General features: G+C 50.3%; 3 protein-coding genes across 7 annotated transcripts; 1 reads left to right on the forward strand and 2 right to left on the reverse strand.

Moving 5' to 3' along the window:
• Window positions 1-20,889: 20,889 nt before the first annotated feature.
• Window positions 20,890-22,353, reverse strand: ISCA2 (iron-sulfur cluster assembly 2). Its single transcript, XM_041399491.1, has 4 exons — window positions 22,223-22,353; window positions 21,893-22,061; window positions 21,638-21,753; window positions 20,890-21,445 (listed from the first exon to the last, which is right to left on the reverse strand). The coding sequence occupies exons 1-4, from the start codon at window positions 22,306-22,308 to the stop codon at window positions 21,271-21,273; spliced, it is 546 nt and encodes a 181-aa protein (XP_041255425.1). The 5' UTR covers window positions 22,309-22,353; the 3' UTR covers window positions 20,890-21,270.
• Window positions 22,354-26,562: 4,209 nt separating this feature from the next.
• On the forward strand, window positions 26,563-28,693 carry NPC2 (NPC intracellular cholesterol transporter 2). Its single transcript, XM_041396385.1, has 4 exons — window positions 26,563-26,709; window positions 26,796-26,903; window positions 27,094-27,266; window positions 27,890-28,693. Exons 1-4 carry the CDS (start codon window positions 26,625-26,627, stop codon window positions 27,974-27,976), a joined length of 453 nt encoding a protein of 150 aa, XP_041252319.1. The 5' UTR covers window positions 26,563-26,624; the 3' UTR covers window positions 27,977-28,693.
• A 608-nt stretch (window positions 28,694-29,301) lies between these two features.
• Window positions 29,302-101,032, reverse strand: LTBP2 (latent transforming growth factor beta binding protein 2). 5 transcript variants are annotated; one of them, XM_041397779.1, is made up of 35 exons: window positions 100,222-101,030; window positions 92,317-92,387; window positions 86,462-86,705; window positions 68,417-68,598; window positions 66,843-67,013; window positions 65,093-65,293; window positions 64,487-64,755; window positions 62,868-62,970; window positions 54,255-54,329; window positions 50,379-50,501; window positions 49,752-49,916; window positions 48,719-48,949; window positions 48,173-48,195; window positions 46,429-46,468; window positions 45,925-46,008; window positions 44,768-44,893; window positions 44,449-44,577; window positions 43,909-44,028; window positions 42,837-42,956; window positions 42,515-42,637; window positions 42,191-42,316; window positions 39,719-39,841; window positions 39,290-39,415; window positions 38,978-39,100; window positions 38,617-38,748; window positions 37,532-37,657; window positions 36,627-36,770; window positions 36,161-36,352; window positions 35,967-36,047; window positions 35,244-35,372; window positions 34,870-35,010; window positions 34,459-34,626; window positions 33,700-33,963; window positions 33,327-33,476; window positions 29,302-30,176 (listed from the first exon to the last, which is right to left on the reverse strand). In XM_041397779.1, the coding sequence occupies exons 1-35, from the start codon at window positions 100,674-100,676 to the stop codon at window positions 30,010-30,012; spliced, it is 5,247 nt and encodes a 1,748-aa protein (XP_041253713.1). In that variant the 5' UTR covers window positions 100,677-101,030; the 3' UTR covers window positions 29,302-30,009. The 5 variants fall into 5 exon arrangements, with proteins under 5 accessions (XP_041253713.1, XP_041253704.1, XP_041253723.1 ...); XM_041397770.1 differs by having other exon boundaries at window positions 45,925-46,011; XM_041397789.1 differs by lacking the exon at window positions 43,909-44,028 and having other exon boundaries at window positions 45,925-46,011.
• Between the last annotated feature and the right edge of the window lie 20,666 nt (window positions 101,033-121,698).

Genomic DNA, 121,698 nt, shown 5'->3' on the forward strand with positions numbered 1-121,698 from the left:
TCCATTTGCAATAATGAGTGAGAAATTTAATGTCTTCTGAAAAGGGCCAAGTCAAAAAAGCAGGTCAGTGCTGGTTCAACCACGTGATACAAAGCCATGCTAGCTTTACCTGATATTTGTAGGGAGAAATTAAAAAAAAATCACAGATTTTCTTTTGTGTATCAGGAATCCCTGTGGAAAAAAAAGAGTGTATCCAAACAACTTGCATTTCTGGAATAAAAGCAAACACTGGAGTTTGGAGGGTCAGTGGCTTCATTCACATATATCAAATTCTCTATAAAAAGTTGATAAATTGATACTTCTGCTTGTGAATCCAAAAGCTACAGCCCTTTTCACAGGGTCTGGATGAAGCCAGGCTCTCAGGACTCTTATTTAGTATCTGTCAGGCTCTAGCCATTTATTCTTGTCCAGCCTCTTAAAGCTTTAAACATCAAGCACAGACCCCTGCTGCTCACTCCATGGGGTCTTGTTTCTAGGCTTAGCACAGCTTTTGCCGCTGGAATCCTGGCCACTTGCACCAATACATAAAAAAGAGGTAATTCTCCTGAATGTATGGGTCCTTCCATTGTTCTTACGGCTCTGAGGCTATCTTGCATTGCAGGTCTTTTATTTGGTACAAGCATGTAGAGTGTATGAAGCTATAACCCAGCCTATTCTTTTTCTTCAAGGCTGCACACCCAAAGCTCTAAGTTTTTTGCCCCACTTCTCTCCCTAGGATGCTATATTTATTCCTTGCTGTCTGATGTGAACTCAGTCATGGACACCATGGGGCACAGGAAACAATTATAAGGAGCAGAAATAGCCTCTGCACACACTGGGAGCAGCTCTCTAATTCAGAGTCCTTATTATAGATCAGAGCCCATAAAATTCAAAGTCCGTATAGACCATAAGAGACTGTGTGGTTTCTGGATTTCCTCTGAAGCATGCTATGGCAAGTAGAAAAAGACATGCCTGTCACGTAAAAAAAAATCATTTAACCCTTGCCAGCCTGGGGTGGACCAGTGTAGTAGAAAGATGGGTGTCTGAAGCTGGGGCTAGGTTAAGGCAGGACACATTAGCCCAGATACTTTTACATCTGGTTCTGGAGCAGCAACAGATGACTTGATCATCTGTTGGTGCTGAATCTCCAGGGCTGGTTGGACTAATTGTCTCTCTTGCCCTGAAAATGCACTCTCATCTCCCAGAAAACTACTTTCTGTGTCCATAGGCATATTCTCACTCACTGATTTACCTTGTACTCTAGTGGAACTCGTAACAGGCAAAGGGGTCCAGCTAATAGGACACAACTTACTCTGAGAGATGTTTCTAATCAAAGTAATTTCCTCTCCAAAGCAGAATTACCCTGAATCCTTGGGAAGTCACCAGTTTTGTGAAAGTGTACATGACCAAGTTGCATTTTATGGGACTGTTTCCCCTGTGGCTCTGTGGTGCAGGTGGCAGAGCAGGGATTTCTTCACCTGCTTTCCTGTTTCTACCTCTGCCCCCAGAGCTGGACCAATCCTTTCCTGACACCACTTCCTTGGGGTGTGCAGAACCACTACCTGGATCTGCTTTACAAAGATGTTTGCACCATACTTGGTGCTTCCTGATCATCCATCATGGCCACTGAAGAAGCAGTCCCTCCTCGGTGCTCCCAACAGAGAACACTGGTATTTGTTGTTTCCCCTCTGCTTTCTGCTGTCAGAGATTCACACACCTCACTGCCCCAGCCCAACAGCTCATCAGTGCCACGGGATGTTTGTGAGGCTCATCAAAGCTGGGGATTAGGGCCTTCAAAAGACACCAGCTTTCGGCTGAATGCGCCCCCAACTCCACTGACAAATCTGCAGCAGCAATGACCCAATTTCATCTCTCTCCACCACTCAATCTTAGACAAGAGCATGGGATTTATTATGCTGGGATTTGTGTTCCTAAGCGTGAGGATGTTGCTATTATCAGCAGCTGACAGGCCATCAAGAAAACATTGCTGTCAAAGTGACAAGTCAGTGGTTAGCATTTCCCAAAATCCCCATTTGTTGGCAAACAGGAGGAGGAGTACAGCTCCTGCCCAAGAACACAGGTTCTTGGAGACCTGGGGGGGATCATCCCCTTGACCAGGATGGGATGTGGGTCTCAGGTCTCCAGCATCACTGCTGGAGGATGAACCATTTCTGATCTGGATGCTGTGCCCTGCTGCTGGCAGGAGGAAGCCCTGGAAGCCTTGCCAAAGACTTTTTTGGTTGGTGGGAGATAATGACAGTAAGTGTGCTGGGGTTGTCCACCATGTCAGCATCCTATTTTATGGAAGAATGTGTGTTAGGCTTGAATAGTGTCTAAGCACAGCAGAAGAGGCCTCAGCATGGAGCATTAGGCCCACAGGCTTCCTAATCTGAGAACTACCTAGGAATGACTACTAGCCAGAGGTAAATTTTTTTTTTTTTTTTTTTTTTTTTTTTTTTTTTTTTTTAATTAAAACAAATTCCTTCTTGTTAAGCCTCCTTTTCAAAATATAGGACCACAGTTTTCGGCATGCCATTTTCCCTGATGATGAAGACACTCTTATGCTGTGTCCTCAATTCTTTCAGAGGAGGATGCCCTGCCAGAAGTATCAAGGGGCCATCACCCACGCAGCACTGCCAGGCTGGCAAAGAGGAGGTCACCTGCACATGCATTATTTAAAACAGAGCCCAGACCGACTTCTCCCTTGAGTGATCTCGAGCTGGGCTGCTCTAAAATGCAATTGTTTGAAATGTCATGCCAGAAGGACCTTTACCAGCAACTGCTGAAAAAGAGACTTTTTGGAAGGATGCATGTGTTTTACATCTTTTCAGGGGTTGGTGTCGCAGGGGAATGGGCTGTTTCCATCACTTTGTGTCTGTTTTCTCTGGGTCAAGGCAGTTCATAGCTGTTTGATTACTTTTCATAACAAATATGGGGTTTCTGTCTGAAACAAAGCCAGTGCACAGGATGTAAAGTGCTCTTCCACAAGGGAAACTAGCCTAAGGTTTCAAGGTATTGAATTGCTCCCTTGTGTACATGGGTGTTTTTGCTTTAAAAATGTGTCACAAAGTAATGGGGACAAAAAAAAAAAAAAAAAAAAAAAAAAAAAAAAAAGGGAAAAAAAGTGATGAAGTCCATTTGTGATTCAAACAGCCACGTCCAGATATTAAAGACAGATTTTAGCACTTATATCCTCCTTTTAGAAAATCCTTCATCCCTGTGAGGTGCTTTAGTGAAGTGCCCAGAGGTATTAAAAGATTGGGGATGATGCACGACCCTGGCTCTGAATGAGTACTCTTGGCTGAAGTTTCATCACAGAAAATCAGGAGCCACCTATTCCCTAAAATTAGATTTTCTGCAGCCTGTTTTTTTCATCCAGGCAATGTCTGCAGCATTAGGTGGGACACAGAGTAAAAGCTCAGCTCTGCTGTTGGCAGGCAGGGGGTGAGCTGGAGCTGTCCTCTTTAATGGGAAAGGAAACCAAATTAATCCTGTTCAGACTCAAAGCCTACCATCAGAGGAAGGCTGAGAGGTCAGTGGAGAACTGCTCTACATAGCCACATTCTTGTTGTATTAATTCCCCTGCTGCTCAGTCGGTGGATTCAAGAGCAAATCCACTTTGCAACTAACATGTAAATAGAGAAAACATTTTAGAAAATGGTGGGAACCAGTATCACCATGGCGAAAGTCTGCATCACCTAGCTTTGCTTTTTTCAGGAACAAGACTACCTTTCCAGGGTGATCTCCTGGTGCTTGTTTTCGTGGTCCTTGAAAGCAACAGATACTAAATAGGGGTTTCACTGGTGGGGCTGACTCAAACTCAGTGTTGAGCACTACACTGGAGATACTTGTCTGGGGCAGAGTTCCTACCATCTTGCCTTATTTCAGAGGACAAGGATGGCAGGTTTTTCACCCCAAACCTTTCCCACAATCTCAGTTGGAAAGACTCCTTGTTTCACTCAAAGTCAGAAATTCAGAAGATTAGAGAAAAAAAATGGTCAATTGCTATTTTTATCAGTTAGATAGAGATCAATTTTCTCTGTCTTGAATGAGCTTCTCTTTCTGCTCTTGGTAATGCAGAAGCTTGCAGAACAGTTTCCCAATTAACTGGGGGTGGTATGCATGTTAACTGCTGAATTGCATTAAAATATTATTACTTTATATTGTCATTATTGGAAAGTTGGGGTAAAATTTAGCTCTCATCTCATGAAGCTGAGGCTTTATTTCTACTTCCCCAGTATTTTGGCTGCTCATCTTTGCAGGCAACTGCATGGACCTGGTGAAGCAGCACAGTCTGATGGCTTGGGAAGGGCAGCACGACAATCAGGAACTGTTTCCCTTATTCCATTTGAACATTCTCTTTCTGCTGCTGATGTGGAGGTCTGTCTGTAAAGGTGCCTGGCATAGGAACTACTGTTGTAGGGGATTTCCAGTGTTTCCAGCCCCCTGAAGCCTCCATCTTCACTCTGTTAGGAAATACAGAGCTCACCAGCAAAAGCTGAGGCTGGTGCCTGCTCCCCCTCCCCAAAGGAGGGACTTTGGTTACTGTTTGAATTATTTGGGTCCAGCAAGGTTCTGTGAGGGGTCCATGAGACTGCAGAAAGGACTAGCACCCTGATCCCATAAGGGCTAGAGGAGCTGGACCACAGCCCAGGACTGGCTTTGGCACAGCCGCTGCGACGGGGTAAGCACCGGTTGGGGAAGTGGGTGCAGCAATGCAGAGGACTTGGGGGAACTGAGAGGTTGCAGACAAATGTAACAGTGAGGTGCAAAATGAAGGGAAGCAAAACCTAACCGGAGCTGCTCTGAGCTCTTAAGGACCATCAAGGAGCACCCAAGTCCAGGCAGTGGCTGACTGTGCTGTCCCTGGCCCTGTCTTTAGCCTCACTGCTGCAGAGCCCAAGTTCTGGGTACCCCTCCTGTGGAGCTTGCTCAGCCGGCAGAGGAGTGCTAAGGAAAGGAGGCCTTACTCCTACCTGGCTGGTGCCTTGAGATTCAGAGACAGCTACAAGGGAAATGGCAGGAGGCTGCAGTCATTGCCACATTGAGTAAAGTAATGTTAGACCTGCCCCTCAGCATGACTGCAAGCAGGACAATGCAGGGAGGACTCTTCTGTGGTAATTCTATTTGTCATTTTTATCTCTCTTTTGCTACCTTGCCCAGTCTTCTCCTACAAGACCTCTGTCTCTGACTCATCTCCCTTTTCTTCTTACTGCAGGACTCCTGCATCCCTTCTCCTACCTTCTGGTTGGTCCCGTTTTTTTCCTCCTTTCCTGACACTTCCCTTTTCTCTGTGCCCCCATCCCTGTCTGGAATTTCTAGATGCCCACACAGCAGTGCTATGTGTGACAAGGTCAGATTTTCTGATCCTCCTTCACACCTAACCACACTATTGCTGACTTCCAAGAGGCAAGAAAGAAAAGGTAGATAGGTAGATCCTCCTGGGAATGAAGAAATGCTTCAGCTGGGTGACCCAGGCATTGAATGCTGTTGGAAAGGGTTCAGCTCTGATCCAGGATGGGAAAGCTGCCTCACTGCCATTGACTTTTGCTGTCTCTGTTGGGCTGGCCTCTGTGGTCTCAGCTGAGTGCTCACTAGAGGTGATCTCAGGCTCTTGGGATAAGCACAGGCATCCTCTTGGAGTTGGGTCTCCTCTGGGCAGGTCTTCAATGACAGTTTTGCTGGCCTTGAAGAAAGACTGATGTTTGACAGAGAACCTGTTATCTCTGCTTTACAAGTGCCAAGCAGAGTGCCCATAGCCTGCAGTGCCCACTCTGCAGGTCAAAGGGAGAGGTACCACGCTGTGGCCACGTGGTGGGGGATTCCTGGAAATCACCTTGGTGGGCAACAAGCTGCAAAGGACCTGCCTGCCAGCCTGCCCCCACAGCACCCCACCCCAGCCCTTCCTGGGTCACACAACCCAGGAGAACAAGTGTTTTGGGATGTTTTTAGCTGATCCTGTGTGGGCTGCTCTGGTTGAAGTGCCTGCCAAGGCAGGGCCCCTTCACTGCCAGCACACTGCTGACACTACAAGTTCCCACAGCAGCCCCCTAACTCACACTTATTGGAAAAAATAATTGGATGGATTGAAGTGCAGCACCGTTTTACTTAACAGATAAGAAATTTCATATCTGCCCTGATTAAGGGCTAGGAGATATGAGCTCGCACCAGAGCCAGCAACAGAGGCAATTTCATTTCACTTCTGCTGACAGAGGAAGAAGTTTGAGGGGCTGAGGACTGCTGCAGTTTGCTGCATTAATGTCACCACAGGAGGGACCTGCCTGCTCCCAGTGGGCATGGGCATACTGAGGAGTTCAGGGATGCTGAGGAGCTCAGCCAGGAAGGCATCATGCCAGCTGGCTGTCATCTGGCAGTGAACACAACATGAGGGCTTGGGGCAGTGTGAGATGCTCATCCTTCTGTTCAGCACCTGGAGGGCAGAGGGTTCCCAGGCCCTTGCTGCCTGTGCTGGTGGTACCTAGCACATCATCGCCTCTGCTTTTTCATCATCAGCGCAAAACACCCAGACTGGTAAAGAAAAGCAAAGTCAGGCTGAAGCCATCACAGCACATGGGTGTGTTTAAGCTTGGTGTCACCCTGTGTCAGATGTGTAACACTTTTGTGATGTCTTTCACACCTCAGCATGACAAAATATCTTTACTAGATGTATTGCCTAATTCTCTTGGAACTGAAGTTCCTAGTGCTTTCTGGCTGTCTTGCTGCCACATACTATGTGAAATGGACTGTGTCACAGCACAGTGAGCTCTGCACATGGGCCAGAACACAAATCACTTCACAGCAGGGACACAAGTGCTTGAGTATCTCTGTCCTCAGCAGTGGTCTGAGGTATGCAGCAAGTCTATGTACTCACCAAGGTAGGCTGGAGGTCCTTCATGACCCAGAAAGGCCAGCTGGCCAAGAACAATTGGTCTCAGTAGTCCTGGCATCCAACAGGGCAAAGCTCAAGTGGGGAAAATCTGGGCAGCTCTCCAACTCTGCAACCAAAGCTGGAGTAGGTGAGTATGCAGGTATGAGGAGGCACGAAGGAGGCACGAAGAGAAGGCCCTTTGCCTGTACTTAGAGTGAAACCAGCGAGGTTATTAACTGCCATCAGCATGATGAACCAGAGCAGGATGCTACACTGAGCTGGGGGAAATGGCATCTGAGATTGAGGCAGCAAAGTCAGGAGGAGATATAAATGACAAAAGGTGTGAAGTTGCTCCTCAAACAGAGGGTCCTCTGAGTGGGGACAGGGGAGGAGGAGACATGTGGAGCACTGAGGCCCAGGCCACTTGTTTCCTGAGAGCACAAACACTTGTCATGCAGACAGTGCTGTCAGTCTTCACAACATCATTCCGAAGGTCATGGAGTTTGACAGCCCTCCTTTGAGGCCAGGGTCTACAGGCATATTTCCGTTAGCTGTAAATAAAATTTTTTATAGATTTCAGTATTAATATATTCAAAATAAAAAAAAAATTCTAGCCTGCCACAGTGTAAGCTGGACTATGCAACTAGGAAACATGGGCAGTGTTGCATCCTGCATTAGGGGCAATCCTTATGAAGGAAATAAGAGTGGTTTGGCTAAGGTGGCATGTCCTTGGGATCCAGAAGCATCCAAAATGCTCCCAACACCACACAGCAAAGAGCAGCATGTTCACATGGTGCTGTTTTAAGACCCCAAAATACACCAGTCTCTAGCTGATCCGCAAGATGGAAGAGATCAAGCACCCTTCATATACTGAGAGGCTTTGGGGAGTTGAGTGCTCTGTCACAAACCCCTGCACAACGCATAGGGCAGAGACAAAACAGGGACAGAGAGCAGCGTGATAAACCTACTGCTGCTGTCAGCCAGGGCCAGGCACTGGTGTTCACAGGTGGAAACCAGAAAGGTTTCAACTCTTACAAAACTGATGTTGAGTTTTTAAATCAATAGCTTCACCTTCTAAAATGTTCCAGAAGAACCTGTAATGATTTTTAATCTATTTTAAATGTCAGAACAACTGAATTCTCTTCTGAAAAGCTTGCAGGCAGTGGTGCTGGGAGCCAGGCGGGCAGGGAGTGCAGCTCCATCTGTCTCCTCTGGACTACACAGCTGCCACGGGGGCCATCTTGTACATATCCATGGTCCTTGGCTGCTGCAAGGAGCCTTGGCCCCGGCTGCAGGCAGGAAACAGCTTTATTTCTTGAGCTATTTTGTATTAAAGCAGGAGTTTATGCAGAGAAGACCTGTGCCCTGAGACAAAACTTTATCACCATCTGATGCTGCTATGTATGGCCTAATTTGAAGGAATCAGTCTCCAGGGAATGTTTTCAGTCCCCCAGAGGGGAAGGATGTTAACCCTGAAACTGCTTTGGCTTAAGGTAAATGTCTCTGGCAGCTGTCAGGGCTGAGAGCTCCTCAGGGCTCTGGTCTGGGAGTGCTAGTGTCAAGCCTGTTGCAGTGACACAAGGCATTCTCAGGAGTGAGCTGCTTCAGTGGAGATGCTTTCAGCAGTCCTCTGGTCCCTCTAGGGATTTGCAGGCAGCTCAAGTCACAACTGCTGCTTGCTTTTTTCTCTCTTACCTTTGCAGATGTATTTTCCTCACACTTCCTCCAGCAAACCTCTCTTTCCCTCCTCCAGGCTGCAGGAGAAGAAGCAGTGAAGACAGGAAAATGCTGAATTCATGGAAATAGGTCAAAGACTCTCAGGTCTCACAGTGTGCCATAACAGGTTATAGTGACAGGCAAGCTTTAAGCTATGTAAGCCATGAAATGAGGCAGAGGGTTCTGCCTGGCACCAGCTTTTGTCACCCTCCCAATTCAAGGACATGTCTTGTAAAGGTCTGTGTTATTGAGCTCAAAACAAGCCCCAGACAGCCCAGTCCTGTCTGGCAAGGGCAATTGTGAAATCCCCTCCCAGGCCTGTGCCCTTATCCTCTCTAACCTGCTGAGACCTGGGGTGGAAATTGGTGAGAGGTGTGTAGGCGGTCAAAGCTGTACCGCAGCCAGTGCCCGGCCCAGAGGTGCTGTGTGAGACCAGAGGTCTCAGTGTGCAGTGGTACACTGTGTTGTAAATGGTAATCTCCTCTTGACATCTAATCTTGCTGCTGAAAAGCACATAAATCTCTCAATAGGCTACACAGGACACAGCATTTGGTGTCTGTACCTGCTGCCCTCTCTCCAATCTATAAATCTTGCATTCAAGCTCTCCAAGAGTCCCCTTGATTATGAACATGATTATGCCAGAAACCTCTGTGTTTCCTTCCCCATGCTGCATGAACAATTGAAGGATGGTTCTAGCTTATTTATAGTTTCTTTCCCCACTATCATATGCTAAAAATAACAGGGCCCCTGATTTCACCCCGACAGCAGAGCTGAGGCTTGAGCCAAAGGCAGGAACAGGCACATCACCCTGTGAGTACCTGTGCCATGCTTCTACTGCAGGCAGAGAAGTGCTGGTGGGATTTGGGTCAGGGGGAAACCACAAGGCAGCCACATGGAGCCGCCCTGGGCACAAAGGGACGTGCCCAGACTGTGTCAAGCAGCTCTGCTCCCTGCGCAGCTCTCTGGGGTTTGCCCAACACTGCTGTGCTTTAGATGCCTGGGTTGTGCCCAAGAACATGTGAAACATGCTCGCCTCAAAATGCAGTTTTCAGGATGCCAAATTTTTCAGACACATTTGTGGCAAGATTAATCTGAAAATGTGTGGAATAAATTTTTTCCTGAAAATGTCAAAACATTATGTTTGGACATTTAACAAATGAAGTAGCTTGGCTTTCTTTCAACATGACAGTTCTATTTCAAAACTAACCTATCTTTCAATTATTTTTTAAGCTAAATAATATGAAATATGTGGGGTTCAAACTGACATTTTAATTTTATTTTTTGCAAGAACCCCCTCAAGTTTTCCATTTGGTTTGGACAGGTCTGCCCCTACCTCCTATCTGTGTATGGAGGAATAGGGATGGGTTAGCAGATGATGAAATTTAGTCTCCCCATGGAGCCAAGAGTACAGGGAGCTTACCCAGGATGCTACTTCTTTTTGTGCTGGAGCACTGTCTTGAATACCTGTATTCCCCACCCTCTTCTCCCTCTCTGAGGTTTTACTCTACTGCCCTGTTGCTCCATCCTGGAAATAAAAATGCTGCTATTAAGGCTGCCTGTGCCTCTCTGCTCTCCATCCTCCTGTCTCCCTCCAGTGTGTTTTCCATTAAAGCTAAAGATTATTTTCTGACCTCACTGATTGATAATGTGCCAAGAGGGAAAAAATGGTGCAGGCTGAGGAGTGAAAGACATGGAGGCTATGGAAGAAGACAAAAAATCAGGGGTGGCATCAGTTCCATATCAGTAGCTTTCTAGCAGGGCAGGGTGTGTGTGGGGATGGCTCTGAGGTGCACGCTGTCCCCCAAAACCTGCCCTGCAGAGCCCTGGGACCTGCTCATTCCTGTCACATTCCTGTCCCTGGCCTGGCCAGGGGTGAACTGGGGCAGCCTGGGTGTTGCTACCTTCATCAGAAGCATCATGATGCTCCTGTTCTCCCAGCCTTCAGATGACCCAGGACAGGAAGAAACCCTCATTTCCCTCCATTGACTTCCCGGCACAGCTGCCACCACCGATTGCTATGGAAACCCGGGAGGATGGGAAGCAGGGGAAAGCTGCCTGGCTGGGAGGCTCCCGCAGTGGGAAGGGGTCCCGCAGGAGGAGGCTTGATGTGGCAAGGCTGGTGCTTCTGCTGGGGTGAGCCCAGGGCCAAGCCCCTACAAGAAGGCAGAGGATGGGCGCTGGCTCAGCCTCCCCATCCCACTGACACCCCGGGGGGTTGAGGTGCTAGTTATTGCCTACAGAGTAGTCTGTGTTTTTCCTTGCTCTGTCTCTGCATCAGTCATGACAGGAGCTTGCAGCAAAAAAGCACCTCCCTCACCAGCTGGGAACTATTGCCAGATTTCAGCTTCACCAGCCTTTCTTCACCTACCAATATACAGAGGTTTTCTCATGTGCAGCTCAAAGGCTCTCCTGTTTGACTTTCTTGTGAGGACTATCAAAGTGCTCACAGAATTTTTTTTCTTTCTCATGTTTTAATGTTAAGCAGCTTTTAAGAGGGGTTTCAGCACCGGTGAGAGGCTCTCATCAGGCATGGGTTGTGCCTTCCCCTTTGAGCAGCAGAAAGACAGCAGAGAGAGAATGCCTCTTAATTAGTGAGCCAGTGCCTCCCTTCCTTTCTCTCCTTGTCCAAGCCCCAGCAAAAGGCCATGAACATCCATCTGGGGCACCAAAATCAGCTTCTGATGACAGTGCCCTTGGTTAGACACAAATGTGTCCTGGCAGCCCTGTGAAACTCTGAGGAAAACATGTAACAACTTTCTTTGTCAAAGACACCAAGCCAGCTTTATCTACCCTAGGCATGTTCTCAGTTCTTTCCTTTTAGTATCTCTTAGCTGTTAATGCAGACTCCTGCTGATACTCTTATCTCAGCATTACAGGTCATGAGGTGACATGAGCAAAGGTCATGTTGGCAAAGTTAAGGCAAGCTATCTGTGTAGGTAGTCTCTGAATAGCATGGCCTGTACTGGGATCATCAGCCAAAACCGTATCAGAGAGGCACACGCATAGGAATTATTAGGTTTTTAAGGATGTCCAGGTTATATCTCCTCCCTCTCTTCCCCTGGGGTAAATTCATACAGAAAAAATCCTCTGCAGCGCTGCTGGCTCCGCCAGCAATGCACATGTGAAGATATTTGGGACCCAGCTACCCAGCTCTACAGTGACTCTGCTAATAAAATATACTCTTGGGAAACCTGCTGTCCCAAGGAACCAGCCTGCCTGCACAGAATTGAGCTGGAGAGAGAAAGCAGGTGTTTAGATCAGACCTGAGAGACTTTAGCAAGGTAGCAGCTGAATCACCACGCTGCCTGAAGCAGTGAAGAAGCGTGAGCAAGCCTAAGGGACAGACAAATGCTGTCTGCAGCCCTTGTTGAGGAATGGTGCAGTGCCCCTCACACCAGTTTGTGAGAAGAGGGAGCCAGAAAGAGAGCTGCTCCCTGGCACTCAGCATCCCTTTTTTATGTAAAAAGGTGGGTGTTGTTTTCAGTCGTTCCTGAATCCTGACTTTGATGTGACAACTTGTGCAGGAAAGTACAAAAGAAAGCAGGGAGATCTGGAAAATGCTTCTTGCCTGAGCTGAGGTTTAGTTAGACTCCTATAATTAACGACTGCGGCTCTCCTAAGAAAGATCCCAGCTGCTTTCCTCTGCAGCTTGCTCTATAAATTTTTCTCTCACGCAACTGACACGCACCAAAACTCATTCCTGTGAGGAAGGGAACGAGCATGTATAAATCAAATGTATCTGAAAAACATGAACAAGAGGAGAGGGGACAAAAGGAGCACGGACTCCAAAAGAAGTTACATAAATCAGCTTCCCTGGGAGGATGCAATCAGGTCCTTCTGAGCAAGAGGTAGCTTGCAGGCTCGTGTGTAGCAAGCCCTTCACATCTGATCAGTAAGTGAGGAGCTCAGGCAGTAAGTGAGACCTCTCTGTGCCCAGCATCGAACATGCTGTGCAAAGTGTGCCCTCCTTTTGTCTTGGGATAAACAACTCTTTCAATTAGCTGTTCTGCTGAACTACTTGGTGTTTGGAGCACCTCCAGGAGAGTTAGGACCTCCCTGTCCATCCCCAAGGCTCAAACTTCACAAAGTCCCCCAAACTGAGTAGTCTCATCTGCCCTGTAAAATTATCTCATTCAGCAGAGATCAAAAGGACATCAACCTGCAAAACCCAGAATACTGCAGAAGTAGGCACTCTCAAGCAGCAGTCCTCAAATCCTTACAACAGGAGCCTTTACTGCTTTTGAGAATTAGCCCTTGCTCCTAAGCATATAAAACAATCACCAAGGCTCTGTGCACCCTTGCTTTTCAGATCTGCTGCCTTTTCTCAAGCCAGTGGGGCCCAGTTCTTGAAAAGCAGGTAACCTTCCAGTCCTTTGGCAGGTTTTCACCTCTGGGACTTTGGCAGTTTCAGTTTGCTGATGGTCCTTCTGCACAGACTGTTGCCATTCAAAGTTCAGCCAAGGCAGAGAAGAGCAGGTAAGTGACTTCATGGATCTGGCACCCCCAACAGTTGCATCTTGGGGCGACAGGTGCCCAGCAGGCATGGGCACATGCACTCCTCAGGCCTTTCATTCCTTTGGTCCACCTGCCTATTCTTCGTTCCTCCACCCCCTTCATTTTTGTCTGCTTGAACTATACACCAACCCTTCACCAGTTCTTGTCTTCTCAGAGTCTCGTGGGTCTTACCAGGTTCTTTTGCCTCTTACAATACCTGGGCAGCTCTAAGTGTCCTCCCACTTTCTGAGAGGCTCATCCACCCACCAAACTGTGTTTCCATAGCAGAGCTGGGGGAGGCTCAGCACATACCTCCTGTTGCCTTCCACCCCTAAGCATCTCTCCGAGCTATTCCCCCTTCTCCCAAACCATCCTGTTTTGCCTTGCTCTCTCACAATCCTTTGAGTTCTATTTGATTTGCAGACACAATTTTCTTTCATGCAATTCAGCTCTGCCCTGTGAATCGGCTCTTCACTGATACATTTTTGCTTAGCTTGAAGAGGATTAAGTAAATTCTTTCACCATGGCAGTCCTATTTCTGCCTGTGCCTGTTATCAGGGAACATAGGACAGTGGAAGCAGGGGGAAGCATTTTATTAAGAGGCCAAGGTATCTGCCACACAGTCCAACTGCTTTCCTGCTCCCCACCAAGCTTTTGCAGACATTGGTAGATAAAGTTCTGCTAACAATAGCATTGCCCCATTACTTCTGCCTTTGTCACCAAAGGCAGCTACTGAATTTTCTTTCCCAAATGTTATTAGCTCTTCCCTCTAAAGTTTCTATATTTAATGTAAATCTTCCATGTCTAAAGTTTGTGGCAATCATGCATGGACAGGCAGGGAGGTGAAGGGAAGCCTGCCATGCAGCCTGCCCAACCTGCTCACCTGGACACAGCACAGGATGCCAAGGAGAAGCTGAATAGGGAGCCCTGTCACACTCTCAGTCAGTGCCTGCTCAGCTGCTATTGAGAGGAGGGGAAGCACCTAAAACCACCCTGGCTGTGTGGCCTTGAGCCACAGCTGCAGGGCTAGGACTGAGCCAGCACAGGAACCTCCTGTGGGTGCTAGCCCACAGCACAAACTTGCCAGCCCCCAGCAGGAAGAGACTATTTCCACTCTCAGGGTGTTAGCTCCCTACAGCAGACAGAGCATGTACAGCAAGACTTTCTCTGTACCCTCTACCTTGGCACCTCTTGGGGCCAAGCCAGCCTGGTCCAGCACCAGCAGCACATCCTCCAGCAAGCTTCTGACCATGCAAACCACACAGAGCTTGTCCCAGTGATCAGCACCTTAGGAGGTCCCCACAGCTTAGAGAACATTCTCAGTGCTTTCAAGAAACAGCTCCCAGCCAAACCCTGGCAATGTGTCCAGGCAGTAATCTTTCCAGGGTAAAATCCTGCAAGGTCAGCAATGTAGAGGACTCACTGGTCTTTGTTCTTCCCTTTATGAAACAACACAAACCCAGGCTGACCGAGACAGCTCTTTGTCATGTATGATCTGCTACAGCAAGGAAAACCGTGCTTGAGCAGCACCTGCCTTACCTGGCAGACATGTGAAGATCACCTCTGTCTCCATGCTGACTTCTGAATGGACAGAGCCTTATCATCCTCTGCTTCAGCATGTGGTAACGACTAGTGGAGCAGATGGAGAAGGAGAGCTCTACCACATCCTCTCCCCGGATAACTATTGCATCAGGCTAGAACTGTGCAAGACACGAGCTTTTTCCCTCAGTAACCAAGATTAGACCATGAATAAAAGGAATTAGCTAAAGGTCAAGCCAGCTAGAACAAGAATAATGAAAGCGGGCTTAAGGAACAGCTGTGTGGAACTGCTCAAAGTACAGCAGATTTTGTCCTTTTCCTGTCTCAGTGTCTGGGGGAGGCAGAAATTGTAGCAGTGGCCAAAAGCACTTCTGGGTGGTAGACTGTTAGATGCATCATAAGAATATACCTGTTTTCTCTGCCCTGTATGCCCTGATTCACACACAAAACAGATAAGCATTGCTTTTCATCCCTAACTCTCTGATGGGTGCTGCCTCCTGCAACAGTCAAAGCTGCCCTCCTTGCAAGAACATCCCTAACTCTCGAGGTTAATGGGATGTGCCCTGGTGCTTCCAGTCATAACAGACAAAAGCTTCTTCTCCTTGGAGTCTTAGACCCTGTAATTAACCCTTGGCCTTTTGGACCAAAAGAAGCTGGGACACTTTGACCTTTGGAACCTGTTGGAAAGTTCAATTAACTTCAAGGGCCTTTGCTAGGAACATTAGACGAGGAAACAAAGAATTCAGAGAAGTGCTGGAACATTGTCATCAAATTGTTCTGAATGTATCTATTTTTAGAGGTGAAGAAGAGAAGGAGCTGAAGAGAATACCTTGGAGCCTTGGTGCATGGCATGGTGGCCGTAGTTATGGGCCTCTCTCAGCCCCAAGCCTGAGCCAGAGGAGGAAAGGGGGTGGTGATGAGGGTGTTGGTAGCATCTTTCTTTATTTTTCTTATTTTTTTTAAGAGATGGAGTTCAATTTTCACCACCCCACCCCCATGGTCAGAAAATGAGACCCACAGATAGAGCTGAAGATAATGGCAGGTTGCCATGGAAATGTGCATTTAGTCTCACTGTTTCCATGGCAACTGAAAGACATACCATTCTGTTCCTCTGAAGGATGCCAAAGGTAAATGAGCACTGATTAAAACAGGGGCACAAACTTGGGTTCTAATCAACAACAAAGACTAGGACCATAAACTCTTATTGCTCAAGCAGGAGATATTAAGAGCCATACAAATTCTGGGAAGGCCAGTGGCAGGAAGCACTGCACACAAACTGCTCCCCACGGGCTGCAGAATCACAGCCTTGGTGTAATGGCCCATCTCACTGTCATGAACAGCTTCAGCTGACTCACACAGTATTTCTGTCCACAGCTGGATACTAAACCAACCCAAAGTTCAAGATCTACTGAGCTGCTTCCTGGGCAGGTATCTGCACAGATCAAAGCCAGTTGCAGCCTAATCCTGGAAACCATGCAGAGCAAACATATTCCTTAGAACCCAGCAGGATCTGAACTGCACCATTAATCCTCTACCTAGCCCCTAATGGCATTTGGATTGAGAATTCAAAAAGTAGAAAATTAGAAAAGTTAGAAAAACTAGAAAATTTGGAAAAAGTAGAAAACTAAAAGAAGAAAAAAAGGGGGGAAAATGAAAAAAAAAAAAGAAGAAAAAAAAAGCCAATAAAGAGCTTCCCAAATAGAAGTTTGATACAACACAGGTGGCTGCAGTTTATTCTTGCCAATGCTCTGTGTCCTTGAACTGTGGTTCTTTATCCAGGCTGGCTGACAGTTGTATCAAACACACCATTACACAAGGCTATCCCTTCCTCTATTGCCAGTCTCTCTGGCAGCTATGGCCCATTCCAGAGAAGCATGGTCAGAACTTTGGCTGGTGTGCATGAAAACAGGCAGAGAAAAGGGAGTATCAAAACACTGCACATACCATCATGCTCTCTGCTAATGAATTTGATGGTGGTGTTTGCTTGTGGAGACAATGTCTGGTTCAGTCCTTAAGCACGTGTTGTAGCAGCTCGTCATGAAATACAGCACACTTGCTCTGAATTTTTCTCTGAACTCCCAAGAGTAGCCCCACGGAAAGGGACCAGGGGTCCTGGCTGATGGCAAGCTGAATCTGAGCCAGCAGTGCCCTGGCAGCCAGGAGGGCCAACCCTGTCCTGGGGGGCATCAGGCACAGCATGGCCAGCCAGGCAAGGGAGGGGATTGTCCTGCTCTGCACTGGGTCAGCCTCACCTCGAGTGCTGGGGGCAGTTTTGGGTGCCACAATATAGGAAGGATACAAAGCTATTAGAGAGTGTCCAAAGGAGGGCAATGAAGATGTGAGGGCCTTGAGAAAAGCTGTATGAGGAGTGGCTGAGGTCACTTGGTCACTGTTCAGCCTGGAGCAGACTGAGGGGAGACCTCACTGCAGTTACAACTTTCTTGTGAGGAGGAGTGGTAGACACTGATTTTGTTTGTAGTGATCAGTGACAGGACCCAAGGAAATGGCATGAAGTTGTCAGGGGAGGTTCAGGTTAGATATTAGAAAGAGATTCTTCATCCAGAGGGTGAATGAGACTGGATTAGGCTTCATGGGGAAATGATTACAGGACCAAGCCTGCCAGAGTTCAAGAAGCATTTGTACAATGCTCTCAGGTACATGTGACTCTGTGTGGGGCCAGGAGTAGGACTCAATGATCCTTGTGGGTCCCTTCCAACTCAGGACAACCTATAATACAATAAACTCCACAGACCAGTCCCAACTTGAGTAAAAACTCAATTTTAAAAACTCCTGATTTTTACTTGCAGCTGCCACCAGATGTTTGAAATGTTTGTAAGGTTGAAGGCAGTCTTAGTACAAAGCATGTGCCTTCCCAGCGTGGGAAACAGACAAGAGAAGCCTTCTTTCATGCATATCTGCCTTTCTATTACTGCCTCCTCCACTGTTCAATGATTCCTCCCCCAGGTGCTGGATTCAGACAAGCCCTTAAAGTGGCAAGAAATTATACTACCGTGTGGGAGAAGCAGAAGTCCCAGTGGGTGTCACCCAGAGGGTACTGGATCCACAACCTTAGCTGTCTTCCTGACTCACCCAACAGCTCTATACAGATGTATAATGACACAAGAGGAAGGTCTGAGAATAGTGAAATTTTGCAGATGAAAATTTGTGGGTGAGACGGACTGCTATTCCCCTAACATTGACCTTAGGTTGGCCATTGGTCCTATTGTAGCTACTCACCTCAAAATGCTTTTTGTAGTAAATGATACCACATGGGCCCACCAACACAAGCAAACCACTTGTGCATATCCCTAAACCACAAAAACCAGGGATAACGAAGATCTCCTATTTCCCTACCACTGCCTGGCTTGAGGCCTTGAAGTGGGACCTTCAGTTAAGACAGACAGATACTGAATCTGAAGAACAGAGCCAGTCACAGGCTGAGGATGTGCTGGTCATCTACCAAGAAGTCTCTACAGAGTTCCCAGAAGCTCTCACCAAAGGGAGAATTTTTATTCCATCTTCTTCTACCTTCTTGTCACTGACACTGATGATTGTGCCCTTTTCCCTTGAAGTTTCATCTTAAAGTTTCCATAAATATCTTTCTTGATCATTCATTCCTTGTCAGGTGGGTGAACTGAGAGAATCCTCCTTCTTTTTATGTGGGAGCAGAGAAAGATTTTCCACTGCAGTTTCTCATTTGGCATGAAGTGAAGGCAGCACCTCCAGCTCCTTCTCAGTGGCTCAGTACAAGGGCTCCCAACTACTCCCACACTGCAGACCTCCTGCAGACACACCTTGGCACTCCCTCATGGTCTAGGCAGCATCAAATTCCTTGTCTCATCTTCTGTGTCCTTCTCTTGGCACCACAAGTCTTGCCCCACAGGCTACAGTGTGGTGCCATCTTTGTCACCTATTCAGTGCACAAAACTTGACAGGTTAGGCTTTTTCAGTAGGAACCAAGACCTAGCCTTTCTGCCTACACAGCCAAAAATAAACCAAGATCACCTTTGTACCACTCTGTCAACAAGAGCCCCTCTGCTGACTTCCTAACATTGACAGAAATTCTGATGTACTGACAGACTTCTAAAGAGCCAGGACAACTCTGGAGGAGACAGACAGCCCTTTGCATCCATTCCCTAATGGGAACTGGAAAAGCTTTCACCAATAAGTTCACCTTCTCCCAAGAAGCAGGTCTAGGAAGCCAAGAGCAACACAGTGTACGGGCTGGAATCTCTCCAGCTCCTAGCAGTTTCTCTGATCTAAAAACCACGCTGCAGCAATACCAGCCTGCCTCCAAAACAGACAGCTGCAAAGAAACTTTTGCTCTTGCTTAGGTCCTGCACGGAGCAAATCCAACCTCAGCCCAGAATGCCTGTGTATGTCCAGGGCAGTGAGTCCCAAGGAGAAAGGGGTCCACCTAGTGCAGTCAGAGCAGTACTGCCAGAACCGCGGGCAGAGCACAGCACACATGCGAGCTGCACAGCAACGCTGCAAGTGACACTGGTGGGCACCAAAGCCTTGTGCTCAGCACAGTCCCTCGGAGCGAGAGGCAAACCCTCTGCAAGGGGCAGCACCCCTCGTGGACACCACCTGCTCCATCTACTGCATCGGCACAGCGCAAGTGTAGGCAAGTGGAACCTGGCAAGCTGAACAGACAGCACATTTACATTCAGCAAGAACACTAATCCAAGATGAAGCCTGCATGTTTACAGGGGCTGAAGGCTGACTTTAGTCCAGGGAAGAAAAACCTTGGTATCTGCTGGCTTGCTACCTCTCCAGCACTACTGCTACACTTTTATTTCCCATAAAAGATCTCAAAAGAGACTTGACCTAGGTCAGTCTGTGTGAAATGGATCAAGAATAGATCTTCCTGGTTCAGACAGTAACTCCTCTGGCCTACTTTTAGCTATCCCAGCTGAAAGAAATTGATTTTATCTAACGTATTCTACCTAGACAAGCTTTAAGGTCTTACACTTTTCAAAGGCAATTCTGGCTAACACCACCTTCAAGATTTGGAAGCATAAAGCCCTGAAGGGGCTTAGACGAGTCTTTTAACCACATCCTTTTAGTTCCTTTACAAAATGTGACAGCTCTTTCTGGTACCAACATTACTAGGCAGAGGTTGTTGGCTACAGGAAATGGAAAGGGCTAAACTAAAAGAGCCACTGCTCCACATCTTATCCGCATGCATCCCCACGTGACAAAGTCAGAACAGATCATATATGAGCTCCTGTAACATCTGCTGATGCAACTGCAACTAGCTGGCTATCAGCTTGGAGCACTAGAAATAAATAGACAAAACAGAGCTGAACACTACTAAATAGTTTAAAAAGGCTTTTAGGAAGCTTAACAAAAAATGCCTGTGGCATGGTCTTGAAGAGCTCATAGTTTGCCATAGGCGGTTCCCTTGAGACCAAAGTCATGCAGTGCTCCCACACTCACGTGAAAGATAAAAGTCTTAAACAATTTGGTTATGATCAGATAAAACACAAAAGAGGGAACAAAAATAGCTTCCCCTTCTCTCCTTTCATCCAGAAGCAGGTGAATCACTGACTTAAAAGACATCTAGTGGCAGATAAAAAACTGTAGAAAATTACTAATTGAAAGGTGTTATTCTGGAAACTTCTAGACTTCCCATTCCATGGGAGTCATAGAAAGGAGTGGAGCAATTCCAGTCTTTCATCAAACCATGTACGTTAGACAGAGACCAAATGGTAAACCAAGTTATGGAAAAGCTTCCCAGACAACTGTAAGTCAAAAGGACTTGTGAAGCTTTAAGCAGTACTCCTGCTCTCCTCTATCACCTTAACCTCCCTTCCTGCTGGCAAGAGCAGGCAGCAACCACACTATGAAACCTGAGAGTCCATATGACCTAAAATTCCAAGTCAGGCTGAAATAGTACTGGAGCATAGAGAGCTGTGTATTTTATTTATATATATATATATATATATATATATATATATACACGGTTTTTCTTCTTTTTATATATAAAAGACACAAGCTACTAATTCTTCCTACCTCATTTTTTTTTGTTTCACTTACTCTGAACAAGTAAAAACCATCATCCCAGAAACTTACAGCAAAGCCACCATAGGTTCCTGGGACCAAAAGAATCCTGTTCAGCAAGAAAAAAGAAACTTATCTGGAAAAGCCACTCTAAGCCTGGCAGTGGAGAGTCAGCAGTACATGTGAGAAAGACTCCATGTCCCATTTGTTTGGAAGATAAGGAATAAGCAACACTAGCCTGAAAGAACCCAGATCCTACCTGTATGTAAATGCACAAGCACTACCAATCAACCTCATATACTTTTTTTAGTAAGACCTTTCAATAAACACACACATATATATATACACACAGCCTTCTCTTGCAGAGACAGTTAAGTAGTTCCACAATCAGGATAGGGCAGGCAGTCAGCACCACCTGGCCAGTGGTTCACAAGGCGCTGAAGATGCTCCTGTGTGCATGCTCACGGTTACTTCATCGTTTCTGAAGGGAAGGCCAGGAAGTCTTGGAGACAGGCTCAGTGCAAACACACACACAGCTGCAGTATTGTGTTACAGCTGTGTCACAGGGTAAGGGAGATGAGAGGGACCAGCAGGGAAAAGAACAAACATAAACCCTCTGGAGACTGCCAAAAGTGTCTGCTAACAGTGTCCATCCAAGGTAAGTCGAGTCAGAATTTGACAGAGAAGGAAGTCCCACATGAGCAACCCTTCTCTGCCTGGGGGTTGCTCACCACCTGGAAGGAGCTTCGGATCAGCTCTTGGCTGAAATCCACCATGGATCCTTTCACAAAGGCCAGGCTGTCCGCATCCACAACCACACGGGCACCACCTTGTTCAAACACCCTGCAAAAAAAAAGCAGCATATTTACCTATTAACTATGCCAAAAACTTTACAGTGAAGAACAACCTCAGCATGCTCCTTATCTCACAGGCTTCTTCTCTTCAATGCAAGACACTATCATCTCACGCATACCCCTCCTGCCATTTTTGCCAAGAACAGTAACACCTGACCACCAAAATGTCCTTTGTCCTTGCCTGTCATCAGGATTGATAACTGTGTCCAAGGAAAACTTGTACTGAAAGCCAGAGCAGCCACCTCCTTCCACCTGCAGCCTGAGAAACTCTGATCCTTCTGCAATCTCCAGCAGCCTCTGCAAATAAATAAAAAGAAGAGGATTTAAAGGCCTGCTGAACAAACTAGCGAACACTCAAACGTCTCCACTGCGTGACGGCAGGGCAGGCAGGGTGGAAACCCTCCCAGAGACACCAGACTCCTCCCAGGGTCCCCACCTTCACGCAGCTCTCGCTGAGGAAGATCTGTCCTTCGCTGGGGCCGCTCTCCGTCGGGCCCGGCTCGGAGAATGACGACGCCCAGCGCAGCAGGGAGCCAGCTGGGCGGGCAGGGCCGGCCGGGGGTCTCGGCAGCGCTCGGCCTGGGCACGGTGAAGCGGAGCACCGGCTGCCTCGGGAAGAAGGGAGAGGGGGCGCCTCAGAGGGGTCCGCGCCGCCGGAGCGGGCGGCGGGCCCGGCCCCTGCAGCCACCACCCCCTGCCGCGCAGCGGGGACGTTCTGTGCCCCCGAGGGAGGGTCCAGGGGGCCGAGTGCCCAAGGGAACGGTACCTCGTCCGGCCGCCCAGCGCCAACATCCACCACCACCGCAGGGCCGCCGGCGCCGCCATGCCAGCCCAGCCCCGCCCCGCCGCCATGGCGGAAGTGCGGCCGCGCCCACAGCGGGGCGGCGCCGGGGCGGCCGCGGCGGTGCCTCTGGAGGTACCGCTGGCCCTCCTCGGGCAGTGCTCGGCTGCGGGGCCCGCTTACAGCCGCTCAAAGGCACGAAGCTGCTGTTCGCTTTTCGGGGTGTTCGCAGCCAAGAAGCAGTGCAGAGTAATAAAATAAACAGTGAGCGCTGTCCGTCCGCGCATGCTTGTCCCGGCATTAAACGTAAGGTTATCCTGAGCAGAACCCAGAGAAGCATCAAGGTGCCGCCAGGGGAGTTGGGTTTTAGGGATCTTTGAAAAGCAAACACGGGGGGTTTAGGGATTCTCTCTGATTCCGCCTTTTCTGGTTAGTTCTCCTTTATCAGGTGGAGGCCAGTCTTCCCTAGCCGGAGCTCTTGCTCGGCCTCACAGCCGCGCTCCCCTCGCCTCTCACCGCAGCAAGGGTGGCAGGCGGCCCCGGCCGCGGCCCCGGAGGGCTCGCCCGACTCCAGGCAGGCCCTACGGCCAGCCGGGGCACGTTGGCCTCCCACGGTGGTTTAAGCTCCTCCTGGTCGTTTGCCGTGTGATAGTGGCCTGGCGGGTCGATCACGGAGCGCATGTGGTTAAAAGAGTCTTTATCTCTGTTCCTCATGTGCTTCTGGGGGAGGAATCCTGTTCCTCAGCCCCAGCCAGGCCTGTGGAGCGTCATACAGTGACTGTGTGAAAGACTGGTGGAAGAAAACCTGTCATCCCAGCAGGAGGGGGTGATTTACTGTCAGAGGACTTCAGGACCTTGTCACAGTTTGCTTTCTCACCATCCTGCTCCAAGCAAAGTGATTCTTCTGTAACCACGGGCTTCTGCTTTCTGTTCCAGCCTGAGCATGTAAATAAAGACTGGTTTGAGCTGTTTAATTTTGCCTACTCTTGTGTTAGCTCTAATGATGCTAGGATAAAGCCAGGAAAGTACCACAGGCACGGTCCTAGCAGGAGTGGTACTAATGCAGGCACCTGCAATAGTTCATGAATCCTCATCAGGCATATTGGAACACTGAATGTTTAAATAAAAACATATTGGTGTGTTTCTTGGTTATTATCAATGTGGCATCCCTGACAACTGACAAGCTGACAATTTTGGAGGAGGGAATGAAAACCTCAGAGAAAAGACACGGAGGAATCATGCCTGATTTCTTTCCGTATTGCATTAGCTTTCTTTCTCACTGCTGTAGGGTGTATTAGATTGATCTTCCTGCATTTCTCCATGTTGTGGCTGTATTCACTGTGAACGCTTCTTGGAGAATGGATGTAGCCCCAAAAAAACGCTTACTTTGGAGTTACCTTCATTTTTACTGTGTTAAAGTGACAGAAAGGTGTTAAGTGACAGAAGTGTGGCAAGCAGCTTCAAGGGCCTTTGGGACATTGTGAAATGATTACTGCAGACTGAAAGAATGAGGAAAAGGCCAACTAGCATCACTCACAGTTAATATAATTAATAATCTGCTGTATGAGGAGAGACTCATGTTCTGGGGACAACTTTTTGGTGTGACAAGGGGAGGTGGGGGTAATTAAGGAGAACAGCTATTCCCTTGCATCTCTTTATCACTGGCCATTTTTTCCTTCAGTCAGCTATGTGGTGCAGGGATGGTTGGTTGCTTTTTTTTCACAGAGTTACAGTCTAGTTTTTCTTCCTTCTTGGGTTCTGATTTTGTTGGTCATCTTGTTTCTGATAGGTAGACATAATGTGTTTTTAAGTTTGTGCTTTGATTTTCTGTTATTCTGGTTTGTGGTGTCTTGGTTTGGGGAGTTCCTTTAGCTCCCTTGAAGCACAGTGTACTGAAGAGATTTATCTGGGAGTTGAATTTTCTAGATATTTTGCTCATTTCTCCTCTGCAATATGATGCTAAAATCATCTTGTATCTATTTTGAAGGGAAACAAAACTTGTTTCAGTGCTTCAGAAACTGATGATAATAAAACCTCTGGCGTGGTGTTGAATGCAAGAGTGGATGTGATGAATTTAAATGTGAATTCTGACAATCTGTAGCAAAAGGAGCATGTTCTGGCTGAGAGAACAGTTAAATTGATTAGTCTCTGCATGTGGGTTTTCTTGAGAACCTGCCTGCTGTATTCACTGACACTGTATTGCCTGCAAGCACATCTATTTACTGAGCTGCAAGTGCTGTGCTGTTGGAGGGATTTGGATTAATCAGGTGTAGATAGCTGATGAAGTGGAACTTCAGGCTTTTTTCTTGTGTAATAGAGTTGATTGAACTACAAAAATTAACAAGTCCAGTATCAGTCTTGCTGGAGAGAATTTGTCTGCTAGCTTTCTTAGCCTTTTCCACTGGTGTTTCTGCACTGCAGCATAAGCTCTCTGTGATGTTGGTAATCTGAAAGGACCTCCATACGCAAAATAATGAGATCAGCCTGAAGTTGATTTGAATATTTCTTTAGCAATTTTTGGCTCCAAGGGAACCTGGAGGTTTATGCCTGTTATCAGATGTCACAGGGGGCATGTGCCTAAAAGCAAGGTCTGTTTGGCCCAAGATGCTTGTGCTGCCCTGGGGAATTTAAGCTTTAGTAATGTTATTGCAAAACTGACACCATAGTAATGTATAATATCAGCTAAAAACCTTGGGCAGAAGGTTTCTGCTTCTTTCTTCTGTAAAGGCCTTGGCTGTGGATTTACAGACTTACACTTATTAGGCTTTTTACTACTCCAGTTCAGGGTGTGGGGAGGGGAAATGTTAATTTTGATCCTAGATGCAATGATTTTTAGTTCAAAGGCTTTGAAATATGTGTTGACTTATATGTACATAGTCACTGCCATTGTGTAAAAGCATCTGTGAAGCAAAGATACGTGGTGAGTTGTTTCACAGGGGGGCATCCTGATTAAATGGACTGTGGAATTTGCTCCCAAGCAAATTCCAAGCATTGCTTATCCTGTGAATGTGTGACAGCACTTTATGGTGTTGCTCTGACTTGACTGCAGTTCTGTTACCAGCAGTCAGATAGGCAGCTGTGTTTATCTTCTGTAAGACTGGAGGGATGGGGATAAGGGAAGCCTTTTGAAGGGCATGCTTTCCATGTGCAAGGAAAAGCCTTTATCTGGGTCAGTTATAAAGTGTGCTAGGTAGTGTTAAATACATGGCTTAGCCTCAACAGGGTTTTTTTGAGGATGGTGTGGGGTTTTTTGTTTGTTTGTTTCTTTTTGGGGTGTTTTGTTGTTGTTGTTGTTGTTGTTTTAATAGGGCTTTGGTAAGTATCCTGCTATGCATGTGTCTGGAAACTGAATGCTTATTTGAAATCTAAAAAAAAAACCCAACAAACAACAAAAAAAACCCCACCAAAAACAACATTAAAAAGCCCCCACTCCTTTCTGATGTGACACCCTTTGCAGAGGGTGTGAGCAAAGCGTGGGGTGCACCTCTGAGTCACTTGTCTGCACAGCTGCAGCCGAGCAGGCAGCACCTCACTGGACAGAGGTCTGAAGCGGGGACGCTGTGTCAGCTCTGCCACGTTCCTACCAAATCAGCACTCACGTGCCTCTCTGCTGTGTTCTAACATGACCCCAGAAAGGCTAAAATTTGCTACCATATGAAATTGGTGAAAAGTTGTAAACTTCAGCCTGGGTCAAACGATTTCTGAAGTGTCATCTGGTTTGCCTTGGCATCCACAGCACAAAGCTGGGAGTATCTAGCAATTCATGAGTCTGAGAAACAGAACTGACGTGTGTGTGCTCTGTGAAAGGTGGCAGACACGCCAGGTACACGGCAGATGTAACTCTTGGCACTCATGTTACGCAAACAGCTTTCAACATGCAGAACAGGAGGCATGGGATATGTACGAACAAGGCACGGACGAGTCTACTACAGCAGCTTCGTGGGCGTAATGTTTTATCCCCTTTCAGTAGGGGCAGCAAAAGAGCTTCCCGGTCCGTGGCACTGCCGGTGTCTGAGCCTGACCTCCGGCTGCTGCCTTTGACACTGACTGTCCCGGGACAGCCCGAGAGTGGGGATGTCCAGTGGCAGCGCTTTTGGAGACGGCGTCAGTCTGTTTGTCCAAGGGTTGTAGTTCCAGCACACCATCACCACTCCCGGGCTGTCCTGTCCTGCCCTGTCACGATGCCTCTCCCACCGCCGAGCAGCCTTGTCCTCGGCCACAGGGGCGGGCTGTCCCTGCCCCGGGCCACTCCCGGCTCCGGCCCGGCCCCGCGGGCGGGGCCCGTCCCAGCGGACCGGCGGGCGGGGCCGCCGCGCTCATGTGACACCGCGGAGCCGCCGCCGCCGCCGCCGTGCCCTCTGCCGCTCCCGCCGCTCCCGCCGCCGCCATGGTGCCGTCCCCGCTCGCCCTGCTCCTGGCGCTGGGCGCCGCCGCCACCGCCCTGGCCGAGCCCCTCCGCTTCGTTGACTGCGGTGAGTGGCTCCGGCTCTCGGCCGCGGGGCAGCCGGAGGAGAGCAGCCGGCGGAGACGGCCCGGTAATCCCGACTCTTCCTTGCAGGTTCCATAGACGGCAGCATCCAGGAGGTGAACGTGAGCCCCTGCCCCACTCAGCCCTGCCTGCTCCACAAGGGGACATCCTACAGCATCAACGTCACCTTCGCCAGCAGTAAGGAGCACATCCCCAGCGGGAATGGGCAGGGGCAGGTGGTCCCCTCTGTGTCCCGCTCCTGGGAAAGGAGAAGCGCGGCTGGAGAAGGATCTGGGGGGGAGGAAGAGTGTCCCTTAGTTGTGTTCTTGCAGCCTCTGGGATATGTGAAGGGCACGTGTGGTATACGTGTGTTCTCCGTGTTTTGCAGAGATCGAGAGCCAGGGCAGTAAAGCAAGGGTGTACGGGGAGATGCTGCACGTGGACATACCCTTCCCTATTCCTGAGCCTGATGGATGCAAGTCCGGGATCCAGTGCCCCATTCAGAAGGGCCATTCCTACAGCTACCTGAATAAACTGCCTGTGAAGAGCGAGTACCCCAGTGTAAGTATGCAGGCAGCTGGTCAGCTTCTCAGCTACTGCCTGTACTGGAGTAGTCTTGCCACCTGCCTTTAAGGGAAGATGCCTTCTTCTGTTCTGGTGAGACAGAGTAGACTCCATAGACAGTCTGTGCTCTTTTTGCTATATGACTCTAGTTTCAAGTTCCCACTTTGGGACAGGCCCAGGCAAAGGAAGCAGCCTAGCTCCAACTGCTGAGAAGCAGCTTCAGCTGCTCCAGTGTCTTCCTGTGCTGTGCTTCCCACCAGAGCCTGCTCCATGCAGCTGAATGCTCCCATACTGGGTGTGCTTGACTCTGGAGTGCAGTTCAGCTAGGGATGCTGCAGGGTGTTTACACTCTGCTTTCACAGGGAGTGGGAATGCAAGTGCAGTGTGTGGAGGTCTCCTGTGTCATGTAGCTGGGCGCTCTCCATCCACAGATGTGCTCCAGGAAGCAGTGCATGAGCCTGGCCCACCTACTGCACACAAGGGCAAGGCCCCAGCTCTGTCCTCTTTGTGCAGAGCTCCCAGGACCTCCTTGTTCCACACAAGTGATAACTTCTCTCCTCATGCTCTTGCCTTAAGATTTCCTGATTGTTCTTATTTCCCTCTACTTCTCTCTCTTTCAGATTAAACTGATTGTGAAGTGGGAGCTGGTAGACGACCAGGACCAGATGTTGTTCTGCTGGAAGATACCAGTGCAGATTACCAGCTGAGGAGCTCTGGCATTAGTAGGGCTTGGGGAGGGGAAAACCAGAAACAACACAGGCCAAATTCTTTTATATAATAAATATTTCTTACTGCTTCCTTCAGAGCTCTGCAGCCTCTGAGCAGCCAGCACTGTGTTCCTTGCAAGATCAGCCCCTGGCAGTGCTCTTACTGTGTTTAGGTGACACCCCTGGGGTGCTCTCCTAGCAGCCCAAAGGGGAGCAGTGTCTACTGCAGGAGTGACTGAGCATCATCCTCCAGCTGCTCTGTGGAGGCACTTTATCTGTTAGACATGGAGCTGTCTGTCCTCACAAAAGAATTTCTCAGTGATGAACCTGGCTGTTGTCTGAGCTGCTACCTGATAACCCTTCAGTGCCTCTTTTAGAATGCCAGCTGCATCCACCCTCCCGTGTTTCTCCTGCTCTGTTGTGATTGGGATGCTCCTGGGACCTGCATTTGCTCTCCATGCAGCTGAAGCAGAGGGAAGGAGAGGAGTCTGTCTTTCCCTGAGCTGACAGCCTGCTATGTCCTGGGCTTTTGCTCAAACCAGCAGGACTCCAGCTGGGAAAACTTCCTTTTTGTGGATGCAAAGCCAAATGGTGTTCAATGTCTCTGCAGGGATGATTCTTTCTCTAACCAATGGTTTGCACTACTACTAACTTGGAGCTGCTGTGAGCTCCTGAATCTCTTTTTATAACTTTCCTTTTAATAAAGGCTAGACAAAATCTGCCTGCGTTGTATTCTGTGAGTGAAGAGGATCAGGAGGAAAAGCAAAGTAGCCTAAGCACCCAGAGTGGCTGGTCTTCTTAGCTGAAGGCATGAATAGAGGTGGTATGCTGGCCTAAGTGTGGGTGACTTGGAAGCAGCCAAACATCTGTGTTGCTGGTATCCAGCTGGCAACATCTGGCTGTGCTCCTGCCTTGCTAATCCTATGCAGGCTTGTAATTGTGCAAAGACTCCCTGAAGAGGTGGTGGCATAGAACATAGCCTTGCTTGCTGCAGCATAGGTAAAGGTCTTCATACTGAGGGCTCTGGGGCTGGAAAAACAGCTCCCAGGGCTGCCATAGAGCCCTTACCAACTGCAATAACCTGTACTTTCTCACGTGGGAACTGCAGCCCCCTTGTGTGAGAACAAGACAGAGTGTGAACAGCTACAACTTCTGTGCTGTCTGCAGAGACTGGAGTTGGCTCCTGCCACTGGTGCTGGGCTGGGGATTTGGCCTGGCAAAGCTCTCTATTCTGGTTTGGTTTCAGCTGAGAGGGCTAAGAATTGGCTTACAAGTGGGATGGCTCTGCCCTTGGCAGAGGCAAGACAAGCACAGTTCTGACAAGCCCCAGTGTCTTGAGCCACAGGGGCCCAAAATAAATGTTTTATTTAACAACATGAGAGAAGTTTCCAGCAGACTCAGTTAAAAAAAATAACCACCAACAACTTTACAGAAAGGAAGCTGGACCTGCTCCCCCTCCCCCTGCCCAGCCAGCATGGGGAACAAAATACAGGGCTGAAGGCCACAGGGAGCGCTGGCCCTGAGGCTTCCAGGCCTCTTTCCCATGCCCCACGGTTAGGCAGCAGCTCTAGAAAGCTGGGGTGGAACTCCCATCTTAAGCTCCGGCCTGGGGGCTGGATGCTTCACAAGGAGTGGGGCCAGCACCCGCAGTGTGGGTAAGGCTTGTCACTAGGTCAGTGCAGCAGTGGCAGGGAGATGAACCCCCTTTCTTGGCAGGGTGAGGGGGACAGGCAGGGGCTGTGTGGCAAGGGAAGGTGTCCTGTGAGCCTCCACGACACAGGGCAATGTGACAGGTGCCGAGGGCTGGGGTGGGCTCTGCTGCAGGAAGAGCAGGGGCTGGCAGGGCCAGGAGGGGGGGCAGAGGCTGGGAGCTCAGCCCTGACCTATAGAGAGAGGTGGTGGGGAAGCTGTGCACTTCGAAGGCAAAGGAACAAAGAGCCTCGAAGCACCCACAGCCATGGGAGGCCCTTCTCTGTGCTCCCAGGTCCCAGAGCCACGCGCAGGGGAGCACCCTCACCCCTGCTCTCCTAGGGCTACGCAGCTGCTGGGTTCTGGGCTGTCTGGGGCACGCAGTGGTGTGACCGGGCCAGGGCCACGTAGCCTGGCAAGCATTGGCAGCGGTAGGAGCCCTCTGTGTTCTCGCAGGTGCCACCTCGGCACAGGGGCTCAGGGTTGCCCACTTCCTCACATTCGTTGATATCTGCAAGGAGAACGATTGGGCTGAGCTGGTGGCACAGTGAGTAGTCCCAGCCCACACCCACAGCCATCTCCTTGTGCCCCTGCCATCGCCCCTGGCCCTCCCACACAGGTTCTGCCTGCCCTGTCTCCCAGTCAGTACCTTCAGGATGTCCACAGTGACCCCACCAGCCTCCCATGCCCTCAGATATCTGCAGAGCATCTGTAGTATCCGAGGGTGTTATCCCCAGTGTCCTTCAGCACAGTACTGACCCCTGCCCCATGTACACCAGACAAGAGCCCCTCCAAGCTCTGCAGTTGGGTGACACCCCTGGTTAGCAGCTTTTGGCTAACAAGTTATAACAGCCTAAGATCTGGGGAAAAGGCCACTTCTAGCCTTGGAAAATGCCCTTTTCTGCTCCAGCAAGGTCAACCAGGCTAATGATGGTGGCCCTGAGAGGCTGGTTATCATCTCCAGGACCAAAACACAGAGGGACTTCGTGCTGCACAAACAACAGCTTATTTTATTAACCTGCAAACTGTGCCAAAGGGCTCAGTTGGCCAGTTTGTCAGGCTGGAGTGTGCATGTGAGCCCTACAGCAGCTGCCCTACTGTGACAGGTCTGCTCTGCTACATGTACTTACCCTAGAGTACATGCCTGAGATACACCAACTTGTGGTGGGGCCATGAGCAGGACAGAACACCCATGTACAACCCCCCAGAACCGTTGTTTGCACCCACAGCTGCAAACAGAGCCCAAATCCTCACCTACCAAGGCAGGCCCAACCCCTCTCATCACAAACTCCAGACTCAACCCCCACTGATCAGCAGGGAGTGGGGAGCAGCTGATGGGTTCAGCTAGCCACCCAATGGACCCTGGGAGGACCAAAGTGCTCTGCCACCCCAGGGACCTTGGATTATCTCTAGCACAGGTGGAGAGGGCCATCTGACAAAGAAAGAGTAGTGCAACCTCAGGGAGGGATGCTGCAAGCAAAAATTTAAGGGAGGTAAGAGAAAGCACAGCAGTCACAGGAGGAAGATGGAGGGGAAACATGAGAAGAGAGAGCTTGAGGAACAAGGTAGTCTTCACACACAGCCAAACCAATTGTTGAACTGACAGTGTGGACTCACACTAAACCTCAGGATCAGACATTGCCATGAACAGGATGGCTTGCTGAGAAGCCCAAGGAGAAGTTGGGCACATCAAGGGAGGGAGATGTGCTTTGCAGCCTCAGAAGCAAGGGAAAAGAAAAGCTGAAAGAGCAGACAGGCTGATCTGGCCACCAAATCGAGAGGAGAAATGAAACAAGGACACTTTAGCCCAGAGAGACCGAAAAGCCAGAAGCAACAGCATAGTGTTGCTAGCAGTCTGCACCAAGTCCTGGAGTTTGCCCGCTTGGGCAGGAGTGGGGACACACAGCCCACCTGTTGCCATAGGGAAGTGAGAGGGGAAGTGCTGCAGAAGCTGCAGGAATATTCTAAAGGCCTGAAGTCAGCAAGGTAAAAACATGGTGATGACTAAGAACCAAGCAGGAGAACTGAAAGGAAAAAAACAGGCTCCAGTGTGAAATGAGGGATAGTTAGTTCAGGATAGAAAAAGCAACAAGCAAAGGCTCCATAAATATGTTAGTAGGAAACAATGGGGAATGTCAGTCTATTTCTTATCAACAGAGAAAACAAAAGCCAGGCCAGCTGGCTGGAGCAGCTAACATGGGTTTTGTTCCAGCCATCATAAAAACACTCATGCTGATCAGACAGGGCACAGACCATGTTTGAAGTGTTTAAACAAGGGTGCAGGAGCACAGGGAGGGAAAAGTCACACTGTGATGGAGAGGTTCAACAATCAGATATGAAGCAGTTACATCCATAAAGGTTTGCTGCAATGCAAATTCATGTGCTTAATGCTGCCTGCAGTCCCTGAAAAGCTGACAGTTCTTTCTGAGATGGGAGCATAAAGAAAAGGAACAAAGGATAAATCTCATAACCATCTTCAAAAACAGAGAAGAGAAAATCCAGAATTACAGTCTGCTTACCCCTAAGCAGTTCAGGTTTGTGAGTGATTAGGTCATAACCCTCTAAAGAATAACAGGATCATTAAATAGCTGGTGCAGATCAGTTAAGGCCTGATTACGTTAAGCCAATCTGGTTCTCTTCCCTGACCTGATAACTGGCCTGTCAGATAAGGGAGAAGTGGTGGATATGATGTGCCTTGGCCATGGTGAGGATTTCAACACACTCTCACATGACACACTCAAACAGATTGAGAAAATACCCTCTAGATTAAACTGTGGCAATTGCACAATGGACCAGACAGCTGTACTCCAAAGACAATTAGCAATACCTGGCTGTTACAACAAAAAACCTTTAAAACACAGGCTGCAGTAGTCTGTCCTTACCCCTACTCCATGCAAATGTTGTCATTAAGGTAGACAAAGGAAGAATCCCCATGCTTATAAATATATGTGTGTGATACCAGACTGCAAGCACTTGGCAGGGTTCAGACTTACTCTGATATAGTAGCAGTCCAAATTCAACCAGACAAAATTCACTTAAGGCAAATGCAAAGCATTACGCCCAATGAAAGGAAAACAGTGTACAAATGCAGAAGAGGGAGTAACATCACAGGCTGTCACTTTTGCAGCTGTGCAAAATACCATGGTATAGACCATGAAGAAGCTGCGCCATTGTTTTGTACACTAAGGATGCCCTGAGTTGGAGTAAGTGCCATGCCCAAGGAAAAAGAGAGCGTCTTCATCTGCTCTGATGAGTGCCTGAGGTCTCAGCTGGCTTGGAGACAGATAATGTGAAAAGGATGGAGACATGGCATAGGGATTTAGAAGAAATGCAGAGAGATGATTTAGAAACCATGTCTCATAGGGCAGGGTGGAAAGTGAGGAATTTCACCAGGGCAGTGGAAAATGTAGAGGGCATTAATCACAGTAACAATGTCTTGTGATGTACAAGAATAGTATGAGAAGACAGGAGACATCAGCTGCTCTCGGTGATGCCCCGAGCTGCTCATACCTAGCTGCCAGCAGAAAGTGGCCGGCGGAGCTTCCACGAGGGCCCTCCCAGCCGTATGGGAAGGAATGGGAAGAGCGGGAGTGCTCCTGCTGCCGTCCCGGCTGGCACCGGCAGGGAGCAGCCGCGGCCAGGGGACGCGGGCCTCACTCACCCACGCAGGCCATGCGGGCCATGTCCAGCTGGAAGCCGTCGAAGCAGTCGCAGGTGTATCCCTCCGGGACGCGCACGCAGCGCCCGTTCTCGCAGCCGTTGAGGATCCCGCACTCCTCCGCCTGCAGCCCCTCGAAGCCCTCGTAGAGACCTGGAGGGCGGCAAGGTGGGGTCAGAGCAGGGTGAGCCTCAGCCCAGTCACAAAGGGAATATCGGGCATGCAGCAAGACAGTGACTGACCAGGACTGACTCAGAACAGCCAGGAACAGAGCTCACTCCAAGCCTGGAGCAGCCCGGGCAGGTGGGAACTACGAGGCAGTCCCCATGGACACAGTCTGGGTAGGGAGGCACTTCTCTGTGTCTCCAGTACTCACCAGTTTGGCCGGGCAGGTAGCGGGGTGGAGACCGCGCTGGGCCGTGGTGGAGAGGGCTGCCACGAAACTCACTGCTGGGTTCCCTCCGAGGGAAACCGGCGTCGGGGTTTCCGTACTCAGACTCCAGGTAGTTGTAGTAGGGGCTGGGAAGGCCATAGTGGGGGTCTTCCAAGCCCGGTCCGTACTCATACCTAGGTCTTTCTCGGAGCTCAACCCCTCTCTCGCTGTCTTCGCTGGCCCCATTACACAGGAAAGCAAAATCAGCTGCAGGTGGTGAGGAAAAGGAAGGGTCAGTCCAGCCTGGCTCAGGGTCCACTATATAACCAGAGGGTGTGCATCCACACTGGGTCAGCTGAGCCAGGCCTGCATTCAGTGCCCTCCAAAGCTGCAGTTCTGTAGTTTGTTGATTGTCAAGACTAGCTCCTGTCTGGGGCCAGCAGGTTCTTGAGCAGCAAGAACCCCAGTTCCCAGGGTGCTCCCATCCCCAGCTACCACTACCTCCTAATGTGTGCAGAAGCAGTGGGATGCACAGGGCAACTCTCCCCTTAAGTACCTTGGACTTGCTGCAAACCAATCTCAGGTACATTCTACCCACTGCTGCAGCTCAGCCCTGGAGAAGTGTGTGTGGAGTTACCCACTCCTTGGGCTGGCTCCAGCAGTGCAGAGATCTTATGCAGCAGACCTGCATGACATGACAAGTGGCAGCCCAGCCCATTCCCACCTCTGCTGGGAGATGCTTGCCCATGCCACCCAACTTACCAGAGGACCTGTGGGGACAAAGGGCACAGTTCTGGCCCCAGGCTTCGCCGAGCCGGCAGCAGCACTCAGTGTACGTGGTCTGCTGGCCATGCAGCAGGTCTTGGCAGATGTAGTCAGCAACGGTCTGCCAGCAGACATCCAGGTGGATTTCATACTCCTCTGAGGTATCTGTCAGTGACACATGCAAAGGATGCCAAGGAAATCATCCAGAAGAGTGACTGTCCATCTTGTCCCAAGAGAAATGACCATGTGCCCCAGCTCCTGCCCCCTCCCTGCCCTGGCTGCAGCCTGTGCTGGTGCTGACACACCTCAGCCAGACACCAAGTCCCCACCCGCTGCTCCCTCTTGGAGGACCCAGCCATGGGGCAGAATGTGTGGGGCAAAGGTGCTGCAGTGGGGGATCAGGCTCACCTGCCCTGCTGGAGAAATTCACACACCGGTTGCCAGTGGCATCCAGCACAAGAGGGAGGCTGCAGAAGCAGTGGTAGGAGCCTTCTGTGTTCAGACACTCGCCATTGATGCAGTACACTTCGTTCTGACACTCATCCTGATCTGCCCACACACAAGGACGGCAATGTTTCAGGCTGGCAGACATAAGCAACGTGACCCTTTCCCCTGCCCAAATGGGGACCTCATGGCCCTCAGGCCCTCCTCTCTTGTTCCCCAGGAGGGTCCCAGGAAGCCTGTTACCTAGACCTGGCCCAGCAGGGGCAAGTCTGGGTATAGCAGCACAGCTGTCCCCCCGTGTGCAGTGGGGTGCCCACTGCTCTTTGAGGCCATCTTACCAACGCACTCAAGCCTGCTGGAGTCATAGAAGTATCCTGTGCGGCAGAAGCACTTGTAGCCCGGCACCGTGTTCAAACACTGTCCATTGCGGCAGAACTCAGAGCCAAATGTCTCACACTCATCCATGTCTGAAAGAGGGATGGAGGGAGGGCAAGGGTCTCAGGAAGAAAGGTGTGCTGCGTGCTGTACCTGCAGAAAGCTGTCACAGCACCTTGCTTGGATCGCTGACAGGTCCCCGAGTAAGCCCCCCACCTCTCCCACAGGCCCCATGCTTGGAAGCAAAGGGAAAAGCACCCCCAGGTGGAGAAGGAGGAGGTATGGTGTGAGCAGGACACTCACAAATAGGAAATTCATGTGTATCTTAAGCACACAACCCCCATGGAGGTGAAGTGCCAAAGACTAAGCGAGCAGGCCACTGGGAGATCTGATCAGTAACTTGAAGAGCTGTGTCTAAATGGTCCCCATCCCTGGTTCATAATGAGAGACTTGCACCAAGAAAGAATCACTGCCAGCAATGAGGCATGACTGGAGGCAGGGGCACTTCCAGCTTAACAATACTGGCAGTCTGGGATTTCTCTCGAATGGGGAAAAGAGCAGCAGGATGTTGGCATCCCCCACGATAGGCCTGGGGAGATAGTTTTGTCAATGCATTTTCATGCAGGGTTTTACATAGTGCTCTCCCTCTTCCCCCTGGAAGAAATGAAAGAAAATGGCGCTAGTACCTGTGAAAGAGACTTTTCCTGAGAGCAGATCTTCCTGGGGAATATAGCCCTTCCCAAGGGGGCAGATCTCTTGGTACTCCACTGGCCAAGATACAGATGCCAAGAAAGAAAAGAAGCAGCTCGTTAGTGCAATCAAGGTGGAGCTGGCAGGCAGAGCACTGGCCCTGCCTGGTGTGGTGGGGCCACAGTCCTACCTGTGCCTGGGATGGGGCAGGGGTAAGTCTCACAGTTGTCACCCCAGGCTGCCCCCACTGTACAGCAGCACTCCTCCTTGGTGATGTTCTTGGCCAGGACGCTGTCACACAGGCGAACGTCACTGATGTGGTAGTAACACTGCTTGCGCTCTGCGCTGTCAGAGAGGTGGGCTGCATGTGTGTCGGAGCCCTCTAAAAGACAGCAGAGCAGGGACGGGATGGGGTCCTTGGCACCCCAACACAGCAGCCCATACCTAGGAGGTCCCAGAGCACACCCCTCACCAGCAGTGTGGCCTTCCCAGGTCCTCACTTTCAGGCTTCTCAGCTCTTCCCAGACTAAAACTTGCCCATTATCTGTGGAGGCTTGTACAGCCCTCTCAGCCCCTCACCTTTATCTCACCCCAGCCATGGCTACCATGCTCCTGCTCCAGCTGCCACCCATGCTCTATCGCAGTTACCTACTCACCCATGGCAGCTCGGGGCTTGCACTGCCCTGCCTCTGTGTCGTACTCCTCGTGGTCACTGGGGCAGAGGCACAGGAAGGATCCCTCCACATTCTCACAAAGTGCAGTTCCACACACGGCGACCATCAGCTCACACTCATTCACATCTGCCAAAGCAAAGAGCAGCAGTGGGCAGCAGGAGCCCTGCCTCTGCATGGGCAGCCTGTGCATGGTCTGCAGCACAAAGCCACCCTGCAGTAGGGAGACGAAAGCTGCTAGGGACGAGCAGAGAACTATGTTCACACTGTGGCTCAACACAAGTCTGGCAGGAGCCTCATGCCCTGCTCTCAGTGGATCCAGAGCCTGAATCCAGTTTGCTGAAATCCAGCGGGTTGCTGGGTCACAGAATCATCTAGGTTTGGAGGACTCCGGTCCAACCCCCTACTCAGTTACAGGATCCCACCAGCTGCTCAGAGCTTTTTCTTGTTGGGTCTTTAAAATCTCCAAGGATGGCAACGGAACAAACATCACAGGCAACTGTTCCACTGCCTGCCTGTCTTCACAATGAACATTTTCTTCCTTATAATACACCCTGCCTGTTCTCTACAGGCACCCATTAAAGTACCTTTCTAGCACCTTCAGTGCCTCCATCCCCAGGGACCTCCTTTCCACCTGGACAGAAAAGGGCTCCATGTTCACTGTTAAACACTCACTTTTTCAGAGCCTGGTCCTTTGCAATCCCAAAGATCTGCTGTGATAAGGGAAGGGGTTTTGACTCCATGAGCAGCCCTGTCCATGTGTGTGATTCTCAATGTGTGAGAGCAGTCCCTGTCTGTGGTCTGGGAGCCATGACACAGCAGGGATGCCAGCCTGGCATCTGCCAGTGGCTCTCCTTTACTGACTGGCAGAGTGATCCTGGCAGACTCACCAATGCAGTAGTGCCCAGAAGGTGAGCTCTCATAGCCACGGTCACAGAGGCAGCGGAAGGAGCCATCCGAGTTCTCGCAGAAGCCGTGGCTCCCGCACAGCGTCTCATTGGCACATTCATCAATGTCTGCAGCAAAGCCCAAAACAAGAATTGTCCTAGTCCCCACTTCTCTCAATGGACAATCCTACTCAGGCCCTTGGGCTCTCACCCCAAGATCTGGGACTGGGACAGGCATTCCCTCAGTGTGAGGGACTGGGTCTGGCTGCTCCAGTTACCTATGAGTGTGCACGTTAAGAGAAGCTTCTTGCAACACTGAGAGCCACAAAGAAGCCATGTGAATAGAGAAATAGGGGCAGGGCAGGAATGGGAAATTGATGGGAAGCATGGGAGGTGACTGGCAGGGGTGGCAGGGTAGCAGTTTCCTTCAGAGGTGTAAAGTGACACAGAGCCTACAAGCTCCAGCTTCTGCATGGAAGTTTTCTTGGAGCAGTTAGAACAGCTATGTGTCCACAGCCCATGGTTCCCAAGGCCAGGAGCAGCTCCACGTGCTGAGGCCGAGTCTTAGTTCGGCCCAGAGCCCAGTGGCTGGCAGCAGCTCCTCCCTACTGCAACTCTCCCTGAGCTGGGGGGAGCCTCAAAAACTGCAAAAAACCCTTTGCTCTTTCCTCTTTGCTGGAGCCTGGGCTTCAAATCCCAGACTCGCTAGCCTAGCATGCTCTGGTACCAGCAGCCTTTCCACTCACCCAGGCCTGCCAGGCAGGTGACTGGCAGTGGCCCCAGCAAGCACAGCTTACAGGGAACTGCGGTCCAGTCCCAAGCCTGGAATGGCTGTAACCTGCCCAGGACCCTCCCCAAGCGGAAAGCAGCACAATGCAGTGTCTGTTCCAGATGCCAGGAAGAGAGAAGTCTAGACGCAAGCAGGCAGCGCAGCCAAGAAAACAAATTCTCAGCATTATCTGCCTCTCCACCAGCCACACATTTCCTCCTCCTCCTCCTCCTTCTCCCCTGCGCCTCTGGCAGAGATGTCCCACAACCACCCTATTCCTGCCAGGGTGAGGGACAGGGAGACCCAGGGCTGTACTCACCAATGCAGTCACCCAAGGGGGTCCAGTGGAAGCCAGGCTGGCAGCCCATGATACAGCGGTAGGAGCCCAGGCTGTTCTGGCACCGCCATGTGCCACAGATGGCATCCCCATATTCTTTACACTCATCCACATCTGCAGGGCAGAGAGCAAGGGAATGAGCATGGTCAGATGGGGACCCTGTTTGTTCAATGCAGCACCTGGGTCCACTTCACCTGGCCAGAGGCCTTGAACCAGTGCTAGTCCTCCTTAGAAGTCACCAGCAACTTTGAGTGCTGAGAGCAGAACTGCCCTCCCCCCTGCGCTGGCTTAATTCATCTCCTCAAATTCTGGGAGGCTCATCTCCCCAGCAATGATCTCTCACCCACGCAATCATCAGTCTCCTGGGAATGTTTGAATCCATTTTCACACAGACATCTGTAGGAGCCTTCTGTGTTCAGACACTGGCCTTGTGAGCACAGGGACTTGTCTGCACATTCATCCACATCTGTGAAATCAAGACAAAAACATCAACTTGGATCTCACAGCAGGGCAGGAAGCAGATTGTGAGCACAGGGACTTGTCTGCACATTCATCCACATCTGTGAAATCAAGACAAACATCAACTTGGACCTCACAGCAGGGCAGGAAGCAGACGGCAGGACCTACGGTATGTTCCTGCCACCCTTCAATTCACCTTGGCAGCTGACTCCACCAGCCACATTTGAGAAACCAGGAGCACAAATGCAGAAGTAGGATCCTTGACTGTTGAGACATTCGCCATTGGGACTACAGATCTCACTGTTCAGGCACTCATTCACATCTGCAGAGGGAGCAGAGTTAGGACCGTGCACCCAGCCCTGGGGTACATCCTTCACCAAAGCCACATGGATTCCCTGTTCCCAGTCTCTTACAGGCAGCCTTCAAAGGGCTCCTGGCCCTTTGTTTTCTCATCATGGAAACAGGGATCTTCCCTGTCCATGGTGAGCCTGAGTTTGACTACAGCCTTATGGATGTGCCATGCATGGTGGCATCACTTGCCTTGGCACCAGTATCTTCCCTGCTGAGAAAGAACGGGGATCCAGTATGTCCTGGACCTAGAGGGCTGCATGGATGGGGTTCATACCTTCGCATATGGTGCCATTGATGAGCTCAAAGCCAGTCTGGCAGTGGCACTCATAGGAGCCCGGTGTGTTTCTGCACTCTCCCCCCAGGCACTGGACAGCAGGGTTCTCACACTCATCCACATCTGACAAGAGGAAGGGCACAGCACAGAGTGAGGCCCCAGCTCTTGCCACCACTGGAGAAGATCCCCATCCACAGAAGCATCACCCAGCTGTTGGCCTGCAAAGTGGGTTTGAGCTGTCCTCCCAGACCATGCCATCACAGTGAGAAGAGGGTAGAGACTCCCTGTTACTGGGGTGTGCAGATTCAGCGCAGACTCTTCACTCCCTTCCATCACAGGGACCAGTAAAACACTATCTCAGTACCAAGTCAGTGGTGCCCAGTGACAGGACCAAAGGCAAGGGGCACAAACAGGAGGTCCTGCCTGAACACTCTTTCTGTGACAGTGGCAGAGCACTGGCCTAGGCTGCCTAAAGACATTGTGGAGTCTCCCTTCTTGGAGATACCGAAAAACTATCTGGATGTAGTTCTGGGAAGAGCTGTTGGTGGCTCTGCTTGAGCAGTGTGTTGATGAGATGAACTCCACAGGTCCCCTCCAGCCTTAGGCATTCAGTGATTCTGTGAGCACAGGGATACTGTTAACCCCAGTGTCTGTCTCCAGCAGAACTCTGCTCTGCATACAACAACCACCAAGAGGCCAGTGCAGAGTCACAGCTGTTGACAAATCCTCTCTTCAGCCAACTGCACAAGAGCAAACATCAGTAGAGCAACACAGCACCAGCCATACCTTCCAAGACTCTGCTTTCTCACTTGCCAGACTTGTCTACAATGTCCTTCTCATGGAAGAGTTATCCAGGGGCCTACAGCAACTCTTACCCAGCTGCAGAGCTCTCCAAAAACCCTCTCTCACCCAGCTCTCCCAGGCCTTGGCCAGAATCTGCTGGCACTCTGAGGATTTTGCTCACAGCAGAGGAGAGAGGGATACCTTCCCTCGCACAGAGGGCTGCAAGATGCCAACAGACTGCCTGCAGCCCTTGAGGTAGGGGCAAGCATGGGAGAACACTTCAGTGACAGGAGATAAAGCCCTGAGACTGGCAGCTCCTGAAGGTAGGGAGAAACACTTTCCTTTTTGCAGAGCACTGACTATGCCACAGGCACAAAGAGCATCCCTCGCTACCACCTCAGGGCAGGATTCCCAGCTTTTCAGCCTCAAAGGGTTTGCAAGAAGCAGTATTATTGAATTCTTGTGGAGAGGAACCAAAATCTAGTTTATTTACAAAAAAACTATCACAAAACCCTTATCACGTTTCAAATATGAAACCTAAATCCACAGACAAGGCCACCAGCCAAGGCAGGGAGGAACATACCATCCTGCCATCAGGTCAGTGTGACCCAAACAATATCAAACCCTGATAAGATGCCCTCATGAAATGGCTGGGGCAAGGTGGCTGAGATGAGGCAGCTCATGTGAAGTCTTGGGAAAAGGGGAGGGCAGATGTTAGGCATCAAACCACGGCTCTTCCATCACACCCGAAAATCAAATGCAAAATAAGTTCATTTCACAATGGCTTTCTCAGACATCAAAACAGAGGAGAATTAAAGGGAGGAAAACTTCCCTCTCCTCCCCTCCTGGAGGCCCCCATACAGGGGGATCCTTCTGAGAGTCACATCAAAGGCAAGATTTTACATTTGCCAGCTACGTGCAGGCTGCAGGGCTCTGCAGTGCTCCAGAGATAAATTCTCAGCACGTGGCCATTCTTTAAACAAATACCTTTGCCAGCTCTGCCCTTTCCCTTCCCTTGCTCCAAACAGGGAATTTGCATCAAGCCATCTCAAGCCCAGGATATCCCCCACAGTCAGCCATCAGAGATGGAGTTTTCCTGCTTGTGCTGGGGCAGGTGAGCTGTAAAGCTGAGACTGAGCACTCTCATGTCTCAGCACTGCAACCCACACAAATCAGTGCTGCTGTTAAGTCTCTGCCAGCATATCTGGCACAGCAGAGACCTTGTTCTAAGCTTTTCCTTTTAAACAAGTCCAAGTTATATTAGGGGCTGGGGAAAAATGATGAAACCTGGGTGCTCACAGTCTCTCCATGGGCTGTGGACCCAAGGTTTCTCCTTCTGTTGAAGACCTACATTTGATATATATGCACACAGTTCTGAACTAAAAGACACACAACTCTGCCCATGTTTACAGGCCTCCTGTGCTCCTCTGGCCTTTGTCAGCATCTTCTAGATCATCATTGGTCCAGGAGTCCTTCCCCCCATCCCTTTCCTGTGTGAGCAAAATCACCTTCCTGCAAGTGAGATCTGCTCGCAGCCTTCCATGCTCTCTGCTGAACAGGAAGCTAAAGAGCTGGAAAAGGATCCTGAGACTAAAGAAGCCTTCCTGCCCCACCAGTAACCCAGCTATGGCAATGTCTCTTCCCTCATTTCCTCCAGCACCCCCTCCTCTGTTCCTGGGGAAGGGATACCTTCACACATGCTGCCATCTCTGGAGACAGCATAGCCGGTGTCACAAGACATGCAGGAATAGGAGCCCTCAGTATTGAGGCAGAGTCCGGAGGGACAGGGAGCCCGGGCTGTGCACTCATCGATGTCTGCATAAACACATGAGGGAGAGTGGGGTAAGAGGAAAAAATGCACAGCAAGCACGACCAGGGGCACATGTGCTGGGGGAACTAGCCAGCATGGTGGCCAGGACTCAGGCAGAGCCGAGTGCTTAGGGAGAGCCTAGGGAACCCTCTGGACTGAGTGTGTGACACTTCAGAGTGTCTGGACACATGGCTCTTTATTACCTTGGCAGCTCTTCCCATCAGGTGCCACCTCGTAGCCTCGGTAGCAGGAACAGCGGAAGGAGCCATCCAGGTTGACACACTGTCCATGAGCGCAAGTCCCCTCCACGAGACACTCGTCCACATCTGTGTGATACAGCAGAAGGCAACATGGCATGGCAGGGTGCTCAGGGCAGTCCCTCCACACAAGCAATATGCCCTGGCCAAAGAGGCTGGCTGACTGCAGGAGAAGGATGCTGCCTGTGCCCCTGCTCCTTTTGAGGCTTACAGGGAGCTCTGCTGTGGGGGGCAAGGGTGCTGCCCAGAGGCAGCCCAAATTTCTCACCAATACATCTTCCGTTCCTGGGCCGGTAGCCAGCCCCACAGCTGACACACTTGTAAGATCCTAGTGTATTGACACATCTCCCACTGGGGCAAGAGCTGGGATCCACGCACTCGTTGACATCTGCCAAGAAACACAGCTCCCAAAGGTAAATAGTGCAGCAGTATCCAATGTGTACTCTCCAGCTGCATCCTCAGAGTTTCCCTCCAGGGCACAGTGATACCCAATAGGAGTTGAGATGAGTTTGCTGGGGCTTAGACAAAATCTCTTACGACCCCACCTATCCCTCAGGATCCTACGCCCACATCTGAGGGCTGACATAAGTCAGCAGCAAAACTCACTGCTGCAGGGTGTTGCCAAGGCCAGGAATGTGCATGGGCAGAGAAGGGAATCAGAGAACATCTGTGCAGGGCTGTCTCATCAGAGCGTTTCATAACTATGATCAGGATGCAACCTCCAGCTCAGTTGTCCTTAAGGCAAGTGCTTTCTGGAGGCTGTGTGGGGGGAAGCAGCATTCTGTGCATGCCCTGTTTCCTGTACTGCCTCCTAAAATAGCCTCCACTCTGTGATGGAGATGAGCTACTGAGAAAGGGGAGTCTTTGATCAAGCACAACATACGTTGACAAGGGTGAAAGCTTTGAAGGGCCCAGGTCTTGCCATGTGAATGGGATACAGTGGGGATGGGTGGCCTGAGTCTCTCCAGCCTGCTCTCCCTGCAGTCCACCTGCCAGCATGACAATTTTGTGACAAAAGCAAGGTGGCATGAAGACATATAGCCACGTCCTTCCATGATGGGAAGCTGGAATGGGCTGGTCATTGGGGAACTCCATGGGAGTTCCCCAATGGGAGATGGGAGAATCTTGGGAGAAGTCCATTCCCTCTGCCCAGGAAAGCCTGTTCCTCCTGCAGACAGAGGAGAGGACAGGCAGTCCTTGGGGAGGGCACAGGGCAGACAAATGTGGGGGTGTCCTACCTCCCTTACAGGAGGAGACACAGAGTGATGAGAAAAGAAAGTGTTCAGCCATGTATAGAGTAGGTTGGAAGGGCAGGGGTTGCTGGGAGCAGCAAGCTTTACCTTCACACTGTCCTCTGGGGCCCATGGCAAAGCCCTCCTTGCACTGGCAGTGGTAGGAGCCAGGTGTGTTGATGCACTGCTGTCCTCGGCAGACAGAAGGCTGCTCACATTCATCTCGGTCTGGCAATACACAGGGAGACAGTCCTGAGTCTTCCCTCACCAGCGTCAGGAAGGCTGGGTGGGGGGAGAGGACCTGCTCCCCCTGCAGCTGGCTCTACCCAAGGGATCTGTGCTGGGGCTCTCCTCTATCCCCCACCTGCCCTAGCATCCTTCTAGCCACGAAGCAGTGATCAGGGCTGGCATCACAGACTCCTGCCTGGATCATCATGGGCAAGGTCCTACCCCCGAGCAAGCAGGAGAGAGTGATTGCCATGGATCAAGCTGTCTATGGCAGTCCTGTGGGAAGGGAGGATGTGCAGGTGTGCATGTGTGTGTGCACATTCATGAGACAGCGTGAGGCTGACAGAACAAAGAGGCCCTGGAGAGGGGCCCTGGAGAGGGGCCCTGGAGGCAGCTCTGTGTCAGGTGAACACTACTTACCCTCACAGCTTTGCTTGCCCACTGACACAGCCAGGGTGTACCCAGAGTAGCAGAGGCAGAAATAGGAGCCCACACTATTGATGCAGCGACCTTTTCCAGCACAAGGGTCTTTCAGACACTCATCTTCATCTACAACCAGGCAGGGAAGGAAGATCAGCAGTCACCACCTTCTGCATGCAGCCCCCTGCCACCCCACCTTGCAGCAGTGAGCAGGGCCTCAGCAGAGCTGCCACAAGACCTTCTCCCAATGTCCAGAAGGACTGAGTGGGCTGTTGAGGCCCAGAAGGCAGAGCAGTGAATCCACCAATTGCCAACCTACCAATGCAGTGGAGGCGGCTGGGGTCCAAGGTGTAACCAGGGTGGCACAAGCAGCTATATCCCTCTGGGGTGAGAACACAAGCACCAGCTCCACAGGAAAGGGGTGAGGAGGCACAGCCACTGACCCCTGCAAAGAGAGAGCACGGGGTTGGGAGCAGCACCAAAAGGGTGCATGGAATCTAGTGTCTGCTTTGTGTCCCCAGCACCATACCAGGAGGCTGCTTTTTCCCTTCTTGGAGAGTGATGCTGAGCCTGCTCCTCTCCTTCAGAGAGCCTGCACCCACGGGACAGCAGGGAGGGCACAGCAGACCCTGTCACCTCCTGGGGCTCCTGTGGCCTGAGCTGGCATGCCCCAGTGCCGTATATTGCTCACCTGCACTGCAGCCCTTGCCTTAAACTAGAGCTGGCAGCAGAGCCAGACACCTGTGATGGCGTTCCTCTTGGGGTGACAGCAGGGCCCCCCCGCCTCGCACCACCCTGCTAATCCGAGCACAGGCAGCAGTGAAGGGGCAGTGAGGCACCACACACCCCTCGGCATAAAGCCAGCCGGGGGGAGTGAGGGGGCAGCCCAACCCCAAACAAAAGGCTCTATTGAGGAAGACGCATTCCTCAGCAAGGTGCCTCCGCCAGGCCTGCTCCCCAAGGTGCTCCAGCCCCCGGCGCAGGGCAGGGACCACACTCCCAGACACTTGAGCAACCCTGGAACAACAGTACCCTTGTTTCCGGCGCAGTAAACAAGCCGCCCCGGAGCCACATGCCTCCCCCGGCGCTCCCCCTTCCCGATGAGTCAGCTCACGGCACGGCAGGGCCGCGGGGCCAAAGGCACCGGAGCCGTGCGTGATTCCCCTGGCTCAGGGAGATCAAGGGGGCTGCAGGCGGAGAAGGACTCAGAGATACAAACGCTTTGTTCCCCATCGAGCTTCGCTCTTGTGACTGCCCACGGCCGGCCAGGTTTCACTGGCTGGCAGCAGCTGGGCCCAGGCTGGGACGGGCGTGGAAGGTCAGGGACTTTTCTTTGGGAAATCAAAGGAGGCATGTGGGCAGATAAACAGACTGGTTAAGGGAGAGAGCCCCTGGGCAGAACTTAGAACACAATTTCACTGTAGTACCGGGCAAAGAGAGGCAGGAAATCCTCATGATGGGTGGACACACACCCACCTGCTGGCACCTGTGTTGGAGCAGCAGCATCCCAAGTGGTAGTGGGGCCAGGCTGGCGAGCACCATGCCAGAACTCCTCTTCCTCTGCTGTGGAAGGAGAAGACAGGTAAGTCAAGCTACCTGATCCCAGGCAGAGATGACCACCCAAGATTTACCTGTGCTGGCTGTCCTGGCAACCACAGCACCAAAAGAGAACATAGGAAGAGGCTGCAGGGTGGTTGCACCTCTATCGTCTTATTATTTAACACAGCCTTCTTCACCTTGCTGGATATCCATCACCTCTCCACACTCCAATAGCCCCACATCAGCCACCCAGTGTCATGGGGTCCTCCTTGCTGCCCACAGCCAACCCAGCCAGGACCCCGTCCTGCCTAGCACTGGGGGCTGCCATGCAGAGAAGGGTGGCCCTCGGGGCATGCCCTGAGCTCCCAGTCTCCCCACTTTCCTCACTGTCTTATTCTCTTCCCCACACGTGCCTTGCCCTCCCACCAGCCTGGCACTCACCTCTGCGCATGGCAGGCTCTGCAGTGGCATCAGCAGTTCCCTGAGGGACAGAAACATAGGATTCTTGTGCATGGAACTGGGATGCAGCACCCCTGTGACATTTTCCCACCCACCTCCTGGCTCCTCTTTCTCCCAAAGATCGCCATCGTAGGAGGAGAAGCTGCCCCAGCTGGGTGCATTTGGCAGGGCCACTCTGCCCTGAGCACATTATCCTGGGCAAAACACAGCTTCAGGCCATGTTCCACGGGCCACCCACAGAGGGACTGTGGCAGCACACTGTGCAGGTGAGAGCAGGGCACTGCTACCAGGCAGGCACCTCCTCAAGGTGGCCAGGAAGGTCATCCAGGCACGGTAAATATTGCCACTGTTACCAGCAGCTCTGGAGACCTGAGGACTGCTGCTGCTTTGACCTGCATCAACAGTGCTCCCTTACCAGAAGGGTGTTTTGTGCTAGAAGCTCTTTCTCAGCATCCCCTCCTGGCAAACCTATGGCTGCCAAAGGAAATGCTGGAGCACAACCTGAGTCCCAAGTCCCTGCTCCGTGGAGCTTTCCACAATGAATGAAGAAAATAGGCAACTGAACAATGTAAGTTCCAGACTTCACATTTGGAGGCTTTGGTTCAAATTTCTGCCCTGTCTTGAGATTTCTCATATGTACTTGAGCCAAGTTACTTCATGTTTATGAAGCAGTGACAGTGGCAGTGCTGTCCCTTCCCTCAGAGGTGCTGTATATGTCTGAGGGATGAGCTGATATAGCAAGAGGGCACAGAGAGGTATGCTCAGGAGAGATATGGCCAAACCTCTACTGACAGCATGGATCAAGAGGCACACATTTTTCAAGTGACACTCAAATAAATTCACACAGCCTAGCAGAGTTGAGAGTCTAGCAGAAAATCAGTCCCCAGGCTGCTTCCATCCAACGGTGAATTCACACAGCCAGTGCTGGAGACTCCTGCCCTGGCAGCTCCAGTGGTGTTTCTGCTGCACCCACCTCAACACAGAGAGAGCTGGCTGTGAGCTGGGCTTGAGCAGGACACTGGGCTCCATGAGAGAAGCATGTCTAAAGCTGACTGCAGCAGTTCCTCTTATCCTGCTGCCCATCAGCCCTACAGCCAGGCCAGTGTGACAGTGAGTGTCCACACCTCAGCTGTGTAAGTACAGCTGATATTAACTGAAGTTAGTGAAAGCAGAGCAAACTTGAATATGCAGCATAGACCAGAATTTCAAACCAAAATTCTCCTTGATCTCCTTTTATAGTGGGATAGATCCTTGCTGTAATTCACTCTTTTGCTCTTTAGGACTGAGTTCATCATGGATAATCCCTCTTGTCTAGAGCTTCAGTCCCTGTCAGATGCAGTGTAGACAGGGCTGGAGCCACAACTCCCATACCTGCCTGGCTGAACAGTAAAAGAGTGTAAGCAGGAATAGAGTAATGGGATGTTTTGGGTTGGAAGAGACCTTAAAGATCGTCTAGTTCCACCCCTCTGCCATAGGCAGGGACACCTTCTACTAGACCAGGTTGCTCAGAGTCCCATCCAATTTGGTGTCTTGAAAACTTACAGGGCTGGGGCATGCACAGCTTGTCTGGGCAATCTTCCAGTGTCTCACCACCCTCACAGTAAAGACCTTCTTCCAAATATCTAACCTAAATCCCCACTCTTTTAGTTAATTTGTATGACATCTCCCTCCAGCCCATCCAGCTACCATGGATGCATCGAGCTGTGGCAAGACGAACCTTACTCACCTGCACAGCAGGATAAATTTCACCTGGAAAAGGAAACAGTGCATGATGAGTAGAGAGAAGTCAGATAGGCATCGTCCTGAAACCATGACTGCCCTAACTTCACCCCACCTCTAAGACATTGCCATTCAGTCCCTCACATTTGTCTGCAAGAGCTTGTTCCCAAAGCCGAGACACCTGGACTCCTGGCACTGTGCAGACCCCAGGAACAACTGCTCCAGCAAATACTGGCACAAGAAGTTGGTCACACTGCCTTCCAGCTGGGCTGGACAGAAGCCCAAGGACTGGAGTGCTAGGCTTGCCATGCAGGCCTGAGGTCCTGATCCTGATGGAGGCAGCCTGGCCAGTCAGCACCAACTGCAAAGATGCAGGAGCCTGAAACAACCTACTTTCCAAAGACTTGAAGACCTCATGCCTCAGGAACACTACAGTCTGTAGGAGCCCTTTGCAGCCAGAGGTCCATCCATGGTATATGACAGGACCTAAGAAGTTTTCTACCCTTGCTAGGGGCCCAGATGGAGCAGCTTTAAGCAGTAGACCCCACACTACCCTGTCTTGCTGAGGTGCCAGGGTGGAGGAATGCCTCCAGGATGCTGCCACGCAGGCTGTCCTGCAGTTGCTGTCTCCTCGCTGTCCAGTCCAAAGTCCAGTTGCTGTTTTCCCCTTGCTCTTCTAAGCTGAGGGGCAGCTCTTCTGTCTCTGCTTTCCTCATTGACAGTCGGATATCAGAGCTGGAGTAGGTGTAGCCATGTCCTGCTGGGCAAATTTCCTTGAAGGCCTCTGTGAAGGAAAATCAAATCAAAACTTTAGAAAGCAGAGCTTGGAGGCTGGTGGAGGGATCACCTGGCTTACCATACCCAGACACAATAGTGGGACAGTGGAGTGAAGATGGGCAGGCATGTATGTGAGTGCGGGTGCCAGTTTCCCCAATCCTATAATTTTCTAAGGTTTAAGGTAATTTCTAAGGTTTAAATTCTTAAAGAAACACATCTTGATTGCAGTAGGTCGATGCTTCAAGCAGAAGAAATGTGCTCACAGAGCAGGGTGGATCTCTCACAGGCATTCCCAGACCCCCAAAATGAAATCCCTTCTCATGGTCAGTACTGCTAGAAAGAGGTCATGCCACAGGAAGGTCCAGGCTGAGCAAGGGAGCAGATAAAAGCAAACCCGGAGTACCTCAGCACTAAGCACTCTGCACAGCACTCAAGATACTGTGCTCAAAACACCTGAACATTTTTCTGGTCCCTGAGGATTTCTGTGCTTTCCCTTCCACCCAATCCCATGCTGAGGTACTCAAATTCATCCTCACCTGTCTTTCCTCCCAGCAAAAGATGTAGGACAGAAAAGGGCTGTTGAATAAAGCCAGGCATACACATGGTTGTGTTCTCCTTCTGGTACAGGGTGGTTTCCCATCAGGGACTTCTCCATCTTCCCAGTATTATCCAGGTCTGCTTCCTGGGTTCTGTACCCATCTCCCAGGACAGCATTTGCACTGCTCAGCTCTGGATCCTGCAGCTGTCTGTGTTCAGGCAAACCCAAACCCCAGTGTAACCAGAACAAAGCTGAAGCAGGCACATCTCACCTGAGCCGGGCATGGGGCACTCCTCGCAGTTCTCGCCCCACCCCTTGCCGACGCGGCTGCAGCAGCAGATCTGCTGGGTGATGCGGTGCGACAGGGGGAAGGTGCACACGCCTCCGGCTGCCGAGCGGTAGCACAGCCCCTGCTCCATCGACACCGCTTTGTCCGCTGAAACACAACAGCCGGGTCAGTGCCCGAGGTGCCCCGAGCTCTCCAAAGAGAATGGGGGACACTCAGCTCTCCCCCTTGGCTCTTTCTCTGCCTGTGCCTCCCAGCCTGTTCAAGGACTGCCCTGTCTTCTTTCCAGGACACCCCCTGGCCATCAACCATTGGGTCTTTACCCCAACAGTGTCATCCCCAAGAAAATCCAGCTCATGTGGGAGTTCTCTCATCCCAGGGGGCTGTGTCCTCTGCTGCCACACCATATGCACATTCCCTTCAGCCTCTTCAGGGACCACGAAATGTCCGTGGAGAATGAAAATGTATGATGGGACTCATTCTGCACACAAGTGCAGAACAACCCAACTCAGGTACCCTGAAAGGAGATGTGAAGCACGCTGTGGCTTCCACTCAGCCATGGGGTTCTGCGCAGGTCCCTGCCCATACTGAGGGGTTCCCTGGAGCACTTACAGATGCAATGGCTACGGGATGGGTCTAGCATGCTTCCAGGCTTGCAGGTACACCGGAAGCTGCCACGGGTGTTCATACACTCGGCATCTTTGCAGAGGCCCTGCATCAAGCACTCATTGATATCTGTGGAAAGAAGAGAGCCTTTCACATGTGAAGAAGCTGAGGGTGTTCTAAACTCCCAACCCAGTGCCTCCCATTCAGGTGCTGCAAACCAAAGGGTTCTCCGCTGGGCTGGTGTCTGAGGCAGCCACCACACCAAGCAGCACAGTGGGGACCTTTGTGGTGATAGTTGTCACACATCTGCAGAACTTGCTTGCTGCAGCTGCAGGATGGCTTGTGGTGACTGCTCTCCTTTCGGTCCTTGTGGAAAACAGATGTGGCCCCTACAGTGAGACTCTCTGTCAGGGTCACTATTATCATGGTTGTTTGCAAGCCAGGAATGGTGAGTCCTGTCCTTTCTCCTGATTGCTGGTACTGCTTCCATAGAGCTATCATCCACAGAGGATCCTTGTTGAGAAACTCAGTGCCAGCATGCAGGGAGGGCATTGACAGATCCCATCCAGAGGCACAGGGGTGGTGAGCCAGGCTGTGGCTCACTGTGCCTTCTTCTAAGAATAGGGTGATCAAGTCTGAAGTCACCACATTCAAACCCTCTCTCAAGTTCTGCCTCTGCCCCTGACTCAGCACTCATCAGACACAGTCTTTGGGAAGGAAGCTGGGTTTATCCCAGGGAAACACCACTGGGCTCATCCATTTGGCCTGCAGTAAAGGCTTTCCTACAGCACCATGTAAGAATGTATGAGCTAAGGTAGAGAAGACAGGGTTTGGCAAAAAGTGCATTAAGGAGAGCTGAGGGCAGTTTTCAGATGGAGACTAAGGAGGAAGGTGTCCTCATGGAATAATGTAGCCTCCTATCTTCACTAAAGAGCTTGGTCCAGAAAAGTCAGAATGCTGATGACATGTGCTGTGTCAGGAGGCACAAGCAGTGCAGGAAGAGCTGGATGAGACACAGAGCAGCAGGACTGGGAGCAACCTCAGCACCACCCTGAGACAAACCACAGGAAGATATACTGCCAGCTAAGAGGTGAAAGCCATCAGTGAGAGGGTTTGGGGCCCACTCACTGCTCACAGGACAGCTCTGAGCTGTCAAGACCAAGAAATGCCAACATGATGCTAGGCCAAAGACATAGGGCAGTCCAGTGGCAGGGTGCATGGCCCTGGTGAGACCTCAAGTGCCCTCAGAGCACCCAGTGGTGCTCTAGGGACTGTTTCAAGATGGATGGGGTTGAAGACTCAGGAACAGCTTTCCCAGCACTGCCTTATTCCTCAGAGCCAAAGCACTACTGCTTGGTGGAGCGGGCTGTCGTGAGACACACAGCAAGCAATGACAGCTGAAGTTCAGACTTAATGACCTTGTGGTCCTCCCCAGTCCTGTGCTCTTAAACTCCTCCATTCATCCCACCAGCTGCTCCATACACAGGTGAGACATACAAGGACCATGAAGACCAGGCCAGAAGTTAAGTCCATCAGCAGTACCAATGCTACAGGGATCAGCAGAAGTACAGGGAGGAGTTGGATTTGGCTGCACAGTGTAGTGTTTCCTGCTCTGTACCAAGCACAGGACAGAGTTCATGAGAACAACCAGTGACCAACCCCAAATATGCTGGGAACCCCACTCAGAAAAGACATTAGAGCTCTCTGGAGGAGCCTTGTGGCTCATCCCTGTCACTTCACAGCATAGTCAGAGTATTTTTTCCTTCTGACTGACCAACTGGACAAAGTGTTTGACCCCATATGAACAAAGGGATTGGAGGATTAATGAGAGCACAAAATAAACAAGCACCAAAGACTAGGCTTTATATCCTTAATTTAAAACAGGGCCACATCCAGGCCTCATTCCAACACCCTCTATTCTGCTGTCAGCCACAGTGGAAGTCCCCAGGAAATAAAAGCACAGGCAGGTACGCTCAGAGCTACACACTCCTACCCTGCAGCATGCCAGGGCTAGGGCTAGCCCACAAGAAGAGGCCTCAGGGATCACAAACTGAGATCCATGTGCTGCATCAGCTGCTTTTTCCCACCCCACACAAGCTCCTCAGAATCAGCCAGACTGAGTCAGGCAGCTTCTGGTGGAAAGGTGCAGGCTGACCAGTGCTTGGTCAGCAGAAAGGACTCAGGTCAGCAACAGACACCAAATACACATATTGCCTCCCAGGACTTACAGACACCAAGGTGCCAGAGTGTGTCATGTGCAGTGACTGCTTTGCATGCACACCTCCCTACCCCTGAGCCTCCAGGACCTCTTCCAGTGCCATCCTTCCTGCTAGTCCCAGCAGCACTGGGAGGATCCCTGGCTGGCTCTGACAGGCACTCTCTGCTCAGACTCCTTGCAGCCTTGGTCTGTTCAATGGATGCAGCAAGGAAATGAAAGGAGGTACTGCAAAGGTGAACTATTTCTTCCTCTGCTGGAAGGCACTAGTGAAAACCCTTCCTGTCCATATTGAACAGAGGAAAGTGGGCTTCTGCAGGGTCCTCCTCCAGTCACAGTTCTTTAACAATAACCTGCAAAGCCAGGTAGTCTCCCCTCCTACGTGGGCTGGCAAAAGAAGGCTCCATGTAGCCTCTCCTACATCTGTCCACCAAATTACTCACTCTAGGCCCTAAAGTGAGGTGCTAAGGCTTCCTGTCACACAGTCTGCTGCAACAGTAGAGATGGGAATAGCGCCTTGAAGCAGTAGTGTCTGAAGAACAGGACTTCTCCAGTCTGGTTTACAAAAGAGCATCCAGAGGCACAAATCTCTGGTTCATGCTTTTTCCTGTGCAAAAACATCTTCCTAGACAAATCCACACTGTCATCTCCCTCTGCTCCTCCCTGATCTGCAGGGGACAGAAATCCAGAGCAGGCACTGCAGATCTCTGCTTTCTGACATGATTCCCTCCAGCTCCTTTGTTCCTCCAACTCATATTTGATGTCTCTGGGTAGCTCCTCATAATTACAGCACTGTCTGTGGCCACACAAGGGATGAGATCTGAGCACCAAGATGAATAGTTGTTGTGTTGGTGAAAGTTCTCCCTCAGGACAATGTGGGGAGGTTGAATCATTAATTAAGTAAGCATGGTGGAAAATCCCAGCTAAAAGAGATGAGTCATTGGACTGCCAGCACTGGGTTTGCTCCCTGCTGCATCTGTGAGATGACACCTCTCAGCTTATTGGGGATCACAAGAAGGGAACAATAAATTCCTCTTTAGTCAGAGGACAGAAAAACACAAGCAGTGTAGGCCCAAGAAATGCCAAATAAACATGAACCAGAGAGAAAAGGGGAGAGATTGGTGTCTTCCTCATATGGAACTGAGGGATCACAGAAGTGAGAAATGGATCAATCCTGGCAGCATGGGGCAGGCAGGGCAGCCCAGCAGCATGAACAAGTGACACAGAACAGAAGGCATCGCTTTTATGGCACTCTCCCACTTGTAAATGTTCAAATTGGCACACTCCTACTTGTAAATGAACAAATGAACAAGCTGATAACCTTCACAAATATTTTTAGGAAACAGAATTTCTGTTGCTTCAGACCATGGAAGAAGTGTTTTTACACTCACACTTAGAGCATAAGCACAGGTCCTGGGTCAGTAGGACTTAACAGGGGAGCTCTCTTGTACTGGCCCAACTATGTGGTCACTGTGCTTGTCAGCAGAGTCACATAGTTCTCTGTTACCTGGCTTTCTTTCATTCTTGGTGAGAACATGGAGATTTTTATAAGTCACATTCTTTGCAGAGCTATATCAGGGGTTTAGATAAATGTATTTTGTGTAGATAATTTCAACACTGACAGTGAATGTGAGAAGGAGAGAGACAGATGAAAGCAGCATCCTTACCTTGGCAGTGGCTCCGGTTCAGCCTTTTGTATCCCTGGGGACACTCCACCTGTCCATTCTCAATCACAGGGTGTGCTGGGAAAAAAAGCAAACAGTGTGGGACACTGGCAGTAGAGCCAGCCACTAGTGTCCTCCCTTCTCTGCCTTCCTTCCAGAGGGGAAAGAGTCCCTAGGCCTGCCTTGGATGGGCTTCTGATGACTCCCAGGGCAGAGGGAAAGGTAAGAGCAGCCATGTCATTCATGCAGTGTCTTCTGCTTCTTGGTAAGTGCCAATCTGGTGACCCAGGGGTGCTGCCTGTGCCTCATATCTACCACTACGTCACTTTGTGTCCTTCTAGGTCAGTTTGGATAGCCAGTTGGCACATGACAAGGGAGATCAGAGTGAAAGGAATGGCTGAGGTCCTTGACAAGCTGCTGAAATAACAACTCAGGCCCTGTTTATTACATTTATTTTTATACTGCATGTGATTTCCTTCCCCAATCCCTCTCATCAAAGAAAAATTCAGATTTCTGCTTTAAATAGTTTTGTGGGTTTCAAAATGTTCTGTAACACGCACAATTAAACCTCTCCAAATTTTTTAAAGGCAAGTAAAATGTGGCCCATAAATTCCTAAGAAGTCAAATTTAGGCATTGAATTTTGGAGCAAGGAAAAGGGAATCTGAGTGGATGGGCTGGGAAGTGAATAAGAATGGGGTGGGGTAGGAAGAAGGGTACTTTGCCTAAGGTAGGGATTTTCCTAGGGTGGGGTTTCTTTTAAATTTCTGGATCTTTTGCTTGGGAACAAGGAATGAATGCAACAGCTAAGTGACTGCCCAACCATATTCCAACCACTCTGATTTCTCCTGCCTGGCATCAGTAGCTCTCTCCTTGGTGTCATATGTAGAAAGCCCTCCATGGCAATAGTCATATTGAGGGTCTGGCAGATCCCTTACACATTGCAGCTTCAAGAAACAGGGACACATTGAGACCATCCTTACAGCAGGAGATGCTGGGAAAGAGCCTGCAAAGTTTAAGACCACAAAGAAAGCCTGCAAATTTTAAGAACGCATTCTGTGAGCAGAGAGCAGGCATGTCCATAACTCTTTGTCCTGAACACTTGAACTCTATAAAGCAATTTAAAGCCATTCTAGGACAGTTATTCTAAGGCAAAATTTAGTGACCAGCCTCCTAAGAGAAAGGTGCTTAGGAAATAAAAGACAGGAGAACACATTGTTACCAGCCTGTACCAGGAAGGAGAACAGAAAATCTGGTTTTCTCAGGTATATTAAATGAAGCTACAAGGTTTTCCATGTGTACATTGATCCTGAGCAGCTGAGTGAATGACAAAGACAAAAAATTCTATTTACCCCCTTCAACAGTTTAGTCACGAATTGTAGGCAGCAGGTGCTAACAAATATCTGGATGTTAGGGATGAGGGAGCTTCTGGTGATACTGAGAAACCCTGGGTACCTTTCAACCTTCTGGGAAGGTAAAAAACACCTCTGGCTTATGGGCTCCAGGCTCAGTACCCCAGTGGGATTTCAGGTCCTCCCACACCATAGCTTGTGGGCTTGGGGATGCCGACAGGCATTAACTGTGCTTGGAAACATCTGTCAGCCTCAGCACAGTGTGATAACAGACACTCAAATGAAGCACCATTGTTATGTGCAAGCCCTCTGAGCAGAAGCCAAGCATGCTGGAGATCAAACAGTGATGACATGTCAGAGCCATGCTCCCCCTCTGAAAAATTTGCAGAGAAACAGATTCTGCAGCATCCCTCCAACAGATGCTGCTGGGGAGAGGGAAAGGCAGAAAATGCCAGTGGTGGGCAGATGAGTTGCTGGACTGTGCCACCTTAGCACTTACCAAACTCCAGTTTGGGGAAACCCCTCTACTTCAGCAAATCACTTGTGAAGCTACGGACAAATGTCTTAACTCTGCAAAGAAACGCATGTTCCCTGGAAAGAATAATTGTAATGTAATGTGAGCAGATCTCTCTGTACCAAGAGTGGAACTAAGAGAGTTTTGAAGTATTGGATGGAGGCTGCCAGGATCTGTCCACAAGGGAAGACAGTGTGTGGCTGCAGGAGGATATAAGCTATTAACTCTCAGCTTTGTGCTTGGTTTCTTGAGTAGAGGACTATTTCCTTCCACACACTTAGATGTGGCTGAACGACAACAGAGATGGCCAAAACCTCCTGAAAAAAACAGCCTAGGACACTTGGGTTTCCTGCAAAGGGGATCAGCATCCAACCTTCTCTCATGCAGCTGGTAGGAGGCTATTCCTCTGGAACCCACCAAAAGGAAAAAGCTAATCTGATGATCAGAGAGGGCAGAAATCTGTTGCATCCAGAGCTGAAGAGGCCCCAGTTCTCCTGTATCTGTCTACACTCTCTCCAAGAAGGGGTCTCCCAGAACCCAATGCTAGGGATGGAGCAGCTGAGTTGCATCTATCAGGCAGACAGATTTCAGGCTTGCTGAGGGCAGGGAGCCCTGGTTCCTGATTTAAGAGTGTGATTTCACAACCTTGCCTCCTGGGCATTTCAGCCATGGGGACACTGTGCCAAACCAATGTGGTCACCAGATAGCTGCACATTAGGAGTCCCTCTTGGCTCTCCTCATTGCTTCCTCTAGCTCTCTGCAAGCTCTGCAGGCACCAGGCATCCCTGTCAGGGCTGGGCTCATACAAAGGAGCATGCATGCCATAAGCTCACCGGCTCAGAAAGGAGGTGAGTGTGAAGCAGCCACAACCCAGGACTCCCACCAGCATCTTTGTCCCCCGCTAGAAAAATACTCAAGTGGATCATAATATGACAGGAAATGAATATACAGAAATTGGGCAGAGAGATTTTGTCGCCTAGCAGGATAATCTTTAAGCAATTAGGCTAATTTTTCATCACTTCCTATGAGAAGAGATTTTGCCCAACAGCCCTGGCTACCCAAACACTGTCTGGAGAAGCTCAGGATGGTAGTGAAGTGGAAAACTTCTAGTGGTGGTAGGCACAAGGGTGTGAAGTGAGACAATGTTTGTTGGATGAGACATTACATTAGTCCATACAATACCACTCTTTTAAAAGGGGAAGAAGCAAGCCTGTGGTCAGATGAGAAGTGAGGAAATGCCCATTTCCTGAAAGCTAGCCCCTTTCTTTTGACTCTTTCCATCTACCATACTAAAGACATCAACTCACTGAGAAACCTTGAGGGCAGCTTGGTGCTTCTTCTAGTCCTGGGAGGTGAAAGAAGCAGCACTGAATGGTCTCATGACACCTGGAGAAAGGGGGATGGTGGACTCAGTCAAGCCTCAGCCTGCTTTAGTGTGAAGTAGAGAAGATCAGCCTCCACTGCACAGAGGACATGAGCTGCTGGGCTCAGTGGCAGAAGAGCAGAGCAGTTTGGGCCCCACAGCAGCCTCCAGAGATGTATTAGAGGTGCCACGGCAAGTAGCAGGCTGTGGCTGTGGGGTTCAGCTGAGTTCTAAGGCAGAATGGACACGAGGGAAAGAGAGAAATCCTTCTGTCTAGGTCTGTCCTGCCTGCTCTCCTCTGGGTGGCCTGTTGTAAGGAGGCTCCAGCAAGACTTTCTCCAATGCCCCAACAAGAGTTATGCTAGTAGTGGTGGGGAGGACATGGACCAGTGCTACATGTGAGACACAAAACTAAGGCCTCTGGCTCTACTCATGATCAGTAAAGATCTTGAAGGTGCAAAAGATTCTTGAAGGAAGCATCTGATAATTCCTTTTTGCCATTTGGTGTTTCAACAGTGAGATCCTCATTCTGCTCCCAAGGTGCTTCCAACTCCAACAAGAGACCTTGTACCTAAAACCCCCTAGTTTTGTAACACTGCTGTTGTGTGCTGCTAGGACAATGTTGTATGTGAACGATGAGCAAAACAAGCACTATGCAGAACAAAGCATTCCTGAAAATGCTGTGCTTTCCCAGGTTAGGCATTGCTTTCTGTGGTGCTGGCACGACCTTGCAGAGGTTTCAGCTTCTTTCCCCACCTCCAGCCTTTCTTTACTGTTCCGCACAGATTGCCTGTGGCACACGGTAACAGTGGCCTCTGTAGCCTCCTTCCCATATATCCAGGGAATTTTTTTCCTGCATCCTACCCCATCTGTTCCCAGGAGCAGAGCAGGGGTTGATTTTCAAGGGGCTTCCTGTGGCTGTTTCAATGCCTGCAGGCACAGCACAGGGGAGCGTGAGGCTTGCAGAGCCACTTGGCGTTTGTGACGATGACGGCTCCATGGGTGAGCTGCCACCCCTCTCACAGTGGGAGGTCTGTTCGGGAGTGCTGCGGATGCCAAGCCAGACATTACAAGATCCAACTTTCCAGTGAAATTCAGACTTTTCTCTAGGACAAAAAACTTGAAAAAACATGTGGAGTGGGAATAAAAACAAAACAATAGCCTTCAAAGACTTGTCTCTTAATGCAGTTAAAACCCATAGGAGGAGAGAAAGCAGCCCAGGAAGATCTGCAGTGAGCACAGTGAGTGGGTGCACAGCCCAGCCCATGCTCAGGCTGACTGTAGCTGGAAATAAGGGACAGGGGGCACTGAAAAATCAGGATCTAAAAAATGCAGGTTTACTCCTGCACCCAGAAAGTCTCATTTGCACAGAAGGGTGAGACTTGTAGCTTCTGGCAGTACTGCAGATGGTGTCCACTGATATGGGTGTTTTCCTGGAAGACTGCTGGTCCCAGAGGTGTGTGGTCTCATGGACAGGGAGGAGGTAGAAGAGCAGGGCTGTGATCCCCTCTGGACAGAACTCTCTGCTACCAGTTTCCTTTATCCCCATGTGCCTGAGAAGGGCCAAGGCTTTGGGAAAACCAGTATCCAAATCCACGCCTGCCATGGGGTATGTGTTGAGCTGTAGCTCCAGTCTCATTGAGTTTAATTTCTACAGACCATCTCTTAATATTGTTCCAACATGTTCTTTCCACAGACCACTGTATCCCCCAAAACAACCTATGGTCTGGCAGGTAAGCAGGAGTAGCTCTGCCCAGCAGTGTACCTGCTACTAGCCCTGCATCCTGAGCTTGCCACAGGACAGGTCATTGCTTCAGTGCAGCTTCCTCACCAGCACCGTACAACTACCGTGCTGGTTCCTGAGCTCCCTTTCAGCCACATCCTAGTGTTTCTACTTCAGCTGCTCTACCAGCCTCTAGTTCTCTTTTCCTACTATCAGTCTTCTCCAGGTTTTACTTTCCAGCTCCTGTTTGCCCCTACCCTTCTGTTCTAGCCTTTCAGTGTGTGTTCCATTGCTTTCTCCAAGTACTAAAGACCCAGGAGGGTCACTGAATGTCTCCACCTGTTTTATCCTATCTTTCAACACAACACATTTCATCCACCAAATTCTGGCCAAAACTAAAGGACTGCAGCTGCATGGCAGCAGGTATCCTGCCACCCTCCAGGCCCTTTCTCTGGCTCATCTCTTTCTTTCATGGACCAGGCGACAACCAGCCTTTGCTCCAACAGCTCATGGAGCAAGCTCTTGGCTCTCCCCCTTCTCCCCGGGCTGTCTCTGACATGTCATGGGGGTCCTATCTTTAGTTCTCACTCGCATGAGCAACAGCAGCTCCCAGGAACTTCTACTATAGCCTGCTGGAGCACCCAACTCTGTGCCCACTTCTCTGAAGACAACAATATACAGCCCCCCAGCAGAAAACCACACAGCCTGAGCGTGGCCTAAGGAAATACCTAAGGCTAAAGTAACACTCACTACAGAGACTCCTGGCTAGGTCAACCCTTAATTTTGAACTCATCTTTTAACATGGTCTCATTAGGACGCAGACAAAGCATTTGAGTGCCTTGGCTTTTCTGATGCTGAGCAAAACATAAAAAATAGAGAGGATTGGTCATGGTAAGTTTGCTCAGACAGATGCCTGCCTCCTATTCATCTTCTCTGATGTCTTTCCGCACACAAACACGTACCAAACATGAAAGCTGCAGACGATGGAGACATCCGGACGTATCCAGACTCTACTAACAATCAGTGTCTCGGGCAGACAGTCAATCCAAACAAGTTCCCCATTTGTCTAGCTCTTGCCTGGCTGCACTTCTGCACGTTTGTAAGTGTTTACACTGAACTAGCTTCTGCCATTTCTGTCTCTACTTGCTGGAATTAAATTCCCAATGCTGTCAAGTCTGCTCTGGTGCATGCTTCCCTGGGACACATGAGAACAAGGAGCTGTCTCTGAAGATCACAATGCTAAGAAGAAAGCTGGAAACATACACTGGACATGTTATCTCTGTGCACGAGACACCAGATCACTGAACTACAGCCCAGTGACTTTGAGTGAGCACAATACAGGCCAGCGAGACCAGAAGGCAGAAGGAATGTGAGTGTGGGATGTGGTCTACAGGCAGGAAGTACATGGAACAATGCCTTCACACTGGCATGGAACTGGAAACACTGGCAGACAAGGCACAAGGCAGGGACAGGTCACAGTGCTTGGCAGCTCTGTTAAAACAGTAAGGTCACTGAGAAAGATCTGTTTTGCTGAGTCCACTCTGGGGTCAGCTATCTTGTGTATGAAGACAACACAAGAAAGGGATCCCATCTGCCTGGCCTCCTCACTCCACAACACCTGGGCTCTCTTAAGCTGCCTCCAACATGTGTCTGCCGTACAGCTCCTTACACCAGGGGTGGCCAAAGCAGGAAGATACTTGTATACCATTGAACAGAATGAAAATGGCTCCTTCAACTAGCCTGAATTCCTGACAAAATCACAAGAGCCATTAAGTCTCCAAGGAGGAACTTCATCACCCAAAGCCAGAGGGAATTTCTTGTGGCACAGGAATACAAAAGACCCATCATTTTTCATATCTCCCTGGAGTTAGTCTGAAAACAAAGCCAGACAAGCATCTGTCCACTCAGTGAAGACCAGCAGTGACAACTTGCCTTGAGCTGCAGCTGCTCCTGGGACACACAGCATGTGTGGAGCTGTGAGCTGTGGAGTCTGCTGGCAGCTAGGAGTCATGTCTTAAGTGCATTTGGTTGGCTGACTGCAAGGAGCACATGGGGGTATTTTGTGTCTGTTTTCACATCTTAGAAGCTGTAATTAGACACATTTTGAAGCTCTAAGTCCAGCAGAGCAAATCATTGCTGCAGCTCTGGTTGCTTTCTCTGCAATCATCTTGCACCTTGCATGGAGAAGGAGAAAGGAGGTGCAGAGTTTTTGCAGCAGTCTGCAGCCCAACGGAAGGATTAAGCAGCCCCCCTGCTTTCTAATGGAGGGGTCACAGAAAGATGGGTGAGAAACAGGGAGACTGCTGTGGGTTGGGGAAGAGAAAGCCATGACTGGGGTTGTGAAGGTCAGGGACAAAGAAGAGGGGCTGAGGCCTGTGTGGCGCATTTCCTTGCCTGCACTGAACCTGCAGACCCCGGGGTCACCCCCACACCACAAATACCAGGACTTTTTTGGTGCTGGGACATGGGTGAGGGCAGGCAAGAAGTAGCACGGTCAAGGCCACAGCACAGCCATGCTGCTTGGGAAGATGACAGCAATCAGAGCTCCCAGATCTGGACTGGGTTCCAGGATGCTGACAACCTCGTCTGTGATTGCAAGGAATTTGGCTCCAGTCAGCACTACCCCTGGCTGAGTAGGAACTGAATTGAGGGAGGATAATGAGACGCAAATTCAGCTCTTGGGAATGTGCGTGTAAGCGAGCAGGAAAACTCTGAGCAGACCTAGAAGTCACCAACACCTCACTTGCTTGCAAAACCTGCTACCTTGGATACCTACATTGTATTTCAGGAGTCCAAAGTCTCCTGAACCATGGGGTCAGTTTTCTTTAGTTCTTTGATCCAGTGAAGGGATGTGATTGAGCAGGCAGGCAGCAATGAAAGGGGGCAGGCAGGCAGACAGGCAGGGAAGAGGTGAGCAGCTCCCCGCTCGCATTCCACTAGGGGAGTGCACCTTGCCCTGCACCACACCCACACAGCACTGGATGCTGGAGCCATTGTGCCCACAGGACTGCCTCCTCTCCAGCCAGGAGTCCTCCTGTATGGCTTCTCCACCGCAACACAGGATGCGACCATGGTGCAAGGGGCCATGCTTGTCATGAAGCACCCTGAGCAGAGCAGATGAGGAATCCCCATCTCCTGCTAGATCAGTCTGTCCAGCTCCCAAGTGCAGCAGAAACAGAGCTGGACGCCCATGCCCCTGGAACGGACCCCGGGTGTGCTCCTGCCAATTGTTTGATGTAGTGTTATTTCCAGAGCCCCTGCCAAACCCGTGTTGGGCCCAGAGCAAGCCCGTAACTCTATAGGGCCAAGTCTGCAGCCTCCTTCTCCAACCTAGAACTGCACCTCCTAAAACCACGGCTGCTTTTTTCCTGTTTCTCCCTCAGAATGGGGCTAGCATGGTGGGAACCGTTGGCCACATGAGCCTGGGCCCAGCACCCAGCCCAGAGCACTGTTCCCTGGTGGGCTGGGGCAGCAGCTGGCATGACCCTGCACTCACCTGGGACGTGCTGCCCATCCCCGAGGACCTTGGGCCAAGGAGAGCCGTGTGTCAAGACCCGCAGCTCTGCTCCCTGCCTCGGCTACATGAGGCAGCCATTTTTCTTTGCCCGGAGAGGGGGCAGGCTGTCCCTGGCACTGTCCCAGCTCCTGGCCAGCAGCAGTACTCACCTGGCCGGGGGGGACAGGCCAGGCACTGGTCCACGCCCCAGAAGAGCCCCACACTGCCGCAGCAATCCTCCAGCTTGGTTAGCCCTGGCAGGGGGTTGGTGCACTGCGGAGAGAGGAGCAGATCAGGCTTCTGTGGGATGCAGAGGAAACATGCCCAGCTGGTAGGACAGCAGCAGAGCCAGCACAGGGAACAGCTGTCTGGGGTCAGAGGCTGGCACGGCCCTCTTGGCACCGCTCCACACTGGGACACAGCAGGATCAGGGATGTGGATTAAGATAGTAAAAAGCTGTGCAGACAGAACCTCCCTTGACTGCACCCTTCAGAGGGGAAGGGGCCATCAAACAGAGCAGAGATGAAGCCGAGATGATATCACCTGGCAAAGCCCCAGAATCAGCCCCTTGCCTGGCTGATTAGCCTGTGAAATGGGTGCACCGCTCCAGCCCGGCAGGGAGCTTGTTGTCAGGCACTTTCCTCTGCTGAATGAGTCTCTCTTTCCCCCGCTCTCGGCAAGGCCCTCTGGATTACAGGCTTCCCCATCAGAGCGGAGCCGCTGGGCCACAGGCTGGAGCTGGCGGCCGTCCAGGCACGCGTGGCCGCCTGCCCAGCGCTCGCATACCGATCGGCTGGGCTGTGGCGGGGCGGGAGAGGCAGGCATTCCCGCCGAACTGCTCACCCTCTCCCAGGCACGGCATCCCCCCGCTGGGTGAGGTGTGAGCGTAGCTAGGGTACCCCCTGCTGCCCTTAGGGCATCTCTTACAGCCTCTCCAGGCATCCGTAAGCATCTTCGTGCATCATCATCCTCTGCTCCTAAGGTCGCAGCACTGCCATCTCCCCACAGAGAAGCAGGGCTTTTCCAGCACCCCGTTCTGATCTCCTCTATTTTTGCACTAGAGAATGGCTAAGAATATTTCCTGATAGAAACTACTTGGATGGGAGTGACTGAAGGACGGGATGGGAACTGGGAGCAGCCCCCCCAAAAAGGCTGGGGAGCAGTGGGGACAGGGCTGAGTCCCAGACTGCCAGGCTGGGGGTCTCTCTGAGCATGAACTGCTCTGGGGGAGCTCACAGGTGTTCCTGTGGGTGCCAAAAACCTCCAATGCTTTTCCAGTGACGCAAGAGAAACATATGGGGAAAGACAAAATAAGAAATTACGATGACTGTGGGACAGGGGTGAGAAAGTCCCTCACGTGCATTTGCTTCCCAAGCCCCAGTCGAGCTCTCCAGGAAGGCATGGTTCCATGGAAATCAGACTTCCATTTATCGTCTGAGAGGGAAAGGAATTTTCCTATGTTTTATACGTTTCCTACAATAATCACAGAGCGTGGCTGTAAATGTTGCTATAAATAGGGCACCCTTTTAAAACCAGACTGTGTGTGAAAGCCATCAAGTCTGGGCTGTGCTGCCCCAGGGCACAGCCTGGTCAGGGCAAGGCAGTGAGGTCTCTCTGTTGGATCAGAGCAAGGAAATTTTTTCTTCCCAAGTACTAACACATTGCTGCCTGTGCCCATGGCACCTGCATGATGCCCATGCTGATGCTGAACAGTTTCACAGAATAAAGCCACCCCCTTTGTTCCCAAAACAGAACAAGAAATACACAACACTTGAAGATGACCTCTTACCTGCCCATGGAGAGCCTCCCGAAAGCACCTCCCCAGCAGCCCTGGGGCTCTCTGCTGTTGCTGTCTGCTCTCGGTGGCAATGCTGTTCCCATTCCCATGGGAATAGGTGTACCAGGGCACAGCAGCCAGCTGAGGCACCAGGACTGCCTCAACACTGTTTTCCTCCGACGCCTCTGCATCACCCCGCACCCTGGCCACTTGGTGAATTTGCACAATGGCTTCTGGAGGGTGGTTGATGTGGACATTCACCAGAGAAGGATTTAGGGAAGCTGGAAGATGAGTTTACACCACATTTGTGACAATCTGGCAACAATTTGGCACCCAAAGAGTATCATCATGAACAAAGTCAAGTGGGGGGAGAGGTAGACTGAGCCCACCAGGAGACCTAGAGGAAGACTGCATCTAAGAGAAAATATTTCTCTGGCCTAAAAAGAGGACAAACCTACCAAAATCTCCACAAGAAACTATGAAAACCTCCTGTCTAACAACCTGGCCTGAAACAGCAAGCATAAGGAGGTAGTGGCTTCATCAGGCCTGTTAGGAAAGATCTGAGGAGCACACAGGTAGAAGTAAAATGTGGAGCCTGGAGCCATTGGCCATGCTCACCAAGCTGGTTGGACAAGGGCAGGGTATATGTGGAGTGCCTCATGGAGCTGCCAGCTGGGGTCTTTGGGCCTCTTCCTCCTTGCTTCTTTTCCAAAGAGGGAGCTGGCAGGTGGCAGAACTTCCCTGTGGAGTTGGAGGGGCACCAGCATTCATCCCGGCCCACACAGCGCCCTCCATTCAGGCAGGGGATCTGACAGAAGTCTGCAAGGCAAAGAGAGGTCTGCTCAGAGGAGAAACTGAGACACTGGTTCTAGCCAAGGGCAGCTGGGGGATGCCAGGCAGCTGCACCTGGACAGCACTAACCCCATGATGTCCCAAGGACCAGGTCCAACATTGGGCTGGGGTCAGCACTTGCAGCCTGGAGGCAGGCTCAGGTCCCTGCTGGGCAACACCATGTTCCCCAAGCTCTGCTCACAACTGGAGTCATGACTGGAAGAAGATGGGCCCTCCGTCAGGCTCTGGGGCCACAGCCAGGCTGGGGCACCCATGTCCTGAGGGGCTGCCAAGGTGGTGTTGCTGACACAGCAGGATCTTTTGGAGTGTCAGGAGCCATGGCAGCCATATGTAGCCAAGTCTGCCTAATTTCTTCCCTTCTGCATCGCCCCCTCCCCACTTGGCAGGGTTTTTACTCCTAGCCCAGAAGGGAACTCAGCAGGATGGGAGAGGCAGACAGAACAGGCAGAGAGCCACATCCTCAGAGCCTGTCTCACATCCAGCCCTGGCTCTGCCAGCAGTTCATGTGGGAGAAGTGTGAAGTGGGACAAAATAATCAGGAGCAATTCATCTGCACAGTCTCAGAAAAAGCATCCACAGATGAAACCAAAGTCATGTCCTTTCTGACCTCATCATGCTTGGAGCAACCCAGAGCACTTCTCAATGTGAACTAAACTCAAGCAATACATGGGATTCTTTGACAGATTATCCTGACTCATTTCAGTATGAGATGAGACACTGCTGCTCCACATTCCTGGATGGATTGTCAGTTTCATCCCAGGGGATGAACACCCATCCTGTTTCAAGCTCATTTGCTCAAGCCCAGCACCCTGTTTAAGGGGAGGAGACACATTGCAGAAATTTCTGTGAACACAATCTTCCATCAGTGCCCACAACAGCAAGACTTTTCATTCTCTCAGGAGAAGAATTTGCATGATGCAGAGGCACTCAGAGGACAAGTCCCAACAAGTCCAGCATGTTTCTCCCACCAGCTCGCTCCAAGACAATGTGACCAACCCCCAGCTGGATATCCCAATGACTTGATGAGCAATCCCAGTGGCTCCAAAAGATGAGCAGTGGTTTCAGCGAGCCTTGTTTATAAGAACAGTTTGCAACCTGCAGCCAGCTCTCCTGGCTGCCATGTGAGTGAAAGGAGAGAACAGGAGGAAATTAGGTGATGAAAGTCAGCCCCAAGACTGGATGCCAACTAAAGCAGTGAGCTGGCTCTGAGAAGAAGGGGGTGGTGAGGCTTGGCTGCAGGCCTGACTCAAGCACATACATCCCCTCTACCCAGGGTGAGATGGAAACAGGATCTGCTTGCCCAGGAAAGAGAGCAACGATGTGAAGTCTCTCTTCCTCCCCCAGAGAGAGAGTAAGCCCCAAAGGCTCCAGAAGACATCTCCCAAGGTACTGAGAGTAGCCATTGCTTCCCCTCCCTACAGCAGCACAAACCCTCAGTCTGTAGAGTCAGGAAAAGCAGGAAGAGAAGAGTGGGGAGACCGGCAAGAAAGTAGGTGGAGGACATGGGAGTGCTCACAGATGCGGAAGCCAGATTTGGGATCGTGGTCATGCCCCCCTTGGCTATAGAGAGTGGTGGTGTCTCCTTTCTCGCAGCTGTTGTAGCAGCGCCCACTCTGGCACGTCTGTTTGCAGATGGTGGGTGTGAAGACAATTTTTATCTTCCTAATCTTCTCTGTCAGGTTGGCCCCTATGAAAGAAAAAGAGTGCTAAGTGGAAACAGCATCTCCAGGCCAGGGGAGTTCTTATTTGCAGCTCAAGCTGTCATTCACAGCTCAAACTCCAGAGCATTCCCAGTGCAAAGAGGGTTTTATGTCCCTCCCCAGGGTTGTTGAGTCACCATCCCTGGAGGTGTTTAAGAAATTACTGGATTTGGCACTTAGTGCCATGTCCTAACTGACAAGGTGGTGTTACATCATTGATTTGACTCAATGATCTTAAAGATCTTTTCCAACCTAGCTGACTGCAATTCTGTGATTCCATCTCTCTTTGCCCCTGCTCACTCCAGCCTGTTTTCTGCTCCAGCATCTGTAAGAGTTTGTCAACACATGAACGATGGCAAGCAGCAAGTTCTGCCAATTTGGAGTGGCATAACAGTGTGAAGGGACACACATGCACTAACTTCATCAGAAAGAGAGTTTTTCCACTTTAAGCAATATTCTTTCTCCAGCCACATCAGTAGTCAGAAGACTGGCTGCTCTTAAACCACTGGAAGTCTTCCCATATAAACATACTGTCATTTAGAAGTGAGAGCATCATGTCTTAAGAAAACCATTGTCACCCTACAAGTGTCCCCTGACCTCCAGCAGCTATCTATGGTCCTCTTCTAGTCCCTCACCATTCTCCCACATGATGGGAAATCACACTCAGAGCTCTTTGGGACTTGTGGAAAATGGTCAACAGACAGCACTGTTGTGTAACCAGCTGGCTTGACACCAGAGCCTTCCATCCTGGCCCAATGGGACAGTCATGTGCTGCCCTTGCTGTGCCCACCCCACTCCCTGTTTCAATCCCCACTTTCAGATTACAGCTTCAGACAGGTTCATGGCCCTGCTCATAGGGGCTGAGGTGCCACATGGTGCCTCCTTCAGGAATCACAGCTTCAGGAGGGAACCAAGCTGCAGAAGAGAACTGGCACCTGTCCTAGCTGGGAAAGCATTGAGCTCAGCATCTGCATGTCTCAGCAGCCTGGCCTAATCCCTGCTCATGTCAGAAGGCATCAAAGTAGCAGCCAAAGGGAAGAAATAGATGCTGGTTGCACAATCTGACCTTGAGAGCTGCTCAGACTGAGGAGTAAGCTGGGAGACACCATTCCTACAGACTGAGGCAATTCCCCTGTGGGGAAGTGTGCTGGGGTGATGTTCAACATCTCTGAGATGCAATTGTCATATCCCCTGGCTCCTGTCTCAAGCCATCAGCATTTTGCTTTCCTTCAGTAGGGCCCCTTTACCAGCATGCTGGCCTTCCCTTTTCATTCCACTGAGCAGCACAGTCCTGGGAGTTCATGGTTTCTTTGGGATCCCAGTTAAAGTGTTGCCCCTTCCCATGACCCCAGCAAGAAGCCCCAAAGGAGTGACAGCCTACAGACCTTACCTTTTGCAGGTAAGGTGTGCTCCTGGGAAACAGCGTGTGGGCCAGATCTGCTCTGCTCATGTCCATTCCCGTTGGGGAGTGCATTAGAGGTGAGCTGGCCATTGCTGGCTGGGTAGCGCCGGACAGTCCTTGACGACCCTGTGTGCTGAGGGGAGACAGGAGAGCCAATTCTGCTCTGAATCCTGTGGAAGAGAAAAAAATGGACCAATATGCCTCACAAGTGACTGCACTAACCCACAGTGCCTGTCCACCAAGGTACCTTGCAGCAACCTTCACTGCCAAGCTGCCTGAGCTGCCACCTGGACATAGAGATTCATCTACCTGTGCAGGATCCCACTCCTCCCCTAATTTCAGTCATCACCATGGCACACTGTTTCCCTCTAGAACTATGCCCCATGTCCTGAGCCTGGCAGGACAAGGTATTCACCAAGACACCCTCTCTGTACCATCACATCAGGCTGTCCTTCTACAGGGATGCTTTGGCTACCTTGAAGAACCTCTGCCTGCCCATCACACTGAAGATCTGTTCCTTGACCATAGCAAACATAAGCAGCTCCAAATATACTTGTTCTTTTGGTGGAAGTTTTCACAGGACCTGCCTTTCCAGCCCCAAACAAGCACTAAAAACACAGTAAGACAGTCAGGGCAGAGGCCAGACCAAGCAAATACACAAAACCTGGCCATGAGAGTCACAAACAAGAGAGTCACAAACAAGAACTGAAGTCTGTAAGGGCAGTTAAACTTTCTGCACTAACTGCATTTATGGCTTTTGGTACTCTCGGGGGACTAAGCACAGAGAAGCCATCCAGCTCTCAAGGTCACATCTCGTACACACTGTTATAAAGCCATGCAGACCACAAGGCAGAGCTCTTTGTGTTAGACATTGATCTACTGCACTTTCTCCCATTTCCTTTTACTGACTGCAGCACTAAGCCTCCAAGAGGGTACTCTGCTTTCCAACAAAAATATCTCATTCTCACCTGCACTACCTGCAAGGAAAAAGGCTTGGTACAGCCAATGGCCAAAATAAGTTGGCTGCCCATGTGTTCCTTGAGCTTCTTTGAAAGTCCCAGCCTTAGATGCCTCTGTAACTGAACTTCAGTCCTGACAACTCTTCTGCATACCCTGTGCAACACCTCCATCTCTGATGAACTGGCTGAGGCAAAGAGTGGCACTTCCCACTGAAGTGCCCAGAGAAGTCTATCCCATTCTGTGGTTTTTGCCATCTTCCCTGTCACAGTCAGAAGAGGAGATGTGTTACAGTGTGTACAGGGAACACAAATTTCTAAACCAAACAGGACTGGGTGATTCAATGAGAATTGGCTGACAGCAGCTCTGCCTTGCAGACATTCCTTGGATAGCTTGGAATAACAATAAGAACTGGGGAGATGGAAAGGGAGATCATGCTGTGCTGGTATTCAAGCAGGTCAAGAACAACACACAAGGTAAGTGTCAGCCAGCAAGCCCGAAATCAGCCCTGAACAATGGAAAAGATGACACACAGGTTAATTAACTGGGAACTAAACAAAAGGAATACAAAGTGACGTCAGAGCCAAGGAAGGCTGTGAAGAACCATTCTTGTCAAAGGAGTCCATTTTCATAATTTGATAGAATTAGACACATGCACACCAACCGTCTGAGAGCCTATGCTATTTCAATAAAAAAATAAACAGGCAGTACGATGTCAATCAGGCACATGCAAAATTAATAACAAACTGGCTGTGAAAGAGAACACAAGAAGTAGTTGTCACTGGGGAGGGAATTAGATGGGTTCCAGGGTGATCAGTATGAGGCCTGGCATGATTCAAGAATTTCATCTGGATATAAATATTTTTATTTCTAAATAAACATACAATCGACATTGATAATGTGTGCTGCTGACACAAAAATTTGCAATGTGGTGTATAGTGATGAGAACAGAGCAATCACACAGAGCAGTTTGGATCTCTGTGGAGGGTAAATACATCCCAGCAACATGGGATTTTAATAAAGCCAAATGCAGGATTACACTTCTAGGAAGAAGGAATGCAGGCAGCAGCTGCAGATAGTTGGAGATGATCCTGGAAAACAGCAATTCAGAAAAGATTTCAGGGCTAATGACAAGCAATTAAATATGAACTGTCAGTTCAATGCCCTGACATTAGGACATTGAAACACTGCAGGAACAGGGAGGTATTTTTGCCTCCCCACACGTCCTCATCACAGGAGGGTGTATACATGCTATAATATCATCCTAGCTGTGACGTAAAATATGTCACATCTTCTAAGGGATGTCAAAAATACGGAGAGAATACAGGAAAAAATAGCATAGAAATAATTGGGGGACTGGTGAAAATGCCTTTCTGTAAGAAACCTAAAGTATTCAACCTCTTCAATTTAGGATAAAGAAGAGGTGCTGTGATTAGAGGGGACAGGCTTCTCCACAGGAACAAAATGCCAGGTGTAAAGACAACATCTACAAACTGAAGCCAAATGATTCCTTACTAGAAAGCATTCCTACATGCAGCACTACAGCTGTCTTCCTTCTGCAAAAACCTCAGCAGTGGATTCCCAAACTCCCGATACATCTCTTCAGGAGAGGAGAGTGTGCTGACAAAAATATTTCTTGTCTTGTTAAAATCAAGATCTAAACTGAGATGAGGACAGCAAATAATGCTTGTTTTTCAATAATCAGCAAGGCTAGCCAGAATAATTAAAGTGAACCTTATTTCAGTTCTGCCTCAGTCCCTTTCAGAAGCTCCCCTGAGATTCTGCAGCGTACCACCAAACCCACATGGCCAGGCCAGCCAGGCATGACCTGCCCACACTGTTCTGAGCTACTAATTCAGCCCTGCAGCCAGAAAAGGAACTTCTGATGCCTGTTATGTGCTGCTTTGTCACCTGGTGTGCTAGTGCTAGCTTTGTTAGTGACAAAAGAAAAGCCATATGGAACTCTAGGGAGGCTAGGGAGGAGCTACCAAGCCTTGGAAGATCAGGCACATTTGTTCTCAGATCTCTAGTAACAGAACTCAAGCACAGTGCTATGGGTGATCATGGCTGGGATTCCATGGTCTTTTACTGCAGAGATGGAAGCACTCTGAGGAAAAGACGTGCATTCCCCCAAACACCAGTGACTGTCCTAGTGCTGGCCCTGAGATCTGAAGAGTCACTGGGTGAAGGTGGCAGTAGCATAACACAGGGAAATATCAGCTCTTGTGCTTGAAAACCCTAACATCATGTCTACCCTTGAGAAAAGGGAGCATGCTATGTGCAAGCAGCAGAGCTTGGCTGGGCTCTACACACTGCCTGCCTGAAGGAACTTCACCCTTTGTCATTAGGAACATCTCTTGTCATTCCCAGGATTACCAAATTTTGTCACAAAACCCACAAAACCCCATAACAACAACATGTGAAGGGCTTTAAATAAAATAATCATTTGCATTTCAGTTCCAAAGAAAGAGCGATTACATGACCTTACTACAAGGGGCAGTGCCAACTTCACAAAGGAAAAACAGAGTAGGAACATTACTCTATGGCTTGCAACACTTGAGGAAAAGTCATCCTACTGAGATCCCATTTTGGCAAAGCATTCCAGTGTGAGTTGAAGCAGGGAGGAGGTGTGGGGGGGTCAGATTTGCTTTGAATTAATTTGTTTATTTGGTTCTATTCTAGGCGGATGAGCACTGGGATTTGTGGACTGCATTGAGTAATACCATTCAAGACTGGGCTACAGAAGTCAATGGCAAAAGGCATCTTTCCATCTCAATTTGTCTTGCTGAGCAGCTGGCTCATGGTCAGGGAAAACAAAACAGAGTTTTTTCCCTCCAAACCTTCAGAGTCAGTCCATGCTGGGCAGACAAGAACTGGCTTGCTTGAGGTGTCTCAGGAAATGCACCTGAGCTCACCACAGCAGTACGGATCTGATCAGAAGCCATTAGCAATCCCTGTCCATTTGATGGATGTTAATAAACGTAGGGCCAGGGCTTGGCCAGTTTCCAGGGATCTGCACTGCCACAGGTTCTCTCAGTGGTGTGGCTGTCCCAGGGGGAAGAGTGAGGATGGGAAACAGATGGGGTAGCTCCAAATCAACAGAGTGTGGAGCTTATGTTAGCATGCTACGTGCCTCCACCTGCTTGAGAAGAGGCAATGAAGAGGCAGAGGAGTTTGACACTTCAAGCACTTTCAGTCACTAAAAGTCCCAGGGCCTCATATTATTTCAGTCTTACAGCCTCCCTCAACATGGTATCTCTCACTTCCACTTCAGTCACATGGCCAGCACAGATCTCTGCAAAGAGGCAGTGGTCTCTTCTTTTACAGACAATTGCCTGCTCTTCATCCATCAGAGCTGCTGACAACTTTCTCTGTGTCAGGCACAGCCTGTAGGGCAAAATCAGCATGCAGACTCCTAGGACACCTCTCCTTCTGGGCTGTCCTGTAGCACCCACCTCTGGAGCTCACAGTGGCAATGGTCCAGGACAGAACGGGGCAAGGAGGGAAGGCAGAGGGAGCAGAGTTCTCCTTCCAGGAGCATGGGTGTGAATGCTGCTGCTGATTTCTACCAGCTGAAAGGTGCAGCTGAGAGACCTCAGTCACCTTCATGTAGAAATACCTAAATGTATTAGGTGCTTATCAAAATTAAAAGATTTGGGATGGGAGGGAGCTGTGCAGATAGACTGACCCACATCTGCAACAGTACAAAACTATCCAACAAGCGCTTTTAGCTGCCCTATTCTGAGGTGCAGGTCAATGGCTGGATTCTCTGTAAGCCTGAGGACACAGGCTAGAAGTCAAGAGAGCTAAGAGAGGTCTGGTCCCCTACATACTAGTGCTACATATCCCTGCAGGACCCAAATAACACTTGTATTTCATTCAACAAGGGATCCCACACATTGTCACAGCACTTTTGTGTGTAAACATTTTATTTTCAATGAATTTTGGTACCACTTGCACTCTGCTCTGTATTTACTTTAGTCTTAGCAGGGTAAAGAAGGTACAAAAATATTGTATGCTCTGGATGTCATGGCTCTCCTGCCAGTCCCAGATGAACCGACGAGGTGCCCGTTCTCACCAGAGCAGGTGAGTGATTTCCTCTTGCTCCACTGAGGACTGAGCTGGCAGACTCCCAGAAACTGCACAGATGGATAGGAGGATCTCTGTTTTCTGAATCAACCACAGGGTTTTTTTAAAGCCTGCAATTTCAAGATTAGATAGGCAGAGTCACAATAACCAAGTCTAAATCACTGAGACTGAGGTATCCGGAAAGCAATACTGTTTTCCTAACCCACTGTATATAGAAAGCATTTCCAAATCTCTGATCACTTCTGATGATCATAGTTCTCTGGGTAAGCAAAAGCCAGAGGGAGTATACAGGTGGGCAAACTGTTCTCTTAGTGACTTAACACCAGGCATCCTCCTTGGAGCTGGAGGCAAAGGTGGCAAACTCTTCAAAGCACTTCCCTCTCCCCAGCAGCAACACCTCAGTCTTTCCTGGATTTAGCTTCTATCGGCTGCTCTTCATCCAACTGTTGACTTTGGCCAGACTGCTAGTGAGCTGGGAAACGGTGGGGTTTTTTTCTATTTGTGTAAAAGAAATGCAGAGCCAAGTACCACAAGACTATTCCTGGTTTTTCATCCAGCCTGCCTCACCCTCTCCACAGCCAAAGCCTGACAGACCACAGCAGGGTGGATGGCTTGAGGCACTGTGGAGAGAGTGAGTCCTGGGCAGTGTGGTCAGCAGGGAGGGGCACTAACCCCAGACAAGGAAAGGGCTGGAGAGATGAGGACTGGAAATTTACCCTTCCAGCTGGAAACAAATCTTCTGATGTTCATGCTGAACATCAGGGAGAGATGACAGAGACTATTGAGACCTAAGGAGCAACTCTCAGAAGGGCAACAATAGCACTGGCCAAAACAAATCTGAAGATAAGCAGCTCTCAGAGAAGAAACTATCTTCCCAAGGTCTAGAAAACCCCATCTCAGGGCCCAACAAGCTCCATCTCTCCAAAGATAACCAGCTTGCTGCTTAGCCAGTACTTGCTGCCTCCAGGTACCCAGAAAGGACATGTGGTGCCCAGGGGGCTGGGAACAGATTCCCATGGAGGGCAGCCACTGCAGCACTTGTCAGTCCACCCCAGCTACTGCAGACCACAGCCTGCATGTGCATCTCCAAGATGACTGGGCTCAGCCAGGACAGGGACTGAGTCATGCTCAGCCCCTGATAACCTGCCAGGGCAACATGCAGGTTCTCCCCTGGATTTTAAATGCTGAACAATATACTTGGTGTCTGTCTGGTCCATCTGCCTGTCCCTCTGGCAAGATGCCCCCCTGCTTGGGGCCACAGGGACCAAAATCAGTGATTCACTTCCCGCTTTGTAATGCTCAGCAGTTGCTGATTTTCCACTAAAGCATAACAGAAGAATGGGCAGCCTTAACACCAGCATCTGTGTCTATGGGGGAAAGAGAAGCAGCCAGCCTTGGAAAGCAGTAAATTGACTGCAAACCAGAAACTTCCCCTTTCTTGGATTCCAAATAGGTTCCTCAGCAGGCAGAAAGGATTCATGGCTCAGTCAGCAGGCCCCAGAGCACAGGAGAGGCATTGCTTAGAGAGCACTCAAGCTTATTATCAATTAGCTCACAAACATGCTGACGAGGAAGACAGCTCTGTTAAGACTCTGGGAGGAGGGAGAAAACCACACCATACAAGGTACCTGACTTCAAGCCCACCCACATTAGGTCCATAAATCTTGGCTCAGTTTATTATCTCCAGGGGCAGCAGAAACACCACTGAAACCTGCCTGCTGTCCCTCCTGCTGGTGTCTTCAGCCCTGGTACCTCCCATTCAAATGAGGGAGACCCTGAAGTCCAAAGCCCATGCTCCTCCCCAGCATTTGATGGGAGGCAAGGGAAGTTCTCCTGCACAGGGAAAGAGGCTGCCAGCCTCCCACAGGCATGAGACCTTCTTGGGAGAGCTAAGCAGAATCTATGCACCATGAATGCCACAAGAACGACTGCTCAGTGCCTTTGTGCCAGATTCACATACTCCTACAGCCAGATGTCATGCAAGATGGGACACAAGACACAGGCACCTGGACCAGCACAGGGGCATCAAGGTGTGAATCATCCAAAACTTTCTTCCCCTCCAAGACCTCTGCTGTTGGCAGAGTGTCAGTGATGACACCCTTTGCCTTTGTGTGGGAGGGCACAAACAGCACTCACAAAGTGGGGCTGTAGGGCCAGGAACATGTGTCAGGCTCCCTGCTGCACATTATACTCTGTCACTGGCACATGCCAAGACTCATGTCAGCCCAGCACCCAGGTGCCAGCCCTGTCCCTTACCACAGTGACCAAGAAGCTCTCACAGAGCCCACATGGCTCTTATTTTGGGCTCTCACCTGTGTTGCAGTGGTAACTCCAGCTGCCTGCTCCACTTGACATGTGTGCCAGTGGCTGGCCAAGATTTCCCTGAATCTCTCACTACAAACTGTAGCAATAGATGTGCAAGTCCATGGGACAGCAGAGTCATCAGCTGTCTGCTTCATGCCACCAAGCTCAGACTCCACCACCACCACCCGGGCTTCTTCCTTCTTCTGGCCCCCAAAGCAGTGCCAGTGCTGCAGAGCCACCCTAGCTGGTTCCCAGCCTGCTGTGTACTGTGTGAGAACAGAGAGGGAGAGGGCTTGAACTCTAATTTTATCTGTTCAGGAGCTGCCAGACACCACATACATAACTGAACCTCTCTAAGCTCACAGACAATTAACAAGCTCTTTTTAACCAGTCTCTTGGGATCCAATTTTCTCCTTAGCCAAAGTGGCTGCTCACATGCCTCCACACAGCTCTCTGCTGACATTAAATGCCCTTCCCTTGCCACATGTGCCACACATGCCACCTGCCACTCTGTTGAATGCTCTTCTTTGCTGTCATGTATTAGGCAGTGAGCAACTGACTCCCTGGAAGTAGTCCAACTCTCCAAGCATGGGAACAGCACCTGCCTGGCCCTGCGAGGCTGCAGAAACATGCCCTGCTCAAGGACATTGCATCAGGTGGTCCCCAGGAGCTGCAGATTTTGCTCATCGTTGGATCCACCAGACCATAGTGCTGACCCATAAAATGGCCAGAATCATGATTTCCAAATGCCAAATGTTATAAAGAGCTGTTTGCAATCTGCTTGTCTCCAAAGCCGAAGTGCAGACCAATGCCAAAAATAAAAATGCAGCCTGCATTTTTATGCAGGCTGAGCTCCAAGTGGAGCCAACAGAGGAACCATGCCAGGTTACTTGATTACAAATGCCACATTTGAGCCATACCTTGAACATTCCATAGACTAAAACAGGGATTTAGATGGTGAGGGGGACCAGAGAAGCTACCACCTCTCTGGCAGAACTGCCCAGGCTGGCCTATGGTGCTCAGCTGCACATTCCTTTGGGCTGGAACAATGAGAAAGCTGCCTCAATTGGCTCCCCTGCTGCATGGAGGGGCTGGTGCTGAGCAGCACAATCAACAGGCACAGCACTGCTGCCAAACACAGTCACACAGGCAGTCTCACACCTTAGTGATTAGAGACACATCCAGAAGCATCCTAACAGCTGCCATCACGTGCAGGTTTCCATCGGTGTCACCATCTTACTGCAGACATCACACCACGGCTGCAGCCTGGGCACCATCACAAACCCCGGCACGAGCTGCTGGCATAGTCAGAGCTGGGCTGTCAGTCATGCAACGTGACCACCCCAGTGAGGTTTCAACCCCCCCCAACCACAGCAAGGCCTCCTCTGCCCCTCTTCTACTCCCCGTGCTCCCCACTACAGGCTCCTACCTGGCAGGGAATGATCTGTGTTTAGGGCAGTGGCATGCAAGAGGAAAAGACAACATATCAACCTGTGCTTGTGCACACAAGCACACAGATCTCCATCTCAAAGGGCCCTCTGTTTCCACAAGACACAACAGCTTCGAGCTGGGGGCCTGGCTGCCATCTAATGAAACCTGCCGCAGAGGCATTAGGCATTAACCAGAGAAAAGCTCAACGTTGGCTGCGGGGAGGTCACTCATCTCCCCCATAACACAGTGAGAAAACAAGCACATTTGAGTTTCATTTCCATCTTGTTGACTAGTAACACCCACCCCCTTCACTAGGCTGCCAACTTCAAAGCCCTGAAAAAACACTTTAGCCTATTCATCCTCGCACCCACATGCACCCCTGGGAATGGGGGGAGCCAGCTGCCTGCCCACTGCTCCACAGAGGACACAGAGAGGGCTGGAAAAGCCTCTCTCATCCCAGGCATGTGAGTGGGGTGAGGAGTTTGTGGCTGAACACACACACACACACACACACACACACACACAGAGCGTGAGAGCAACAACGTGAAGAGACGTGTGTAGTGCTCTCATCTGAAGAAGTGAAGGCTTTTCATCTACAGCAGGTGGTCTCCCACTCATCCTGGGAACACTGTAGATCTAAGACATATTTTAAGCTAAAATCATGGTTAAACACCCAGCAGGATGTCCTGGCCTTTGGATCTATTACCTCAGTGTTGTTAGGTCTTCTCACATTGCTCCGTCCCCAGCCACACACAGGATTCCTGCACCTGCAGCACTCAATCCATGAGAGCTGAGTTGGGATGTAACCTTTGCTATCCATTCTTGAAGTCTCATCCCTGCCAAGGATCAGGGAATGATCATCCTGGTGATTTTTAGTCTGTACTGCTCTGCACTGACTACATCCCTGCACTTGCTCACTAGCCAAATGGCTAGTGGGTGTCTGGGAACAAGGAACACTCCTGGCCATGTAAGCATGATGCCTGAAGGCAGAGCCAGTGACTTCAGGAGTACCATGACCATCAGTCTGCTCTAGACCTCTCTCATGTAGCCTTCAGTACCCACACCAAGGACTATAAGGGAGGAACAGATTTCACAGACTCCTCATTGAGGGTGGATGTGGAGCCCTGCACCTGCTTTGGCAGTGTCTGGACTCCAGTTCTGCAGCAGCACAGCTCCAAAGTCATGGAGAAGGCAAAGCTCCAGTGTCATTTTCAACCTGTCATTACATCCCCGGAATAGTTTGGCACATTGCTTATTAGAAAGCCATACCACTGAAAAATTACCATGGCCACCCTGCCAAGGCTACAGGCAACCTAATACACGCTGCCCCATCCTGATAGCCTCAGCCTCCAAATATGCTCCTCATCCCCCAAGGCCAACACTTGGCTTGGTTTTGCAGATGTGGGTCTGTTAACCATTCCACTCAGCTCCCTCCCTCCCTCAGAATTCTTTCCAACTTGTCAAGATCTTTTCTGGCAATAAAGAATACTTTGACTCAGAGCAGGAGCCCAGGGTGTACAGGGAAAAAAAACTCATCTGACTTGGGTCCTAAGCACCATCAGTCCCTGGTATGCACCACATGAGTTACCCTCCATTGACTAATTTGCTTTTCACTCCTACTCTGAAAAATCTTAGCCTCTCCTTCTAGATTTCTTCCTTCCATAGAGGATATTTTTCCTTCAGCAGTAACAGATAAGATTTTTCCAGCCTGAATGTCTTCTTAATTCCTGCCTAGATGTTTAGTTTCTGCCTACATTAGAGCCTTCACACATGTGGGAAAAAAATGAGGTGGTGAGGAGAGCAAGGTAGCAATCCCACCAAGCACCAAGAACCCAGGGCAGCATTTCTCAGGATGCTTCTGAAGAAAGGAAAAGAGAACAAGTAGATTTTATATGGAGACTTTTAGATCTTCATTTCAATCACTTCTTGTATCAAATCAACTTCAATTAATCCCTTGTTTCCTGCTAGCACTGGTAATTTATGTGAAACATTCGCAGCTAAAGAGAACAGCTTTGATTTTAGTGAAGTACCAGTTTAAACCAAAAAAGGCAACACACAGTCAGGTATGAGAAACTGCAGAAATCCACAGGCACAAGGGAGCTGAAAGCAAGATAGATGGCAATCCAAATTCAGGCATTAGGAAAACTCTTCCCAGCATTTGATCATATGGCCTTAGTGCTCTTCTAACAACTTTCTTTTTTATACAACTGCTATATAAATTGTATTGTCATAAATGTCCCAAATGATATATGTATAGTATATAAAATAGGCTATAAACTGGATTTTCTGTACTACCTTACCTACCACATGTACAATGTATTTGCCCTGCACCCTGCTCTCTTGCATGGAGTCTCAGCTTGAGCTGACAGTAGCAGCACTCTTCTTTCAGTTCGAAGGAAAAGTGCATTGAACTGCCTAAAGGCTGCATTAAGCTATAGGAATGGTTCCCAAGGAGGTGCAGAAAAAACAGGTCTAATGTAAAGACCATATTTGGAGTTTTGAAGAGGGGCCTGAAAGCCAGCTATTCTCCTGCTGCTCTGAAGGGCATGCAACCCCCCAGAAAGTAAATACATAAAACATGTAAACCAGAATGGTGCTGACAGCTTTAAAACACCAGAAAATAAAGCAACTGAATCTGGGGCCAGACTAGAGAAGGTATATAATGTAATTTAAAAATAGGAGGTTTATTATATGAGAAAAATGGCATTTACACTCCTCTTGAGTAGCTTGAGTTTTTCCTTTAGGCTTCTCATTCAGCTTGCCAAGGACTTTTGACTATGTCAAGGCAGGAAAGGGGCCGAGATCTGGAGCTATGGAGATCTCATTGTCCTGAGTGACATATTTTCCTTTCCACATATTCTCACCAAGAGTGGCACTGGATTTTTAGTTTCAATGTTTTAACAATCTCTCAGATATCTACTCAAAGTTGGCTTTGGATCAAGGAATATAAATGTTTGGCCACCTTGTAAAAACCATACTGCCAAAGGGAAGCACCTTAGAAAGCTGCAGTTAGGGCTTATCTGCACTGAGAAAATATGCCATTGAAGCTACAAGCATAAACACTGTAGTGGCACAAGGCTGGCACCGGTGTTTTACCCCGGGAATTCAACCTCATGTTCTGTGGATCCCCTGGGCTGGTCCCATACCAAATGAAGTGGGAAAATTGCCACAGCCTATGCCACAGGAATGCACTTAAACAGGGGGATGCTTCCCATCTAGGGCTGGTGCTTTTTTTCTCTGATATTTGGATATTAATAAATTGTAACACTCATAAATGTGGACTGAATGACAGTCATAAGTGAGCAGAAGAGTAAAGATGCATTCACTATGTATGTAGCCAGTACAGACCTCCTCCTTGGGCTAGACATATGGTGGACAGTCCTGGACACTCGTCAGCAACCCAACAAGGCAGTAAGCAAGTTCCCCTTTTTCTCATAAATGTGGAAAGTTCAAAGCTGGCAAGACAGGAGGCTCCAGATCCTGCTTTAACAATTAAGACAAATCTGCCTCTGTTTGGAGCAGCATCTTTAAAAAGCAAGTGACCTTGCAGTGAACTTTTTGTTCTATCTGCTAGTCCTCAATGACAACAAGCTCATCGAGCTGATTTTGCCAAGCCACAGTTCTCAATGTCCTGTTTTAAGTGGCGACCCCAGGGCAGACAGCTTTGTGTCCATCCATGGGACCAACTCCCCTTTGCAAAGGATCATGCTTGACATTTGACTATCACCAGGACAGGATTTTCAAATGAAAGAGAACAATTTTCAAATTAGGAGAAATACACTTTCTCCATCCAGCAACCTCTGCCACACACCCAAGATCCTCCCATCTGCTTGCTCCCTGCTGTTCTAATCCTTTGCTTCCAGGAGAAAGAACAGAGATTTTGGCAGAGCCTGCCTGCTGGCATGAGGTTCCCAGTGTTCCCAGGCCAGGAGTGCTTGCCACAGCTCCTCAAGGGCTGCATATAGCACTTCCTCTCATCAGGAAGGGAGGAGATGTCTCCTCCAGGGTGCTGCAGAGGAGAGTCTGAGATCAGAAATCAGTGGGCCAGGCATGTTGCAACTCAGCCTTCTTCCTTTTCCATCCTGAAAACACCAGGCAACTCCCAGCAACTGCCTTGCCTAAACAGAACCCTCTCAGAGGAAGCTCCCTGCCCTCAAGAGCTTAGTTGCATTAAGCTGTCTGCACAGTGTCTCAGCACCTTACACCACAGCTATGTCCTTTTCCCTTGCCTGCATTTCTGGGGAAATGCTTTGCAGGTCTCAGACATCTCTGCTTCTCATCCCCGAGGAAGGATGCTTTGCTTTGCAAGCAGCCATCACCCAGCACACACACCCCATCCAGGCAGCACAGCTCCCTTGCACAGATTTGTGCACAACACTCCTGGCAGAAGGGACCTTCTCAGGTGGCAGCAACAGGACCCTCCACACACGCTGCCCAGAGTCAAGGCATCTGGTCAGCCATCCTGAGGGTAAGGGGCAAGGGAACAAACCCTTTCCACTCCCTGCTAAATAAACATGAATTCTGCTGATACTCCAGCCTTAGGAAAACAAAGCTGTTTCCATTTAGCTCGGCTTCTGGGCTGAGGTGCAACTCCACCCGCACAATCATCCATCAAGGCTTTGCTTCTCCAGGCAGAGATTCAGGCTGAGATCAAGAAGAGGGAGGATTTGCAGCTAGTCCATGCTGGGAGGGCCTCTAACACCCCCAGGATTTTGCTCTCCAGAGCACTTGCTGTTCCAGCCAGCACAGAGTGGGGGCCTCTCAGCTTGTGCAGCAGCTAACAAGTCTCCACAGGCTCTCTCAGACACCTGACTCCAAATCTGCACTGAGCCACAGACTGCTGAAGGAACTTGGGAAGTGGTACTCTTTGCTTAGCCTGTATTCCCAGGGATGGCAGCTGGAGTATCACCAGCTCTGGTGTCAGCAAAGTAGACCCAGAGCTGCCCTTCTCCTAGCCTTGTCCTTCCCTGGGCAAGAGTTGAGCTCATGTAAGACTGAATACATCTTCTTTAGTCCCAGGAAGAAGAGAGAATGCACACCACAGAGGCAAGCCCAGGATGGAGTGGTTCTCACCCAGTACCTCTCCAAACAGAAACACTGATGGCTACATGTAACTCCACAGAACTGATGCCTGTGCTCAGCACAACATTCAAGCTGGCCTCCACATCCACATCTTTCCAAGACTGCCAGCACAGCCATGACAGCTACAGTGGGAATGCTCACAGGTCCATTCACTAGCCCTCACATCTGACAGGTGAAAATACCAACCAACCAGTACAACCAGTTGTGTATGACTGGGACAGCCCTGTTGCTCAAGGAGCTGCCAGTTCTCACCCAGAGGACTGACAGTAACATCTCCTGCTGTCCCAGTTGCGCTTCCTGGGCTCTCCTGGCAGGGAAGCCACAGAAAGCTACTGTGGCTCTGGAGGGCATGAAGCAGAACCAGAAGCACATACATACCAGAAGCAGAACCATGAAAACAGGCAGCTGTCTGGTCATGCTCTTCACCAGCACTTTGTGGGCTCCTACAGACTCCCAAAGATGTCCTACCTCCCGACCAGGTTACTCCCCATAATGAAGGTGCAGCCATGATAAGCAGCAAGTCCAACTAGATGAGGACAAGAAATAATTTTAAAGCAGTCCCATCACTCAGGTAAGTGGGGAATATTTTGGTCCAGGCAGTTCCTAACTATTTCAGCTGGCTGCTCTCTTAACTCTCTCTCTGAAGACTCACTTCAAAACACATTGAAACCAAAAGCAACCCAATTACTTCTTACAGACCAGGTCTCTGTGGAGGATTCATGGATTTTGTTGCATGTTTTTAGGGAATCTAATGAAGTACTGTTCTAGTGCATGGCTTCAGAGTTTTTGATAGTTAGCTCTGTACAAACAAACACGAATAAAGCCAATATAGATGCAGATAAACAAAAAGAGAATGCAAATTCACTCATGTGAGGGTTGATTTCCTGTCTTGGAACAGCAAGGCAAGGCTTAGATGTCTATAAGCTCCTACTCTTGTGCAACTCCTGCTTGTAAGCAATGCAAATGTACAGGGAGACTGGGACTGGGTATTTGTCCTGGAACTCAGTCTTCTCACAACACTGACCTAGAATCACCAGTATCCTCCATCTACTGAACCATTCAAGAACTTCTTCTACCTCTTCCTTATTGACAAATCAGACAAGTAAGCCAGCTCCTGTGAAATCATGCCAGGCTGACTAGAAAAAGTCAGTGTCCACCAGCACAACCCACCCTCATCCAGGGACCAGAGATGCCAGAAGCTGTTCCTCTCACACTTGACAGTGAACTGAACTCCAGCGAATGCAACTCTGAGTTTGCAGTGCCTAAAAACCAATCCTCATGCTGGCAAACGTGAACAACAACTACCTAGCTCTTTTAAGACAAACTTCTTGCTTTTGCTGCTACAGCCCAACCGTATGAAGAAAGCTTCATGCAAAAGCACAGAAAGTACTTCAGTGGAAAGAGATTGTCACTGCAAGTCCAGACAAGTAAAAGAGTGTGATTTCATGAGACAAATAACCAGCCTACAGAAGTGACTTCCCCACCCCTCCTTTCCTCCCCTTCACTGCTAGACTTGCAATTCTGTCCAATTCTTCTGGTCTCATGATCTTGCAATAAGCCAATTTAGTCCACTGAAGTGGCAGAAAATTATCTTTGATTTTGCTGTGTTCATTTTTTTGCTGGTTTACTGAACTGAGCCAACTCACCCAGAGACCAGGTGGGGACCAACAAGTGAAGCAATGGGAGGGCATGGGCAAGACCATGCCTTTGGCTGCAGATGCTCACTCTTACAGGCTCTGCAGCTAGCCCAGAAGTTGGAATGCTGAAAGGGACACTCAAAAACTTCTGGGAAATAACTCTTCTAACAGCAAAAAGACTTTTAAGTTATGCAGTACTACACCATGTTATAAGTTCCACAGACCACAGAAAAAAATCCAAGTGACTGAGTTGCACAGAAGAACACCCAGGGCTGAAGAGAGGCATTTCAATGCAGACCAGTGCCAGGGTGCAGGCAGCGCTCCACCTGCCTGCAAAGCAGGGCTGGTAAACATTGCCTGGGCAGCACAGCACTCAGAGGAGTGGTGATCACTCCCTCTTGGAGAGACACACAGCAGCCTCAGCGAATCTTTCAGGACATCTCCAGAAGGCAGTCAGTGGTGGACATGTCCCGGTGTCCTACCTGTGGCCATTGCAAAGGATGATAGTCAAATTCTCTTGCTGAAGCATGGGATAAAGGTGACATCCTATGGCCTTCATGGCCAGAGAAGGAGGAACAGCACAGCACAGTCCTTAATGGAGTCCTGTTTCCTTGGGATAGTGCCAGAGGATTTAAGGTACGTCGGGCAGCTGGGCATTCAGCAATCCCAGCTCAGTGATCACTAGCTGCTATGTCTGACTGACTGGACAAGAATGCTCTGCCAGTGCCTGCACAGCCCTCCGTCCTCTGTGTGGAGCCTGAGGTCATGTTCCTTACAGGGAAAGCCTTCAACAGGTGCTGTATCTCCAAGGACACTGCTCTCCCTCCCCTCCAGTCCCTGGGCACAGAGTGGTAGCACAGAGGGGTAGGAGGAGGTCATCACTGCAGGGAAGCTCATCAGCAATGCCCAGGATTACAGGCACACGAGAGGGCTGTATGCTCACTTGGGCAGCAAGCCTCTCTTAGAGCAGCAATGACAGGGGCTTGGCCACCTCTCCCTGCCAGCATCACCTCTGCCTTTCCTGAATTTGGTTTCTATCAGATAGTCTTCCATTTGGGCACCAAGATATGTCAGCTTCAGTAAACTACTTAGTGCCAGTAAAATTTCTGCCAGTCATTTGAGCCTCTCCAAAACTGATGACAGCCAAGGGTCTAGAATTGTCTCCAGCCCGTGCATTGCCTCCTCTTCAAAAGAGACAGAAAGGCAGTAGCTACAGTAGGAGCAATGGGTTGGAAACAACCTGCAGGAAAATAGAAAAACAAAGGCCAAACTGCCCTCTCCTCAGGCAGCTCAAAGTGATGTTGACAGAGAAAGCCAAAAGTTCGGAGAAGGTAAAGCAAGAACTGAAGTTGCTTCCTGGTTAAGCAGCTGCAAGTTGCTGTATTGTCTTCCTGACTGCAACTGAGGAGCTCCTGCTGGAAGCCATGAGAAAATTCTCTGTCTTAGTGGCTACCAACAAAACCAGTCTTTCTGGCCCAGCAATTGGGTGAACAGCTCCAAGAAACACAGGGGTCTTTAGGGGTGGTGCAGTCTAACACTTTGCTCCCACATTCATGGACTCTTACAGAGAAGTGGAGATGGTCTAAAAAGCCCAAACAAATAATATGAGTGGGTTGCTGCACAGCAGCAGGCACTACTCTCAATGCTCCATCCCCAAAAAGCTGCTGGCACAGTAGCAATGCTTATTAGAGAAAGACACCTCTCCCATCTTTACTGACACATTCAGCAAAAACAGCTACAGCTCCAGTAGGACGTCACAAACACAAAGTTTTGTAAAGGCGTGGTAGCTCAGGTACAGGAGCATCTCAGCATGGATCTGAGGCAGGTGCACTGAAGTGCTAGGTCCCTCCTCTCTGAAGAGACCAGATGATGCCACAGTTGTCACCCTGAGCTTAACACACTCCTCACAGTCCCTCCTGCATAGACCTCTGAGCTCCAGCAGCTCCACCTTTGCTTCTGTACCCAATATTCAGGCATCCATCTGCATACCAAAATGACCCAAACCAAAGCAAAATTACTCAGAAATATAGAACAAATGGCTCAATAACTGCTGGAGTCTGCCAGAAGACATCTGTGAGTGTCATTGTTTTGCTAACAGCAGCACTTACAAGCACACCTCAGATGTACTCATCTGTGGGGACTACCTGGATATCTTGCTCTAAACATATCCTCTTGGGAAAGAGATTACCCACCACTCCTTTGTCCATCCTGCTGCTACCGTGAAGGGTATTCACCAACAGGACAAGGGCAAATGGACCACCTTCACAGTACTCCTTCCTCATGGGATCATCACTGGCCTGTCTCATTCCTGCGTATGCCAAGGGATGTGACAAAGTGCTGGAAACAAACTGAGTCCCTTGGAGGGACAGCAGGACCTTACCCCCTTATGTCAGCTACCACAGCCTACGGAGGAGTTTTCATCAAGAGCCAGGTTGCCTGGTCTCACGAAGCAGAGACTGTGGCCCAGCTGACCAAGGTGTTATTTGCCTGAGGGATCGGCAGAGCATCATGCCGGGACTCAGGTTTGACTTACACAGCTGGGACGTGCCGTGGGATGGGCGCCTGAGCCCCTTGCGGGGAGGCATCCCGCCCTATTGTGCTGGTTCTCCTCCGGAGGGAGCTTGTGGGGGGCTGGAAGGCAGCAGCGGCACCAGGCGGGTGGTACTCCTGCTCAGGAACAACTTCTTCACACCGGAAGCCCTGGAAGCCTGAGCGGCAGGTACAGACCTGGGGGCGGCTGCAGGAGCCCTTGTTCTGGCATGGCGGGTCGCAGACAGCTGAGGAGACACAGAAAGGCAGTTAGTGGACACAGGACTTTAGCCCCACGGTGGTGACACCCAGCTGGGGCAGTCCCATCTCATCTCTACAGGCAGGTGACCTTCACAGTCTTGGTGCTACAACTGCTGTGGGCCCCTGACACCTCTTCTCTCCGCACTGGTCTCTGCAGAGCTCTTCTACAGCAAAGCTCATTTCAGAAAGCTCAGAAATGAGCAGCACGGCCTGCAGAGAGCACACGGCTGCCAGCATTGCCCAGAGTGCTCTGGACAGGAATAGGTCCTAATTCGCAAAGCAAGGGATTGCATGTTACCTTTAGTCTGTTTTGGGGTCTGATTTGCACTGTGCCCCTGGCCTGTCCTCTTCAGGGCTTTCCAGATTTCCTTCCACAGCTGATTTTGGAGTCACTCAAATTCCTCCACTGCTACGGGGACTTACAGTTCATTAACCTTATGCCTAAATCAACCTCTGAGCCTGTGTGTTCCTAATTACAGCACATCAGCTTCAGTATGCACCCCGGGAGGAAAGTGCTATTAATTATACACAGGACCCTAACACTTCCCAAGTCAACAGATGCCAAATTGGGTTTATGACACAGGCAGTGTCCAGCCAGGAATCCACAGATTGCTCCAGTAGGACTGGGCTCATTGTTCTGAGCAAGGGTAATTGAAAAGGCACTGGAAAACAGTGCTGTCCTTCATAGAAAGAAGGTGCCAGCTGGTCAAAGGGTAATGAAACCTTGTTGGCCAACACAAGGTGGACACTAACCAGCCACATGGGTTTCAACCCATGAAGTCACTGCTTCTGCTGAAACCCCCTCTCCCAGGACTACCCCAGGGAGACTGCAGGGGCATCTCACCACCTTTACACACAGCTGTAAGGCTTTCAAGAGCATGTCCTTCCCCTTCCAGCTGTGCTCTCCACTCCTGTGAGATACAAGCATGCCTTTGAGAAACACTGCTTCTGGACAACAAACATACAGACAGCTCTTTCCTCGTGTGCCATCCATACATCATCCTGCTGTCATCAAGTGAGAGAAGTCCTTATGTAGACACTTGAATTCCTTTCACAGCAGCATAGCCCCCACAACCCTTCCCTCATCCCAAAACTAGCCTGCCATCAGCTTTTCCTAACTAGATCAAGGATATGCTCACTGGAATGCTTCATGTGACATTTATTACTATGTTAACACTCAGGAAGAGAGGGAGATCTCAAGGAAAAGGAGACCCCAAGTCACGTAAGGCTGTATAGGTTAAAGCCAGAGGTTTTGATGAAATCTCCCAGTAAAATAAATCAGCCAACACTGCAGTCTCTGGAACAGGGACAAGGTCCTAGTCAGGCAGGAATTAAGCGTCTCTGGGAAGTCTGGCACTCCAGAAGTTGATGTAATTTATAATACAAAACTCAGCTGTGATTTAAATAGGCTGCCAGTCCCTACTGTTATCTCCCAATAAATGCCTGTTTTTTAACAAAGGCCACCAGCCCAGGAAGCCTGCCATTGAAAACAACCATTTCACATGCTGAAATACTGCAGAGCCACGATGCTGGGACCTGGAACCACAGCAGTTCTCACAACCTCTCCCACTAACAGAGTCACCTTAGGCTGTACCCTTCAGCAGGAAAGTGCTGATAAGTGACCAGGCACTCCAAAAAGCCCCTAAGGCAGTTTACATAGAGAAGAGGAAGGGAATGGGATTAGTCTTCTGGTCTCTTCAAGCTAGGGGAGCTGCCCTAGATGAAATATTTTGGCTCTAGGATTAATCCCCTTCCTAGATGCCTTTACAGACTCAGGGAGAACTTGAAAGAGCTTTAAAATTTGCTGGTTTTCATTCAGTTCAGCTATGCAATATAAGGAGAGCAGATCAGTCAGTGGCAGCACTGCCTCTGACAAGTGTGTGAAATCACTAGTCAGGCTCCCCAAACCATAACATTATCTGAAGAAACAAGATGGTCAAAATGCATATATGTATTTGAAACCTTTCTCTTTGCTCTCTGTTTTCTGACCTCATGGGTTACTTTGACATGTTGCTCCCCAGCTTGGGGTACTCTAAACAGTTTCTGTTAAGATGACAGGCATTCATTTCTTCTCACTGGAGTCTCATGTAATCACCTGTTCCAGGAGCTGGGGATTAGGGGGGAAAAAATAGTCATCTCAAAACTCTTAATAAAAGAATCAAGCTTGAAGCACTGATGAAGTATCACTAATAGAAAATGTAGTTTGTTCAAGAACATCTAGCAGTGCCCTCACAGATCAAGTCTAGTCCTTAGTGCATAAGGTAAGTCCTCCCAGCAAGGTCACAGAGCAGGGATGACTGTGGCACGACTCTGACCACCCAGCCAGCCCTGTCAGAGGGGAATGCCACCAAGCTCAGCCTTGCTTTGCCTTGCAGGCACACCTGGCCCAGGGCTGAGCAATGACATCCAAGGTAACATTCGATTACTGAGTCCCTGAAGCTCTGCTCATGCTCTTCATCTAGGAGAGTGATGTAGATCTTCACTGTAAGCAGCTCCTGTGCAGTTCCATTTAAAATGCAGGGGAACTTGCCCATCAGCTAGGGTCTCCATAGGAAAACTGAGAAGGGTGCTGAAGGACTTGTACTACTGGGGTTATTTAGTCCACTTTCTCATGGAAAAGTTATGTACGCAAACTCAGTTCTAACTTACAGCTCTGACTGTGGGAGCACACCCAGAAGGGATGGACAGTTTACCACAAGTGAGATCTGTGCAGAGTGACAGGGAGGTAGATCAACAGGAATGCAGGAATAACAGAGAAAGCAGGATTTCAGTGAAGAACAGCCAGGGTTCAAAAAACCCTATAGCCACTGTTCAGAAGAAAGACAAATGAAGAGGCATGTGAATGTCATTTTGCAGATGTGGAAAAGCCCTAGGGATGCTAATGGGGCTGTCTGAAGTCACGCTGTGAGGCCACAGCAGAGCCAGAGACTCAGCCTGGAATCCCTGCACCTCTATTCACCATCTTAACTGCAAGACCATCTGTATAAGATTGGAAAGCCCATTCGTTTATTTAGTCCTTCCTGACACACTGATTAAAAATGTTTCTTTTAAACTTTAAAATATTCATGTCAGGAAAAAAGCTCATGCTGCATTCCCAGCCCAGCTCAGGGTACTATCTCTGGAAGCAGCAAAGAACCATCATGAATAAAGTTGACAAAAGTGGAGGCTGATAAACTAACATGGGGAGGCTGAGCATGATGAACTAATAGGCAGCAGCTAAATTACTGACAAGTGTACACTGCAGCCCCGAAAATGTGGCCAGTGCAAGGGGGCATCTGGCTACTTGTGTATACAGCTTTCTTCTCCACCAAACTAGAACAAAATGGCCAGAGTCTCACTCCAAAACAAAGTAAAACAGGCAGGAGGTTGAACCCTTCAGGCCTACATTCAAATGCAGCTCACTATCCCTAATGGCCCCTTCTGCAAGAAGACCTCTGGAGCCCCATGGCACAGAGCCCCTGTGCGCAGCTCAGTGGGATGACCTGGCAGTGTGTGGGCAGAGATCGAGCCCGCTGCAAACAGGCAAGGTCTTCCTCTTAAACTCCCTTAGCTCATTTCCACTTTCCCAGGAGACGTTGTTGCTCCAGGGAAAGATGTTTCTCTTTTTATCTTCCCAGTCACAGACTGTCTGAAAATTCCACAAGTCCTCACTGCAGCTTTGGTCCTCAAATCTGAAACATACAGAGAGACACTTCCCTAAGGCTGGAGTTAAGTCGTATGTGGGGATATTGAAAGAATAAAGTGCCTACAAAAGCATGGGTGAAGGAAGAAACCACCACCCTTGGTAGGTGACAGGAAGTAGATTATGGCAACAATTTGACATATCTTCTCTCCTTTACCCAGGCTCAAATCCTTGAAAACCAAGTATCTGTCCAACATCTGAATACCAATTCTTCCATGTTTCATCACTCTTAAGAGGTTCTCTCTGTCTGCATTTCTACCCCACTGACTTCCTTGATATGCCACATATCAAAGACCATGGGAACAGATATTAAACAGCATTACAGTGCAGAAACTTAATGGGGATGGGCTGTCCAGCTTGCCTTGGCAGATTTAAAAACAGCTGTATGTCTCCAGCAGCTTGAATTCCAGCAGAAAAGCTCAGGGAGGGAGGTAGCTGGGAATGAAATTATGTTTACACATCACCAGTCTCCACCGAAGTCCTGGCTGAGCATTACCATCCCCGGTCAGGGGGACACTGTCAGGTCTGATCATGTTGACACTGTCCTTTTAATGAATCCTTGGGAACAAGGGCTCAGCACCTGAGCAATCACCAGGCAGCCTGCATGGCTGCAAGCCCAGATCTACTGCTCCTACCAAAATCCCTAATGAGAGAAAGATGCTGCCATGGCTGGCCCCGCGCTGTGTTTACAGACACTGTCTGGCAGCACAACACGCTCTCTACCGTTTGGCTTCCGTCGGCATGGGGGAGAGGGAGAAGGGAGGTGAGTCAGCCCTTGGCCCCCTGCTCCCAAACAGCGATTGCTAATGCAATTACCCCAGCGCGGCCAAAGCGCCGTGAGATCCCGCGGCAAACAAAGCTGAGGCTCCTTCCCTGCTGAACATCTGGGCAGCTGCTGCCACTCAAGTAAAGGCAGATGTTCTGGGCTGCCCGTGCTCCTGCCCTCCCAGCTGCCCGAGCACCACGGGCAGCCCCGCTCCTCTGGGACCGAGCAGGTACACGGGCCCAGCAGGCCCTGGCGAAGGCCCACAGAGGAGCTGCGTGGTGCAGCCCTGTTGTCCAGGGACAGGGATCACAGTGGGGGTTAGTCAGAGCTGCGGAGCTGTTGAGGATGGAGGTGACAGTTCACCTGTCTCTGGTGTGCACTGCACTGGTGCCTACCCAAACATCTCTTCCAGTGCTGTGTCAGGGAGCCCGCAATGACCGCAGCCCCCAGGGCCATACCAGGGCTGCCTGGATGAGCAGAACACTCCATACTACTTCTCTGGTAGTATATATATATATATATATATATATATATACATATACTGGTAGTATATATAGTAGAATGAAGCAGGAGGGTCCTGGCCAGGCAGTTTTGCACTGCATTAGCACCCTGCGCCTCACTGCCATTTTCGGCACACCACACCCCAGCCACACCCACCCCAGCCCTTGTGCCAAATCCATTAATTGCTTTCGTTAATAGCACTCAGATAATCTGCAGCCCTGATTCCCCACTCAGCATCAGCAATGCTCACTCACATGAGCACAGCCCCAGTCTGCCAGCTCCCAACTGCTGGGACTCTCACAGACCCATCTTTGCTCCAAGCAGGATAAGTGAGAGCCCAAGGCTCAAAACTCACACATAAATTTGCCACTACAGTGCCCTGCCCCAACAAGATCCTGCCATGGATGGACACTCATAACAATAATGAAGTAAAACCACAATTACTCAAACTTTGCTGTGCTAGCAGACAGGAAGAGCTGACCTACAGCCTGGCAGTCCCAGAGCAAGGCTGTGGCACTGCCTCCACAGACCCCATGATTTATCTCCTGCCCTGGCACAGTGCATGGGGGGTGTGTGGGGTCACAGAAGTATTCAAGCACTTTTTAGAGGTGCATCTGAGACCTGCACTGGCTGAGACTGTCATACTCACGTTTGATGCAGCGGTTTGTGCCTGGAGCTGTGGTCCATCCTGGGCAACACTGTCTGCCACAGACATTTGGCCTAAGCAGAGAGACAAAGCAGTGTGGTTAGGAGAGGGGGAAGCTGAGGTCTTGCTGCAGCCATCACCTCTGAGTCACCCACAAAATTATTTCCTGCAGCATATGATATTTCCTTCCAGATGGACCGGCAGCTGAGATCAAAACCGAAGGGACAAGGGCTGAGTTGTTTAAGTGTTTGGAAAAGAAACCCCCAAGGATTGTGAATGCTGCAGTGTGAGCGATCCCTGAGAGAGGAGCTCCCTTTTGAACTGGCATTATGCTGCATTCCTGGCACAGCACACAGCACCATTTTCCTCCTGAGAGCAATTGGAGGCCAGCAGCCAAAGATCATTAAAGATCTCATGGTTCTTCATGGTATTGGGGTGTAAATTGGGCCAAATTTCAACTTTGGTCATAGTACCTTGCCTCTGCCAATGTCCTGAGCTGCTCCAGCTCAAACAACACTTCATTCTCCACCTAACTGCTGCTGCCTGTGCCTGTTCATTGCCCAGCCCTGCCCTGGCAGGGATGGCACATCAGAAGCTGCACTCTGGGACACTCCCCAGCTTGCTCTCCCTTTGCAAGCACCCCAGTCCTGCCTTTGTGATCTGTCTCTAGTGCAGTGACCCAGGGTGCTGAGGACTCTCTGGTGCTATGAAATTTGTGTCTACCTGATGTGCATAGAGCTACACTAATTCCAAGATGCTGAAATCATTTCCATGAGTGTTGAATCCAGGATTTATCTGCAGTTACTTTTTGCACTTACATCCTTCTCACTTCTCCTTTCTTATGCGTTTTGAGGTAGGGATGAGTGTCAACATAAAGCTATCATAGACAGTGCTGGGCATCTAAAGGGTGCTCTGCAATGCCCAAGCAGGCAGCTAACGCTGCTTCCTCTGGTCACATCGTATTTAAGTGTCTATAATGAGAAGGAATAACAAGTTCCAGGGTGCTCTCCAAGAATATTAATCATCATGGAGGGAAGATTTCAGAAATAGGTAACCTTTGCATGTCGAGGTAGATGAGAAAGAACAGTTGTCAAAAGATAGAAACTTAGAAATAGCCAGAAAGCTCTGGAAATCCTCTGGAATAGAAGTGGAGAGTATGGTTTATTTCTAATGCTGGACAAGGCAGTCAGAGCTGCTGACAGAATTTACAGGAACCACAGAAACATGCATATTTGTCTTCTGGGTTGACTTTAACATGAACACAGCAGGGCGAGAGGAAGATCCTGCTCTAAACTGGCATCCTCCTGACTCCTGCATGCACATGGCCTGAGATGAGGCTCCAGAAGTGCCAGGGCTCAAGCTGTGGGGCTCACGTTTTAGGAGAGCCAAGGACAGTGGGTGGCAGGTATGCCATGGATTGCTCTGGTGCTCACAAATGAAGCTGCCTGCAGAGGTACAATTGCTCTGTATGGGAAAGGGAAGTAGTCTGAGAAGACACATCATTTAAAAGAGTTACTTAGTCCTTCAGGATCCATGTTTTATTAATCTGGGCAGATTTTTATAGGGAGAAAGCACTTAAATTCCCTTGGTGTAACTTCCTGCTAGCAGACCAAGCCAAAGTAATTCTAGCACCCACTCATATCTGCTCTGGCTGGGCAAAACCACCAATTTCCAGCATTTTGTCTGTCAAATCAAAGAGATGTATGAGTATCTTCCTTAAGACATTCTCAGAAAGCATCCATTAAAAAAACCAAAACCCATCCTTTATTTACTTTATAAGAGCTTAAAAGGCATTAAACACTTTCAAGGTGTCCTGATCAGTAAAAATAGAAAACTATTGAGCTGGAGCAGGTCTTTGGACAGTTAAGGTCCTGAGAGGGACTCTATTCCAAGCAGCAACACAAGCAGGTTTGCTTAGACTGTCACAGCTCCCATTCTTCCTTTGGCACAGGTGAAACACATCTCATAAGTCATATTCAGTCTCTTCAGTGAGCAAAGCCCTTGTCCTTTCCCACCTCAACTTATACAGAAAATCATGTTTCTTATGGGCAAAATAGCTACCTTATCCAGAGAAGCTATTAGTTCTTTGTGGGATTAATGTTTAATTTTCATCTACATCTCTCACAGGCATGCTGGAGAGAGCATGTTGCTAGCTGCTCTCAATGCCAACAACAAGCCAGAAGTCACAGGAAAAAAAGATATGAGGCTAAAATAGACAGGGGCTCAAACCTGAGCAGACAAGACCACTCCTGAAGTCATTAAACCCCTGTTGGGTTCAGCACAAATCCCTCCTTAACAGAGCCACTCTGTGTCACTGCCAGCCGCAGGTGAAGGGGTTGGTGTTGATGCCAGCACCAACCAGGGAGATGCTCCTGGAGGGAGGACAACCTGGCAGGGGTGCCCTCAGGGGCAGGGGCAAAAGGAATACCTGGATGGGAATGTTCCTTCCTACCACAAGGTCCTGGATGACAGAATGGGGACAGATGGAGGCAGGGAGGACCTCCTAGACTGGAAATGAGCAGTTGGAAGGAACAGCATGTAGGTAGTGCTGGAGAGTAGAAAAGAACCACACCACAATTATTTCCTGATGAAAGCCCAGTGAGCAGGACCCCACAGAGCACGAGGCACAGGTAAGTAAGAGTATCATCTGCAAGAAAATAAATGGCTATGGGAGCTTTGTTGCATGGACCCATTCCTGAGCACTTCTGGTTCTACTTCAAGTATTTTGTTGTCATTTGCCTGGTTTGAACACCACAGGGTTTGTACTGCCTTGCAAAGAATTCAGAATGAGTCCTATCAAATTTAAGGAGTGTGGCATGTTTACAACACTGTGGGATGGCGCTTGAGAGAGAGTGGTGACTTCCATATCCATTTGTCCTGCTGCACATGACACCACAAACACTTTAGGCAAAGATGTGGCTCAACACGAGGCCCCTGTGGGGCATGTCCAGCCTCTCCATCCAAGTCCTGCTTCTGGAGAACAAACAAGTGGCAAGGTCCCTCCAGGTCTAATGTCACCACAACGGGCCTGACTCCTGAGGAGCTACCTGCAGACACTGAGCAGCCTCCGATCACCCCTCATCACACAGGGAACAAGGACTTCCAAGGCATCGGGCAGAGCTGCCCGGCAAGAGGAGCTGCTGTGTGCCGTGACACACCGAGGCCCTGGCAGACCTAACGGTGACATAAGCCACAGCCATGATCGGAACTTTGAAGCATTCAGCGGCTGCCTGAGCAGGTTTTCTCCTGCTACCCACTGCTTGGAACAGGAAGCACAGCAGAAAGGAAATGGGAGCATGACTCACACCCTCATCCAGGGCAGCTTGGGCTGCAGGGGGACCAGAGGATGAATGGGCATGTGGAGGGGTCAGCAGCTCTCCCAGCTGGAAAGAAACTCAACAGTCAAAGCAGAAGGGAAGGCATGTCCTCACAGGGGTCTTGCAAACTGAAGTTCTACTGAACCTCATACTAGGTCACATTCCATGGGATGCCTTAATCCCAGCCCTAACACTGATGCCAAAACAAGCCTTCAGCAAACGATCAGTCTTTCCTATTTCTGTCTCCTTACCAGTGGAAGATGTTAATAATGTATTTGCCTTCCTAAGGGTCAGGTCAACTAGCACATATCCTGTGAAATGAAACATTGCTGAGAACATTCAAAGGCACTGAGACTTGATTGCTTCTAACACTGTGCTGCTACAGGGCTCATGGGCCACTTAGCACCTTCCAAAATAGTTTCCAGCCCAGCTCAGACCAAAGCAGACAGAGACCACTTCCAGTAGCCAGTTCCCCGTTTTTGAAGAGAAAGGGCATTGAATAGCTCAGACAGCTAATAGTCACAGTACCAGAGAAAACCCTAATGCACAACTCAGTGCATTTCTGGGAAAATGCAGAGTGGGGCACTGGATCCACATCTCAGTCTCTGCCTCAAGTACCAGGTACACCCTGAGGTCTCCAAAGAGCACAGGCAGCAGAAAGCAACTGCAAAACAAGCTTTTTCTTCATTCTGTGGCTAGCATGCACCATCCATGCCCAGGTATAACCCCTGGCATGATGAGCCTGGTGTACAGGAGCTCCCAGGCACTATTCACCCACCTGCTCATTTTCTGGGGCAGACAGTTCCTTGAAACTCCCCAGAGAGCTGAAGCCAGTGTCATGAAGCCTCCCTGCACCCAGAAGAACCATTCATAGCCCTGACTGAATGCACTGGCACAACCTTGGACTTGAGCAAGGGAGCTGCTGCAAGCCACTCCTTCATCCCCTCCTTTGCTGCTGCAGCCGGAGGCCACCAACAGGATCAGACTCAGGCATGCAGAGGTACCCAGGATGAGAAAAGCCTGCAAGACCTTGCAGTGCTATTTTAAACAAGACCAAGCAACCATAACAGGCACCAGGGGAAGGAAAACAAGAAAACAGTAGTAAGATCTTGGCTTTTACAGTAATGATCACATACTGTTTCTGAAGCATTCAGTAGAACACTTTTTCTCACCACTTATTTTAACAGCAATCTATGCATCATGTTTCAGCTTCACGCAGAACTCTGTGCTGCCAGGTATGCTGACTCCATTCAGACCATGTACAGCATCCTCACAGGAGGCCAGAGGGACCATTAGATCATCAGGTCTGCCTTTCTACTGAAGGAAAGTGAATTTCATCCAAATGCATATGAAATATTTGCAGTCAGACCCAGTGAAGAACATTAGCAAAAGGCTGTTGGCATCGATGAGTCACTGAAAACCCTCTGCCAAGTCCACACCAGCATTTAACTGCCTCCACTCCTGAGCAATCCTGTAAACACACTCCAGAGAGAACCTATATGCCACAAAGCCTGGGTAAATCAGGATTATACAGCCACAGATGGTGTCTACAACAGTGATTAAACGTGGACTGGGGTGTAGAATGCCCAAAAAGAAAATGGGATGGAGAAAGAATGAGTCTGGGACTCTCTGCCTGCTACCTGGGAAGCTTCAAATGCCCCTTGAAACTGTCCAGGCAGGCACCAGAAGTAGGGGCTTCCCCAGATTACTCTCCCATTACCCACCTTCCTCACCACTGTGACCCACCCTCCCAGCCACGGGGCAGAAGAACAAGAGGGGACACATCCCAAGGGACACTGACACAGAGGGAGATGCTCACAGTGTCCTCGAAGCAGGACTGGCCAGCCCAAACTAGGGATGCATCCAGCACACAAGTACAGTCATAGCTGGCATGTGTCCCTGCTACCCTACCACAGAACACTCAGGAGGAAAATCCTTCTAGTCAGGGGAGCTGGAGAAACAGGGATGTTAAGCTGAGCAGAGCAAAGCAGTGATGTTTTCAGGGCTGGATTGTTTTCTTCACTCAGTGCCAGAAGTCAGTAGTTTTCTGTGATGTTTCCTGGGATATCAAAAGTCACCTCACAGTGAGTCTTCTGGGGAAAATACTAAAACCCAGCTCTTGCAAGTCTTGAAGTTGGATGCATTCATGAAATTGTTTGTACAAGTCACACCTGCAAAAAGGTCAGACATGAGCAGGATGGCATCCGAAGAGTCCCCAGGAAAGAAACTCAATCTTGGTTAGGCAGCTATCAGACAAGGTGAGAAAATAATTATCTAGAAAAACATAGAGTGCCAATAAAAGGGTTTTTTCAGCCACAGAACTCCACAGGGCCCCTGCAGGTACCAGCAGAAAGCTCTCTGGGGAATCTGAAAAGGCAACACATGTAGGAGTTGCAATTTTTAGCCAAAATAATTGTATAAATAAATAGTACTGGGGTTTAGTGTACCTGCAAAGTTACCTGAGTAAGGGAAAATGAAGGTTGTCATACCAGAGACTAGCTGGAGTTCAGTGTAAATAGCAGAACAGAAAATATCCTACCTGGCAAAAAAATGAAACATCACAAACTGAAGTTTTTTAAGGGCCCTGAGTTTCCTGGATGAAAATGTGTCTGGGGCAGCAAGGGGTGTAAGAAGATGGATGAGGTGGAAGGACAGAGTCTCCCAGAATGGCTGGAGGCAGCAGCAGCTAGCTTTCCATGAGGAGCAACACCATGGGGTTACTCATGGACAGTTATTTCAGCTAGGCTTTCTCTTAAGCTCTGAAGTTATAGAGAAGCTTCAAAAGTGACACTTTGGACTCCAGAGCAGACAGAAAGCCATTAGAGACACTTTGAAGAACTGAAGCTCTTGGGGATTGCAGAAAGCTCTGACCCCCAGCAGATCTTCCAGTGCAGTGCAGAGGCAGAAAGTGCAGCAGAGCCTGCATATGGAACACAGCACTAGGACACAGCTCTTCCTTACTTTGAGCTTGGAGGCAATGGCACTCTCAGGTCACAGGCAAACTCTGTAAGTGCTGGACCAACCATCCCTGTTTACACCCGGGATTGAGGGATGAAAGCTGCTTGCAAAAAGGTTCAGCGCTCTTCTGAGCACAGTGTGAGCCTTGGGGCTGCCCTCATGCTCCTCACAGCAGCACAGGCCAGCTGTTGTCACCAGAGGCAGCTGCACTCTGAAAACAAACATGCTAGGTATCAGATGACTAAAATTCAACCAAACTGCTATATGATCCCAAAGCAACACTGACAACATTCCAACTGCAAAAAGGGTAAAATCTTTCTGAGCCCAAAAATGTCCAAATCTGACTGAGCAGGACTGAATCTTCCCAAGACTCCTTCTCTGGGTGGCGACAAGCCAAGATAATGAGCTGGGTAAGCTCAGAACCTGTATGCCTAGCTGTTAGTGACACTTTGTGTATCAAACATAATAGAAGTAGAGTGAACTTGGTGCTTCTGTGGATGCGTCGAAGGAAAGTGGCACAGAAGACATTTCTGTCTCTGAACTTTACAAGGAGATGAGTATGGGAGAGAGAAAACCCAGAGAAGTTCTAGTGAAGCTCTCCACCAGATGTTAGAAGACATTTCTGCCCATGTCAGAGGGCTGTAAACCCAGAGCCTGCCCCCACAATCCCCCTAGCAAGGCTCACATGAGAGCAGATACACGCAGTGCCACACGGGTTGGTCAAACTCCTGCGTGATGGTTTTGGCAGCCCTGCCCAAGTGGCAAAGGAGCTAATCAGCCACAGTAGAGCGGCGAGGGAGCTGCCGAGGCAGGGGCCCTGGGCTGAAAGTCCATCAGTCCTGCACAGAGTGCCGCTCCAGGCTCCCCTCACGATCGAGCAGCTGGCCTCACCATACGATATCCCCTCCACCTCCACAGGGCTGTAGCCAGAGACTGGAGCTGGAAGCGGCCCTGCCAGGCAAGTCATAGGAAGCCTCCTTCGGCTGAGCCAACTCAAGCCATGGGAAGCTGCGGCGTGGAGTGCTTACAAGGGGCCCATTACGGGAGGAAGGAGCCAAGAGGCCAGGTACCTGCAGCAAGAGCGGCAGCAGACAGACTCCGTCCCACAGAGCCAAGCAAGCCCCTCCAGCTCCTCCACCACCTAAACCATATTAGATCCCCCTCGGGAGTCCCCCACCCTGCATGCGTCCCGGGACGGCCGTGGGCAGCTCCAGAGCAGAGCTGTCTGCCAGCCGAGGCTCCGATCTGCCAGGAGGGCTCTGCATCCGAACAACGCGCCTGAGCCGCGCACGGCCGCGACGGGCAGCCCACGCACAGCCGGGTGACACGCCACCCTGCGCGCACACCGACACACACGCACCCACGAGTGGCTGCGAGCGGCGCGGCCGCAAGTGCGGGGCAGAGGCGCCGCAGGACAGCGAGCATCGAGCGGAGCCGCTCCGGACCCCGGGAGCGCGGGGAGCGCTGCCCCGCCATCCCGCGGGGGACGTGGCAGCGCCCGTGGGATGGAAAAGGGCGTGCAGCACGGGGCTCGGGATGGGACCCTGCCCCTCCGTCCGTGGCTCTCCAGCGCCGGGACCACCGGGGCTCAGGCTACGCACCCCCGGCAGGATCCCCCGACCGCAGCACTTACCCCGCCATCCTCCCTCTGCCGCTTGGCTCCTTCGCCCGGGGCACCACTCGCGCTTTCAGCCCGCTGCCTTGCCGCTGGCGGGAGGCGTCCTGCCTGTTCCTCTGTCCCACGCCGGGACCGAGCCCGGCATCTCCCGCTTGGCCCCGGGGCGTGGGCAGCCCGCGGTCGGGACGCTGCCTCCGGCCGTCGGCACCGCTCGGGCTCCCCGCGGCGGCCGCGGAGCCGCGATCCACGTGGAGGGCTGCGGGGAGGGGCCGTGACGGTGGAGGGGACCGGGACGCTGGGGACAGGCCGTTCGCAGTGCCCGCCGCCCCCAGGGCAGCCCCGCGGCTTCGCAGCCGCGCCGCTCCCCCGGCCCCCGGCTCTAGCCCAGCCGCCGAGTCCGGCCGGCAGCGGGCGAAGCCCAGGAGGACGGCGAAGGTGAGCGGGAGGAGGCTGGCGGCAGCGCCCCGCATGGTGTCAGCCGGTGGCGAGGGGACACGGGCGGTGTGGAGCGCTCAGAGCCCGGCTGGCATCCCCCGGCGGGCGCGGGGCAGCGGGGACCGCCGGCTCTCCGCCCCCGCTCACCGCCCCATCCCGTTCCGGGACTCCGACGGGACCTGCCGCCCACCGGGGCCGGGGGCGCAGAGAGCAGTGCTGAGGCAGGGGAGAGGGCTGCCGGGCGGCCCCCGCAGGAGGAGGAAGAGGAGAAGAGCGGCCGGCCCCACTCTCCGGGCTGCCAGCGAGATCCCGCGCTCCGCAGGCAGCTCCAAGCACCTTCGCGCCTGCCTCTGGCACTGGCAGCGCCTGGAGGGGATGGAGGGTTTTATTTTTGGAAACCTCCCCCTTTGTGTCTTTTTGATGCTGACATCCCCCCTCTCCAGAGGACACGGCTCGGCCCCCCTTCTTAGGAGAGGAGACATTCCAGCAACACCCACTTTGGCAAAGGGAAACAAACTACAACAGAGAAGCCTTAACCCCTGCCTGGCCAGGGAGACCCGGCCGCCGCCGGCCCGGCAGCCGGCGTGCAGCCTCCGCAGCCCGCCCCGACACCCGGCCCGCCGCGACCCGCCGCAGCTGGGGACGCGAAGGAAAGGCGCAGCGACCCCGGCTTTGAGAGCGCGGAGCAGAAGACACGGAGGCCGGAGGAATACCCCGCTGCCCCTCAGCATCTGGGGACTTCTGGAGATGCATCAGCACCGCTAGCCCTCTCGCTGTTCTGGATCACATCTACCTGGAGAAAGGCACGGCAATGGGAAGAGCCTTGTTGGCTATCCCACGCTGGCTGCAGAGCTCTTAGATCCTCTCAACCACATTCAGGGTCTTATAATCTTCCTTGTATAAGTTCAGGCTAGAAAAGGACCCAGCTACAAGCTCGAGGTCCTTCAACCTGAGAGATCTTTCAGGAGACATATCAGGAGCTTAGAGTAGATGTCCATCCTTCCCCCCCATCTGCCTCTGCTTGAGTACCAAGAGGTCGAGGGAGGACTTAAAATGACTGCTTTGCTTTATATGCACTGAGAAAGACTGAGAGAAGAGTAGGAGGAGGGAGAACAGGGGTACAAATCCCCTTTCAGCCACACACATCAGCTTAACCTCGTGCTCTGTCACATCTTTACAGATCTCTGCTGCTCTTGGCCATCTTGGGTAAGGAGCAAATCCTCCCACTGGAGTGCAGACACTATCCTTTATTTGGGGTGGGTTCATTCCAACCCACAGAAGCAGTGGTTACCTTAGTGGGTGACTAAAGGCCTCTTGCTGCATCTCTACATGCAAAGAGACATATTAGGGCACTGCAAATGCTCACAGGAAGGAGATACTCAGTGGGTTCTGGGCCTGGAGTGGGTCCTGTGGTGACCCTTAGTGCAGCAGCTGGATGTCTGCAGGAGAAAACAAGGAACTTTGTGTGTGCACAGAGTGATCTCCTTCAGGGCCACCTTTACATCTTCCAGCAGCTTGCAGGGTAGGGGCTCCTCCAGCCAGCTTGTGCAGCTCAGCCACTGGTTTTAAAAGGCAAATTGTCATATCAGCCCATGATTTTATCTGATTTCTTTTGTTCCTTTTGATCTGTGAGGTGATTGCAACATAGGACTACTGGCTCCTCTTCTGTGCCCACTGCTCCCCCAGCCTGTTACAGCCCTATCCCACTGATGCTCCTCTCCCTTCAGCCTCCTACTACAGGTGCTGCCTTCCCTGGTTCTCACCAAGCTGTCTGCTTTCCAACAGCTTTGTGGCCAGCTCACCCTGTTCTATCTCTCCAGCCTCCAGCAGTTGTGCTCCTAAAGTCTCTCCTATTTGAAACTAGTGGTTCTATCTCCCTTCTTCTCATTGCCCCTCGACTTTTACCCACCTCTTTCTCGGGATAGGAGCACTGCTGCCTACCCTCCAGCATGCAGAGGAGCTGGGGGAGGAGCAAAAGCACAGGGAATAAATCCCCCAGAAAGCATGTTGGGTCTGGAGTGTAGCAGGACCTCAGCACATTCCTTCTGGCTGGGGATGGCAAGTGAGGGAGATAGGAGGTAACTTCACGGGTGAGCAAGTGTGACCAGAATAATGGGCAGAGTGGGTTCAGGCTTTACCTTGGCACTGGCAGCTGAAGGGCAGGCAGAAATTTCAGAGGGTGCTTTGGCACTTCCTGGGATGCAAGCAGCTTGCCTCTCTGTCCTTCAGGGCAGAGAAGTCACTTGGGCAGGGGTTTGCATGACAGTGGATGTCATAAGCAATGCCTACTAACAGCTGTGGCTTGTTTCTTTGTTCTGAGGAGGAAGAATGTCCTTTCCATCCTCACCTAATTACTTTCTTATGCAGCAGTGGAAAGAATGCTTGTGCCTAAACCTGACATGAGAAAATTATCAATGCCATAAACAAAGGCATAAACAAAGCAGTCAAGAGCCAGGATAGTGCTCAAAGCCAGAACAGGAGACCCCAGAACAGGAGGCACAAGTGCATTCCTCCTTCCCAGAGGTGTTGGATCACCCCAGAGAAGAAGACAACTTCAGCATCCCCAGGGGACAATATGTGCACAGGAGCCTGCACTTGGGGCACCAACGCTAGTGGGGCTCCAGGAGCTTGTGCCCCCTCATGGTGCTGAGCAATGAGATGTGCAAAGAGAGCCATCGACAGCCCCCTGGCACCTCTTGCAGCCACCCCTGGCTGCGGTGGAGCCTGGCCCAGGGAGTTGGCATCCCTTCTCAAATCAGCTTAGCTCCATGTTTACAGTAACCCCCTGGAGCTGGACACTGACCTCCTTGCTGCCTCACACGGGCAAACACTCCTTAGCTTTTCAGCGATGTGCTGATGCCATTTGATCCCACAGGAGTGCTGCAGCAGAACAGGGGCCAGCTGAGGGCAGTGGCCCCCAATCCCCCCACCTGAGCACGAGGACACAGGAGTTGTGTGCAGGTGCTCCATGGCTCATATTTAGCTATTCCCAAAACCAAACCCATTAGAAAAGGGGAAGGACAGAGGGTGTGGGGAGTCCTAGTGCAGGTTGGGCTTCAGCATGCGGCACAGTGGGGGCTCAGCAGTCAAACATGAAATACCTCATTGCTCAGGAACTCACACAGACAGAGTGTGGATGGTTGGGCTGCTTGCTTCTGAGGTCAAGCCCGCACTTGGGAAGAGAAAACAGTAACAGCAGAGTGAGGATGGGGCAATAAGCCAGCAAGCAGGGTTTGACAGCCCAGCCCCCAGCAGCGGGGAGCACAGGGCACCTCTGGGGACATGACCTTCAGGCGGGCAGTTCAAAGTGCTTTTTGCTGCCTTCACTTCCCTTAATTCACCATGTGACCTTCTAGGTGACAGAAATGGCACCAGAGGAGAGTCCGAGGGCAGATATGGTTGCAGCACCTCTACAAGTCCATGATTTCTAGGGCCAGGGCACTGAGCTGAATGAGGCAGACCTGGCAGCCAGCTCAGAAAGCAAGGGGCTCATCAGACCCTGCAGAGAAGAGGAGCAAGTGTGGCCTGCATTGATGACACTTCTCACCTGCTCTGTCTGTGGCAGGCAGGGTGGGGTGCTTGGGCAGCTGAGGACCAAAGCCACAGGGCCAAAGGCAGAGGGGTCAAAGCAGGCTGTGACCTGGAGGGACTAGCATAGGTCACTTCATCTTGAGCCCTCTCAAAGGACAGGGAGAAGAGACTCTTCAAGATTGTGCTGATGGGGGCCCCTCTGTGCTAGGCCCCCTCACACCTTCATTACCCCAGCCATTGGGTCCACACCAGCTCTGCACAATTCCCTTGGGGTGCTAACACCTGGGAGCCATGCTTCCAGGGCCAGTGGCCCCCAGATGTGGCTCCTGGCACTGTATCCCTTCGATTAATTAGCCCCTTTTCTTCCTCTTCAGAAGGGTTCACAACCCACATGTGCTCCTTCCTCTGCTGAGAGCATACCCGTAACACACTGCAGATGGGACACATTCCAGGGATTCAGAAGCTGCCTGCAGCTCCCGCAGAGGAAAAAGGAGTGCTCCCATTGCTCCGGGCTCAAGGGCAGGGGAAGGTTGGCCAGGCTCACTGGCTTAAAAATTGGGGTGTGGAGCCAGCCTTGTAGAGGTAGAACACGCAGCTTCTCTGAAAAGAGCCATCTCACACCAGGAGGGAGAACATGGCAGCTGTGCAGAGCTGGATCGAGAAACAATTTCAAGGCAGCAATACAGAGAGATCTCTGGAGGGGATCTCTGTAACCATGGGCATCAGAGAGGAAGGAAAAGCAGCTTCTGAACTTGCAAACACAGCCAGCAAATCCTCCGTGGACAGCATTTCCATCCATTGCCTTTGCCATGAGATACACGCAGCTCCTCCGCACACCCATATTTATGGGCACTCAGGGAAGTAGACATTCCCACCCAACAGACAAGCCACTACAGCCAGACACACAGCCTGGCCCTTTCCACACCATCATGGTGCATCCCTCAGAGCCTTAGGGACATCTTGGCTTCTCCCTGGGAGCTGAGAGCTGTGTAAGCAGTGGTTTGTTGTCAGAAAACAGAAGAGAAATTGTCCAGTTCCTAGTCTAAAGCCAAGGCTTGTTGGTTCTATCGTTCCTTCTGCTTTCATTTAACCAGGGCAATCTCTGAGAAGGAGGCACAGACCAGGCAACTGGAGTCCTACAAGTGGATTTCCTGCTCATGCTGCTGTCTAAGCATATGTCCATGCATTACCAAGGGCTGAGACCACATGCTGAGAAAGAGGTTACAAGAGAAGATAAAGACATGCCACTAGGAAAAAGAAACCTGGAGAGAATGATCGGGTGACAAAACCCAAGGGATGGGAGCGCTGAGTGAGGCAGAGAGGAGATTGCTGTGGGCTATTGCTGTAGAAAGGCCCTGGTTGGGTGGCTGCAGAGCACAGCTGGTTCCTTATTTATCCATCACACTATTTAGAGCCCGTTTGGCAACTCCTCAGGAGAAAAAAAAAAGAATGCTCAGTTAGAATAGGACTCACGCAGAGCTACAGCAGCTCAGGGGAGTCTGTTCATTTATAATTAATGAAGTCCTGTTTCAAATGATCTGACTGCAATCTTCCCTCTTCCCAAGAGGCTGGTCTGGACTTTCTGCTTCTTCAGTACCTGTGGCTGGAACTGCACATAGCAGTGAACAGGGCCTGAAAATCAGGAAAGCCTGATCGTGCCCTAAGAGCACAGAGGCTGCCCTGACCAGGAAATCCATTCCATCACATGTTCCCTGTGGAACAAGCTTGCTCAGGACATCAGCCGGATGGGGGACTTCATCTGCTCCACTCATTTGTCAGCTGTCCTCACTAAGAAAGGAAAGGGAAAGGGAAGAAGGAAGCAGAACACCTTGCCATTTTTATGGGTTTGTGATCCTCTCCTTGGGAGGTCAGGGCACTGCTGAAAACAGTGGAAAGGGCCCTGATAGTGTGAATTGCCATAACCTCCTCTTCCCCTTTTCACTGGGGTCTCAATGCCAGGAGGCTATTCCAGTGGCAGCTATTGAACACCAGCATGTCACAGACTGGAAGGGAACAGGGAAACAGGAACTGCAGCTTGAGGGTACGCAGGGAGCCTGAGGTGCTCTCCTAAGTGAAAAGTCCCCCTTCCTGGTGTCTGGTACAACTCACAGGCAGCACTTCTGAAGGAAACCACAGCCTGTAGAAAATATAAGAGATGCAAACGAGTTGATCCAGCAGGGAAGACAGAAGAAACCAGGCAATGCTCAGACTGTGATGAAGAAGCTCTTCCTGAGAAATTCCTCCCATGTTGAACTTCTTAACAACAAAGAGATCAGAAAAAAAACCAAACCTGAATCAAACTTCAAATTCTACAGAGTGTTTGTGATTAAAGTAGTTTCATTCCTACTTCTGATTCCAAAGCAATCATTCTAAAAAGCAATTAGCTTCCTTCAGGTTGCTGTTCCTTCCTTAAAAACCTCATCGTGGCTGCCCAGGGCATGGGGTACTTGAACTTTAATTTCTTCAACTTTGCATAACAGAGTAAAACTGATGATCGTAGATCCTGAAATAAGAATGATTGGTGGGGGTGATGTTACATCTGCATATTAGTTTGATTACTCTGCCATCCTGAGATTCGCTCACACTCATCACAGGGTTTTAGGTGCTTTCCTACCAGTTTGGGCACTGCAATCACTGTGTGAGCTGTGATCTCAGCTCTTTACAATGCAATGACTTCAAGGGGATGTTTAATAGCTTATTAATAAGTGAATCTTAGGGAACTGAAAAAAGTGGCAATTATTAGGTGGCATGTGTTAGAGCTTAAATAGTCATCATGCAGGAGACTAATGCATTGACACTTTACAGTCCTATTGGGTAATTATTGGGATTAGGCTGAGTACCCAATTTCCCAGCTATGACTTCATAGGCTGGGAATCCAGCTCTCTGGTGACATCACAGCTCCACAAATCTCCCTCACTAGCTGCCACGCTGACTACTGTCAGGTGGTGACCACATATAGTATGGCACACAGCCTTAAGAAAGGACCCACACTCTTACAGGAAATAAGAATAATGATGAATGGGAGTCTAACAGAGAAACAAATGCAGGTCAGCTGCAGAGAAGATGAGCAAAGCCCCCTTTCTTACCACACCACATCAGGTCATAATCTTCTGAGAAACACAAGGAGCTTGAGATGGGGAAGCATCAACTTCCCACCCAGACAGGGGCCATGCCAGGCACAGAAGTCCATGACATGATTAAAGAGATGGCATTTGTGATTCTCCTATGTCTCCCAGAGGAGTTTGGAGCTAAAGACAAAAGCAGGGACAATGTTCTCTGATGGTGATGATTACCTCTGTGCTTAGCTCTAGCATTTTCAGGCTGTGCCTTCCCACCCTCGCCCCTTTCCTCATTTCAGCCCATCTGAGCAGGCAAGGAAGACTGCACAGCTCAAGCCCAAATCAGTGCCAACAGAAGACAGCCACCTGCTTTCTCTCAGGGCTGGCAAGCCCTGACAGCAGAGGTGGCAGCTGAGGAAGGCAGCTGACACCATCCACATGGGAGAGATCCTTCCTTCCTCCCTCCCAGAGCCAGGCCCTCTGCATCCCTGAGCCAAGGGAAGCTCCTAAAGAGTGGCAGGACTGAAGGAGCTGGGAAGCTCCTGATATTTCTGGGGAGCATCCCTGCATCAACAGCATCAGGTCAGAACTGCCTGCTTTGAGGCTGTGCAAGCTGGCCTGGTCTGTGGGCAGCTCCTGCTGCAGAGGATCAGGAGGAAGGCAGGCAGGGCTACAGAGCAGGAAAGTTCTTCCCCAGCCAGGAGTGCAAACTGGGAGCAGATGAAAATGCAGCAACAGCACTCCCTAGCCTTATGCCCACTGTAAGGGACATTGGGATGCTGCATGCTCCTGGCTGGGTTCAGAGCATGGCCAGGGCCACCCCAGGTGGCAGGAAAAGTGCTGTCTCTGGGCATCCCTCTCAATGCCACTTTGGTTTCTTGTTCCACGAGGAGACGGGACCCATATGGCCCCTGGCCTGAGTCACCCTGACCTCGCTGCCCACTTTCAGCAAAGGCCCCTGCTCCTGTGGCAGGTTGCTCTCGGTAAGGCTCTGCTTCCCTGCAAGTTTGGCTGGATCTGTGGGAGCTATGCAGGGTATGAACATCACTGACAAAAGCTTTAGGCTACACAAATCACCAAGAGGTAACATTGGAGCTAAAATCCCATGTGAGAGCAAGTTTGGGGACCTGGGGAGTAGAAAATACTATACTGTGCTATCAGCACAGACCTCGTGTCTGAGTTCACAGGCACCATGTGTGGTATCAGGCAGTGGTGTGGTATCAGCACCTTGTGCCCTGCCTCATCCCCACCATCCACAAGCTTCCTGTCAGCCTGCACCTAGGGCTGGCTGTCCTTCCCACACCAGAGACTGGTGGCCCTCTTTGGAAGCCCACTGCTGCCACCAGTCCTTCCACTGGGACTGTGCTTCTCCTCAGCACAGCTTTCAGCAACTAGATCCAGGCCCAGCAAGACACCTTTCCCAGCCCAGAAGGAACACCTGCTTTTCAGGACAAAAGTGCATGTGAAGTTTGGCCCAAGGAAGCAGCTGCCCCACTTATTTAAGTTCCCATGGCAAAGCCAGCAGGGAGGCTCTGACCTGCAGTGCCTCCCAGACCACAGAGCTCCTGGGGATGTCAAGAGAAACCACAGAGGCTGGTGGCCAGCTCTAGCCCTGTGCTTCCTCTCCAGGACAGATCCAACCAAGGCCAAGGCCCCCCAGGGATGCATCTGTGTTACCCATACAAGCAGGGCAGCCTCTTCAGTGACAGCTCCAGTGCTGCTAAGCAGAGCCTGCGGGCTGAGGGATATTCTGGCTTGTCCCTTTCTTCCCTCACAGTCTGACTCTGAGTTGATGTGAACTACAGCTGAACTACAGCTCTCTGCCTCACCTGTCCCTGCCCTAGTATCCATATCCTATATGGCATCAGCCCCTTGGCCCCTGCTCAGTTCAAGCCTCCAGCTGGCTTTAGAGCCACTGCTAGAAACATTATAGCACACCTGTTCTTCAGATGAGGGTTTACAGCCAAGACTAGCACATCTGGATTGTAAAATAGACATTTGGAAGTTTATCAACATGTTTCCAAACAGTCTGAGTATGGCAGAAACTCTGTCTAGTCGCTTTAGTGGAGGAAGCAGCTGGGCTACAAGGATGGTTTGGTGCCCTTCTCACACCTCATGCAGGTTGGGCTGAGCCTCTCCTCCCTCCCACCTTCCTCTAGAAACTGAACTGCTCCTTCCTGACACTAGTGGTCCAGGAAGCTGTGTCAGCAAGGCTCTAGGAAGGAAACAGGGAAGTGAAATCCAGTGCCCTTCCTACCCCAGAACCTGCTGACACAGCTACACAAAGCCTAGACTTCAGCCAAATGTCTCCCAGAAACTCCACGTGCTCAGAAAATTGATTGTGAATCTGCACCATATGGGTTGGGAGGGCATAAGCGACTCCACCAGCTTGGTCCTGTGCAAAGCTCAGCTGCCAACAGGCTCCAGGGCTTTTGCTCTCAGCAAAGTCCTGATCAGCAGCAGCACCAAGCTGCCTCTAATGGGTTTGTCAGCGCCAAGCAGATCTAAAGGAGGAACGGGGCTCATGCCCTGAGTGTTCCATGTGCACAGCCCCCTCATCGTATTTGTTTCTCAGATGTGCAGCACTCACGCTGGTGCTAACAACAGACCTCCCACATCAGTGTTCAGTAACATGCTCTATGGATTTTGGTCTCTTTCCAGTCATCCCGCACCAACAGAAACACAGCCGATACTTTGGGGTGTGAGTGACAGAGGCAAGAGACACACACAACCTGTAAAGCTGATAGGGCAGGAGGTAGTTCTAGCCCCAGCATGCAGGAGAGCTTTGGTAATGTGGTGGTTGTTTCCCACAAGATCTTCAGATGGTCTGGGCCAAAGTTAATCAGCAGCTGATTAACAATCCTCTCATCTCCTTCCATTTTGACAGTCCACCTGCAGGTGAAGGCATCATTCCTGTCTTGCAGGGCTGACTACCACTCCATGCTCTCATCACCCCTGAAAGAGAAACCACTCTGCTAACATAATGGCTGAGCACTGTTGGAGACCATAGAGCCATTTGGAGACTGGGGCAAACACGGATTCTTCCATCAGCTCCACCCCAGTGAATATCTTTCCTCCCAAACTCACATGCTCTCAGTAATATTGAACTACCTCTTTAGAGTCACTAATTCAAAGTGGTTCCAAATTCAGGAGGATTTAATGGAGGAGCCTGGGGAGAGATAAAGGTGTGAAGGTCAGGAGTAACCCCAATCTTCAAACAGTGTACCTGTAGTGATGAAGATACATTTCTATGGTGCTTTGCACTCAGTCAACTTCTATGTCTTTATTTGTTTGTTTTAAAAACCTGGGGGGAAAGTGGAAATGAGACCACCCCACACACCCACTCTGTGTTTGCCCATAAACCTTGCTAGGCCCTCTGCTGCTAGAGTGAGCCACATTGCATAGAACAAAGGGCAGGAGAAAACACCTGAATTCATGTGAGAGCTGTACACAGGTCACTGCTTAGCGGGAAGCACCGTGTTTAGCTGCTCCTTCCACTGAGCACATATAACATTGTCAGAAGTCCATGCCAGAGCCTGGTTCTACTACTGGATACTTCTTCCATGGGACTTGAGAACCTACAAAGTTGCTGGAAGGAATTTAGGTTAAGAGGTACTGCAAGACAGAGAAGAGGTTGGAAAATAAGGGAAGGGGATTCAAAATATCATTTGGATCTTGCCAAGCTAAATTCCCTTTTCCTTCTGCATGTGCCAGTGAGCCCATCTGCTCAGACCATTCCAGATGGTGTATTTTTACTGAGAGAGGAGGCAGCATAGCTTCACATTTCTCATTAAATTGAGCTGGTCACCTCTAAGCTTACAGGTCAGTGGGTGTGTTGTCTCTTTCTCCCCCCTGGACTATAACTCTGACCCCCACCCCAGGCCCTCCTCCCTGAGGCAGGCAGGTCCTGCTCATGACAGCCAGCGCTTTGTTTAGCAGCTGAGCCAGCACTTCCTCTCAAGGGAGAACATAACCCTGTAGAGGCAAAGGTCAAGTGTGCTCTTCCCAAAGCTGAGGATTTGCCTTTGCCACTTAATCCAGCCTGAGATCTCACAGCCAACACAGAGCTTCTCTCAAGCCTGGGAACACTTTGTGGGCAGAGGAAGGCACGCACCTGAGGCACAGGTGTAAGTGCAAACATCTGTCCTTTACCGCACGCCTTCAGGGCACCAGCAAGGAGGCAGCTAGGAAAACAACCCCCCACCAGATACTTCATCATTATTTCATGAAATAGCCCTGCCCTCACCCTCACCAGTTCAGGCCTAATGCCAAAGACAGCCAGGTGGTGCCTAACTTCCACAGCTGCTTTGCAGCCCTGCCTCCCCCTGGGAGGCGTGGAACCAAGTCACTTCTACCGCTGTGGGGCCCAGCTGAGATGGCTTCCAAAAGCACTCTGCCCTGGAGTGCTCCTGCCCCGCAGGTCTCAGCACAGCCCTGCAAGGACTGGCATAGACAACGGAGTGGTGAAGGACTCCATCACTCTGGTTTCACAGTGGAGGTAAGGAGAAAAAAGCTCCTACTGTCCTTGCCTCAGACAGCTATGAACCTCTCAGCCGCAGACAAGCAAGCAGGTTGTCCTGGCAGTGGAGATCATTCCCTGGTGCTCTCCCACACACTCACAGACTGGTTGAGGTGAGATGTGACCTCTGGAGAAGGGCCTAGTCCCCTGCTCAGGCCAGGATGCTGGAATCACATTCGATTGAGTTTTTGAACCCCTCTAAGGATGGAGGCTCCACAGTCCCCCTGGGCAACTTGCTCCAGCATTGTTAACTCTTTTCTGACCTCTAACACAGGTGGCCATCCTCCAGTTTTGCTATAATGGGTTTGGTCACCATCAGATGGGTGGAGGTGCCCTTCTTGGGGATGTGACACCCGTGGATCCACACATGATTTTAGCTGCACTTCCTGGCTCCAGTCCCAAGAGGCTCCCTCAAGACCCAAGCTGGTCAAGAGGCTAAGCCTGGGCCCTCATCCTCCCTGACCATGCAAACACAGTGACAGCAGATCCAACCCTTGCTGTTTCCCTGGTTTCTTGCTTTCTGTTCAAGACAACTGAACAAGCAGGGATGGGGAGCAGGGGACATCACTTGGGAGGAAAACTTTTTTCTTTCAGAGTTGATTGCCTCTAAGATTTAGGAGGATTAACTCTGCAGCCCCTCCATAAACACCAGACTAGCCCATGGCCATCCTCCCTTCCAGCTCTTGCAGGCAGCACAGATCCACAGTGATCCCAGGCCCACAAGCCTGTTTTCACAGGTCTGTGCCATTTTACCTCCTGCTGTTTTCTGGTTCTCGTTATCTCTGCAGAGCTGATGACACTTAAGACATTTTATCCCCCTGGAGGCTTTCTCTGGCACTTTAAGTCTGACTTATGCAACACGTCCTGATGTCCTGTTCACCCAAGCTCACCTCTGGCTTGTTAACACCGTTGCTGGCAGGGACCCTTCCCTGCCTGCCAGCAGATCTGAACCAGGCTGAACCTCTGCACTCACCAGAGTTAAAGCTTTGGCAACTTTCTCCTCCTACCCCTTATTTTCTTATTCATTGATGGTCCTTTATCATAGTAGCCTCTTCCCACAGGGGTCCCATGTCCACAGACCCAGGTCTGCCCCTACAACTGCCAAGGAAATCCCAGGGGCAGGCACTGAACAATGGCAAACCCAATTGTCAGGTAACACTTCCAATGACCTTAGACTGGTTATTAACCCCAGCTGCTGGGAGGGCATCACCAGTTTAGGATCCCTTCCTCAACCAGAGGATTTTTCTGGTGGGGAACTCAGCCTCTTCCCAGCTTTGTGACTTCTGCTCTTGTTAGAAACCAGTTCAGAAACACAAGAGTTTGGGAACCAAACAGCTCTTAACACTTATCACTGCCTGCCCCCAGAGACAAGTCTAATTCCAAACTACAGTTACAACACAAGTATATCTGTTTGCAACACCTCATTGGAGGAATTAAAAAGTGATGATGATACTGTACTTGGGACATGATGACAACTGCTTCATCCAGCCAAACAAGGCTGGTCCAACCTACTAAATGGTGCTAGAGCTCCAGGCTGGGCATGGTACCAAAGCCTACAGTGGAGCCCCTCTACACGGCCCCTGGACGTCTTTGTATTTACAGGCCTGGAGACCTTTCCAAGCTTTTCTCCATTATCCTGCTATTTTTTTTCAGTCTGTTTCTTGCTCCTTGTCCACACTGCCTGCACAAGCTATTTTTCAGGAAGAAGGGTCATCTCTCATGAGCTGTCTGTGTTGTACTATTGTGAGGTGGGGTGAACAGCCTCTGCAGAGCAAACCTTCCACTTCTGTGTTGTGCTTGGATGCCTCAGCATCACTGGTGTCATGGGAAGGGCCTGTCCTCTGTCCAAGCCAACCACTGCCATCATACAGAGGTGACAGCGCCGTAACCTGGATGCCCCACACATTCCCTCCAAGACCTTTGCAGTGCTCACATCCAGCCAGGCCCGCCAGGGAGGCAGATTGAGTGAGGGCAGCTGGACAGGAGCCCCACAAAACCAACCAAGCCTCCATGTACCGGCCACTGAATTTGCATCTGAAGCCACTAAAAAAAGAGGTGAAGGAAAAGTCTGGAATTGTGACCAAGCTTGGGTTTGAGTCCTGACTCCAGAGCAGCTGGTGCAGTTTGGCAGGCAATACACAACCCAGCTGTCCCCAACACCCTTGCTGAGCTGGAACTTCCTCCACTGTTCCCACAGGCCAAGTGTCCCATTTCATCTCCTTGAACTCCTGCAGTCCCCACAATTGCAGATAGAGAAAGGACCCTCTGCTCCGTTCCCAAAGCAGATTTTATCCATCCAGGGTACAAGAGGGGGTAGTCAAGACCAGCTGCTCAAAGTGGTTTGCAGTGATTCACCACAGCTGAACACCCTCAGCCTCAAATCATAAACCCTGAGACCCCAACAAGGCATCATCTACAGCACATCAGATCTTGTCATGCTGTGAGCTTCCCTCATAACGTGGCTGCCCCTTCCTACTCTGCTTGCAGAGCTAGGGCAGGCTTTCTTCCAACTGGATGCCATCCAGAGACGCTGCTGAGGTCCAGAGAAGGGAGAAGGAAGTGCTCCAAGGGGGTGGGAGAAGGAACACACAGACCACAGCTCAGGGGGTTAAGGTGGCACTGCAAGAGCCCAGTACCTGTAGGCAGTGGGGTGAGAGGTATCACAAGGTCAGACTTTTTCTATTGCTAAAACTTCAGAAATTTCTCAATCCATCTGCCTTCCCACCATCTGCTGAGGCAACTGCAAGGGAGAGGAGTTTTGCAAGGGTCACTCTTGGGCCAAAGCAGATGGAAAGGACCTGCTGCGAGTGCTTTACTAGACATGGGCCAGACAGCTGCAGTATGCCCCCCAGCCCTGCTGACAGCTCACTGGATCACCCAGTGCACAGAGTACCACGGAGAAGGAGCTGGCTCACATCTGTGCACGCTGCCCTGGAGGCTTGCTTGCGATGATGAAGGGTCTGCAGCTGTACGAAGCCGTGAATTAACAAGCTGTTTAAGTCCTTCACTGGAGGCCTGAAGAAACAGATGGTGCCAGGAGCTGGTCTCTCCCCCTCTTGGGGACCACCCTTCAGGTCAGAGATGTTTTTTCTTGGTGCTCTCTGAGGGGAAAAACCAGCAGAACCTTTGCTACCCAGAGCTCCAGGGCCTTCTCCTCCCCCATAGCCTTTGAACCCTTTCCAAATTTCTCAGCTCTGCAGGCTTCCAGACCTCGCCTGCTGCAGACCTAATTAACTCTCTTGTTCATTTATGGTCTTTTGTCACTAAAGCAAGTAATTGGTGCACACAAGCAGCAGATCCTCGTGTGCTCACATGGACTTGACTGCTCCCTTGGTCTGCTGGGGAAGCCCTCTCTTGCTCACCAAGGGTGCCTGCCGTCCCTCTCTGTGGCCAGACACTTCTGGATCATCTATGGAGAGCACACTGCCTCCATTGCCAGCAAGCACTCAGTACTTTTGCAATCTGAAGACACAGATTGCCTCAGGACATGACACCTTTGAACTCAGGCAAGTCTAGACCGTGGACCTGGACCGCGCCTTCCCCTTCTCCCTTGCTAGCACCAAGAAACCCCTTGGGGTTTCTCATCATGTGCTGTTGTTTGCTCGGTGTTCATGCACACACACACACACACACACACATTCAGAAGCCTCCAGTTCAGGGGATGGCACAGACACCAGGCCTGGCAGGGATGCTGCTGCCACAATAGTTTCTCCCTGCACTGATACTCAAGATTGCATACAGCCAGATGCATGTGAGAACATGACCCCACTGCTCTTTTACCACCACCACCACCACCCTCTGTGTTCCCTCTTACCCCTGGCACCACCAGGATGGAGAACAGCAGAGAGAGGTAGGGCCCTTTCACAGGGAGATAGCTGAGCAAGATTATCCCAGGGCTCCTGGACCAGACAGCTCTTCAGCCTTTGGAAACCTCCCTTGCCTTTGTTCCTTGGCCCTGTAGGGTTGGGGGAAGGGATCCCAATGAACATGTTTGTGCTGTTCTGCTTAATAGGGTGTTGTGTAACACAGAGGGAAGTGACTACACCGGGGACCCCAGCTGAGAACAGAGACTTTAATCCTGCTGCCCAGGAAAAACTTGGAAAAAATACTTACATCTGTTCTGCTGCATTACGCTTATGGCTCGGAGGCTGACAGCTGACCCTGGCTGCTCGTGATGCCAAGGTACAGCCCCTGCCAAACAGTGCCAGGGTAAATTACCATGACTGATTAGAAAGGCAAAAGGCAGAGAAAACTGGGGAGAGTGCTCTCCCTGGGCAGATGGGAGAAGGCCAAGCCAGAGTTCATCTGGGTACTTCATCTTCTCCACTGCCATACTGGCAAACAGAGTGGAAGGAGCAATAGTGGAAGAAAAAAAGACAGAGGATGAGATGCAGGGAGAGGCATGAAGGTCAGGAGGCAGAGAAAAACTACAGCTGCATCCACCTCTAAATGGGGCTCACCAAGGATGAGCTTCAGGAGACAGCCCTCCTTCTCCTCAAACCTGTGCTAGGCTGAGACCACAGAGGACAAAAGGAACTCTTTTATCTACAAGCAGGCTTCACAGCTCAAGAAGGGCATGGGGCAGGTGTTGGCCTTAGGGAGCAGTGCACACTCCCTGCCATGAATCTACCAGCTCCAGGACATGTAAGAGCACAGCTGTGGGGCTCCCTGATGCAGTACCACAACGCAGCTCTCTTCCATGCTCAGGTTTTGTCATCACCCCACACCCATACAACAATTCAGAGAGTGAAAAGGAAATAAGCTATCCAGCAAACAGAACAACAGTACTGAAATTTGACTAACAGCAGACTCCTAGACACTCTGGACACATGTCAAAGACTTCTCATCATATTTGGTGACACATCCACTGGGAACATGGTAAGTGCTGCATTGGGACCACAGGGCAGGAGGAAGAGCACTTCTCCATGTAGTCTCTCTTAGAGAGACAGCAGGATGCTGAGGGTGACCCTCCCCTAGATGGGAGGGGGTTTCCTGCAAAGACATTAACACCCAGTTTTGTGAAGGATATGCCTGCTCCTTACTCGTGAATTGACTCAAGCCTTACTAGCACAATATTTATGACAGGATTAAAGTAGATTCTACCTTCTTCTAGAACCACCAGCTACCAAACACTCCTCCTGGTCAGCATCCAGCACAGGACAGTGGATAGCTTCAAGAAAAGCAGAAAAATACCACCTTTCTAACTTCTGTCTGTCAGAGACAGGCTTTGGCCCTGAAGCAGGAATGTTTATTTGCTTTAAATCTTATTTAGACGTGGATGTTTTCATTATCCACATGCATGTCACACTCTTTTATCTGCCCTTAGGAGGATAGGCAGGAAAGCTCCTGCTTTCCTCAGTCCATATGTGGAGCAGACAGTTTTGATTAGCCACATGCTTTTTGCCTTTCAATCCCTGCTGGCTGTCACTTTGACCTTGTTCAACAAGACAAAGGCATGAGAAGCGATGTGTTTCCTTCAGTCTCTTATAAACTTGAACACCACAACCTCATATCAAACTCTGTTCCCCTCCCCATCTCCATGGGCTACCTGCTCATGCAATCCTAAACCTCCAGCACTAAACTGAGCGCTTAAGAATCAGGGATCCTGCTGAGAAATGCAGGATCCAGAAGCATTTCTGCACTAGAATCCAAAGATGCCTCTTGAGTCCAACATCACCAGTCCCATGACTCTTTACCACCTCCCAACCCTCTGTTGTTGACCAGCCTGGCACCCTTCCCTCTCCTCCTTGCACTGCTGGGGAGCAGCCCTGTGAAGGCCAGAGCTTCAGGCCTGAATTAGCTCCACAGCATCAAGTGCACTACACCTCAGCAATGTCTTTGTTACACAGCTGCTCTGACACTCTGCCACTTCAAACTTGAAATGAAGCTCAGCCCTGCCCAGGAGGAACAACCACAGGGGATGAGGCACAGCAGAGCCAGCTCCTAGAAAGACATTCTTAGAGCACTTTCCAAAGGCACTGCCAACAGGCTACTGACACCACTAACTGCTAAGTGTAAGGTTAGCTGGCCCAAGCCACCTCTACTCAAAAACAGCCTGATGCAAAGAGTATTCAAGGAAGGCGCTGGCCTGTGCAGGGGCCACTTCAGGACAGCTGCCCCCCTGAGGGTAGTAACAGGGTCCTTTTTCCCTCCTGTCCCTGGAGCTACTGCACTGTTCCAGTCACTTACTGCAACTCACCCAAACTCATGTCAGCTTCCACTCTCCCAGGTTCTCTGGAAAGGCTAGAGGTGCCTGCAGTTAATTTTTAAAAGTCCATTATGCTATAATAAGTCCTAAAAAGAGAATATCAGCTCTTTCTGTGTACCAGCTCAATTCTGCTCTCCTGGTCCACACACTGAAACTCCCTCTCTCCTCACACACTGCTGACTAACCTGTGTCTCAAAGCCTGAGGGAGCACATCTAATCTGGTTAGTGTTACTGCTGTTGTTTATTCATATTAAGCACATTACTCTTACTAAGCTATTTGTGCTGAGTCTCCTGAGAGAATGCTGCAGGATAATAATACATATGTAAATCCAACTCCCTTTCACGCATTTTAAATGTGTTCCCTGTTGGAAAACAAAAGGGCAAGGGGGATGGTGCAACAGGGACACGTGCAGAACCAGCAGATGCTTTCTAGATGCTCACTTCTCACACACTCCAGTCTGGGGATTAGAAGCACAGCAAAAGGCTCTACCAGCCTACTTGTTTGCTAGATTAACGGGTCTGCTCAACAACAACAACAACAACACCAAAAAAAACCTGGACAGCTGTAAATCGAGCTGCAGGGTTTCAAGAGAGCTGAATTGGCCACTCTCAAACGGAGCTAGCGGTCCCCCTCTGGTGGCCAGCCAGCCGCAGCCAGGGTCTGACGGCACAAGAGCTGCCACGGCCGCTGTCCCGGCACCGAGGGAGGCACCCGAGCATCCCCGGGCCGGGCAGCGCGGCTCGGCCGGGAAAGCTGCCGGGCAGCAAGGCTTCCGAGCACGGAGCTGAGTCCGCGGCACACCAGGATGTCATGGAAGTCTTCTAAACCTAAAAAGAGTCATTAGAAGAACAGCCAGCAGCTGCCCAGTCCCTCCAGCCTGCCAGCCGTGTCTGTAACTAAGCCCTCGGTTTTTAATAGCAATACTATGTAGCACTAGGAGCTCCCATCTTGAAACAGGGCCCCATTGTGCATGGGGCTATGCAACATCTGGACACAGAGTCCGTAGGTTCTTTAGGATGGGAAATAAGATGGAGAGAAAGGACAGAAGATGGACAGGAAATGAGCGAGCAGCAGGAAATAAGATAGCACTGGTCAGCACAGAAGGCAGCAGTCAGCGAGATGCTCTCAATGGGTGAGCACAAAGGCAACCATTCAATGTCTTACTTAGAAGATACCAGGGCAACATTTTTGGCCTGTAATTTTCAGTTTCAACAATGTAGACCATTGCTACCAGTGTATTGAATGTTGTTCCCAATATAAAAGGGCCTAGGAGAGAGAAGGCTGAATACCCCTGCTGACTGCTCTAGTCACAGACAAGAATTTTCCTTAAGTGGTGGTCTGAGTCTGTTCCACACCAGCAATAAAGTCCTCTGCAAATCTGAGCTAGCTTCTATTCAGGAAGCCACTTGTTCAGACAAACCTGAAACCCCCAAAGCTACTTTCATCCTCCTCCAAGAGGACTGCAGGGAATTTTATATCCTTGCATTTCTTCACTCACTGCTGTAAAAGCAGCACTATCTTATCTCAAGGCAACCTCACACTTCAGCTACTGGAGCACAAGAAAGCCCCAAACAGCTGTTCCTTCTGGTAAGAGACGAGATTTCTAAAATTACTCAGAAAATTGCATGAGTTTACAGGCCTTCAGTATTATGTTATCACAAATCCCCAAAATAAGGGGCTGGAATGGGCCAACATACTCACAGCTTAGCAGAAAATTGCCTCAAGAGGGTGAGAAGAATTTGATTTTGGCCATGCAGAGTCACTCCCCGCAAAACCACCTAAACTCACTCTGGCCTTCACATGCCTCAGAGAAAACTCTGGAACCATCTTGGGCCAATTCCAGTTTCTCCATCCCAGTTTCTCCATACATTGCAAGAGCTCCACTTCCTTTGCCTGTATTCATTGCAGCTTTTTACCAAGGTGGAGAGGTTTGGCTCTCAGCCTCACTCCCCACTTCCAACCCCATGTACAACTGCCCACACCTCAGCACACTTTGTAGCACGCCATTCCTGCAGAAGGGTAGCTGGAAACGACTCATTGGGAATTTTGGGTGAACTTCAGCTACAGCTGTTTTGCTTTACTGCAAAGAAGTTACAGCAAATTATGTCTAAAAAATGAACACGTTCATGCAGTAACACCTCCTCTCCTACAATCAAGTTTCATGCTCTGGGAAGCAGAGATTAGTGTCTCTCATGCATTCAATGAGAAGACCAAAGAGTTTAAGAGGAAGATTCTAAATCTTAGATTCTGCACGGTACAGCTGATGCCAAGACAGGCTGAGGTTCTGATCAGCTTAGCTGTTTCCTATAAGTCTTTCCCTTTTAGAGGTCCTCTAATCACATATTCAAATTCTTTCTGCCAGGTCAGTCAGACACAAGGTGGTAGCAGAACAGCTCAAACCAAACAAAATGTAGTCATTCACTATGGGAACCAGGAATTACAGCTTGGTTCAACTGACTTTCATAGAGTAATGGCTGAGTTGGCAAGAACAGATCTTGTCCAAATCAAGCATCATTTTCCCCATTTTCTCATTTAGGTATCTGAAGAAATTAATTCTTTGTAGTTCCACAACCAAAGCAAAGAAAATTGAGCAGAGGAACTGAATGTACAAAAATCCATTTTCCCAAGCAGCACATCATGATACACCTCAGGGCAAGTGGCTGTGTATGGAATCAAGGATCCAAAGATATCAACTCTTTGCTATTGCTGAATATACAAGCTGGGGCATGTAGAATTCCAGCATGAAGTGCACGGGCATGATTTCTCTCAGAGCCCCAACTCCATGCCAAGTGCCAGGATAAATGGAGGCTGTGAAGTCAGCAATAGGGCACTGTCACCACTCCAAGAAATCACAAGAAACTGGAGATCAGGATGGACAATATGAGCAGCCAGATGATATCATGCATCCTGTAAAGAGAAGCTGAAACTTTAGAACTTACTTCATGCTGAAGTAATCCAGCATGCTGAGCTCTCTCCTTCACACCCAAACAGATAGTTTCTGAAAACTCCAGGCTCAACTTGGCCCCCTTCTTATGAATTGTACTGGTCATGGCATGTAAAGGCATGTCCACATGGCTTCCAGCATATCAGTTTTCTGGCAAAGTCACCCACCTTTTAATACCCTGGCCCCAACGCCAGCAGGTCTACTCACAACCTCTGCAATTCTCAGGGGACACTGGATCTTCAGTTTCTGTATTCACAATGTCACCACTGCTTTATGAAACCTCCCTCATCTGAGTACAGCATTAGACAATTCTGTTGCCACAGGAGCTTTTAAGTAATACCATGACCCAACAGTGTTAGAGGCAATCCCTAAGGATTGTATGCACCACTCACTCTCTTCTTTAGCCGGTGCTTATGGCCTGAAAGCCAGAATCAACACTAGATGCTGCTTTCACATGTCAGAACATCCACCTAATTACATGGTGGAACACACACAGCCAGCCAATGCTCTGCTGGCTGAAGACAGGCTAAATCTTGTACAGCCCAGGAAATAGTGTTTCATCATTTTACAGGCAGAAATCCTAATAGACACAGAATCATCTTGCAGAATCATCTCAAGTTTTAAAGTTATGATTTTAATCCTTAAGGTGTAAAGGACTCAAAAGCCCCCTCTTCTCCTGGCTTCACCTAATCTTGACAGTACTGTGAGGCACAAGCTCTTCAGGTACCTGAAGCTCAGAGTCAGGTAATATACAATGAGACGGAAAAGTGATTGCACAAACTGCATTATTAATTT

The sequence above is a fragment of the Onychostruthus taczanowskii genome, unplaced genomic scaffold (assembly GCF_017590055.1).
Source record: "Onychostruthus taczanowskii isolate IOZ18803 unplaced genomic scaffold, ASM1759005v1 scaffold1, whole genome shotgun sequence".
In the NCBI taxonomy this organism is placed as follows: Eukaryota; Metazoa; Chordata; class Aves; order Passeriformes; family Passeridae; genus Onychostruthus; species Onychostruthus taczanowskii.

Bases quoted from the DNA above. Each gene is read 5' to 3' on its own strand.
- ISCA2 (XM_041399491.1), bottom strand. From the start codon at position 22,308: ATGGCGGCGGGGCGGGGCTGGGCTGGCATGGCGGCGCCGGCGGCCCTG. The intron at 22,062-22,222 runs GTACCGTTCCCT...TTCCCGAGGCAG, and splicing joins GCGCTGGGCGGCCGGACGAG to CCGGTGCTCCGCTTCACCGT. The intron at 21,446-21,637 runs GCAAGGACAAAG...TTTTTTTTGCAG, and splicing joins GTTATCAATCCTGATGACAG to GGTGTTTGAACAAGGTGGTG.
- NPC2 (XM_041396385.1), top strand. From the start codon at position 26,625: ATGGTGCCGTCCCCGCTCGCCCTGCTCCTGGCGCTGGGCGCCGCCGCC. The intron at 26,904-27,093 runs GTAAGGAGCACA...CGTGTTTTGCAG, and splicing joins CAACGTCACCTTCGCCAGCA to AGATCGAGAGCCAGGGCAGT. The intron at 27,267-27,889 runs GTAAGTATGCAG...TCTCTCTTTCAG, and splicing joins TGAAGAGCGAGTACCCCAGT to ATTAAACTGATTGTGAAGTG.
- LTBP2 (XM_041397770.1), bottom strand. From the start codon at position 100,676: ATGCGGGGCGCTGCCGCCAGCCTCCTCCCGCTCACCTTCGCCGTCCTC. The intron at 67,014-68,416 runs GTAAGGTCTGTA...TTTCTTTCATAG, and splicing joins GCACACCTTACCTGCAAAAG to GGGCCAACCTGACAGAGAAG. The intron at 38,749-38,977 runs GTGAGAGATCAT...TCTGCCCTGCAG, and splicing joins GGAGACTGATGATTGCGTGG to ATGTGGATGAGTGTAAAGAA.